This window comes from Brachycentrus maculatus, unplaced genomic scaffold (assembly GCF_059751285.1).
Source record: "Brachycentrus maculatus isolate JH-2025_06_01 unplaced genomic scaffold, ASM5975128v1 h1tg000077l, whole genome shotgun sequence".
Taxonomy (NCBI): Eukaryota; Metazoa; Arthropoda; class Insecta; order Trichoptera; family Brachycentridae; genus Brachycentrus; species Brachycentrus maculatus.
The window spans coordinates 817,976-952,215 of record NW_028280831.1 but is presented as its reverse complement, the minus strand read 5'-3'; the positions used below and the strand labels follow the sequence as shown (position 1 = coordinate 952,215).

At 31.1% G+C, this 134,240-nt stretch overlaps 4 protein-coding genes and 2 long non-coding RNA genes across 9 annotated transcripts; 4 read left to right on the top strand and 2 right to left on the bottom strand.

The window, feature by feature from the left end:
* Positions 1 to 43,683: 43,683 nt before the first annotated feature.
* On the top strand, positions 43,684 to 51,940 carry Cyp4c3 (Cytochrome P450 4c3). The gene is made up of 8 exons (XM_088257286.1): positions 43,684 to 43,746; positions 44,402 to 44,518; positions 44,607 to 44,766; positions 46,304 to 46,373; positions 47,665 to 47,983; positions 49,068 to 49,308; positions 49,829 to 50,008; positions 51,720 to 51,940. The coding sequence occupies exons 1-8, from the start codon at positions 43,699 to 43,701 to the stop codon at positions 51,884 to 51,886; spliced, it is 1,302 nt and encodes a 433-aa protein (XP_088113412.1). The 5' UTR covers positions 43,684 to 43,698; the 3' UTR covers positions 51,887 to 51,940.
* Positions 51,941 to 52,221: 281 nt separating this feature from the next.
* On the top strand, positions 52,222 to 56,312 carry LOC148311086 (uncharacterized). Its single transcript, XR_015837314.1, has 5 exons — positions 52,222 to 52,807; positions 54,269 to 54,356; positions 54,886 to 55,036; positions 55,651 to 55,848; positions 56,178 to 56,312. It is a non-coding gene; the product is annotated as an uncharacterized LOC148311086 (long non-coding RNA).
* Positions 56,313 to 59,127: 2,815 nt separating this feature from the next.
* Positions 59,128 to 83,565, top strand: Sap-r (prosaposin). The gene is made up of 19 exons (XM_088257283.1): positions 59,128 to 59,230; positions 61,739 to 61,814; positions 65,173 to 65,320; positions 67,638 to 67,835; positions 67,931 to 68,053; positions 68,935 to 69,155; positions 71,482 to 71,582; positions 71,741 to 71,892; positions 72,554 to 72,652; positions 73,073 to 73,246; positions 74,059 to 74,193; positions 74,278 to 74,430; positions 75,698 to 76,013; positions 76,886 to 77,043; positions 78,036 to 78,219; positions 79,095 to 79,234; positions 80,409 to 80,654; positions 81,757 to 81,906; positions 83,347 to 83,565. Exons 1-19 carry the CDS (start codon positions 59,182 to 59,184, stop codon positions 83,398 to 83,400), a joined length of 2,877 nt encoding a protein of 958 aa, XP_088113409.1. The 5' UTR covers positions 59,128 to 59,181; the 3' UTR covers positions 83,401 to 83,565.
* A 208-nt stretch (positions 83,566 to 83,773) lies between these two features.
* LOC148311084 (nucleoside diphosphate kinase 5) lies at positions 83,774 to 90,314 on the bottom strand. Of its 2 annotated transcripts, XM_088257285.1 has the most exons (5): positions 90,188 to 90,314; positions 89,866 to 90,087; positions 88,426 to 88,598; positions 87,333 to 87,481; positions 84,586 to 84,945 (listed from the first exon to the last, which is right to left on the bottom strand). In XM_088257285.1, exons 2-5 carry the CDS (start codon positions 90,013 to 90,015, stop codon positions 84,704 to 84,706), a joined length of 714 nt encoding a protein of 237 aa, XP_088113411.1. In that variant the 5' UTR covers positions 90,016 to 90,087; positions 90,188 to 90,314; the 3' UTR covers positions 84,586 to 84,703. The 2 variants fall into 2 exon arrangements, with proteins under 2 accessions (XP_088113410.1, XP_088113411.1); XM_088257284.1 differs by lacking the exon at positions 90,188 to 90,314 and having other exon boundaries at positions 83,774 to 84,945; positions 89,866 to 90,129.
* A 4,269-nt stretch (positions 90,315 to 94,583) lies between these two features.
* On the top strand, positions 94,584 to 125,080 carry LOC148311083 (uncharacterized). 3 transcript variants are annotated; one of them, XM_088257281.1, is made up of 10 exons: positions 94,584 to 94,911; positions 98,552 to 98,710; positions 110,842 to 111,051; positions 112,238 to 112,350; positions 114,099 to 114,322; positions 114,658 to 114,741; positions 115,444 to 115,581; positions 116,262 to 116,398; positions 118,068 to 118,280; positions 120,448 to 125,080. In XM_088257281.1, exons 1-10 carry the CDS (start codon positions 94,717 to 94,719, stop codon positions 120,751 to 120,753), a joined length of 1,779 nt encoding a protein of 592 aa, XP_088113407.1. In that variant the 5' UTR covers positions 94,584 to 94,716; the 3' UTR covers positions 120,754 to 125,080. The 3 variants fall into 3 exon arrangements, with proteins under 3 accessions (XP_088113407.1, XP_088113405.1, XP_088113408.1); XM_088257279.1 differs by having other exon boundaries at positions 116,214 to 116,398; XM_088257282.1 differs by lacking the exons at positions 94,584 to 94,911; positions 98,552 to 98,710 and adding an exon at positions 107,239 to 107,386 and having other exon boundaries at positions 116,214 to 116,398.
* Positions 125,081 to 130,809: 5,729 nt separating this feature from the next.
* On the bottom strand, positions 130,810 to 132,740 carry LOC148311082 (uncharacterized). The gene is made up of 4 exons (XR_015837308.1): positions 132,712 to 132,740; positions 132,483 to 132,551; positions 131,453 to 131,542; positions 130,810 to 130,939 (listed from the first exon to the last, which is right to left on the bottom strand). It is a non-coding gene; the product is annotated as an uncharacterized LOC148311082 (long non-coding RNA).
* Between the last annotated feature and the right edge of the window lie 1,500 nt (positions 132,741 to 134,240).

Sequence of the window (134,240 nt, the reverse complement as noted above, 5' to 3'; positions counted from 1 at the left end):
GCCTGCCAAACTAGCGCCGTCTCCGCTCGCCGCCCCGGCCGCCCGCGGGCGCGAGCGAGACGGCGAGCCCTTTTATCTGCGATTCCATCCCGAAAGCGAGATAACGGTATCAGATGGAAGATAGGAATATGAACGTCGCTTTTCCGGCCGCGCCGCGGCACGCGAGCTCCGCGGGCCTTCCCGCCAGAGCGAGACGACTGTACCTCGTCAGCCAGCCCCTCCCGAGCGAGGCCACGCCCTCGCGTCAGATAATGAAGACGAGCGTGTGATGTTTCGGAGTATAATGCACGAAGACGCGGGAGTTTTCGGAAAATAAACTTTGACTAACGCGAAGTCACATCTCTTATCCCTCTCCCTCTCGCGAGTTTTCCGCCCCGGCGTCCGCGACCGTCTCCGTCTGGCTCGGAGTTATTATTGCTGTAGTGCAGCAGACGATTGAAAGTCAATGCGACCGGCTAAAGTGCAGGGACGGCGTCACGTAACGGAAGACTGTAGGTTTATGATATTAGATTTCCGGAAACAATTTAAAACTAATTTATTATTATTATTTAATCTATATCTGCATGTGGGAAAACAGTTTAACGTGTTTTGTTTCCTTGATTGTTTACACTCGGCATACTCAGTAGTTTCATATTTAATTTAACATGATTGTAATCACAATTTTCTCTTGAATATTTAAATTATAGTTCCAAAAATACCGAAGCAAAGAAATACGTAAAAGTATATGTTTATTAATTTCACCGAAACTAAATAAAAAGTATAATCCAATATTAATTTGTTTCTTCGCTTTTTTGCCTACCTACTCCGTAATTTATTCCTGAAATCACCATTAGGATAAGTTTTCAGAATATTTCCTCTGAAAAATATTAGAATAAAATAACCAATTCTAAACGTTAGAATAGGTAAATATTGTATGCTAACATAAAATACTATAAAATAAATAATATGCTTTATAAATAGTTATGATCGATATTCATATAGTAAATGCATCTCTGGTTTAAATCATCACATGGTAAAATACGTGAAAATCCTGACAAAAGCAATCAAAGGGTTACATTTTTTTTATGAACACTATTAGTATTCTTTTAGAGCTGTATAATACATCGTTAGATCAGGTCTGTATAAAGGAAAATACGATGATACAAAAAATATTGTTTGCTTATTAAGAAAGTACTTTTTATATTTCCTTTCTATGGCAAAAAATACTAACTTAAACATGTTGGATTTTATCGATATCTTAACATGGCTTAATCAGGTAATGAAAGAAATATGGATACAAGGCTTGCGATCTATATTAAATTTAAATCCATGTTAAGATTTCAATAAAACTTTGTAGGAATAAGTCTGTTTTTTTTATACAAAGAACACACTGAACTTACATAATTACAAAAATCAATAATGCGCTTAAAAAAGTCTAATTTTATTTGGAGCTGTGACTAACCGTTAAAAACATATTTTTTTGTTCAACGGTAATGGTATTTCTCACATCAATAAAATACATGTACATATGTAGATATACGAGTATTTATTAGTAGTTGTGACCAAATATAGGATCATGTGCAGGTTTAGTGTTGTTCAAAGAGTCAACGGTCATGTTACGCAGTCAAAAGTTTAAGAGAAGGGAAAATTATGATTGATGCCAAAAGGGTATTGTTACCACCAATATCATAAAAGTAACCCATGTTAGACTACTATAACACCACGTCTGATCCTTTCCTGTCCTGTGGTAACATCAAAATATCGCCTTAAGTCATTATTCGTTCTTAAGCCTTGAGTGTCTTGATCTTCATTCCCTTATCCTCCACTTATCCTGAAACATTCGTGACGGGACCCACCCATTCCTACTTTAACCAAACTACCGCTCTTCGACTGTGGCTTCAACAATTCCTTCTTCTTATAATTCTCTTTTTTACGTTAGTGACATTTCTTGGTGGATGTTTTTGCTTTTATTTCAGTTTTTTGGTTTTACAAAAACAACGCAGTAGATTTCAGGCTATTTTAAATATTCTCCTGTCTCTGATATGTAACACGATATTTTTAATATGCGATGCAATAACAGTAAATTAATATAAGTAAAAAATTATAAGACTCTAAAAAGAGAAAAAAAGGTTTCCATTAATATTGAATTTAAATGGGTAGGTACTAAAATAAAGTAAATAAATGAACTTTTGTTGTTAAATTAAAGCTAGAAAAAACACAATTTGACAAGATAAAAATATCTAAGAGTACCTGCCTACATTTGGACAAATGTATATATTGAATGGTAGCTATTTTGTCAATTATTTTTGACCTTACAAAACTTTACACAAACATTTGACATTATTTTAGTTCTATTGTTTACGTTCCACTGATAGGTTCTGATAAAAAAAACTATTTTCATAGTTAAATTTATAATAAATGAAATAAAATAAAAACGTAAATATAAACATTTTACGAACTCAATGGTGCGCAGGAAACCATACAGCATCAATGCGGTGTTAATTAGGTCTTCAACAGCACGAAGATCAGTCCTAATGTTTAATAAGGTATGAGAGTCTCAGTGGAATATATTTCATGGGATACAAATTACGTATTTCATCCACCTCACAGTGAAGAACGTTACCTCTGAATGGGTGGGGAGAGGAAAAATTAATAGTTTGTGCTATTCATTAAAAAGAGAATAATATAAAATAGAAGCAATGTCTAGGGCATAAAGGTTTACATACCGGTACTCGTACAACTTTGTAGTAACGTGCACGTATCTTTTCACGTATATTGCTAGGATGTGAGTTAGTTTTTATTATTATTTATAAATGATATAGACATGTTAGGGGAAATAAATAATACACACACACACAAGCTTCAAGAAATCCTTACATAGTATAATGTGTAAAAATATTTTTTGTCCTTATTTTGGAATATAACGCTTACCTAGAAAAAATATTAATATAATATAAACTTTAAAAAGTTTTCCATCAATTTGTTTTTATAGTTCTACATCTTTGTAATAAATTACTTTGAAAGTCAAAAATCTTATACGGTAATAAAGAGTCTATATTATAGAGGTATATAATGTGACATGTATGTATGTAGTTTGTAGAGATTCTTATTTTCAAAGCTGAAAACCTGAAGAAAAAAAATCGCATAAAAATATTGTGTACGTATTTACGATTTTTCTTCTTGTTTCTGTAAATAGAAAATCTGAAAAACTCCCTTCGCGTTTTTTCAATATTCCACCCTTGAAGGGTAGTTGGCGAGGGGGGGCTCCCCACCTCCGAATTCCGGCCAATCCCAGCTCAGGGAGGCGGGGCCTCGTGCAAACAACATGGCGGTCTCACCCAAGCTGCAAGGAGCTTTTTTGTTTCCACACCCGAAACTATTTTCGCTCTGACGTTTGGCGCTTTGTGAAACACTTTCCATACAAATTCGATTGATTTCAAGTGCGTTACTGATTATTTAGTCATTAAATGCTTGATTCAAGGATATATTATGTTCTGTGTTACGACGGTTAGTGAGATATTCGTTTAAGTTAATACAGGATGACTCTTTAATAAATCTGTGCTTCATTCGGAAACATTTCCATGAGTAGGTAGCTACCTATTAGTTTTTTGTGTTGTTTTATTAAACGACCACCTGTTACGCAGGTGCAATGTTTTTCTAAATTTTATATAACAGAAATCTTGTGCAACACTTTCCAACAATGCAATTTAAGTACCGTTTGGAAAAATGTTTTAAATATTTATTTTCTCTAACGAAGTAAAATTATAATGAAACAATATTTATGTGAAAGTTCTTTAAACTTTTATTTTATTTGACCAGTGCCCGGGTTTCGTCGTTATCGACATTAGACTGATGAACAACAATATACACAACAAGCCAGGGGTTGAAAGTAATGATTATTTAAAATAATTTACCGTCACTGGGCAAAAAAAAGCGGAAAAATGCTGTTTCATTATAAATAATATGTAGTTCTACTAAGAAATGTCAATGTAAAACTTAAGTCAAGTGAATAGTAGAATTAAAATATAAATGTACTTTTTGAAAAATGTACATTAACAAATGTATGTAAAATATATATTTTAAAAACTTCGTTTTTACAATTCGTCAGAATAAGTTTTAGAATTAGTTGAATAGATAGATACCTACTTGATATATTTTTTCAATAACAGTTTTGAAATTTTAAAATATCAAAATATCGCTTACATTCATTCGTCAATTATTGAATATCCCGCTTTTTTAAATACATATATCAATTAATTGGGTAGGTGGCGATTAAAATTAAGAAAAATAAAAATTTTGTGTTTTTATTTTAAATTACATATATAATTTACCCGTTTGCACAACATATTCGGTAATAACATACCTTTACAAAATACAATTTAAAAGTATAAAATTTAAAAACAATTGTTTTAATCATACAGAAATATACCTACTGCGTAAGAAATACATATTGAAATGATTTTATAAATGTGCTTATATTGTTTGAATTAAGTAAGTACCTAGGTAGGTGCATATTTTATTCTTTTTAAAAATGTGAAGGGAACTATAATTCTAAAAATTCCACCTTCATTCGTAATTCACCAAAAGTAGGTACAACTTCCAGTTACTTATTTATAATATTGACAAATTTCACACGGGGATATTTCCCGCATTTTCTCATTTTTGACGTAATGTAAACATTACGCAGGAGAGGTCTGAATGTTTATTTATCTTAAGTAATCTATTTTAAGTTTTTTACCTCAAAAGGATAAAAAACTAAAGATTAAGTTTTTTCATATTTATTCATTAATTTTCAAAAATACGAAAATTAAAATTTTTACATCCGATATCTACATTATGAACACATCATTTAAAAAAAAAACATTTCTTAACTGAACAGTTAATAGTTAGGAAGACATTTATCAAGCTATACCTGCCTACAAGTGTTTGTGGTTATTCTAACATGTGAATTTTTTAATTAGATATTTTCAAATACCTTAATTCGATTTCACAACACAATTAAAATTTCATTACTAGTTTTATGAATCATTGTGTACGTGTGTAATGTTTATATTATGTAGAAGCGTACGAAGAAAAAGTTCCCGGCGCGTCCAGAGAAAAAAGCACAACATAAGTTCCTCATATCAAAATTATCCGAAAAAGTCCATTGTTTTACAACTAAACATAACAGTGAAAATTATTTTAAAATGTTTTTCTTAATTATTGAAGGATGAACTAAACAGTAGTAGCATCATTAATTAAGACTTTAGAAATATATGTAATATGTACTTCATACAGATATAATAATTTACATCAATGAAACAGTTATATATATATTTGCATATATATATATATATATATATATATATATATATATATATATATATATATATATATATATATATATATATATATATATATATATATATATATATTACTATATTTATAAAACATATTATTTTTGGTAATAATATTTGTGATGTTATCCACCTGTCATCCTTCCTTACCTTTCCACTTTTCAAAACAAATATGGAGAAACAAGTCAATTTAACTTTACTTACATTTTTTATACTATATCATATATGGAGATACTATGCGTCTACATATATAGTTCTATTTCCAATCCTTTTATTTCCTTTTCCTTAATGTAGGTTGCTTATTTAAAGATTTCTCCCCAAAATATATAGATATTCAAAAGTATTAACACATGTTTCAGATTCCCTACACCGGAAAGTTTTTTTTAATACCCTGACATATTCATCTTAATCCCTTACATCAGCCTTAATTTTTGGGATCATGTTACTTGATTCCTTGAAATATTTATGTATATCCCATATATGATTTATTTATTCATATATATAATTAAAAACACCATTTTAAAAGATATTGCAAATACAGAATAAGAATTCTCACCTATGGTTAAGGGAAGAAAACATTGTATTAATTGATTCGAGTCGCTTTGTGGTAATTTATATTTTACATGGTAACATTACCATGAAATATTAGTATTTACCAAGTATTTGGTTTTGGAAAACATTTATTTATGGGAAAGTGGAGAAACCCAAATTGTGAACAAGTATTTGGACACACTTAAAATGTTGTGAAATCAGTTTTAATAAATTGTGAAATATGTAATTGTATGAGAAAAAATATTGCATATTTTTTGTAGTAATAAAACATATAACAATATTTCTTTACAACATTTTTGTCCAAGAATTTTCTAGCGTTTCTAATGTATGTGATTATAATCCAGGATTCAGACCTCACATACTAATAAAAATGAGCTTCTGCTCAGTAAAAAGGATCTTTTTGTCTCACCAATAGATGTCTCTAGTGAAGTTCTAATGATTCAAGAACAATCTTTCGAAATTGGTTCATTTATTTATATATACATATATATATATACATATATATATGTATATATATATATATATATATATATATATATATATATATATATACATATATATTTATATATATATATATATATATATATAATATATATATATATATATATATATATATATATATATATATATATAAATATATATATATATATATATATATATATATATATATATATATATATATATATATATACATATATATATATATATATATATATATATATATATATATATATATATATATATATATATAAATATATATATATATTTATATATATATTTATATGTATAAATATATGTATATATATTTGACAGTCGTCCGCCCCGCAAATGCCCTGACCTCTATATTCTTCTTCATCTTTGATGAGATGTCAATAATATATAATAATATGAAAAATATATCTTTAAAAAAAAAACATTTTTGAAGATAAAGAAAAAAATACAATCAACATTATCATGTGACATTGATGGATCGAATTCAATGATATGTAATCGCAACGAATAATTATTTTAAATATTTTTAATAATTACGTAAAATTACATTTCACGGTTATTAAATGACATTAAATTATTGCGGCATAAGTTTTTTTTTCTTTTTTCATTATCTTATGATTAATCGGGGTCTTGAGATTAAGCATATATTTTTTTATAATCCGTGAATGTTTAAATAAATATTTTTTTACTGGTTATAAATTCGGCTATCAAATTTAATTTTGTGTGTGTTTTTTTTTTAAATTTAATTTCTATCACATCATTGTAATATTTGCTCATTACATGGATTGTAACATAAAATCATTCCTTCATTAATTGATTCGGCAGTCACTTTGTGGTAAAATCTATCCATTTTAATTAATGTTTTACTTATAGTAAATACCACTATTTCTTAAAAATACCGTGTTTGAAAATGATGCGGAATGCATCGAAACACGTGTCACAGTAGATTTTAAGAAATAGTGGTATTTACTAAGTAAAACGTTAATTAAAAATAAAATCATTCATTAGATTCTTCTTTTGTCGGTACTGACATTTCTTGAAGGAACTGCATATTGATTTCGTAAAAATATAATTAGATACCTATATCATATATTAAGTATGTCAACAATAAATTCCTAAGCATATTTTGTAGCGTGAACTATTTATAATAATATGTACTTACATACCTCGTATATCTGAAGACTCATATTAAACACATTTAAAAAATATATAAAATCATATAAAAATTCTGTTAGTTTTAGATATCTCCTAAAAATTATCGGGGGTCGTTCAGTCTATTAGGAAACACACACACGCACACACACACACACACACACATACACACACACACACATACACACACACACACACACACACACACACACACACACACACACACACATACACACATACAAATATTGAATATATATTATAATAAAAATGTAATACATATTATATAGGTAAGTTTAGTAAGTACTGTATATTTACGTCAAGAGAGATCCTTATCGAGGAAATCAATAACTATAATTTTCTATAAATCTGTAAAAAAAAAAATCCTGTCTTTTGCATACTGTGAAGCTTCAACCGCACTATTTTTTGTTACTAGATGCTTGAGTAAGATAAAACAAGTTGATTTCTACCTTATATTATCTGAAAACCATAATGACAAAAGTTCCATTTTTTTCATTGTCCATCTTGCCACTTGCTATACTTGTAGATTGTAAAAAGACCATAACAATCACATCTCAATAGCCTCGAGCATCTGTTCTGACCATATTATAACGAAAATAGATTATGCAAGCTCATGAATTCACAAGAATACAAAAAAAATCGTTATCAAATTTTAAGTTGGTGCTTAAATCTGTCCTTTAAACGTGACACCAAAAAAGTGTAATGTAGGTATTAGAAAAACTTTAAAAAACGAGGCTCTTTAGCACGCTACCCTCCATCTAGCATTTGATTTATGACCTATTTGGCTTTCAACATTTTCGTTAAATTCTACGAAGTCAACAACTTTATCAAGTCCTAAACATTTCTTATTTGTTTTACGGTATTTACCATAAGAAGATCTTACTCTGTAAGCGCCATAGGGAAGGTTCGTGATGACTTAAACAAGATTCTGTTTATAGTATTTGTTCTGTCAATATTAGATATTAATGCTTTTGAGTTCTCTATTATTTGCCTTAAACACTATGCTATCATTTTTTAATCTTTGTACATTAAATATAAATTTATTGTACACATGTTTTCAGCCTTTGCTCCTGATGATTAATGCGTCAATCAAAAAGCTTTGGACTCCTGAACGTGAAGCTTAAACTTTTTATCAGCAGAGATATCTAGCATTTGTTACAACTGCTTATTGATTTAATCATATAAAGCTTACCGACTCGCGACACTGACGCGAAAAACCATAGCGCCAAATATTTTTATTTTTCCTGTCACTTTAAATATTAAAGAAATTATACTCCCCAGTTATTTTTCTTCGGGGGTTACAATCTGTGTGAAGATTGGTGTGCTTCTTTCATAGTCAGTCTTCACCCGGCTCTATCCTCCGCTCGTCTATTTAACTCGCCGTACCCGCTACAACGCATATCGGAGATAATTTAGTCCATGTAAGAAGCCTGGGTGTCTTATTTTATGTACTAACTGATTATATATGGAAAATAAAACATAAATTGAGGGATATTACAATGCTACATCACCATTAAAAAAAAATGTTTTTTTGATTTTAAAACTTCTAAATTTGCTGTATTTTTTTGATGAATAATAAAAACATTTTTTCAATTGTTGGTTTTATTTTTTTGGCAATTAAAATCAGAATAATTAATACTGTTCCAAGGTCTGCGGACCTATATTCCTCAGGTACCTTATAATAATATGAATCACGATATGCGAATATTTATTTATTCACTTTTCTTACAAAATAATACCGGCGATTCCATGTAGGACTGTTACAGTTGTAAACCTAGGAGATGATGAGAGGAAACCACAGGATTCTCTGAGGTTCCAACTGAATCTCCACTTATGCTGAAAAAGTTTCGTCGAAATAAATAAAAACCTAAATCTTCGTCTTAAAAATAAATAAAGTTTTAAAGATGCAATACAATTTAAGGAACAGCTTTAAATGTACATTTTTTTCAATAAAATTTAAAAAGAATATCTATGGGCAACGAGTTTTTAAAAATAATCTTTATTTCATGTATTATTTTGATTTAGTAATAGTAAACTAGGTATCCAAAGGTCACTGGTTTGTTTTCTAAATGAATTTGGTTTTTAAAATTATTTTTGTAATAAAAAAAAATCCCGTAATAAAAAATATTTATATTAAATACGATTTTTTTAATAAATTTTAGTTTGAATAATTTTAAATTTTGTTTTTAATAAAAATTTATATGAAATGGCTCCTTCTTTGATGGATTTCTTTCTTTACATGTCGTTTAAAGAGTGTAAAATTTTATATTCTGCAGGAAATAGTTAAACTTTATAAAAAGATTAATACAATTGATCCGCATTGCCTCGATCTACTGTGAATGTATTAATCTATTTTTAGGTACCGTATTTTTTTGGAAAGGGTTATATCATTTCAAGATATTATTATATTTTTATATTATAAAAATGAAGCAACATGGCCGCTTTGATATATGCCGTATCAGTTCTAACAGTTGGCTGTTCGTGATAAGGAGTGGGTTGATAGATATGAAATCACATTTTGATTCGTCCAAAAATGATATTATTTTGATGCGGAGATATATTCGGGAATCTTTTTATCACGAAAGCAAACATACCATTTAAAATTGGGTACGTTCAGTACACGTCAAATGTGGGGATACTTAGTTCACGTCCGTATCACACGTCCTCCAAAGATATCCACGTAGATAAGTGACAATTATCGCAAAGCTTCTCAAAGTCAAGTTATAAATAATATAACATGGAACTGACAGCCAATTAAAGACTCAAAAAAACCCAAGAAATTGTGTAATATGACAAGTCTGCAAGTGATGGAGTTGGGACTCGACGATTATTTAAGTCACGCGTGGATATTAAAGTTCAAGTAAAACGAATTTATTATAATACCTACCTACTATTCAATATTCGCCGTGTTTTAAAAATGTTAATATAATCTGCTATACTCAAAATTGATTTGACTGACCACTACCCAACTTTTTACTGCCATAGTACGTTTAAATCCAACTACCCATCTATATCTAACCACTAACATATAATTAAAAAATTAACTATTAAACATTAACTGATTCACTACAATATGAAACCTGTGTTTTTACATAACGATCCTTACCTCTTTCTTAACATTATTTTACGAAACATTGAAAAAAACACATTTGAGAGCAGTAGTCAACTAATACCAAAACCAAAAAGTAAACACATTTGTGAACAGTTGCCAACTAATACCAATACCAAAAAGTAAACACATTTGAGAGCAGTAGCCAACTAATACCAATACCAAAAAGTAAACACATTTGAGAACAGTAGCCAACTAATACCAATACCAAAAAGTAAACACATTTGAGAACAGCAGCCAACTAATACCAGTACCAAAAAGTAAACACATTTGAAAAACAGTAGCCAACTAATACCAATACCAAAAAGTAAACATAAAAAAAATTAAACCATGGATAACCCGTAAACTAATAGTTTCTATTCAACAAAGAAATAAGCTCAATAAAATGTATACCCACACACAGACCATGCCTTTGTAAGATTTTCTTTTGTACTATATTATGTATTTTTTATTTTTTATGTAGTTTTTTTGTACTTGAATTTATTTATGTTATATTGTTTAATATAAAAGAATTTAAAATAAAAAAATAATAATTCTTCAATAAAATCTAGTTATCTACTACTAATACTATCCTACCTGCAGACAAGTAAGTATCTAAAATAGACGATTTGCGGGTTATTCCTTTAAAAAAATGTATTATAGATAAGTGAAGTGTCGGTAAATTTAACTTCACTCTTATTCTAAATAAAATAATTTAATTTAATTTGGTAACTTCGATTGCCGGGCTCGAAATGTAAAATATTTATCTACACTATGCTTTTCTTTGAGCATATGTAGCTGGTTAATGCAACATACAGAAGTCACCTATCTTAACCCTTAATGTTATTTTAATTATTTAAATTCTTGAATTTGTAAAAGTTAAAAATTATAGCTTTATAAAGGAGTGACTTAGGAAAACTTTATCCACAATTTTGATCAAACTTTGTAAATATATCATTCGAAAAAAGGGGTGAAAAAATTTTTCTTCGTGAATATATTACGTTTCGATCCTCTTTTTATAATATAATATAAATAAATATCTTAATAAATAGTTATAATAAATAAACCATCAATATGCTTGTTTTATTACATAATTATTAAATATTGTATTCGATAGATTTGGGTCCCAATGTTGAAACACCACTTATCGTAGACCAATCCATCAAGCTGTCTATGAATAATATGTGAAATGCCACTCAGGATAGTTACTACTCTACTAAATATTACCATGAATGCGTAGTTGTTACTGGTGATCAAAGGAGTCCCGTGAGATATGAAGTTGTCTGAAGGAGACCGCTTTCTGCTGGCAGTTTGTGAATTAATATATTATATTTTTTATATGTATCGCGTATATATTTGAGTAGATATGTACATCGTCATCCGAGAAATACTTACCACATTTTGCTACATTATTTCCACAATTTTCTTCGCCTTAATTTAATCACAGTGAACAGCCCTTGAGGTAGTTTTTATCGACAAATACGTTTTTTAATTTATTCGAAATAAAAAAGAATGTAATATAATAATAATAATAACAATTAATATTTTATAATCCGCTTTCGTAGCGTAATGGTCAGCATGCTCGGCTACTGTTCTGGAGGTCCCGGGTTCGATTCCCAGGGGAGAGTCAAATAAATATAAGCGATTTTTTACTCTAATATTTATTCAACATAATCCTAGACTTGTACCTGAAGTGGAGGGCTGATCACCTTTCCTTCGTGTGTTAAAGATCAAGATAACACCGCGTTTATATGCCCTATGCACCAAAGGGGTGCTGATAAGGGTTTAACGATAAAGGATAAGGGTTAAATTAAAAAGTTCAATAATATGCCCATAGATGTTGTTTCAGAGTATTTCAAATACTTGAAAGTGGTCAGGTCAGGAGTCGGAAATTATCGGCGGGTATGTATGAGGAGACTGTTAGCAAAAAACAGAGTGGTGTGGTGTTTTATTATCTCTGCCTACCCCTGAGGGGGAGCGACGTGATGATAAGTTAACTTTTTGCTGGAAAAAAAAGATTTTTTATTATATGTCTATTATAATAATCTAGAAGCTTTTTTTATATGCTAAAAATAGCGATCATTCACACAATTAATTAAAGTGCAGGCAATTTTGATACATTCTGGCCATATTTTTGACGTGTTCAACTGTTGACATACCCTTTATTCTGCGTGATTGATAGGTCTTTGTAGCTTGTTTAAAAAAAATGACAATGCAAAGTGAATAATTTTCATTCGATAAATAAACTGAACGGAATAAAAAAAAACATCACGCCCCAAAAAAGTGATTTGATCTATAGCTAACAGCTCTGCGGGGGAGAATTGTTGACACACATTTTTTATTTTATTTATTAAAATATGAAAAATCGTAAAATATCACCTAAAACTAACAATAGAATTAGTAAAAAAACTGTTACTTTCCATGTAAAATATTTATTACATTATTAAATATACAATTGATTATAATAAGGTACTGTAATTTCAAAAGGAATAAGAACTAATAAAAAATCTTAGTTACTTTATTTGTAAAACATTTATTACATAATTAAATAAACAATTAATTTTTATGAATTATTTCTATTATTTCAATAGGAATATAAACTAACAAAAAATCACAGTTTCTTATCACATTTTTTGTGTTTTTATACCGTTGTGAAACAAAAGTAATTTTACCGACATTTCACACAAGATTACAAGGACTGACATCAGATCTACTGAAATTTCAAAACTCTGTTGTACGTCGCCGTAATAATGGTGCCTGTAATAATTAATGAAATGTGGGCAAGCCTGACGTTCGATACACCACGGCGTAATAACCCAGAAAAATTCAATCAAAAATAATATTTCAATCGCTATACCGGCTTGCAGTATACCATATTTCAAGCAAAAGACATTTTCTTAAAAATGAAAAAATATCTCCTGGTACCTTACCTGCTTAATACACCATACACCAACATACGTATTCGAATTGGATAAACGCGATCTCAACATGATCGTTCACTATATGAAGACAAGGTGATCAGTCCGAGTTCTCGCTAAAGATTCTTGGATTCCGTTTTGAGTGATTTCAATTTTTACGCTCTTTACTCTGAAATATAGTTTAAAGTTAAATACTTATAATTTAATTGTTAAGAGCCTTTGAGGCCATTTTTCACTAAAACAACCAGCAGAATTTTAGATTTATTATTAGGTAAGCATATAAATTAAGCGTGATAATACGTCGGTAGGTACATGTGTATATTCTAACTTTGCACGTGGTGTGACATTAAATAATGCAAATACTACAAAGGATATATTACTGGGCCTATAGCTATTGCAGAAGTACCTTCCATACATTATTTTCTGGAATATTAATGAACAGTGGTTTGATTTAAGTAACGCGTGGATGGCACGTGTCGTGTGTGATGTAATTGAAACAATATTTATTTGATAGAATGCGATTTCGCTAGGTACCCGATTTTTTGTTCACGAAGATATTTATTTACATAAAAGTAATACAATTACTATCATAGATTTATATTATCCACTGACACTTCGTGATGGAATTGCATTTTTAATATATAAATAGATTAAAACTAATATTTTTAGCTTTTCCACTTTATTTTTATTTGACCAGCGACCGGGTTTCGTCGTTACCGACATCATCAGACTGGTCATCACCACTGGTCATCGTTACCGACATCATCAGACTGGTCATCACCAGTCTGATGATGTCGGTAACGACGAAACCCGGTCGCTGGTCACATAAAAATAAAGTGGAAAAGCTAAAAATATTGGTTTAATCTAATTATATATCAATTATTATCACTTAAATGATTTCGAACGCATTTTGGAAAAATTAGTAGAATAATAATAATTTAAGTAGAATTTAATAATAAAGCACACACAAGCGTCAAAACGTTAGTAATATACCATACATACGTACAAAATTAATACGTACAAAGAACAATTTCTATAATAAAATTATATAAAAACACACATAAAACCCTAAAAATAACTTATATTTAATTATTTTTACAATTCACCTATTAAATAATTTATTTAAAATAAAAAAATTATGTCATGATAAAATGTTACTTAAAATTTCAGGTTTGTCCATCTCCCATAATTTTCATAAATCGCTCACTCCTTTCAAGAACGTCATAAATCAAAATACTTGATTTCTCAGGAGAACGTTTTTAAAGTTTTAAAATATAATTCAATATTTCAAAAATAAATATTAATCCACGTATCGAACTTTTTACTGTGCAACAGATCTTTTTAGGTAAAACCTGTTTTTTCTCCATTTGAAAAATATTTAGTATATTTACAAAAATAATAGAACAATACCTTTTCTTCAAAATGCAAAAACAACACTTTCTGCCCTATGGCGGGTAAATATTAAGTTAAAAATATGCCGCTTTTGCTGGGATATAGTACATTTTCTAGGCATTTCGAAAACATGCACAACTGAAAATTGACGATTTTTGATTTATGACGTTCTTGAAAGGAGTGAGCGAAATGTTTATATCATGTTGTATGAAGAGATTTAAAATATTGCATAAATAAGAGACTAATAAAATTGTCTGCACATAAGATCGCATATCTGAATTTCATAGAAAAAATCATAGATTATAAATTATGGTAATAATTATTTCAGCACAAAGAAATCGTTTATATTTAAAGTGGAATCAAATTGGCAATGGCCAAGTGATGACCCCAAACAGAAGCATTGCTCCTTTATAAGATTGATACAGCGAACAAAGCGTTATTAGATACATCAGGAGGGGAGGTCACCCCTCGGGTTCTCTGCCTACCCCTGCGTGGGGTCAAATTTAGCATGACGGGTCGCATATGATGATCGGGGCATAAATATCGCATTATCCCGCCGGGATGCTGGAGGGATGCAGAAGGGGAGAAAAATAGGGTGACTATAATATGTACGTATATTTAACCAGAACTCCAAGTTTTAACTTTCTAACACTCTGCTTATCATTCATCGTTCACTTTGTGTAAGCACAAATTCGTGACTACCGGTTTCGGAATAATCATTCCATCATCAGGTCATTAAAATGTAATTATTACAGTCTGAGAATTATAAAATTAAAAAAAAAAATTAAAGAGAGAAGGAAGACAAAAAAAAAATCATTAAATTTTTTAAAGGTTATTCAATCCTTATAACTCTTTTGATAAGTATGAAAAATTAAGGACTTACATAATGTGTAGGGGTATAGTAATATTTTGAAAATTAATTAATGATTTAAGATGAAGATAAATCACGAAACCGGTTAGCAATAATACTTTGTAATAACAACATTTTGAGTGTCAAAATACTCGTTCACAAATCTGGATTATCTACAATTAGGAGTTATTTTTTTACTTTTTTTTTGTCATCTTAACATAGACGAAGAAGAATATAAAAGTCTGGGAATGTACGAGGTTTATGACAAGAAGCCTTATGAAAGAGCTTCTGCTCAATAAAAAAGCTTCTTTCATCTCACCATAGATGTCTCTATTGAAATTCTAGTAAATTCAAGCAAAGTGTTCCGAATTCAAAACAATATATATAGAAGTTCCAAGAATTTGAGTAGTGTGGTTGTTAATCATGGGTGGAATTGGTGAATGTTACACGGGTGTAAAGTGATCATTTAAACATGCCTATGATGGTCGTAAGCCCCGCAAATATCCAGACTTCCATATTCTTCATCATCTTTGTTGAGATGTCAAAAAAAATTATACTTTGTTTTAGGCTATATTTCTCTTTATATTCCTTATCTCAGTATAATATGGCTAATTTCATGATCGATATATTTGAAAGAAAACATTATAATAATAAAGCTATGAAAACAATACTGTTCCAATTTAAAATAATGCATGTTCTCTCATTATTTAGCAAAAGGAGTACAAAAGGCTGTCTCACCCTCATCCCTCCGAGTGACACGACTGAGCGGCTACCAACTTTTCCATAGATTCTCAATTAATCCGAATCCACCTGTTTGCTTTGTAATTTTTAAACATTTTTTCACTAAACTCATTCTCTACCACACATATAATGCGGATTGAGTAGTGAAATGTGAAATTTGCTTTAAATGATAAGGAAAATTAATGTAATTTTTCATGTTAATTGGGCCATTATTTACTTTAACAATGATCATTGATTAGTGTGTAAAGTTAGTTTCCCCAATAAAATAAAAACAATTTAACTTTTTCAAAGGTAGCAATAACAAATTTTTTAATAATATGTATTAATAAATTATTAAATAATGTTTTAAAAACATTAGAAAAGGTGATTATTAAGAGAGAACTACGATAAATAATCAACTCTCTAAAATTACGAAAATGCGTATAAAATACTTGAATTTCGTTATCAGACGAATGGTCAATAATTTGACTTGATTTTTGTCTATTATTTCTGAAGTTGGTTAAATAGAATTAAATTTTATCGAGATTTTACAGTACTCGTATTTCTTCAACCTTTTGAGGAGCGCAGTTTATTCACACCACCACCTCCTGTGGGGAGCGGGACTAGGGGTAATGGCGTTTGCAGTTATGTAATCTTTATAATAATATTAGAAGTTTTGGGGGAGAGAGGGGAAGAGTTTTTATTACGGACAAAAGCGTTTGCAAGTACTGCTTTACATATTAGGTAGGATATTTATATTCCGGCCGCAACTTCATTACTTGTGCCGAGAAGAATAATGACTGTGAAATAGGTTTTCAATATAAATCTTATCTACAGCGAAAACGAGAAATAATGTTTATTTGCCAATAACTGCTGTATGTAAACTACATACTTTGAGAACGAATCTAAGAATGAAAAAAAAAACAATTAGGTTAGTAAGAAAAATGTGACACATGACGCTTATAGTTATAAAAATTTAGTAAAAAATGCCCAATATATGATAAATCATAACCTAATTTTCTCTCAACCTAGGTAAAAATTGTTGATATATTTTTTTTAAACACCGTTTTTGTTTTGAAAAAATTAGTTTTCCTTCGAAATAAATATGTAGTTTTGAAAACAAGAGAGTTATTGAAAGATTAGGAGTTAAAAAAAAACATATTTGTACAGTATTTTTTTTTTAAATAGTTAAATTTCACTATATATGCTAATTATTTTTTTTAATCTTCGAGACGTTCAGACCTCAGCGTGGCCGAATGCGTTCTAATTTGAGCGTTCGAGATCTCAGCTTTAAGTAAGCTTAGTGTTTTAACTATTGATTACTTATTTAGTATGTAAGTATGTAAAATGTTTTAATAGACAATGTACAAAGAAAATACAGCTACAACACTTAGGCTGTTTTATGGACAGAGAGAACTACGGTAAAATATATTTGTCCAGGTAAGAGGTAATGTGGTATGTAATTTCAACAAAAAATGAAGATATTTATTCTGCCTTAAGAACTTGAAAGTCAATTTGAAATACATACATTGAAAATCATTTTTTCATCACACACATTTATAATAAAGTAAAAATTACCAACAACTCCAGTGTGAAGCGACACAATGAAAAGAAGAAGGTGGGTAATTTTTTAAGAATAATATTTTAGCTATGTAATATTTATGTTTTAGAAATCGGAATTTAATGAAAAATAATATTACATTTCAAGAATTTTATGAATATAGAATGTTTAATTTTATTGATATATTTTATTGATTTTAAATTTAAATTTCACTCGATAAATACCATTACTTTTTAAATCGATTATGACACGTCGGCTGTCCAAACTTAAAACGCAGTAAGGGACATTTTTTTGCATTTTTGGACTGAGTAGAATCTACTTAGTCCAAAAATGCAAAAAAAACGTACCGCAAAAAATGTCCCTTACAGTGTTTTGAGTTTGGACAGCCGACGTGTTTCGATGCATTCCGCATCATTTTAAAATCCCATACATACCGTATACGGCATCACGTACGAACGAATTACAATATATTGTTTTTTTTACATATGTATTAAGTTTTGTTTTTGTATTTACTCATCAAGTAATTCAAATCTCATCACGCAAGTCAAAATTTTAAAATGTATGTAAATACAATTATTTTAAGTTATTGACATCTTTTATCGATAACATATTTCTGTTTGTCAAAAAAGAATACACTAAGCGAACCTACCCCTATGTATTTAGTTTTAACTAAAATGGTGATAAATAAATCTTACGCTATTTCCACATGCAGAATGGGGATGGAACGGTGCGGTGGTGGTGGTAAGAGGGTGGGTTTGAAGGGGGTGTGAGGGATGATCGTTTAATAAAACGCAATGCATTTTACGCCTTATTTGAATAAAGTTCCTCCTGCTATGTGTCGTAACCGGTTTATCTAAACATTAACAACCTGCTACTCGATTAGGTACCCTGTTTTATTGAAAGCATTTAGTCATTAGCAAAATTGATGCATTTTTTAATGCATTTGATGTATTTTATTTATTCAATTTTACGTGTAGCGACTAGAATAAAAAAAAACCGACCCGTTTTATTAAAAATTAAATTTGTATTTGATCACAAATTGAGTTTAATTTCATTTCACACGACTAATTTCGAAAATTACAGATGTTTTCATCGACAATTGAACACAAAAACTTAATAACTCAAATGTCATTCCATAACGTTAATGTCAAATCAATAAATGATATATTTTTTTACTGCTTAAGTTTGAAAGCTAATCTTTTCAAAATCATAATTAGGTAGTCAACTATAATATTAAATTAGTTTCTTTTTAAATGTCATAAGCACCTGTCTCGTTCGGAGCATTAAAAAAATGATCGAAATATTTCAGTCTCGTTCGGAACATGGCATTGACTAATTGTTGTTTATTAAGATGGCGTAATTTAATCTCGTTAATTAAGATGAAACAATGGAGTCCCCGTCTTGCCCGCCTGACACGAGCGCCCCCCTCCCCTCCCCCTTCGGCCCCCCGCCCAGCGCACTCCGCCACCGCCCTGAGCCATGCTCACTGCTCACTACGAGAGGAAAACAAAGCACTGAGATTTATTTCCAAAGCGATGCTAATCTTCGTTCATATTCATGGATACTTGGCGGCAGTGACGGCGGGAAAAATGAACAAGCGTGATTTTTTTATCCTGAATATTTTTAATATTTAAAGCATTTACTTTGTGGTTAGTCATTTTTACTTATTTTTATTTTTTTTACAAAAATGTTAAAAATATTAGTATATAACCTCTCACCGAGATTTTAAGTCTACCGGTTTCGAGACGTACCCGTCTCTTCGTCAGGACAATCACTACCACTAGGACAATCACTATGTATTAAACATTTTGTGTTGTTCTAAGTGTGTAAATGGTGCTATGGTGGTGAAGGGTGGTACTGTTTGCATGCTGTGTCAGTGATTGTCCTGACGAAGAGACGGGTACGTCTCGAAACCGGTAGACATAAAAAATCTCGGTGAATGGTTATATACTAATATTATTAACATTTTTGTAAAAAAAAAAAATAAGCGAATATTTTATTTATTCTTATGATAGCTGACTTATTCTGAGCGACCAGCGATCCAGATAAACGAGTTAGTTAGAGATTTTACTTTTCACGCTTTTAATTTTGTGAGACCTTGATTGTTCAAATTACTAACAATATTTGATTTAATAAAATAACAGCTGGATAGTTTTTTCTTCATATATTTTATTTGATCAGTGACCGGGTCAGTCATTACCGACATCATCAGGCTGGGTATCTCTCAGTGATATTAAAAAATACATAGTTGTTATATTATTTTATAAAATGCAGTTCACCAAGAAATGTCCGTACGAAGCAGAAATCTTTTTTTATTTTTTTATTTATTTGATTTTACTCAATCACTTGTTTTCACCCTTGAAGCCGATGTATGCAGATATATTAGATATTTCATTGTAGACAAAGTATCTTCTTGTACGAAAGAAATTAGAAAGTCTGAAAAGTCCTTATCATAATAAAAAAAAAACAACCCTGATATAACAACAATATATCCAATTAGGATTTAAAAAGAATAGCTTGCGAACTTCAAAGTTAAAAAAACATTGGTATCGTCAAGTCGCTGTGTACGTTTGAAATTGAATTAATTACATGTACAGAAACGTTTCACTTTTAATACCTGGGGAAGAGGTTGTATTGGTAAAATAAATATAGATTTTCGAGACTCGACTAAGAGCCATCGTGAATTAAATGTATTTTCAAAGTAAGGTTAAAAATTACAGTAACCATACTTGACACTTTTGTTTCTTTTACCATAACATTTACATTATTGTTTTATTCACCATTTATATGCCAATTTTTCATAAAACATTAATAGTAAACCTAAAACTTAGACTTAAATGATTATAAAAAAAGTTATGGTATATTTGTAAAATTTTAATTAATGGTGGATAGATATTACCACAAAATGACTGCCAAATCAACTAATGAAGTCATCGAAATAACGAAGCTTACCTACGCCACTGCAGTCGTGATATTTCCAATAAGAATACTCGCTAAATATACTTAAGAATAACATAAGACGTAGCACAGGGCCAAACACAATATGGCAACACAACACTTTCTGGAGGGAAATATGATTATGTAGAGCTATCGGCCAATCTTTGAGAATGGATTTGAATAAGGCGCAGGCTCTAGAGGAAGTGCGTAGAGCCTTTACGCTCGGGAGGTGAATGTGAACAACAAAAGCTCAAAGCTTCTTATTCTTCTTCTCTCCTAATAATGAAAAGCTCTTAGTCCCATTTTAGGACGCCGATTCTACGGTGCTTCTAAAGGAAAACCTTCGGTTACACACATAAATTTTACCACCAAAAATAAAAAAAATCAAATATGAGTAAAGGGAAAAATATATGACTAATACCTACCCAATTGAAAATGTGTTATATCAATGAATAAATAAGTGCTATAAAACTATGACAATATTGTCAATATTATAACAATGTTATCATTTTTAAGATACTGCTGAATTAAAACAAATATTTGGAAGAAATTAACCAATCAAAAATATTTGTCAGATATTCGTAAAATTTCTTATCAAACTAGGGACTTTGATATTAATATTAAATTAGATTGTGCAATTCCGCCATTTTGAATGAAATCGATACAATTAGGAAATATTATATTTTAAGTGAATTTGAATTTTTTTAAAGCATTTTCTTACATATCAGATATGCTGAGTTGTTAGCAAGCAAGAAGGTGTAACAAGCTCAAAATGAAACAACCATGTAAACTACTGAAAAACTTTTTAATTTAGATGATAGAGCAGTATAATTACTTAAGAATAAGTTTTTACATTGCAGACAAGAAAAATTATTCACAAATTCACTATTTAACACACAATAATAATTATTATGATTTTTGTCTTAAGGGACATATAGCAGCGTTCGTCTTACTCAAGCTCGTAAAAATACGGGAATAGAACCAAGAGAGCGTTTCTATTGCTGCTTTTTTTTTAATCACAGTCTTTTCATCCGCTTTATCCTTTTTCATATAGCAATAATATCCTTCATTCTAACTTTCCCTACTTCTCATATTTGTATTTCCTTTCAAATATATTTCACTCATTGACCTAAAAATCTGAGATATTTGAGTGGTCACGTTGGTTTTTAATAATCAACGATTAAGTTATCATAATGTTATATATACCATACTGTTCAAAATTAAACTCCAGTTATTTGAAAGAGTGTATATTCAAAAATAATTACATCCTGTATGTTTAAAGTTTGGCTGAAATAATCAGCTTTAAACAAATGTTAAAAGTACTTACCTCATAAATAAATCAATTAAATCATATTGTTACTTGCACATCTACGTACTTATATTTATTTTTCTTTGATTTCAATCCTGGGTATTAGTTAGTAGCAAAACTTTACATGAATTTTTGACTCAAAGTTGCATACGAATATTCGCGTGTTTTAAATCCATATAAATGAAATATACCTGTAACAAGTAAAAATATAATTTAATATTTTTATTACTTCACAAGTATTGTGAAATTAAACATAATAAAAATGTGTGCTGTGTATTTTATTTATTTTACATTTAATCAGACTGAGCCACAGCAACGCATCGCCGGGAACAATTAGCCTTCAATAAATAAATGTATTCTACCAAATTAAAGGCAAGTTACAAACCATCGATTGTGACACATTTATTCTTCTTCTCACCCTTATCCACACCCAATGGTGCATACGGAACTGCATAGTATTGACGCAGTATTATCTTGATTTTACTTACATGAAGGCAAAGTAACCACTCATGCACTTCAGGGACCTGTCCAGGGTAGGTAATATTAAATAAATATTCGAGTGTAAAATCACTAATACTTATTTTCACCACTCCTGGGAATTGAAACCGGGACCTCCAACAAGGTAGATAAACATGGTAACTATTACACTATGGAGGTAGACATTTATTGGGAAATCTTTTTTAAAATATTTTTCATTAATCAATGTCTATCTATTTGGTTGACTGTCTTCGCTCGTAGCAGAAATGTTTAGCGGCGCTCGTTGTATAGGTACAGTAGACGTAGGGTGTAGGTATACTCCATTAAATAGGGACCTAAGCCTCGGAATACATTGTAGCCTTAAAAAGGTATCAAACAATTAAGACTGGTTCTTTGTTTTTCGCCTTAAATTATTAATAAAAAGTTCTCAGTTTGCTTTTACGGCAGCTTTCGTCACTTAGCGGGGGAAGTTAAACTGAGTGAAAACTTTTTAAAGGAAAATTATTCAATGTTTTAGTAAACAGAGGATTTATAAAATGTTCTTTTTTTGGCAAGTATGAATTGAACAATCCATTTTATATATTTTTTTAATACATCAGAATCATTTTATTACTTAAATAAGACGACGTATATTTGCCTGTGTGTATTCTATATGACCCATTTCCTTATATTTTCATAATTCCTTTTATTTCCGCATATTTTACTTTTGACTTGCTATATTATATTTTATTGTTTCAGTCGTACTTTATATCTCATTATTGCATTATTAACCTCTTTACTTTACTTATTCTACACTAGTGTAGACTAGAATATTTGGTTTATACAGTTATTTGTTATTTATTATTTTTATTATTTGACTCGTTTTGCTTTATTACGTTACCGGTAAACGGTATTACCGTTTAAACCTTGTTTCGATTTTTTTTAATTTATGTTATTTATTATTTATTTCTTCGTCTTTTATGTTTGAATGTACTTAATTACATATTCAATAAGACTATCCCAAAATAATAAGTCCATTTTACTCATTGAAAATGTTATGCGTATTGATAAGTATTTTAAATCAAATAAAAAACCAAAGATTTTAAACCAAAATAAAAATTAATCACCTTTTTTTATAATCTTCTAGCAAACAAAATAATTTCCAAAAAAACGTTTCTTTTCTTTCCTGTTTTTGAAAAATTAAACTACGAAAAATTCATTTATTTTGCTTTCATTTATTTGAATAAATTATTAATAAATAAATTATTTTGTCCGCCTCCGTAGTGTAATGGTCAGCATGCTCGCCTACCGTTCTGGAGGTCCCGGGTTCGATTCCCAGGGGGGTTTAATAAATATAAGTGATTTTTTCACTCGAATATTTATTCAATATTACACTGGACTGGTACCTGAAGTGGAGGGCTGATCACCTTTCCTTCATGTGTAATCGATCGAGATAACACTGCGTTTATATGAAGCAGTGCCCTATGCACCATTGGGGTGCGGTAAGGGATTTATTATTATTATTATTATTTGAATAACATTTTTGTGTATTTTTTTTTCTGGTTGTTTTGGAAATATTTATTTTATTGTTTTGAACATTATAATAAAATTAAATACATTCTTGGTATTAATAATGAAAAATTCAATAAAGTGAGTAAGTCAATTTATCAAAGCCCATCATCAGTTAAAATTATCCACGTTTACAAAATTTCGTTGGATTTTTTTTTTGATGATTGGTATACGAAGTGCGTTTATGATTTTTTTTTGAAAACGCCAAACATAATTTGATTTAGTTTCCATACTTACGGCTACATATATTTAACCAATGTGTGGAAGTCAAACAAATTCATGTTTATATTTATTTACTTTTTAGTTTAATTACATAATAGAACCCTTTTAAAAGTGAGTTATGGCAACTAAGTCTACGCAGATTTGTTCCGTATTTTCACCTCTTTAACTGTACCTACGTTTATTTGAAACCACTAACTTACGAGATATAAAATAGACATTAATTAAAATCCTTTTATAAAAAAATTCCAAGACAATGAAAGCTTGATTAAACAAGCGAGAGATCACTAAACCCCTTTTTGCACTGTCTCATTACTCGAATTACCCTTTTGAAGTTGCGGGAGGGACCTTAGAATCAGAGGTTTTCCCAGGGCGGTCGGCACTGAGCATAAAGTATCCGTGGAGCGAAATCCCGACGTAATCCGGTGCAGCAATTTAGACCGTAGGAGACTCTACAACTGAGGACCTACGCGCCAAAATCCTATACATATTATAATATAGGTATGAAGTTAGTCGCAGCCAAGATAAAATGGCAACCGCGTTGGTTCCTACCTGGAGTTTCCCGCACAGCGGCGGAGCCATCTAACGGCGGAAAGTGAAAATTATTATCAGAACACTTGTAATATATCTATTTATTGGTGGATCATATCGCTCACTCCTTTCAAAAACGTCATAAATCAAAAATCGTCATTTTTCAGTTGTGCATGTTTTCGGAATACCCAGAAAATGTACTATATCCCAGCAAAAGAGGCATATTTTTAACATAATATTTACCTGCTACAGGGCAGAAAATGTTGTTTTTGCATTTTAAAGAAAAGGTTTTGTTTAAATTTTTTTATAAATATACAAAATATTTTTCAAGTGTAGAAAAAACCTTCAGGTTTTACTTAAAAAGATCTATTGCACAGTAAAAAGTTCAATGAGTGGCTTGATATTTATTTTTAATACATTGTGTAATATTTTTAAACTTTAAAAACGTTCTCTTGAAAATCAAGTTTTTTGATTTATGACGTTCTTGAAAGGAGTGAGCGATATGTGAGAAACAGAATCACGGGTATTTGCAAAGACAATTAATTTGCAAAAATGTGAACACGGATAGGTACATATTTTACATACCACTTAGGCGATGAAGGATTTTCAGTGCTATGCAAATTGCCAATTTTTTGGCGCATATATATTAACTGAGCCAAACCAATTGATTATAAGCCTTTCTTCAATTTGTTTTGCACTTGGCGGGAATCGAACATATTCCAGTCGAGAGTCTACCCAACTACGCTGAGGCGCCTGCTCTGTTAAATTTGTAATAAAATAAAATTGATAAGAGAAAACTTGCTTGGGGATACTTTTAGTAACAACATTTTAAGTGTGTTTAATACTTTTTCACAAATTTGGATTATCTCCAATTATTTTTTCAAAGTAAAGTGATCACTTAAACCAGCCTATGACTGTCTTAAGCCTTCCATATTCTTTTTCATCTATGTTGAGATGTCAAAAAATAATACTTTTAGTAACATCCATTCTAAAAGATATTATTTTTTGACATCTCAACAAAGATGAAGAAGAATATGGAAGTCTGGGCATTTACGGGGCTGACGACCGTCATAGACTGGTTTAAGTGATCACTTTACACACGTGTAACATTCACCAATTCTACCCATTATTGACAACCACGCTACACAAATTCTTGGAAGTTCTACATATATGTATCAACCAATTTTGAAACATTGTTCTTGAATCACTAAAACTTCACTAGATACATCTATTGGTGAGATGTAAAGAAGCTTTTATTGATCAGAAACTATTTTAAAAATTCTAAAACACGTTAAAATAATGAAATATATCGGTACTCCCCTGTTAGGAGAAAGGTAGGTAGAAACAGGTAAAGGTAGAAGAAGCGGGTAGATTGTAGATGTGGATGGTAGATGGAGTGGTGCGTGGCTGGGCGGTATTACCCCGGCTAAGTTTTATTATGTTTAGGATCTTACCCTATCCCAGACGCGACCTTTCCGAACAGACGTGTTGCAGAAAGGTACTCTACATTGTAATTATTATTTTCAATTTTTTTTGACATCTAATCAAAGATGGTTACCAAATTTTCACAATTTTAAAGGTAACTACAACATAAGCAATTAAAAATAAATTTTTAATTGAATATATGGGCATATCATCAAAGATGAAGAAGAATATGGAAGTCTGGGCATTTACGGGGCTGACGACCGTCATAGGCTGGTTTGAGTGATCACTTTACATACGTGTGACATTCACCAATTCTACCCATTATGGACAACCACACTACTCAAATTCTTGGAAGTTCTATATATATGAACCTATTTTAAAACATTGTTCTTGAATCACTAGAACTTCACTAGAGACATCTATTTGTGATAGTAACTAACTAACTAACCATCACGCCGCTTCCCCGCAGGGGTAGGCAGAGAGAATAGAGCGCCACACCACTCTGTCCTTGCAAACATTCTTCGCCTCTTCCACGTTCATGCATCTCCTCATACATACCCGCCGATTGTTACGACTCCTAACCTGACCACTTTCAAGTATTTGGCATACCTGATCGTGCCATGTTTTTCTCGGTCTTCCTCTGCTTCTTTTCCCGCTAACATTCGCCTCATAAATTTGTTTTACCGTTCTTTCCTCACTCATTCGTTCTACATGTCCAAACCATCTCAACACACCTTTCTTAATTTTATCGATAATGCTTATCTCAGCTTTGCATTCCTTCCTTATTTCACTATTCTCACATCTATCATACATCGTTTTGTTACACATTCTTCTGAGAGATCTTCTGAGAGAGATCTATTTGTGATAGTAAAAGAAGCTTTTTGAGCTTCTTTTACCATCACAAGAGAAGCAGCAGAAATTCTTTTATTAGTATGTGAGGTCTGAATCCTGGATTATAATCACACAGAGAAACGCCAGAAAATATAATTTTTATTTTCATCATTTAAGCTTATAATTTGACCAGACAATTTATTTAAAATATTTTGAGTGTGTCCCAATACTTGCTTACAAAATCTGGATTATCTCCAATTATAGATAATAATTATAATTGAAGATAATCCAGATTTTGTGAACAAGTATTTGGACACACTCGAAATGTTGTAAATAATCATTATTATTTATAAAATATGTATTTTCGGTTTCTATCCCTAAATACTTTTTACCGACCAAGCTTAATAGACAAATAATTACAGGTGTCTCAATAGAGAAAGAATATCTTCTTATATCAAGAGGTATTATATATAGAATTATGTAAAAATTAATATACTGGTCGAATGAGAAGTAATTTAATTAAAGTTTCACAACCTTCTTGATATGTGACAATCAATCTGAAAGAACTCTAGCTTGCAATAAAAAACGTGTAAGCTTATTTTTTAAATAATGTTTTTAAAAATTAAACTTTGTAATAGATATTTTACAATGGTCAGAAAGGTTGGAAAAAAATATATAAAAGTCATTAAGAGATCATGCCGAATTGATTACGTTAACATATGTTTTTTTAGTTTCGTTTTTAGTGCGATCATGGGTATTATTTCAATTGTTAGATGGGTATTTCTAGCTCAAAATACTTAAAATTTTCCATAACATGGTGAGTAAGAATGAAAAACGACTTAAAGTTGGTGAAGAAAGCTTTAAAAGCATAATTAAATATTTCAAAACATTTAATCTAATCACACGTACAGTATTGGTAACGTAAGATGCAAGTCGGGACGTAACGAACTTGAGTGTGTAACATATGCTCTCTGCCGAGTTACAGTATAATACAATACACTTGTGTAAATCATACAGCATCTATAAATTAAAGATTTGTAAAAGTGTCCTGTCTTTCACGATCTTAATTGAAAATCCCCCTTTCAAGCAGGTGGACTATAGTTGGTTTGTACCTTTGCTTAGGGGATCATTTATTTTACAAGAAAGGGTTTTGGGAACACGGAAGTGACTTTTCGACGGTGAACATTTTGTTAAAGAAATACTTTCATTTCATTTTATCGAGTCAAAAGGGTCGGTACTTAAATGTGGGAAAGCAATTAATCGGTGGACCTTGTAGCAAGCTCTTAAAAATATATATTTACATCTGATATAACGAATAAAAGGCAATATGAGCATTTTCATATTTTAAAATATATTATCACTACAACATACATTATCCAGTGAATTTATTTAAAATGACGTTATCTTGTCAGTTTATTACGTAGCCATTTTTATTAACCGTGTTAAGAAACCATAATCTCATAACTTACGACACAACTATGTTAAAAAATCACTAAGTATCATTGACTAAATATTTTATTTTCACACATTACTATGGGACACATTGTGATTTAAAAGCAAAGTTGGTTTTTAATTTGTTGAATGGGAAATCACTTCTTTTAAAATACTGCTTCAAATTTTAATTGTTAAAATATTTTTACTCTCCTCACAAATTTGAAGAATCATATTTAAAAAAATATATATATTTATTCTTCTCCGATTTTAGTTTTCTTTTATTTTGCCTACAATTATTGACAATCTATTTATATCACAATAAGTTGTACATGCTTCACTTTATAACATTAAAATAAATCTTAATCTTTCTTCTAAGAAACATTCTTTATATATATTTATATGCATCTTAACAGAAAAAACGTCTACACCATTAAGTTTCACCACCCTTAAACTAGGATTTATAATTTAAATGTGCTATGTTTTTCATTGCCACATCTTTTCTTTGGGATTCTTAAATTTTGTAAAGGTGTAGGTACCTACTGGTATGTTTATATTAAAAACGTATATTCAATGTTCAATATTTTTCAATATAATCCAACCAATTTTCTTGTATTTGGTGACGTTAAACTTTTCCAGGGTTTACAAAACACTTACAAAAAAGTCGGTAATAAAAAAGCGTATTGTACCTTCGTTTCACTTCGAGAAAGCTCTTGGATCTTAGTACAGGGTCTTGGATTCCACTATGGAAAGCAATAACCCGAGAATTAAGCCTCGTTTAATTCACCCTTGGTATACCTATGTACACCGCTTTACATAGGTCCTAGCTAAACTATCTAGAATCACTTCAAAACTAACAGAATGCTTTAATTATAATACTCGTATTTCTATCTCAAGTTCTATATAAAATACAAGTAACTGTTTATATCGCCCATATAACAGATGACGTACCTGCTGCCATGAAAATATTACAGAGAGGATAACTAATATTTTGACTTTTATTATTCGTATTATAAATATACTCGTATAAATACATATATGGCATATATAAATTAAAATTTCAGATGGATTTCGTTCTAATAAAATTAGAAAAAAAATAATGGTAATAACAAATTAATACAAATATAAAAAAACTTAAGAAAGCGGTATAATTATAATATGTATTTATACCCCCAAGTACCTATATATTGTTTTATTTTTACATTTATCTGCCAAAAATTCTTAGCAATAAATTATTGCGAAATTGATATGTGCATCGAAACGATTTTTTTATCTTTTATTTTAGTATTACATTTCTGATAATGTAAAATAGGCACCATTTATGTTACGTAAATACATAGCCTCTTGTTTGCGTCAATAAATATCTCATACTTACCCCGGTGTATCTTCTAATGTTACCAGGCTGGCATAAACGCATCCGGATAACACTCAGATCTCTAACAAGATTTCTTTCCAGGCAATTATCCTTTGTACACAACAAGCAGTGACACGTTTCCCCCGCTATCACGTGACCGCCACGCGCCTTGGGCTAATCCAATATTTCCCTTCGTCGCCTGAGCTTTTGTTTGAATCGCTTAGTTTACTGCACAAGTGAATGGTGGGCCTTCGACATTCTGCTCCCCTGGTTACACGAGATGTTAAATATTCCCTTTGGCCTAGTTTTGATTGATTTGACATGAATTTTTGTGACGAGAGAGTGACACGATATTTCTATTGAGTGATAAGTTGTAAAGAGTTCAATTTTAATATTATAATGGAACCATCGTAAAAAGAGAAAATGATATTCGTTCTCAGTTATTGAGTAACAGAATATTATACAAACTCGTTAATTACAAACACTGTATTTTTTCATTAAGATTAAAATATCCTCAAAATTTGTCATTAAGGCATTAAAACTGTGATACATTTTTATTGGTTTAATACCGAGACCAGTTTCGGATTCTTTCTATTTTAAATAACAATGAACATATTACTAATGACAAGAATTAATTTAGTTATTCTTTTAAAATAATACATTGTTAATATTGAGATTGAATATTCTGACAAACGGAATTATTCTAATAATTCAAAAACATCAATATCAATTATTATACAATGTTTAATCTGATATTACTACCATATAACATAAAAAAAGTTTTTTGTTTTAATTACATAAATTATTCACAAAATACAACGTAAATAGTTTATTAATAATAATCAAACATTTAAATTCAGTTTATTATTCAATACATTATTCTCTTAAAAATGTTGAGTGAGGGTTAAATAATATCAAGTAAAGATTATATCACTTTTTTATATCAAAGCAGACCATACCCAAAATCTTATGAAGTTTTTAAACAAAATTTAAATCGTTATCATACTTGTCATATTGAAAAAATGGATGTAGTATTGCTAAAAGCAGTGTTTAACTGCGTAAATACTAATGTTTTCAATAAACAGGTTAGTAATCTAAAATATATAGTGTATCCTAAACTATTAGTGGAATCACATATTTGAGTTTTATTTAACAAAATGCATGATGCAGATTTCCATATTACCCTACCAAAAGCCAGCAGTGTGGTAGAACTGGAGGGTTCTCTTCCTGCCTCCTTATATCGCGGCACCCGCCCTAGCTGCCCTACCCGCCCTCGCACGCGCCTAGCGCGACGCACGACGCGCGCCACCCGCGTGCCGGCCACCGAAGGGCGGAAGATATTTATTTTACATTACCATCCTTTAGACCGTAATAGACGTGTCAATATTAAAATTGTCATTTGGTGAGAGTTCCGCTACTGCAGTTTTGATATTAATTCAAGGGAGTGAGGGCATGAGATACAATAATTTTTAATTTGAAAATTGTGACCATTTTTTTAAAATAAAGTTAGATTTTTTAAATACAATTTCCTACAATTTCTATACATTTATATGTACGGCAAACTTATAATTTTAGTTTCGCTGTGCCTCTCCAAATAAGAGACTGAGCTCTTGTGCTTGGAGAGACTTACACTTAAGGTTTATTGTTTTATTTGATTTATGGTATAATAGTCTTTTTCTTTTCTTTTATATACTTTTATAAGATTAACATATAATGGGCATTAATTTTTTTCCTAATAATTTTGATATCTTCTATTTTTTTTAATTTCTTTAGGGAATTTATTGAAGTATTTAATTCCTAAATATTTGAATACATATTCCAGGGATTGAATTTAATTTTTTATTTTATAGATAAAATAGTATTTTTACTTCATTAATGGAAGTGGAAGGATCTGAAATGTCGTATTTAATTGCACGTCTAAAACAATTTTCTTTCATATAGTTTTAAACATAAATATTTTAAAATGTGCCCTCGGCACGGGCAAACTGAGTGAGGGTAAATGATTGTAATTTGTTATTATGTGTATGATAAAATAAAATAAATAATAATAATTTTATGTTTTGTGACTACTTTATTATAAAGGCATTTATATATATATATATATATATATATATATATATATATATATATATATATATATATATATATATATATATATATATATATATATATATATATATATATATATATATATATATATATATATATATATATATATATATATATATATATATATATATATATTATATATATACATATATATTTATATATATATATATATATATATATATATATATATATATATATATATATGTGTATTCTATAGGCATTTTAACGGAGACTTAGTACTAACCCTATTGTATAGAAGTGAAGCATGATGTTGCTAAAAAAAGGATAAAAGTGGACTGTATCTCTCAGACGAATGTGAAGCAAAATATTTGAGATAAAAACCTACTGTATATTATTTTGATGGTGACATCTATTTATTTCCGAAAAATGTGATATTAAAGTTTTGCAAATTAATAAAATAACGCGTATTTTTTTACTAAAATTGAAAAGATCTCTCCTTTATTAAACTTTCTTCACTACATCTTGGAATTAAGATTATATTTTGAATTAATCTCATGACAAAATTCTGAATTTTCGACTGATTCTAAAAGCATAATCTCTTAAAAAATACAAACGAATATTTGAAAAAAAGTTTATTTGATCTAATTGTTATATGATCTCGGTTATTCCTAATTGGTTTTCGTTGAATTCCGACGACACTATTCAATTTGTATTTTCAGACATTGACATACATTTATTGAGGCATGAGCCAGATTGCTATTCTGAATAAAGATCGGTCGGAGAATTTCGTCTTCCATTGTACATCGTGTCGTGAGGGAATCGTGCGCTCGAAATCACGATTTTATGGTCACCCTCGACTTCCTCTATACCCATATGTAATCATATCATTTTGCTTTCTTTTGATTTGTATTCATGTAACAAAAAATCACGAATTTAGCCGACACCAAGAAAACCGGGATAAGTCATAGATAACATATATATATGAATTATTGCTAATCTGTTGCTACTACGGAAATGAAGTGATTTTAAAGATATACTAGTGATAGATTTTAAATGTTATTATTGATTAAAAGTTCTTGTACATTACTTTATCGTGCATTTTTAACTTCTCCGTCTTATTTATCTTTACTGACCCTTGTGGAAGCAATGACTCTTCTCCAGTTAACCTTTGACTGCGCTGCACGTAGCGCTCCAACCACCGAGGTGCCTGCTGCTGCCTTAACTTGATCGGTCCATCATGTGGGATCTTCTTCTCCCTCTCTTCCCTGCATTTTAACAGTTGTTTGTTTATGAAATCTGATTTATAATTATCCGTTTATTGTCGCCTCCATAATGAAGTGTTTAACATTAATAACATTTGGCTACCATACTGGAGGTCCTGGGTACGATTCCCAATTGGGTCAATAAAAATATATATATATATTTTTTTTTAAAGTATTTTTTCACTCTAATATTTATTTAATAGTACCTACACTTAACTGATACCTGAAGCGTAGGACTGACCACTGTGCCTTCGCATGATAAACGATCAATTTAATATTGAACTAATTTATACAATAAAATAACAACTATTCTTATATTTTTTTCACACATTTTATTTGACCAGCGACTACATTTTTGCATTTTATTTAAAATTCTTCATGTGATGGAATTTTCAAATGTTGGCTGATTTTAAAAGTGTCGGGTTGTGGTCCCGTGGTTAGTGTCGCGGACTCTTAAGTCAGAGTTTCTCGGTTCGAAACCACTCTGCCACGATAGGATACCTATTTCTAATAATGAGCCACTTAGGCTCACAGAAATAGTATAAAATTGAAATATTTGTGTAAATAATAAAAACACAGATATTTCATTAAAAAAATCTTTAAAATCAAATACAAGTATTTGAAAAAAGTTAAGGTTTCCATTTGATCTAATTGTAATATCTCGCGATTTTCCTGTTTGGTTTTTGTTGAATCGCGATGACAATATTTTTTTTTTCATTTCCTGTCGTCGCTAAGAATTGGACAAGAACGGCCCAAGAAAGAGAAGCATGGAAGAATATGGAAGAGGACTACTTAAATACGGCAGTGGAGAGATGCCTGAAGAAGAAGAATAAAAGAAGTGTAAATTGAAAATTGAGTATATTTGTACTTAATTTAACATTCCTCGTGACTGCAGATATTATCTTCCACGATTTTTGTGGAAAATTCTTATTTACTCAGAAAATCTACGCCGCATATTGGGAGCGCGTATTCACGCCGTGGGGGCTCTTAATGCCTGCATTGTCCGCTTTCCATTTACACCGAAGTCCGCGCTGTTGGTTGTATGTAAACCGACCATATATCATACAGAATGAGGAATAAATATACGGGAGCGGCGTATAATAGCGCAGTGCGCCGGGGCCTTCCATTCTAATGGTAATTTTGCGGATTTGAGAACTGCAAAATGTATGAATGGTTACTCTGTACCGGGGTGCCATGTTACCACATTTATTAATTTCATTACTCGGTTTATGTAAGTACGTACTTTGACAATCTCCGCACAGAGCTGTTCTTGTGGTGATTTAAAACCGTACTTAATATTTGCCTCTTTTTCTTTATCTATTAACGGTTTAATATAAATGAATACGACTGTCCGTCTCCGTAGTGTAATGGTCAGCATGCTCGGCTGCCGTTCTGGAGGTCCCGGGTTCGATTCCCAGGGGGGTTTAATAAATATAAGTGATTTTTTCACTCTAATATTTTTTCAATATTACACTGGACTGGTACCTGAAGTGGAGGGCTGGTCACCTTTCCTTCATGTGTAATCGATCGAGATAACACTGCGTTTATATGAAGCAGTGCCCTATGCACCATTGGGGTGCGGTAAGGGATTTATTATTATAAATTAATACAGATGTTAATTTCTTGAATGTTTCCGCAGATACTTTGTGGTACATTTTATGATATCTTTATAAAATTAATAGATTCTGTTTTCGACCACTTTTTTTTGGAAATATTTTTAGTCAGTGTTTCATAATGTCCTAATAAGACGAAACGCGTCGCATATCATGTGTGTAAATATAAAAAAGTGGTGAAAACAAAGTCTATTAATTTTATAAAGATATTTCAAATGTTAATATTCGTTTGTTGAATATCTTAAATTGTTTTGATATTTTGGCACAACGTTGCATTCAAACGTGCGCGTTTTTTTGTATCTTTATAGCTGTCACAGAAATAAACCTGTTTTTTAGAAAACCGTTTTAACATTAATGGCACCACCTTCTGTTTTCGTAATATTATTATACCCAACAAAAAATCATTTATCATGGCGAACAACGCGCATTTTGACAACGTTAAAATTTTGTATACCCACAATCATTTGTGCTATCACTTTTCTTTCTTTTCCATGTAAACGGACTGAGACAAAGCAACGCATAACTGGATACAGCTAGTACAACGATAAAGTTATATCGGTTATTTTATAATATTAATCGACTAATAAAAACGTCTTGAAATCAACCACAAACGCAATTTTTGTATTCTCATCACTAAAAATATTAGTTATAATCGTTGAATATGTACGTATATACGTATTAACGGATGTGTGTGTGTGCGTGGGTGTGTGTGTGTGTATGCGTTGGTTTGTGGGTGTTTAAGTTGTAAGTATTTTATACTATTTCATTAAACTACATATTAATCAGCGGAAGCTAAACTGGCAGTGCACAACGGAGTCCTGGTTCCAACTCTAATGTTTGGAAGTGAAACGTGGAGTTGGCAAAAGAAGGATGAAAGTAAACTGAATGCAGTCGAAATGCGATCTCTCAGATGAATGTGCGACACAACGATGTATGATATATGTGCGAATAGTGAAATAAGGAAGGAATGCAAGCTGAGATAAGCATTATCGATAAAATTAAGAAAGGTGTGTTGAGATGGTTTGGACATGTAGAACGAATGAGTGAGGAAAGAACGGTAAAACAAATTTATGAGGGGAATGTAAGTGGAAAAAAGAGCAGAGAAAGACCGAGAAAAACATGGCACGATCAGGTATGCCAAATACTTGAAATTGGTCATGTTAGGAGTCGTAACAATCGGCGGGTATGTATGAGGAGAAGACAGAGTGGTGTGGGGTTCTATTCTCTCTGCCTACCCCTGCGGGGAAGCGGCGTGATGGTTAGTTAGTTAGTCTTTAATTTGTTGGGAACTAATTTCGACCGCAATATTTACCTACATTACTCTATTAAGGGAAGGCCGGGAAATAAATAGTATGTCCCCATAGTTTGTGTGTTCTGTAACCGGCAACCGCCCACCATAATAGAATGTATCACAATGGTATTGTAATGGTAATTTTCCATGGATGGAAACAGCTCTCCGCTCGGGGTTGAAAATACGATCCTACGCATTAGGTATATCTGCTACGCTGTGATATAATTAACATGGAAATACCGTCATGTAATAATAATATTTGTATTTTCCCAAATAACTTTTGAGGTTATCTTTATAATTTAAAGATTTAAAAGATAAAAATACAATGCTCGATAAAAGCAACATTTAGGAGTTTTGCCGTTTTTTTAAATCACATTTTCATGTGGTGTACGGAGTGCGTGGAAGTTTTTGGCATCGTAAGGGTAATTAACTATAACCTTACTATGAGTATTTCAATGTTTTAGAATTAGTACATAAACCCTGATGATGACAAGGTTCTTGTCGAAACCGGTTGGAAAAAGTGTACCAATAAAAAGTGGTTAACAAAGTTGTTTTATTTTATAAAGTTGATCAAATATAATTTATTTGTTTTTTTATTTACTTAATTTTTTCTTGGTAAATACCACTATTTTGAAAAATCTTTTGTGACACGTTTTTCGACGCATTCCGCATCATTTTCAAACACCGTATGTGAAGCTTAGACAATTTTTTTTAAAAAAGGACGAAATTCAAAATTTATACTTAGCTTCATAGACGGTGTTTGAAAATAATGTGGAATGCATCGAAGTATGTGTCACAATAGATTTTAAGATAACGTGGTATTTACTAAGAAAAAATAAATAAAATATGGATAGATGTTACCGCAAAGTGACTCCCGCAAAGTGAGTGATGTTTATAATAACAATACCAACATTACAATAAAAAAATAAAAATAGTTAAATAAAGCCAATATTTATAATTTATATGTAATGCAATTGTTTTTATTCATTTAATATATTCACATTTTTATTTATAACATAATACATTTGAATCATTTATACATATGGAGAACTTTTATATTTCGATTCGCTGTGCCTCTCCATAAAAGAGACTGTGCTCTTGTGCTTGGAGAGGGACTTACACTCGTGGTTTAATGTTATATAATAAAATATATAATAGTTAGAAATTAATAATAATACTTTTAAAAGTTTATTTTTCTTTCCTGACTTAGTTCACTTATATAACGAATAAATATGTACCTACTCTCATAAATAATTTGGGTAGTCTTTTTGATATCTGAATCTGTCGTAATGAATTTTATTACAATTAAAATTGTAGTATCATTTTGATATACTATATATAAAAACATGATTTAGATATGATGAAATTTGATAGCTCAAACGAGAATCCTATACATTTTGCTAAAGGTTTTAGAGTTTTGATTTGCGATTTACCATGCAAGTGAACAGTGTAAATGAGCGTAGACTAGCATTAAAGTTTAGTAATAATTTGGAAGCAAGATCCGGGTCGGGATTTGCGCTGAAATATGAAGGAATATCGTTAAGTTCCGGCGACGAAAGGGTCTACTATTAATGCAATAATTTTCCGAAACGGAACGGTCGTGTTGTTGCCGCTAAGCTGCCGTGATACAAAGTAAGATGGCTGCGGAGCATATTTAGAGGAAGGCTTCCTTGTAGTACAATCCGGGGATTGGGGTTGACATGCCGCCCGTTCTAATAATTCTCATACATATTCATTAAAGACTAATTAATCACGTCTTCCCGGGCCCGTGTGAGAGGAAAGGTAGGTATGTAAGTCTGTTTACGTCGCTAAGTCCTTCCGACAGCATTTTCACGACATTATACATGCGCCTGGAAGCTTATTAAAAATGGGCGGTATGCTAATAGCTATCTCTCCTGAAACTATCATTAATTTATTCTTACCTTAACACGTTGTTTACTGCGTGCATATGTTTGTGCGTTTCAGAAACCTTATGTTGCGGTGATGTACGCATTTTTTGTACCTTTAATATCGTGTACAAAAGCACGTCTTAAACGTGTCATTTTTACTTTGCTATAAACGAATAGGTGTCACTTTAATACCAAAATATTATTGATTCTTTTCTGTCATCATTATTTCGATAGGATCTAATATCGCCCTCGTCAAATTACATTTTTTAAAGCAAACTTCGTCGTAACCAATGTGTTAATGCATTGATAAGGTGCAACTAACGGTTAATACGATAATTGTTTGTAGTATATACATGCACAATCAATCACACTTTAACGCATTGTACGAAATTTTTAGGGATTTTGCAACGAGATTCCCAGAAAAGGCGACCTTACATCATTAGAATACCCTTTTTAAGTAGGTACCTATTTATTTTGATACTTTTAATAATATTCTAAAAGATGAAACTGTCATTATATTTTTTAAATCATACGTTTTGTAAATTAATATGCAATACTTTAAAAAAAACTTATATTCTTTTGTCTGTTGAAATATCGCAGACCACTCTGTTTAATTCTGAAATTATTTTGTTGGTATTTTTTTACCATAGCACAAGTTTTCATTTTCTATATATATACTTTAAACATTTAATAATAAATATTTAGTATGGATACATAATTTTTTTTTTTTTTTTTTTTTTTTCTTTATTTAAAATTCTTTTGCATTACATAAATTCAAAAACAAAAAATATTTATAAAAAATAAAAATCAATACAAAAAAAGATCCCACAAAGGCATGGCCTGTGTGTGGGTATACAAAATAAATAGTCATAGTACAGGGTATAAGGGTATAGGTTTCTAAGTATAATTAGTTAATACAAAATACAAAAAACTTAATTTAAATACAAAAAAAATACTTGACTCTCAGTGAGCAATTTTTTTTTTAAAATTAAAACATAAACATAAAAAAGATGACAAAGTATAAAAGTAAAAAGCTAGCGATCATGTGCTAAATGAAAAAGGAACTTAAATCTGTCTCTTTTATAAATAATCTAAGCAAATTTTTAAATTTACACGAACTTAGGGAATTAACATCTAACAAATAGTCTTTGTGGAATAAGTTGAACAGTTTTGGAGCTATGAAAAATGAGTGTCTTTGCGCAAGTCTGGATTTACAAAAAGGGATTTCTAATAAATTATTAATTCGTTGGCTAGATCTATTATTATTTTTAGGAAATAAATGTTGGCGCAAATAAACATATTTTAGACACTGTTGGCAATAGATTTCTCGTAGCTCCAAAAGTTCGGCTTCCTGAAATAATTGGTTGGAAGGAAAAGTAGAATTTTTTTTAAGCATGATTTTAATAATAAGTTTTTGGACTGTTTCTAAAGGCTTTAAATGAATATTGAATGCTCCCCCCCATCCAATTTTTCCATAACAAAGAGAAGACTGTACAAGTGCATGATAGACCATTTTGTTGGTGTTAGGATGGACATAACTAGACAAACGTTTAAAAATATATGTCAGATACCTAAGTTTGTTCACAATTTTTTCTATGTGCTGGTTCCATTTGAGTTGACAATCTATTGTTAGACCCAAATATTTTGTCGACTTTTCAGATTTCATTTTTACACAGTTATTACATATGTCGAGGTTACAATTTTTGTTATGAAACATGATGTTAAGATTCGATGAAGGGGCTGACGAGTAAGAATTGTAAAAAGGTATGAATAAAGTTTTTTCACAATTAAGAGAAAGGAGGTTCCGATCTAGCCACTCTTTGATTACTGTTATACATTTGTTGGCTTTGCTGGCTGTCTCTTCCCAGGATTTACCTTGTACAATTATTGCGGTATCATCAGCGTAGGAGAACAGTTTACCAGGTACATCGATATTACAAAGATTGTTAATATAAATTAGAAACAATAAAGGACCGAGCACATTCACTTAGTGTAATACCAATTTTTTTTTTTTTTTTTTTTTTTCTTTATTTAAAATTCTTTTGCATTACATAAATTCAAAAACAAAAAATATTTATAAAAAATAAAAATAAATACAAAAAAAGATCCCACAAAGGCATGGCCTGTGTGTGGGTATACAAAATAAATAGTCATAGTACAGGGTATAAGGGTATAGGTTTCTAAGTATAATTAGTTAATACAAAATACAAAAAACTTAAATTAAATACAATAAAAATAAAAATAAAAATACTTGACTCTCAGTGAGCAATTTTTAATTTTTTTATTTTTTTTAATTAAAACTTAAACATAAAAAAGATGACAAAGTAAAAAAGTAAAAAGCTAGCGATCATGTTCTAAATGAAAAAGGAACTTAAATCTGTCTCTTTTATAAATAATCTAAGCAAATTTTTTAATTTACACGAACTTAGGGAATTAACATCTAATAAATAGTCTTAATAATAAACATCTTTCATTCATCAAACATGAATTATAAGTGTATTAAACAAACTACAATATATTATTTTTCCGCTATTTTATAACATTATGTTATTATTCCTCAATAGTCAGTTCAGTCTAGAAGTATATTTTAATCGCCATACAACTCTTTTGTTCAATAATTTTACTGTTTATAATTTTATTATACTGTATTATAATATTTGAGCAAAGATTTGTGAGTTGAACATAACATTTCTTAGATGTTTTTTTGTAGCCTTCGTGAAGAATGTAAAAAATAAATAAACATTAAGATTTTTTTTTACCAGCGAAAAACGGGGGTGAGAGATGTTCCTCGCAAAACATTATATACCAGCACCCCAAAAGTAGGATTCTACCAAATCCGGTAATAGAACAATTCTATTCAATAGTTATCCCTAGTGTAAACAGACCGCTTAATAATTCTTGTACAATGCAAACATATTTTCGAGGAAAGCGTAATGTTATTCCTCTTGTTATGGGGTGGAATGCAATCACAATAGGGGATGCACCAGATAACAAATATCTAGCTACCTATTTTATTACTGCTCAGCCAGGGTAGATCTATTATGTACTTACCAAATCACCCCAAATCTAAAAACATATTTTTTCATTCTGAGAAGCATTTTTTTCCGTAATTGATTGAAAGTTATTATATTTATTTGAAAGTTTTATTTAAGTTCTTTGTGTCAAAATTTACAGAATTATACATATGATACAAAAGTTAAGTTTGAAAAATAATGTTTGTTTTTTTTTGTTATTTTTTATGTATTTGTATGTCATCAAAATATGCAATTAATGGAAATGTTTTAATTTTAATTTTTAAATAACATTTTTTTTAAAGACATCCGCATGTGTTGTGATGTGTCAAGCATGTTTATCTACCGAACTGGAGATCCATGGTTCAACTCCCAGGGAGATTAAAATAAATTTAATCAGTTTTGACTCTCATATTTAATGAATATTACATTAATATGAGAGTTACAATAATTACACTCTGGACAGTTAGAATAATCGCAGTACTGATCACCTTACTTTCATGCAATTAATGATTAACATAATAATGCGTCGATACGATATACGCTAAGTACTCTAAACACCAATTAATTACATTTACGAGTATTTTCTTCACAATCTCTTACTTAAACCTAAGACCTATTTTTTATACCCAAACCAAAATTACACACACACATATATCGAAAGCCCAGTTGTGTATGTTTGTGTAAAAAACTAAAACTAATAATCCCTTTTTTAAAAGTAACCCTTACTTCATCTGATTGGAAAATTAGCATCAATATTCAAATAAGGGTGAAAATTGAAGTTAAAAGGTTCTGATTAAAATAAGCTAATAAATTTGATGTGGCGACAGAATGCAATCTGAGGTGAATTAGCATAAAATTCGTATCATTTGAGTTTGTAAGGAACGCCCATCAACAGATGTCAGATATAAGGAGAACATAAAACCACATGCTATATGTAAATTGAAAATGATGGGGGATCATGATCGTAATGGAACTATGCTATAAAACTAATTCTCTCTTAACGATAAAAATTAACATATAAACATTTAGGATAACAATGCATTAGCAGAACTGTGATTCACAAACCATTTTATAGCAATCTGATTTCACTAATATTTTTTTTTCATAAATTGATTACATAGTCACTTTGTAATAATATCCATCCATTTTAAATATGAGTTTTACTCAGAAAATAAATACCACTATTTCTTAAAATTTATTGTGACACGTGTTTTAATGCATTCAACACCGAGTCACAAAAGAATTTAAGAAAAAGTTGTATTACCAAGTAAAACTTAAATTCTAAATAAATTTATTTTACTCGGATATTTAAAAATATGTATTTATTTATATATGTATGTGATCATCATCATCTGGTCAATGTCTCCATACAATGACAACAGGGCAATCAATGCATATGATCGACGTGGTGTTATATATTATTTTAAATCACAGCTTTCAGTGATGAACTTCATATAGAATATATGAAGCTATTGTTAAAATATCATAAACTTTTCGTATGCATATAATTTTTTTGACGAAACCCCACTAATTGAATTTGGCAATTATAATATGATCTCAGTGAACAAAACTTACAGCCATACTAATTGTTCGTCTTTCATAATACACGCATGACACGACACTCTAAAATTTCTCTTTTATTACACTATTAACAATTGACAAGATATGTGAAGTGGGGTATGCTTCGATATTACTTTCAAAACCGTAAACCGTGGTGAATTGACTCATTTACTTTTGAAGTATTGACATATCTACATGTATACATTAAACATTGTGTAAAAGTTCAAATATTCAAAGTTATTTTAGCTAAAACAACCCCTTGTTTTATGTAAAAATAGTAAAAACTCGCGAATAAAATGTCTATTATTTTAAAATATCTGTATGTGTTAACCGGTGGTGTTTGGTCGAAGTACTGTCAAAGATTACCACTATTAGTGACTTTTAGTTTATTGATTATTGTTATATCTTTAGTTTACTATAACTGGAAAAGAAGAAGACTTGTGAAGTTGATCGGCAAGATACCTGGTCCATGGGCGATGCCTTTTATTGGAAACTGCATTGAATTGCAATGTGGACACGATGGTAAGTATTTAAATATTTAACAACATCAATATTATTATTTTAAATTATATCAGACACTGGATTATTCACCGTACGGATGATATGTCAATTTTCTTAAAGTGTTTTAACTTGATTTAAAACATGTGTGTGGAACTCTGAGCATCCTTACGATCGTATGCAGGTTGTAAGCCCTAGGATGTTCAGACTTAAACATAAATATGTTTCATATCAAATTGACACATTAAAAAAATACTTGTAGCAAATCTATGAACATAAAATTTTCAAGTAAATCGCTCCAATTTTCTTCTAGAAATATATGAAAGGTTAACTGGAATTCGTACTCTATGGGGCAAGCGCCAAGGTTTAAATAAGGGTTGGATGGGCATTAAACCTTACGTACTCGTTTCTGAAGCCTCAACTGTGGAGGTAAGTATTTATTCTATTTGATTTATATTATTTTCATAAATCATTGGACGCAAAATATATTGATACGGCCAAATGTTTGCATGTCAATTGAAATACGTACATACATGTGTAGAAGAAGCCATTAACTTTAATTTTACATATAACTAAACTTAGAACTCAAAAATCTTACGATGAAACTAATATCTTGTATGACATAGATATGTTTAGTATTATTCGTAGATCATATTAATTAATTAATAAAGTTAGTTTTAAAATTTAAGAGAAAAATTTCAAGGGAATATACCAAAAAACATTGGATTTTTTTTTTCTGATGTCAGTTTCCGAAGTTATGTAAGCAGTCAATAAATAGACACTGATACATATTTTTTTTTAATTACGTACACTCAAATGTTGAACCATTTAAATTTTTGGTACCCGATGATGTAACTTGTTTTTTATATTGAATTTTAAGATTTTTGCGTCACATTTTAGTAGACCTTCGTTGAAATTTAACTAAAATTATCAAAAGTCTAGTACCGGATATTAGGGATGTAGCTCGTTCTTTAGAAAAAATAATTACAATAATTTTTTCATGTGAAGTTATATTCGAATCATTGGAATGACTTTACAATTTTTTTATTTGTGATATTATTATTTTTTTATTTTTTTATTGTAGCCAATTTTAAGTAGCTCTAAACACGTGGATAAAAGCTCTGAGTATATTTACTTGAGGCCTTGGCTCGGCACAGGATTACTCACAAGTTCTGGATATAAATGGAGGCATAGAAGAAAGGTATTACAACTACTTCCTTAAGTTCCACCCATTGAAATACTGTATACGTTTTCTCTTTATTTCAAGTAACAGTACATATATTTTACAGATTCTCACGCCCGCGTTTCATTTCAAGATATTGGACAACTTCATAGACATTTTCTATGAACACAGTTACATCTTAGTTAATAAGATGGAAAAAGAAGTGTGCAATGGACCTTTCAACATATTTCCTTATGTCACATTATGCACGCTTGATATAATTTGTGGTAAGATAGATTCATAAATACCCTATACTTGATTCATTCGCCATAAGTCAAATGCAGCTTTCTTAAATTTAGAGCTGAAATTAAACATACCAATGAAACAGATATAAAGTCATTAGTCAATTTATGAAAGTCGCTTTCGCATTTGAAAAATATGGACCCCAGGAGGGCTTCAGATTTAAATTAGTCTGAACATAACTGAATTGTTTTTGTAACATAAAATGGATAGTATTAAATTGTAAAAGAAAAACACTTGTTTTTTACCACTTCAGTTTATTTTATTATAACGACTAGTTTCCGAAGCTATGCTTCTATCTTCACGTCTGAATATAAACTGAGTTTTTATTTAGACCTGAAGATGGACGCATAGCTTCCGAAAGTAGTCGTTTTAATAAAATAAACTCAAACCACAAAGTGAATGCCGAAACAATAAATAAAATATGGATAGTATTAGTTGTTGTAAGGAAACCAGCTTATATGTAAATATGTATAATATTTTCATAAATATCGAATTTTCATCATATTTTTTAAACTAATTTTCCGGTAATACTACTAATTTTAGATACATAAGTACATCCACCTCATCTTCTTCTCTTTCTCGACAGTACATCTCGGGGTATGGTCACATACCCGCCAATTATTTTGACTCCTCACCCAATCGCTTTCAAGTATTCAACATACTCGATCATGCCAAGTTTTCCTTGGTCTTACTTTGCTCTTTTTTCCAACTGCGTTGACCTCATAAGTTTATTTTACCGTTCTTTCCTCACTCATTCGTTCTATATGTCCAAACCATTTAAACACACCTATCTTAAATATAACATATCGTAGGTATACTGGCAAAAAACGTTAATTTAAAATAATAAAAAAGCTAAGTCTTAAATCCCTGTTATTTAAATTTTTTAGCCTGAATGAAATACTTTTTATGAAACTTAAAGATGAATTTTCTTTTAAAACCGAATACATATGACATTTCAAACTACTTGGTGTATTTTTCCAGTTTATAGAACGTTGAAAACTTTATAATACTGCATCATTAAGTCAAAATTTTGAGTTGAGTTCGTTATTTGCCAGTACACTCACGATATGAGCTCACTCCTTTCAAGAACGTCATAAAACAAAAATCGTAAATTTTCATTTGTGCATGTTTTCGAAATGCCCAGAAAATTTACTATATCCCAGCAAAAGAGGCATATTTTTTAACTTAATATTTACCCGCTACAGGGCAGAAGGTGTTGTTTTTGCATTTTGAAGAAAAGGTATTGTTTAATTATTTTTTTAATACTAATTATTTATCAAATGGAGAAAAAACCTTCAGGTTTTACCTAAAAAGATATGTTGCACACTAAAAAGTTCAATAAGTGGCTTGATATTTATTTTTAATACATTGTATTATATTTTGAAACTTTGAAAACGATCTCCTGAAAAATCAAGTTTTGTGATTTATGACGTTCTTGAAAGGAGTGAGCGATATGTATACTTACCTTTAATATGTATGTTTTGGAAATGTTGAAATAAAATTGTGAATTTTCGTTCATAGAAACGGCGATGGGAAGAAAGGTGAACGCTCAAAGCGATAGCGAATCCGAGTACGTGAAAGCCATCTATGAGTAAGTAGTGGAAGTATTTTGGGGACCCTAAGAAGGCGCTTTATCGTCCCCACGCACCCGTGCGCGGCTACACTATATCAATTTATTTATCCATCCACTCGGAAAATGGAGCGCTCTTGCGTTATATTTCCACAAGAGATACTATTATTTTTGCCGGAGATACTATTACGTTCGTCTCCCCAGTGTATAACGTTCTGTGTACCTTATGATTGAAATGTATTTCGCACATAATACAGGCGCAAGTGATAGGCAATCATGATACGTCAGTCAGATGTTCATTCGATCATAATCTGACAGTATGGAAAATATTCGTCAGTTTTATTTTTCGAATAACTCGCATCCGAAGATATAAATTGCCACATGTGAAAAATACAAACAAACAAACGAAAAAGATAGACTTGTTTCATCAATTTTCATAATTTTAACTTGTGCTTTACTTGGTAAATATCACTTTTTAAAATGAAAATATGACAGTGGTTTTTACCAAGGTATTTACCAAGTAAAACCAATTTTTTTTTTATTTACATAAATAGCATACATTTATTTAAAGAACAATTTTAAACCTATTCAAAATATTTTTTGCAGAGACCCACCAAGTCACCTTGTGTGTCTTGTCGGTGTTGTTCTTTTTACGTACATTTTTATTGTTTTTATCTATTTTAACCTAATATAGGTACACACAAAAAAGAGAGAGAAAATTAAGAACAAAAACCATTTTTCAATTTTCATAGAATTACCTTTCGATCATTTACCCATTCCTTTATTTTGCCTTTGTTCCACATTTTATTTTGACCTCTAACCTCCGTTTAAAATGGATAGACCACAAAGTGACTGCCAATTCAATTTATGTAAATATTTTTAGATATTTTACACTAGGTATATCATATGTTTATCTATTTATTTGATTTAAAAGTGTCGTGAATTGAATTATTATATTTTCTTTATATTTCATATATCATTTAATATTTTTATTAATTTACAGTGTCATTGAAATATAATGTTGTAATTATTACTTCATTTACACACTTTATTATAAGCAATATAATTGGTCGTATATAACGAATATTATTTCGTTCTTGCCTCTTGATTTTGATGATATTTTTCGCTTCCATAACGAAATTTTGTGCCAGTTTTAGTCATTTAAAATTATAATTTAGATAATTATCATCGGCCCGGATTTTAAACGGTAGTTTATGGATTTTCTCTTGTCATTTTAAATTACCTCATTCGAATCGGAAGAATACATTAATGATAACAATATGTATTAATTACATATTTTTTCAAATTCCAGAATGGGAAGCATTGTTCTCGAGAGACAATCAAAGCTTTGGCTCCAGCAAGATTGGGTTTTTAAAATGACGAAAAACTACGAAAAACATCAAAAGTGTTTGAAGATTCTACACGACTTCTCTTACAAAGTCATTCGAGAGCGTAAAGAAGAAATAGCGAGAGAAAAACTCTTTGAAGTATGCGACCAACCACAGGATGAAGATAGTCTATTCACTAAGAAGAAGCTCGCTTTCTTAGACTTGCTTATAGAAGCTTCACAGGATGGTGCTTTACTGAGTACGGATGATATCAGAGAAGAAGTGGATACATTTATGTTTGAAGTATGTTGCAATAATTTTTTTTCTGATATTAAAAATTATATATAAAAATATTATTTAATATAAATTATGTATATATATATTAAAAATATAAAATTAGGTCACTATATCAACACTCTCTTTATCATTCATCGTCCACATTGTGCAATACCACTTAAAATTAATGATGAATGATAAGGAGAGAGTTATATTACCATACGACAAAGTTAACAATACTTTTAAAATACAAAATACGCTATATCAACAGCTAAGAAAACAGGTGAACGACCAACCATTGTTCAAGTAAGAGGTCCATGGTTCGATCTCCACTTACACTTACTTATTGTTCTTGTCTGAAAATCTTAAGGTACATATTACACGTGTATAATACAAATTTAAATATTTATGTAGGTATGTATTCAAAGAAATAACAATTTTTTTTTACTTTAAAAAGTAATATGCCTGCGAATAAGTTTAATAAATTCATGAAAATTTATTAAAATCGTGCAAAAAAGATCGCAAATAACAATGCAAATCATTAAATTGCGAAACAAAATACCACTGATTACTGAAACTCGTAATTTTTTATTGCATAATTTTTCGCGTTTAATGATATTTTTGTATCAACCAAGCACTCAAGTAACGGAGGGAAATAAATTAATGTTTAAAAAGGTAATAAAATCTATTTATTTGTATTTTTTCTGAAGTTAAGCATAATAAGTATACATTGTTATATTGTATATTTCTCTGCAATACTCAACAACGAATATAAATAAGAATCAGAAACAAATAAGCTAAAAACGGGGATGAGAAGATGAAAGGTCAAAATAATAAATTAGATCCATACAATTTACAATTATTTAAATATACTTTTCATAGCCTTGTTTAATATCCAGTGTATTTATGTGTTTTTAAATTATTTCGTTTGCAAGCATTTTTCTTATTCATATGATGTCTTTTCTTTATCATAAACACATATTTTACATGCTTAATCTGTTTTCTCACGTTTTTTTGGCTAAGTCATGTTTTATTTTCCATTGTCCTTTCCATCTGTAGTTTGTTATTTTATTAATTTTGTTCAAGCCTTGTTTTCTAATTACCATTTTAGGGCCACGATACAACATCGGCCGGTCTGAGCTGGTGCTTGTACCTTCTTGGATGCCACCAAGATATTCAGCAGAAAGCCGTAGAAGAACTGGATTTGATATTCGATGGAAACATCGACAGGAAACCGTCTATGAAAGAACTATTCGAAATGAAATACTTAGAATGCTGCATCAAAGAGGCTCTCCGGCTGTTTCCGAGTGTACCAATAATTGCAAGATATCTGAACGAAGATGTACAAATAGGTAAAATATATTTTAAAATAATTTTCCCTAAATTCGTCGGGTTATGGTCCTGTGACGCGGAATCTTGAGTCAGAGTTTCTCGGTTCGAACCCACTCTACCACAATTTTATTTTTTATTTTTATTTTTATTCGGGAATTGTACAGCTTTACACTTAAAAAAGTATATAATAAACAATAGTTACATTAACAATAATAAACATTACATTACATTAACGAAAAAAGTTACATTAATAAAAATAAAGCCAATTAAACATTTGACATTTATGTTATAATAACAATTAAAAACATTCAGAGATAAAAAAAGGGTATTTTGATAATTTGATACCTATTTCTAATAATAAACTAATAGTAAATATGTAAAAAAAAACAAATATTTCTCTTTTCATTTCAAAAAAGAAAAAAATACGTTTGTATTTCTGAAGAATTCTCTGCACAAACTGTTGTTTGTCATGACAGATATTCAACCTTAATTGATAGTTGGGGACTAAAAAAAATATTTCATCCCTATTAATTTTTTCAGGAGATTACTTGGTTCCGGCTGGAACAACAGCTATGATAGTGACCCACATGCTGCACCGGGACCCTAAAGCTTTTCCAAATCCGGAAGTATTTGACCCAGAGAGGTTTTTACCTGACAACTGTAGAGGGCGACATCCTTACGCTTATATCCCATTTAGTGCTGGTCCAAGAAACTGTATAGGTAACGTTATAAATACGCGCAATAAAGACTATATCTGATTAAGATTTTACCCAAGAATTTATAATACGCATATCAGTATGCATATTAATATAATATTCCATGTAGAATATTGTGTAAATAGATTTTATTTTATATTTTGTATATTAAAAGCACTGTTAACTTTGTGGTATGGTAATATAACACTCTCCCTATCATTCATCATCGTTCATAGAGTCTCTACATTTGACCTGATGATGGAATGATTATTCTGAAACCGGTAGTCAAACCGGTAGAAGTAGTGTTTTAAGTGGTATTACACAAAGTGATCGATGAATGATAAGGAAAATGTTACCCTATACTTGACTCATTTGCCTTAAAATTAAGTACAGGTTTCTTAAATTTTGAGCTGAAATTAAACATAATAATGACATTAAATTCTTGTTGTTAAAAAACACTAAAAGCTACTGATATGCTGAATTTAAATACTTCGGTCCTCTTTCAATTAAAGCAACCCTTCTGCAATGACAATTTTAAGTTCAAACTCTGAATTTTATTCATTATTTTGAGAAATAAATAGACTTTGTTTTTTTGATCCACTCACATTTTTATTAACAACCAACTAGTTTCGGCAACAACCTGTTGAAGCGGGCAACAGGTTGTTGCCGAAACTAGTTGGTTGTGAATAAAAATGTGAATTTTATTGATCAAATACTGTATATTTAGACCAATTTTCCATACAAAATTGTCTTGAGGCATTCAAAATGTGGATACAAGTATTAAGACGATGACTACTTTGAAATCCGTGGATTGCAATGATATTCAACTCGGGATTTCCGACCACAGTAAAATGTAGAAAAATGACATATCTTGGTCACGTCCTACGTGGCAAAGAGTAAGTACCCTTGGGATAGTATTGTACGAAAGTAGCGCTTTATAAATTTTCCCATACTTTTATTTTTATCATACCAAATTTCTTAAACTCATTCTCAAGGGTAAGGTAGAAGAAAGACACAGCAGAAGGCAACTGTCATATGAGACAGGAATAAGAAGAGTCTAGGAGCTATTCCGGAGAGCCAAGGATATGACCTACCACTTCGTTCTTCCCAAGAAAGAACACTTTCCATTCCTCACCATAACACATCATTCTTAAGCAATTCCTTCTCTGGCCAGATTATGGAATGAATTACCTCTTCTTGTAAAAAATGCACCTTTTCTAATAACTTTTAAGAAACATCTGAGACATTACTATTTATCATTAGAACCCTGTCTAAACCTCCTCCCTTAGTTTTTCTCTCTACCTCCTTCCCTAAACTCTATTTTTCCTTTGCCGTCATTATTATCATCAATTTGTAATTTACGTTTTTTTTAAATGTTCAAGAACTATCTACCCTCTGATTGCAAACAGCTATAAGTATATGGTATCAAACGTTTTAATCAATATCACTTATCTGTTTTTGGTTGGTTGAAAGATATTGCTTTTTAGCAATAATATGTACTTATTTCTATTATGTACATGAAGTTTAAATAAATAACTAGACCTTCGCTATGGTGATCGTCAAGGTCCGGTCCAGACAGGACACTTAAAGAACTATAAATACATGTAAAAAAAACTTACCAATTTTAGTCATATTATTTTCATCGTTTTATTGAATTTGACTAAATGATAATTAACAATGAACATGAAATATTTTACTACATATATAAAAAATAGTATTTTTATTTCGCATTTTAGGACAAAGATTTGCTATGCTCGAAGAAAAAGTTGTGCTATCGACAATACTGAGGAAATATCGCATAGAATCAGTGGATAGACGAGAAGATCTTACTCTTTTGGGAGAACTAATTCTTAGACCCAAAAACGGATTGAGATTGAAGATTTACCCTAGAATTGGAAAATAAAGCAAAATACATTTTTGATAAATAAATTGTGTGATTTAATAAAATATAACACTAACCAATATTATCAGTTTTATTTCCAAATATATAACTTTTTCACCTGTCTGGGAATATGGCCGTACATAGTCGTCCAAACAAAATTTTACTCTAAGAAGTATGGGCCTACGGCCGCGCTTATAACTAAAGCCCGGTGATATTAACATATACAATGACACTTGTACTGACATCTGTGGTTGTATTTTAAAACTAGTCTTCAGATTATTTTCTGTTTTACTCACATTTTACTTAAAACAAAGTTTTGTTTTGTGACGCCATCGTAATGACGCTGCCAAAGAAAACCCATGAAATAAAACATTAATCATTTTATATAAATCATGTTTCCAAGTGCAGTTTTTTTATTCAAGATAATATGTTGCTATAAAGAATATGATATAAAATTATAAATAAAATAAAAACTCACTCTCTGACAGGTTAAATGCAGGTCATTTAATACACATCGTAATCATACAGGAGAAAGTAAGCAAATGCATTTTTTTTTTCAAAAACGTGATCATTGACTATTTGATATCTTATTTGGAAGCTTAGCATCCGAAACTAGTCGTCATAAAGTAAACTCAAGTGGTAAAAAAAAACAAGTGATTTGTTTAATAATTTCATCATTATGCGTGTTTAAGTATAATAAATATTAGTGACATAAATTTAATACACTTTTCGTGTACATGCCAATTTTTTATTTTAACCTTATCTGTCAAATCGTGTGCAAATAAATATATCGCCTCTATTTAAACAATTGCATTGCAATTGGAGGAGCAATCATATACTTAGCTATGTGACCATCATTAGACTATTCAAACTTATAATAATTACAATAAATGATGGTAACTTTAAAACAATTGCTATGCATTTCCTTCATGATCTATTGGGGTAAGTTTAAATTATGCCCATTATAATAAGTATAATAAGTAATAATAACCTCATGAGTTCCTATTTGATTTTAATTTATCACGAAAAATGTATATATTTCGTTCACTCCTTTCAACAACGTCAAAAATCAAAAAATTAGATTTTTCAGGAGATCGTTTTTAAATTTTAAGAATATAATAAAATGTATTTAAAATAAATATCAAGCCACTTATTGAACTTTTTACTGTGCAACAGATCTTTTTAGGTAAAACTGAAAAGTTTTTCTACATTTGAAAAATATTTAGTATTAAAAAAAAACAATTAAACAATACCTTTTCTTCAAAATGCAAAAACAACACTGTCTGCCCTGTAGCGGGTAAATATTAAGTTAAAAATATGCCGCTTTTGCTGTGATATAGTACATTTTCTGGGCATACCGAAAATATGCATAAATAAAAATTGACGATTTTTGATATATGACGTTGTTGAATGGTGTGAGCGATTTTTGTAAATGCACAATAATACTTATGTGACACCATGTGCTGAAAATGTCACTGTTTTTTGGTGCTCATAGTCTTTACCTGTACAGGTTAACTAAAAAGTATATTACAGCCAGTAGAATACTGGACATCATTCCCATTACCCCCTTTGCCTACAATCGATTTCGGTGGATTTATTTTTAATTGCTTCATTTATTTATTTTTATCAGGTGTCATCTCTATTGTCTACTTACTCAATATTGTGTCAAAAAAATTATGTTCCTGAATTAAACTTTTACAGGCTTTAAAAAAAAAGGTTTTTTTTAAATATTATACAATACAATTTTACATAGTAAAGTATGAATCATAAATATTATTTTTGATTAATTTATTAAACAACCGATCTAATGTGCAAAGGCAAATAGCCGCAAGTTAAAAACAGTAGTTTTGAGATAAACGAGTTTAAAATTAAATTAAAATAATGCTTATTTCCAAAACATGTATAAAATTAATATAATATTGCGGCTATTTGGATAATGAATATCTCAGTAAAGAGAGATATAGAAAACCTGTGATTGTTTATGATAGAGGCCAGTTATAAGAATTTTTTGAGCCGTGTTATGCCAAACAGCCGCAATTTGAATTACGGCTAGTTGCCTTTCTTTACACATAAGTAATATGTATGCACTGGCTAGCTTATTGCTATGAATCAAAATCTAGCAACCAATAAAAAATTGGACTATTAATATTTATGTAAGATTTATAAGCACTACACTGTCCACTAATTTCAGATGTTTAAATATAGGGTACAAACCTGGGCCAATATAATTAGTCTTGTTTTTGGTAGATTGAAAGATATTGCTTCAACCAAATAGGCCCACTTACAAACACTTATGCTTCAAATTATTGTATGTAATTTTAGAATCAGAGTTAATAAACAATGGCAAATGACAAAAAAATGACAATTTATGTAGATAGATAATTTTTATCCTTTATTATCCAGAAATTTATATAATCGATGCAAATGGCAAAGGCCCAGTTGGCAATAATCCATGTACGTGGGGTCCAAGTTATTGGTGTGCAAATATATCGTAAGTGTTAAAATTGTGTATTTATTTATTATTCTAACCCTCACTTCGACTAAATAATAGTTCATAGGCCACCGCATTGGATTGACACGATAACAACTTAATAGTTAGTTCTTTGAAGGTGAGGTGATCAGTCCTGCGCTTCAGATTCTAAGGTCTTAGAGAGGAATCTTTTTCAAGGGGTACAGATAATGTTAGTGAGGGAAATCAGGGTACGGACAAAACTACTTTATGGAAAGGAAATGAACAGAATTTACCATTAATTAAAGAGAAAATGTAGAACTGTAGCAATGACAAGGACACTTTGGGATTCCATACCCACAATTTTAAAAGTTTGCGAAAGACAGATTACCTCTAAACTGTATGAATCCCTTAATTTAGTATTTTCTTTTTTATCTTCTTCTTCTCCTTATCCCCACCCAATGTGCATGAGACCTAACCACAATACTATACTGACAGACAAATTATTTTAGGTATCATAAATATTATATTTCACAAAATATACATGAATGTTTTGTTTTTTAATTTTCAGAAATGCGATAAAATGTGAATCTATTGATTGGTGCCTAAAAAATGTTTGGGGAAGGAATAGTTATCTTAGTGAAACTCCTGAATTAAATTTTAATGCTTGCACAGATTTGGTCAAAATATACAGGAAACAGTTAAATCAATCAAATAATCAGGTAGAAATACTTTATTGATACGTTTTTTTTATTATTTTTTTTTAATCTACAAAACCTTTCTATTCCATTCAAAAAAATGAACAAAAACATATACTTATTTAAAAACTGCCCCCATCTCTACTTGGCTAGTATAGTTCATCCTAGTTTTAACAGTTTTTTTTATGTTTTTGAGTGGAATATAATAAATTTATCTTTATTATCAGACTCTCTTAAAAACTCGTTCTAGAATACATTTTAATAATAAATAAAAAGTTAAATTAATACATCTTCACGCCATCTACACGATTTATTTCTTACTAAAGGTTTGAAAGGTACTTATTTCATATCTAAACCACTTCAAAAGCCATCAGCTGTAAAAGTAATATTTTTAGTTTTCAGTCAATTCACAGGTGGCAGTAATAGTGGAAATAAGTTACAAATAATGTAATGGACGTTTTAAATGACTTTTTGACACCTAGCTACATAATATTTATATTATTATCTGGTATATCTTCATTGTTTATGAATAACAACTATCTACCTACTAAATCTACTGGGCCAGAATGTCTGACCCATATTGTGATTGAGTTTATCATTATGCTATAATTGTAATATTGAAAATCCTTTTTTCATAGAGCGAATTTGAGAAAATCTTTGAAAGATTCTGCAAGTCCCTTAAAATTAAAAATGGTTGGCACAGATGCAAAATTATACTTACCAAAAATCTCCCTGGACTTTTAAAAATATTTAAATCTGGAATTAGTGCACGTGCTGTATGCAAACTACTTGGATTAAACAATTAGCATGTTGTCCATTGCCTTGAAAATGAAACAGTAAGTACTTGACTCAAAATAATTATTTGAATAACATACGGCTCTGATAACTAACAATTTTAGTATCAGGTGGACAATCACAGTACATTACTTCTGAATTTTAATTTTTAATTTTGGCACTCTTGCATCAGTTACAAAGTTACCATACCAATGTTATGATTACCATAATAGTTTTTTTTAATTGACGTAAAGTTAATGTTAAATATATAGTTACACGATTAATTTCCTCTTGGAATTGACAACAATCAGGAATGTTTATATATTTGATATAAAGGTTTAGAAGGATTTGATCTGATTTAAAATTGTAAAACTGTTGTATTATTTTTTAGAGGCAGTTGCAAAGACACTTCGTTCTACAATGGAATAGTTTGTAATCTTAATAATACAAACTTTAGTTTAGGTACTCATATATTTTTATTATTATAATTATAATAGCAACTTAATAATAAAAATAATTGGATTAATAAATTATTTTCTTTAAATGTGTACATTTTTTATTTTTGGTCCGTCTGTAACAAATACCTCCATTATTACGTTTTATTATGACCTTTTTCATAATTATGTTCACTGACAAAAAAAAATTAATTAAATATATTACTACATATATGTATATAAACTGCGCTGGGAATCCATACTGAAGTTACATTCCATCAGAATGTCCAATGTCTTGCAGGGAACCCGCCAGCAAAGCGCAAACTAAAACTGTGGTGCTGTAATGCTTAATTTACTCCATGAAACTTTATAGTGTAATCCGCTTAATCTACTCCATGAAACTTTGTGGAGTAGATAACTATAACATTTCTACAGGACTTTTACAAAAAAAATATGAATATGTATTTCTTTTTTTATTGAATAGAAGGAATGTTAAATTTAATAAATCTACAATAGAAATTTAAAATTATAAATAAAACAGTTGTTTAGTACCACTTATTAGTATTATATTGAGAGTATTATTATAGAGTATTATATTGTTATATATAGTATTATATTGTCCGCCTCCGTAGTGTAATGGTCAGCACGCTCGGCTACCGTTCTGGAGGTCCCGGGTTCGATTCCCAAGGGGGGTAAAATAAATAGAAGTGATTTTTTCACTGTCATATTTATTCAATATTATCCTGGACTGGTACCTGAAGCGGAGGGCTGATCACCTTTCCTTCATGTGTAAACGATCAAGATAACATTGCGTTTATATGACGCAGTGCCCTATGCACCATTGGGGTGCGGATAAGGGTTTAAAAAAAAAAAAAAATTATATTGTTATGACTAGTTTCGGAATTTGGAAGCTACATATGGTTCCATCAACGGGTTTAAATATAAGCTTATATTTAAACCCGTAGATGGAAGAAACTAGTCGTAACAATATAGTACTCAAGTGGTATAAACAGGCGTTTTATTTATAATTTGATAATGTTTTACGACAAAGTGATTGCCAAAACAATAAATAATGAAATTAAAATATTAACTTTCATATGAAATCCTATCCCTGGGAGTAGTTTTCAAATATGTGGACATAGCAATGATGATTTTATTTTTGGCCTGCGATTCCATAAGGACTTAATACTTTTAGGTAGTAAAGATATCTTTAACTCTGGCGAAAGACTTATTTCTAATGACTTAAGCACTGGTTGTTGATCTGTATTGTCAGTTTTTTTTTTCTAAACTCACCATCCACCCGCAAAGGTTATAAAGCCCTGAGGGACTCTCTGTCAGCTGCGCATAGAGAAGAATTTTCAAAAAAATACTAATAAATACAAACTCTATGCAGATTAATGAGAGGGGAGGAGGATGTAAGGACAAAGGCCGACACTTTGTCCCCCACGCCATAGGATCTCCTTAATGCTTCTTTTTTATTATAAAAAAAAAACAATATTTACCAAACTATTGACCAAATTGTCAGGAGGTTAAAGAAGCCAAAAATATAATGGATATTCGATTTTTTACTAAATAAAAATACAGTTTAATTTATCTACGCTATGTAGTTAACACTTCTGAAATGGGCAATGATTATACAGGTTGGCACAAAACGCATGTTATAATTTTTGCAAATGGTGTCGTTATTCAATCATATTTGCATCTGTGAACTAGACAATTGCAGTATACAAACAGATTCAGGGCGGCGCAAAATTAATCATCAAATTTTGTTTTTAAATAATGTTTTTACAGGATAGAAAAAAATAATTTACTGGACTTTTACAATTTTTTTGATAGGCGGAAATATTATATCCGTCAAGTGTTGATACACAATTGTGCCCGTTTTATCAATCTGTTAATATACTGCAGCTGTCTAGTTCACAAATGTCAAATATGTTTGACGTACGACGCCATTTGCAAAAATTATAACATCTTCCGATAGGGTGATTAATTTTGTGCCACCCTATAGATTATATTATATGGCCGTATTTTTCATATACAATGTATTTATAATGGAGGTTGGTTCTATTGAATTTTATGTAGGTAAGTCCTTTAGCTTAGCATGTTCGAAAACTATACGTATGTAAAAATAAAATACATACCTTTTTTATTTTGGAACAAAATTAGTACGATTAATAAACTTAGCAAATTTGTTTTGTTTTATCAAAGGTTATTTTTTCTGGAATTTTTAATCCCAAAAAAATAAACTTATAATTCTGCTAAGTTTGAGGTTTGGAACGATGACTACACCGAACAATTTTTGCACCAATGGTGATGAAGTATTTACGATCAGCTGACCCTCTGACTTGACAAACTTGATAAAGTACTGAGTTCAAATATAAATGGTCGGATTGTGCGCTTCTAACATAGAAGAAACTCCCATCAACTTAGTATTACTGACGTAACAAGCAAAGTACCATTACACAACATTTTATAGTCGTATTTACATAGCAATAAAAATTTATAAAATACCCCACGCTATCTTCAGATGAATGTCGTAAACACGTAAATTAGTAATAATGAAAAACCTTAAAATTTTACCTGAAATCAATTATGGTTTATCTCATGGAAAAAATTAAAAATTAACATCAAAGGGGTCTCAAATTAGAAATCATCAACAATCAAAGGAGTCTGTTCTTTCAATTGTATGATTGGATGGATAAGGTTTTCATTTTGTAAGGTGATTTAAAAAAAAAAAAAGTTTGAGGTTATACAACTGTTACCAACTCTGACGTCATGCCCAGAATATGAAGCGTTTTGGTTCAGTCATAAGCAAACCAGGAGTAGTTATACTCGACAAAATTATTGAAAATTGAAACGCAATAGAGCGGATGTCAGCGGTTGTGCGGTGTAATATTTTGTATTACCATTCGAGTTCGCAGTGCAAAACAGTAAAGTATAGAATTTAAAAAGAGAGTGGACATGGCGAACATACAACTTGTTTGCCTGGCGATTTTCGCAATATATTGCGGTAAGGATACCGATATTTTTTTCTTCTAGATAAGTCTTCGTGTTTGACGTTTCAATTCTTTGTTCAAAATTCACAATTAATTTTAGCGATGACATGTTTGGCCTTGGTTCCTCGTGTTTTCGCATTTTTTGTATGTTATTTTGAATAATATATTTACATAAACACGTTAAAAAGAATATGTTGAAAGAGTAAAAGCTGAAATGATCCAATATGACGCCTAATGTTTTATTTATGTAAGCATGATATTTGAATGATTAATAACTTTGTTATCAATATTTTAGCAACATGATATTATAAAGAAAAATAAAAACATTAATATCCAAATAGTTATAGTGACGCAAATAACATTATTAAGATATGCTTTGTTTCAGTAAAAATAAGTATAAATTATTTGTAACTAAACATTGAATTGAAGTCATTATCCAGGATTCCATATCACATATTTCCCCCTGCTAAATAATTAAACGCCATACTTAATAACATGCCATAAATATTGTTTACACAAGCACTCATGTAGGTAAAACGTAAATAACTAAATGTTTAACAAAGAAACCAAAAAATGCTGAATTGAAAACAAAGCCATACAATTATATCCTTCAAGGAAAATACCTAAACATGTATCTTTACCAGTTTTACATTTAAAAATCATTAGTCATGTTCAAAGTTCATAATGATTTACAATTAAGAAAGACAGCCATACTTTTTCCTCTGTAAATAACTATTTACTCTTTTTTCTTGTTTATATATATATATATATATATATATATATATATATATATATATATATATATATATATATATATATATTGTTTATATTTATGATATCTGCAACTAGGTCACTTATTTGGTTTTTAGATAACCTCAAAGGTTATATTATTGACGATTGTCCGGCAATTAATGTCGAATCTGCAGAAACATAAGAAGAATTATCAAATTGTAAATAAATTTAAAATAGAATCCGCCATTGTTACATTTATTAAATCTTTAACAAGAGTATTAATTTTGTATTTTTCCCTCAAGGCACCTTGCAGGTTATCAGTATACAACCTGCATAAGGAATTTCACATTTTTCTATATGGCAGCAATTCCCAATAAATTATTTTTATTCAAAATATTTATGTATTATTTAAGAAATTCCATATGCATTTTGTTAAACCTTTTACACACATTTTGATTGGTGGAGTTAGGTCTGTAAATGATGCTTAATATAATTGAGTAAACATAATTATAAATTGATTTTTTATAACGTGTTTGACTCACAGTTTATCTTACTCAGTACTCTGCCTCATGCCGTTGAACTTTTTTATATCGGTGACACTCTCCTTGCATTTTAAAAAAGTGTGTTCACATTTTCTGCAATTGAATAGTTGTTTATTTTCTATTTAAATCAATTTTTTTTACAATGCGCCTGATACGTACTCTATGTACATGGGTTTTTATTAAAAATAATTGTATTTAGTCATTGCTGTCTCAGCACTTCGTGTAAATCCTTATCTTCATGGAAATGGAAATTCAAATTGTAAATGGAAAATCCATTGTGCTGTTTCTCAAGGGATAGGCACTGCATTGTACTACCCATCAATGTAAACAACTTTGTATGGAATTTGGTTTGCCTTATTTTGCGCCTTTCTTAGTCTTTATCCTATCTCTCCAAACCATCTCGGCTATTAATTTATATAACTCACATACTTACTCTTTTTATTTAAATAATTTTTCACGTATCATTGATGTGTTCACAAAATGATTACTGCACTTTTGTCATTCGTGTCATTCCAAGATTGCCAGGGGCGTGCATTCCATATAGGCAGAAAAGCAGTGCCTATATATATAAAAACGCAACCAGTACCTACCCTACCTTACTTAGTAGTACCTAGCTTACCTAACTGCCTACCTCTATTGCCTACCCTAGTAAGTAGTACCTAGCTTACCTAACTACCTATTTCTATTGCCTACCCTAGTAAGTAGTACTTAGCTTACCTAACTACCTACCTCTATTGCCTACCCTAGTAAGTAGTACTTAGCTTACCTTACTACCTACCTCTACTGCCTACCCTAATTAATTCTCTGTGCACGCCACTGAAGATTGCATCACCCTTTCATATACTAGAAAATGTTACGAGACTCAATTTCGCTTATGCAAATAGTATGTCAGCACATTCTTCCCTGTTATTCTTCTTCAAACCCTCTTCCGCATCCGACGGTGCATAGGGCACTGCACCATATAAATACACTGTTTATCTTGAACATTAACACATGAAGGAAAGGTGATCAGGCCTCCGCTTCAGGTACCAGGGTAATATTTAATAAATATTAGAGTGAAAAAATCACTTATATTTATTTGACCCCCCCCTGGGAATCAAACCCGGGACCTCCAGTACGGTAGCCGAGTGTGCTGACCTTTACACTATGGAGGTGGTTCATCAGCACATTAGCTTGACTATTTATAGCCATTCCATTTATTTTGTTCTGACATTGGACAATTTTCATCAATCGTTTTTCTTTTTACAGGAATTACTCTGGCCACACCACTGCTAGGACAAAACCAATGCACGTGGGGACCGTCTTATTGGTGCTCAAATATTACGTAAGCGACTCTTTTTTTATTGATTTTAGCCTCAGTGCCCATTATTTATTTAGAATGTTTGCGCAACAAACTCGTTCATCTGTGATTCTAAAATTATGAAACGTTCAATAGATATTCAAATATTCAATACTGAATTAATTGAGAAATTAATAAAAAGCTTCTTTACATCTCACCAATAGATGTCTCTAGTGAAGTTCTAGTGATTCAAGAACAAGGTTTCTAAATTGGTTCATATATAAAGAACTTCCAAGAATTTGAGTAGTGTGGTTGTCAATAATGGGTAGAATTGGTGAATGTTACACGTGTGTAAAGTGATCACTTAAACCAGCCGATGACGGTCGTCAGCCCCGTAAATGCCCAGACTTCCATATTCTTCTTCATCTTTGATGAGATGTCAAAAAATAATATGAGAAATGGTGCAGTAAGAATCCGCCTCCGTCGTGTAATGGTCAGCGTGTTTAGCTACTGTGCTGGAGGTCCCCGGTTCGATTCCCAGGGGGGTGAAAATAAATATTAGTGATTTTACACTGTAATATTTATTTAATATAACCCTGGACTGGTTCCCGAAGCCCAAGAGTGATCACTTTGCCTTCATGTAAGTAATGATCAAGATAACACTGTGTCAATTCGATGCAGTGCCCTATGCACCATTGGGTGCGGATAATGGTTATAAGTAAGTAAAAATAAAAGCAGTAAGAATAGTAATAGAGACAATTTTGTGGATAACCGTCTGATGGATATTATGTAAACTGGTTCTATTTAAAAATAGTTGAAAACCACTGTTCCTTATGAATCTCATCATTGTAATAAATAGCATTAATAGAATAACGCTGGTAATCTATTGTCAATGTTATTGACTATCGATGTTCTGTCATTTCTACAGAATCTATAACACTTATTGACAATAGTAGTGAATGATAAAACACATTATGTGATAGTCACAATCACAAAGGTCTATTTTATACCCATTGTTTCTTGATTGAATAAGGCTGTCGGATACATGTGTTTATTAAAATCTAATAAAATGCATATTAAAATCTAATAAAATGCATATTAAAATCTAATAAAAAATCTAAAATATGATCAGCTCAGAGATTTATTTGTAGCATTTATTTGGTCACCACCAATGATAAAAATCTACCCCACATATGTAGTGTACAAAAAATACCTTAAAAAAAATAGACATTACTGGGTACATCAATTTATGGTTCTTATGAAACATACATTTTAAAACATTTCGTCTTTAACATACTGTTACACGATTATTTGTATAAAATATACTCTTCTTCTGGTCATCATCCGCACCCAATGGTGCATTGGGCATCACATTAAAATATAATTAATGGCAAGAGAGAAGTAATATTGTCGTTAATATTAGTCATTTTATATAAATTCTTTAAACAAAGCTTTTTGACGTTATTTAGTACTAAAAATTATGTGTCATTCAAAAATGTGGTTATGACTTATCCATTTTTTAAATATTTTGGTAAATTATTCACTTAACATTTCCTGTGACAAGTTCCAAGCTAATGAAATAATGTATATTCATGAACACCTGTTTAATTAAATTTGAATGCAGTAACCAGTTTATACACAATCAAAATACAATGATTATCTATTTGTGACATCGTTTCTTGTGTATGCAGGCTATTAAGAAAATAGTGGTCTTTTGAGATGAATGTTAGATTGTGATAGAACCTGTCCAGGGCTGTTGCACCTCTAATAGTGTAATATTAACACACTAAGAATGGGAAAGATACTACCCGTTGGGTCGATTGATGCTTAGGGAAGGGTATTTTTACCTTCTGCGCCGGCCTCATTTCAAAGGCAAAAAAGAAGAAATCCAATGTTTTATATGAACATTACATATATACCAATCTCTTTATTAAAGTCTTAACTATATGTACATAATTATCAAATCCTGTTGCCAGAAGGATTTGATAATTATGCAGGTTACGCAGTTACTCAGGCATAAAAAATACTCATACAAAATATGTTAATATTCTTATTATGTAAGCATACATCTTGAAGAGTTGATATATATTTTAAAGTAATATTTAGTATCTTCTACTCATGCCGGTAGCATTTTTCCAATTTGTAAGGCTGTATGTCATTCGCACTTCTTTCTAAAATTTCTCTGAGGCAAAAGATAGATCCGTTACATAATCAGGTGTCGATGAGGGCATAGAGAATGATAATTTGTGAACAAAACGTAGCTAAATTGTAAATATTAATGCCTTGCAATTACCTTCTATCACATGATAAACCATAATTTACTTTTATTGTTGAGTACCTGCAGTGTTTTGTGAAATATACACCAACTGAAAATGTGGTCAGCGTGTCTCACATTACATGAACATATTACATGCATATTTTTCTTCTCCAACCAGTTGACTTTGTTCTCAACGTACTTCATTGTTCAACCATGAGTCACCCTACATAATGTTAGTCAGGGGTTCATTCTACTCAAACCACGAGTCATTATATCTGACTTTGCTGACTTGTTTGTTGCGGTGATAACAATTATCTAATTTGATTCATTCATTTCTGTCCATTTGTGACCCTCTTATTTTGAACATTTAATAACACATAATGGACTTGGCTTTCATTTAATTAATCATTCATATATAAATAATAAATATAAACTTTACCACTGCATATCTGTCTGGGTAGTATAATTGTTAAATTTTATCTTGGGATTTTGAGAATAAGTATTTTATGAATTTATTTAAAATATTTTTTATAATAATTCAGATAATTAAACTTTGATATATATTATGATATACAGCATTTATTTATCACATCATGTTGAGATTGTATTTTAGTGTAGAAGTATCAAATATCACAAATTTTATCATTCTAGAGCTATTTTTGCTGTCATATTTTACTGTAATGAAAATGTGCCTCCATAGTGTAATGGTCAGCACGCTCGGTTACCGTACTGGAAGTCCCAGGCTCGATTCCCAGGGGGGGTCAAATAAATATAAGTGATTTTTTCACTCTAATATTTATTCAATATTACCCTGGACTGGTACCTGAAGCGGAGGGCTGATCACTTTTCCTTCATGTGCTAACAATCAAGATAACACTGCGGTATATGATGCAGTACCCTATGCACCACCGGGTGCTGATAAGGGTTGAAAAAAAATCATAGGAGTTATTTTTATTGACACGGATTTAACAACTTGACACTGGCTAGAACACTCTAGAAGGGTGAAAAGCCATAAGAAAGAAGAAGAAGAAGAAGAAGAAGTATTGACACGAATTTGTATTCAATTTAAAAACAGACAAGGTGAAATTGTAAGCATTTTCAACTGCGTCACATCTACTTCATACTATTGTTTTCGTTTACCCATAGGAATGCGAAGGGATGCAAAGCCGTGACCCATTGCATTCAGGCGGTATGGGAAAAGCAGACATTCCCTGTGGATGACGATGATATCTGCAAGATCTGCACGGATATGGTGAAACAAGCTCGGGACCAACTCGAGAGCAACCAGACACAGGTTCGGAAATGTTTTATTTAGAATATTCTTTCCTTACAATTATGTATACATGTTGATACTAAAATGTCCTTGAATATCGCTTGCTCCTTTAAACAACGTCATATATCAAAAATTGACAATTTTCAGTTGGCCATGTTTTCCGAATGCCCAGAATATGTACTATATCTCAGCAAAAGCGGCATATTTTTAATTTAAAATTTACTCGCTACAGGGCAGAAAGTGTTGTTTTTACATTTTGAAGGAAAGGTATTGTTTAATTATTTTTTTAAATATACTTGATATTTTTCAAATGGAGAAAAAACATTCAGGTTTTACATAAAAAGATCTGTTGCACAGTAAAAAGTTCAATAAGTGGCTTGATATTTATTTTTAATATATTTTATTATATTTTTAAACTTTATAAACAATCTCCTAAAAAATCAAGTTTTTTGATATATAAAGTTGTTGAAAGAAGTGAGAGGTATTATATCCGAGTTCTATGGTATCAGCATAAAATTAAAGTCATCTGAATGGCAGATTTATTATTCGCAAATGATATTATTAAATTTTAAATTTAAGGTTAACTTGGGAAATACCACTATTTCTTAAAATCTATTGTGACACGAGTTTCGATGAATTCCACATCATTTTCAAACATTGCGTATACCCTATTACAGTATATGCAATGTTTGAAAATGATGTGAAATGCATCAAAACACTTGTCACAATAGATTTTAAGAAAAAGTGAAGTTTACTAAGTTAAACATAAATTAAAAGCAAGTCCTCGTTACGGCTCTAATATTTGAAAATGAAGCATGAAGTTGGTAAAAGAAGGATGAAAGTAGACTGAATGCAGTCGAAATGCGATCCCTCAGACGAATATGTGGAAAAAATGATAGATAATACATATGATAGATGTTCAAATACTGAAATAAGGAAAGAATGCAAGGCTATTACAAGATAAGTATTATCGAAAAAATTAAGAAAAGTGTGTTCAGACGGTTTAGACATATTGAATGAATGAGTAATGGAAGAACAGTAAAACGAATTTATGAGGTGAATGTAGTTGGAAATAGTAGCATAGGAATGCTGAGGAACACTTATGGTTCTATGATAGTACATTTTTGTAAGTACATATGATAAAACCAGGTTGACTCTTAAGTCAGTGATGACCCCACTCTACCACAACTGGATTTCCATTTTAATGTTTAACTTAGACCTGCCCGCCTCCGTAGTTTAATGGTCAGCACGCTCGGCTACCGTTCTGGAGGTCCCAGGTTCGATTCCCAGGGGGGGTCAAATAAATATAAGTGATTTTTTCACTGTAATATTTATTCAATATTACCCTGGACTAGTACCTGAAGCGGAGGGCTGATCACCTTTCCTTCATGTGTAAACGATCAAGATAACTCTGCGTTTATATGACGCAGTGCCCTATGCACCATTGGGGTGCGGATAAGGGTTTTATTATTATTTATTATTAACTTAGACCTAAACAAATCGAACCGTTTGAAAATAGACACTACTAACTGTAGATCAGAGAAGTAAGAAGATCGATTAGATTTTCTATGTGGAGCAAGTAAACCTTGTCACAAAATGCGGCAAGTCTGTTCATTCATTGCTTCCTGCTGGCAATAGCATTGAATATTTACTGAGTGAGCAATATTTATAACTTTATTTCTATCTAACCTAACCTTTGACTTACTTACCTACTAGCCCTATTAAGACTGACTACTTTTATGCTAATTTAGATACTAATAACACACATGACACATACTGTCATTAGCATATTTATATATAGACAGCATAAAAACGACAGCGAAAAAATACATTAATCAATACAATGTAAATGTAATGTGAATAATCAAATTTTACAGTGGTTGATTGATACTCACTGATAGCCATTTTATCTAAGGTTTGATTCACATGTGTTAAAATGGATATTCGAATAAACAAAGTATTTTTTTTATTATTTTTATTAAATTATCAATTTCATCAAAATTATTAATTTTAATTTATATATTAAATGTTAAATCAAACACTGATTTTTTGAGTCTACTAAGTCGTATTTTATTGTTAAAAAAAACATACAAGTCAATTTTGTGACAGTTGTTTCGCTTAGTTATGGCATTTTTAAACGAATGTTTGAAAATGCCATAACTAGGCGAACAATTGTTACAAAATTGATTTTGATGTGGTTTTTTTAAACAATAAAATACAACTTAGTAGCCTCAATTTTTTTTCAAACATTTAATACATAAATTAATATGGAGTTCTGCAAATTAAACGGCAAATCTATGAGTTATTAATTTAAATGCCCTTGTTCTTTTGATTACAGGAAGATCTGAAAGCAGTATTCGAAGGATCCTGCCAGCTGATTCCTATCAATATAGTGTCTAAAGAATGCATTAAACTGGTGGATGAATTCATCCCGGAGCTGGTGGAAACCTTAGCTTCGCAGATGAACCCTCAGGCTGTTTGCACCGTCGCTGGCCTTTGCAACAATGCCGAGATAGATAAGATGCTCGAAGAAATGGTATTTGACACTTGATTGTAATTTTTCTCACATACGATACTTGTACTATTACGTATTACATGTTTTTCTTTCATTGTTTGTAATTTACATTTTAGAAGCAGAAAGAAGACAAAACTGATTCTAAACAACTGTGTGCGGGATGTTATACCGTGATTGGAAAGATGCGCAGTAATTTTGATGATTTATCCTACACTGGTTTTCTACAATCAGCGTTACAGGTAAAATATCATAAAAGTCTTCTTCTCACCCTTCACTCCTGCGCTTCAGGGATCAGTCCAGGGTAATATTAAATAAATATTATTGGGTTAAATTACTTATATTTATTTTCAACCCCTCCCCCTGGGAATCGAACCCGGGACCCTCCAGCACGGTAGCTAAACACACTAACCATTACACCACAGAGGCGGACATATAAATCTATAGATCCCATATGAAAATTAAAAAATTGCACAAATCTATTCACTTCAATTTGTGATACGATTTGTTGATAGCTGGAAACACTTTATTGCGTAAATATTGTTGTTTGCTTGACATGAGTGGTGTACAAGCCACTTGTCTAGTATGTTATACTTTTTTCATAAATGCATGCCCACTGTTTATCCTGAGGCATTTATAGTATGAACAGCACTAAAGAAGTAAAAAAAATTGAACATTTATTTGCTAAATATATATATGTACGTATAAATACATACATGCAAAAATTAAAAATTTGTAAAAATAATTAACATGTAACTTTTTTGCAGAGACCCACCAAGCCACCTTATGTGTCTTGTCAGTGGAGTTCTTTTTACATACATATTTTCATTATTTTTTATCTATTTTAACATAATAATTTGAAAATAAAAACTATATTTTAATTTTCATAGAACATATTAACTCTTGATCATTTACCCATTTCTTTATTTTGCCTTTGGTCCATATTTTAGTTAGACCTCTTACCTCCGTCGGCAACAAATTAAAAATGCTTGGAACTATGAAGTGTTCTACTCCCATATTTATTGTTTACTCTTTGGACCATCAACCCTTCGTTGTGGGTAAAGCGCATATGTGTAAAGCCATCTATGTTATCAATTTTAAGCTTCCCCGTTCTTGCTTTTAGTTCTGCGGAAAGTTCGGCAGCTACTCCGACAGCTGTGCCACGGCCCTGGTCAGCAACTACGAAGACCTGTACTCCCACCTTCAAGAGAACTTCTACTCCGACAATGTCTGCCACGTGGCGGGGGCCTGCACCTACCGGTTCCACCAGCACGAGGAGAAGAAGATCAGCGAGGTGGAGATCACGCCCATGGGAGGAGTCGGCATGATCGGTGTCAAGGAAAGGTAACTCAAGTTGACCATACTAATGTGTAAAGGCAACTCAAGTTGCGACTGTTTTGCGTAACACGGCTCAAAGCATTCTTAAAACTGGCCTCTTATCATATACAGATTTTGCTGTATCTCTTTCCTTTACTGAGATATTCATTATCCAAATTTTATTAATTTGATACATGTTTTGGCAATAAGCATCATTTTAAGTTTACTTTAAACTCATTTATCTCAAAATTACTGTTTTTAACTTGCGGCTATTTTCCTTTGCACATTAGCATAAAAATATTGTTAACATATTATTTAAGGGAAACACTTAATAGTGTCTTTTACAACTGTTGGAATAGATTTGGAGACGCTCATAAGCATTCTACATATATGCTTTCTTTTAATACAAGATGCCAAAAAACATTGTACAAATCGTAATTGGGTTTGCGGTTACTTATGATTTTTTTTTTCTTTAAATTAAAAAAAGAAAAGTATTTGTGTTTTTATTATTTACAAAAAAAACTTCAATTTCATACTATTTCTGTGAGCCTAAGCAGCTCATTATTAGAAATAGGTATCAAATTGTGGTAGAGTGGGTTCGAACCGAGAAACTCTCAAAGACTCAAAAGTCCGCGACACTAACCACGGAACCATAACCCGACACAAGTTAGTATACAATTAGTATACCACTAGTATACAATCCTAACAATTATACTAATTAGGGTCGGGGTTGATGAAAAAACTACCCGACAACAATGTGTTAATTACTTAGTTATTATTTATTTATTACATTTAATTTTTTAATATAGTCACTCTTTGGTACTCAAGAGGGGGGTTGTGTTTCTATAATTGTAAGCTGTGTACATACATAAGACTTCCATATTCCCTTCCTACAAATTGATTTTTCTCTGAGACAGCATACTTAATAAATGTGTAGTATACTGTGGTATTCATTACATTTATTTAGTATGTCGAAATAGATATCAAAATTTGAAATATGCAGGTCTACAAAAATTCACATGTAGCCTAAGAGTAGATAGTTGTTTATTTTAAGTCATAGTATTTAGGAATTTATTTACAAGGTTTACGGATTATAAGATTGAAGCCATATTTTTCAAGTACACATTGTGTGTGTACACAAGTATATTACAATATGTAATGCGTGTAGTATATACGCGCATAATTAATGTAACATATTCGCAAAAAATGTCATCTTTCGTCAATAGGTGTGATAACTCCGAGTATTTTACTAATAAATATTAAGATTTAAAGTTCATTCAATTGTTTTAAATTTTCTACAGTTGTATTAAAAAAAAAATATTTTGAATGAAAAACGTCAATTTGTTATCTTTTATAGCATAAAATGTAAATGTATTTGTTGATTGATTAAACAGGGAAGGATAATGTATAGATGAAAATATATCAGTGTGTATATTTTCTGCCCAGTTTATTTTTGGTGAACATAATTTGTAAGTTACAGAGATTAGGATTGAATCACAAATATTGAATTGTATTTTAATTTAAAAGTAAATACCCGGTTGAACAGCATCAATAATGTAATTGGATTGATTATTCAAGTTCACATTGAGCATACCTACATTTTATGCATGCAATATTATATATAAGATATGCGTCATGAACTAATTTGACCTTATAGTAACTAATTGCTATTTTATACACTTGATAAATATAGAAACACATTATTTTATGATGACCTTTACAGTTTGAAATGTAAAACGTGTTTATGGCAGATATGTTGTATTTTTTTATAATTCTCTGTGTGAATTAATTTATGTTAGCTTCATTTTTATAATACAGCAGGACCTCTATAATCCGAATTCGGAAAATTTACTGAGCCTTGTTCGTGCGAAATTTGTGGAGCATTCAGTACAGAGAATCTGTAGGGTATTTTTACCTGTTAAAACAAATTGTATGTGTTGTGAAATTTTAAATGTATTTATTCACCTTTTTTAAAGAAATCAAATATTTTTGTTGGTCGAGATTTATTTAATGGCAAGTAAAAACCTATGTCACGCAATTTACGTAAGTGCATTTTTTCTGGCACAGGAATATCCACTTGGTCAACCCATTCTAGGCATGTGCATGAGTGGGCATTCGGATTACAGAGGTATTCGGATTAGAGGGGGTTCGTATTATAGAGGTCCTGCTATGATTAGCTTATTTTCACATACAAAGCGAGCCATCATTATATTACATAACAGGCAGTAGTGTTTGGCTTCCAAAATTAGGAATGACTAACACTTTCCACACTTTTAGGCTATCAACTTCCATTTTAACATTTGTAATATAGCTAAAAAGTTTTTAATAATTTTCGGTGTCGTTATTCTTTTAGTGAAGATGTTCCCTGTCAATTATGTGAGCAGCTCGTGAAACATCTGCGGGACATTCTCATTGCGAACACTACTGAAACTGAATTTATGAGAGTACTCAATGGTAATTTATTTTATTCTATAAGAAATTTGATGTAATTGCATACTCCACTTTTAATAATTAACCGATCTCAAAATTAAGGTTGATAAGTCAAATTTAGGTGAATTGAATCGAGAAAATTATTATTGGATATCTTTGTAAAGTTATATGTTTGATCGTAGGTCTCTGCAAGCAAACCGGTGCCTTCAAAAGTGAATGTCTCTCCATTGTGGACCAATATTATCCCGAAATATATAATTTCCTCGTCAGCGAACTAAATGCCAACTCTGTTTGCTTTATGGCTGGGATGTGTCCCAAGGGAGCCGTTGTAAGTGTAAGTACCCAATAATTTATGATTAAAACAGTGATGGAATAATGAACACTATATCGATTTTGATCTTATCAAAAAGTTTTACTTTCTTTCTGGGGAAAAATGAATTAATACAAAAAAAAACAAAATGCCAAAAATGTCATCAGGAATTGAAATTTAGAAGTATAGTTAAAGTTACCAAGAGAAAAATATGTGCAAAGTCAATTTATTTAATAATAAATCAGTATGTATAAAGTTGATATATGAAAGTATAAAACAGTTTTAATATAATATGTACAACCAAGCAAAAATAAGAATTCTCTGTACCCATAAGTATGTACATAGTTGGAATTATTATAAGAAATTAACTTTGTTTAAGAAAAACTAGATAAATCCCGTTTTGAAAAAATCCCTTATGATTATATATTATTCAGCATAGGGGTAACTCTTCCAACAGGCATTACCATTGGCTATTTCGTCCTGTGTATTGGTACGTGAAAAAATGTATGCTGATACTGTTTTATCAAGAATATGTAAGCCAACGCACTGCATAATTTCAGGAAAGATGATCATATAGGGCAACAACTAATCTATCCCGGAGAAATACAGTTGGGAAATCCCCTGAATAATATGTCTAGTCTCTATCAATATAGAAAAGGTTTTAATTTTAATTTTCACTTTGCAGTCTGTACCAGTCGCTCCATTGCTGATCATGTCTGCCAATACGGCTAAACCAGTCTTGGATAAAGTTCTCATTGGAAAAGACGAAGCCAATAGTTATCAGGTATTTTGTTTTTTGAAGGTATCATGACAGAAATACATATTGAACTTAACACTACGAAATATATACAAGTGTCATGTTGGAAGTATGCTGTGAATGAACAACATAAAAAGAAGCCTTTGAAGACTGTTTACAGAAGACATATTATTTAGTATTACAATACATCGCACAGCAAATTTACACCTAATACAAGAGGCATATGATGATTTTTTTAAAATATATTCTCTTTCTTTAACTATGATTAATCATAGACAAGAAATATAAAAATTAAATTTTAAAAATTTTAGACATTTCTACATACATACGTACATGTATGTTTATGACAAAGTTCTCAATTTATCATTCATGATTCATCATAGGCTAACGGTCTCTCTGCTGATAAAATTGCTGCGGATGTTTAATGTTGTGTTTGTTGTGATGCAGCATCGTGTCAACATCGGAGAGGGGCAACTGAATGTCAACGTAATGACTCCTGAACTGAGCCAGCTGCCAATAGAGAGGATGATGATTGGCCTTCCGCAAAATAATGAGCTGTGCACTTTCTGCCAGTACTTCCTCCATTATGTTCAGGTCCATATTAGTGATGGAAAGACAGAGGTATGTGTTTGAACATAGATTTGTTTATTAAAGCACTAAAAAGCAATGATTAAAACAAAATACTGTACACAGCACATAATTCATTTGCTGTTTCTAATGACTAATTTAATTGAATATAGCAGTCACTGTACATTCACTATTATGACTGCTAAGCAGTCAAATAACAGTTTCTCATTAGGAATTGACAGCTTCAGGCATCAGACAGACAACACTTTGAATGGAATAGGCGTTTGTAACTAATGTGAAAAAAATATTGTGTCCTTATAAATAAATATATAAATTGTCAAAGTGTGGGCGTTTGTCCACTACACGGAATTTTACCGTCCGGCACGTCAGTTAGCGTTTTAAAACGATGATTGGCTTGGATTGGCTTGTGCTTTTGTCCATCTTTCTTCGGATCGGAGCTCTTGATCGGTGCGTGAACACGATGCGCGTAAATTCATCTCACTCTCACTATTTTTAACTACTGGCGGAAGAGCATTCCACGCTATCGGTCCCGCAACAGCAAAGGCACGCTCGCCAAATTTAGTGCGCTAGTTGCGACGGTAAGATAACTTTGCCCGTAGCATTTGTTGTAGCCGATCGAAGCGTGAGATGTCTATCAACCGATTCGTCTGGAATACACAGCTCTTTAAGATACTCTGGAGTCATATGTATCGATTTATACATGAGTAGATAGAGTTTAAACACAAGTTTAAAACCAAAACATTAATTATCTTCTGTTTATGTCAGACTAAAATAATTTTTAACACTGATAACACATTAATTTATTTCAATATAACATGATGAGTATAAGTAGGATTTGATTACAGGAAAAAATTAAAGATGTAGTTGAAAATGCGTGCAAGAAACTACCAAGCTCCATTGAATCAAGCTGCGAAGCTTTCGTAGAGGCCTATGGAAATGCCGTGATTGCTGTATTGGTCCAAGAAATTGATCCGTCACAGGTAATTGATTATAATTAAGTACCTGCATACAAAATTCTTTGTTTTTTTTTCAATTTGTTTTTACCACATCCTTTTCATGTTCAGGTGTGTCCCCTTTTAACTCTCTGCCCCAAAGATGAGCAAGTCACCAATGTGGAAATCCTCATGACAGCCGGCAACGGAGATAAGCCCAGCTGTCCTCTCTGTCTGTTTGCTGTTGAACAGCTGCAGACAATGCTGAAGAATAACAAGACGGAAGTAAGACATTACTATATTGTACATAAACCCTTTTCTGCACCCCAATGGTGCATAGGGCACTGCATTATAAACACAGTGTTATCTTGATCGTTAACACACGAAGGAAAGGTGATCACCCTTCCGCTTCAGGTACCAGTCCAGGGTAATATTGAATAAATATTAGAGTGAAAAAATCACTTATATTTATTTGACCCCCCCTGGGAATCGAACCCGGGACCTCCAGAACGGTAGCCGAGCGTGCTGACTATTACACTACGGAGGCGGACAAAATATATATATATATATATATATATATATATATATATATATATATATATATATATATATATATATATATATATATATATATATATATATATATTTATATAAATATATATATATTTATATAAATATATATATATATATATATATATATATATACATATATATATATATATATATATATATATATATATATATATTTATATAAATATATATATATATATATATATATATATATATATATATATATATATATATATATATATATATATAATATATATATATATATATATATATATATATATATATATATATATATATATATATATATATATATATATATAAAACAAAAATTCCGAGAGAAAAAAAAACTAATAAATGACAAAAATCTTTTCAGTTTCATTTACATCAACTTTTATTTTTGTTTATTATTATTATTTTTTTTAAAGAAATAATCCGCGAAGCTTCTATTTTAGAAGCTTGTCTGCAGGTAGAATAGTAATGAAAGGGAAGGTAGATGTGAAAAATACACCACAAAAGCCCAATTGAAAATAAATATTTCTTGAATTCATTTTGCAATTGGCGGAAATCGATCCCCCGACGCAAGTTTCACAGTCGAGCGTCTACCCAACTATGCCACAGCGCATGTCAAAAAATTTAAATCATAATTTGTTTCTCAAGTTTATATTTTTTATTAATTCTAAATACACACGAGATACACTAAATACTACACTTTCATGTGTAGATTTATCAAAATACTTCTATGTCTGTCTATTGTGACACTTGTTTCAATGCATTCCGCATCATTTTTACATACGGTGTTTGAAAATGATGAGGAATATTACAATTGATTTGAAGAAATTAGTGGTATTAACTAAGTGAAACTTTAATTTAAAATAATCAAAATACAAACTGTCTGGTAAATCAACATTGGAAAATATTCAACTGTGATTACACACATTATTTTATAAATATGTATTTACTTTGTGTCCCTTATTCTTTACAGGAAAGTATCCAGAATGCTTTAGACAATCTCTGTTCCCACCTTCCTGCAAAACTGAAGGCGGAATGCACTGACTTTGTGGATACTTACTCGAAACAACTCTTCGAGATGCTCATTGCCGACTTCACTCCTCAAGAAGTCTGCGTGTACCTGAATCTCTGCAAGGACAATAAGCCGGACGTCTCCTCGCTGAAGAAGACCGTCTCCTTGACTGACATGTACCATTCCAAGAAGGGATTGATGGCCGACCATAACAACTTCAGGAAGCCCATGCTGCCAAAGGACATGTTGGTGGACACCAGTAAAGTGGCCCAAATTGGTATGTTTCTAAAAATGTATACACACACACACACACATGTATCTTCTCATACATCGCTCACTCCTTTCAAGAACGTCATAAATCAAAAATTGTCAATTTTCAGTTGTGCATGTTTTCGGAATGCCCAGAAAATGTACAATATCCCAGCAAAAGAGGCATATTTTTAACTTAATATTTACCCGCTACAGGGCAGAAAATGTTGTTTTTGCATTTTGAAGAAAATGTATTGTTTAATTATTTTTATAAATAAATTATAAAATTTTCAAATGTAGAAAAAACCTTCAGGTTTTACCTAAAAAGACCTGTTGCACAGTAAAAAGTTCAATAAGTGGCTTGATATTTATTTTTAATACAATGTGTTATATTTTTAAACTTTAAAATCGTTCTCTTGAAAAATCAAGTATTTTGACTTATGACGTTCTTGAAAGGAGTGAGCGACATATCCGCTGATTATTCCTACTCCTGACCTGACCACTTTTAAGTACAGTGGAACCTCTCATAACGAACACTTCTCACAACGAGTAATTCGCATAACAAGCAAATTAAAAAGGGAAAATGTTGCTCCCTTAAGGAGCGACATTTCGCTTAATGAGTTACAGAGAAACGCTTAGCGAGAAAGATTCTGAAACGCATTATTCTTGTTATGAGAGGTTCCACTGTATTTGAATAAATCATGTTTTCCTCGGTCTTTCTCTGCTTCTATTACCAACCACATTCACGTTAAATAAATATTATAAAATGTGCTCTCGGCATGGAAAAATTCAGTGAGGGCACATTATTGTAATTTACACAACATGTGATTTACACATCATATATTTAAGTCAAATATGTTTTTGGAATATACCTTTTTATCAAGTAATTTTTCTCTCTAGAAACCAACGAGATTCCGGATAACACTTACAACGGGAAACCCTTAATATATGCTGATACCATCCCAAAGGGCGTTCCGGTGAAGGCATCCCCTGGATGTATCATTTGTGAGTTTGTAATGAGCGAAATCGATAAGGAACTCCAAGATAAGCACAATGATGTGAGTTTTTAAAGATAAATACAATAACTACATATTTAACCTGTCCGAGAGTATGGCCATACATGCTCGTCCAAATGAAACTATCCTCAAAGGAGTATGACCATACATGAACGCCTGCGCTTATAACTTAGGCACGGTGACATTTATTTTTTAAATGGCACTTGTACTGCCATCTGTGCTTGTATTTAAACACTAAAACCATTCATCAGATTATTTTTCTGTTTTACCCACGACATTTTACTTAAAACAAAGTTTGTGTCATCGTAATGACACTCAAAGAAAACCAATGAAATAAATTATGATAATTTGGAATGGATTAAAATATGGATTTGAAATCATATTTACTTTTGTAATTTTTTTTAGTTAGGAAAATATGGTGCTTGCAGCACGATATAGACTATGATATAAAGTAATGAAAGGGTTTTTTTTTTTAGTATAAAAAAACTAACTCCCCAGATAGAGTTTTGTCTGCAGAAACTCACTCCCGGACAGGTTAAATGTCACATCCTAGTCTAAATGTTCTGATGTCAAGATAACACTGCATCTATACCACGGGTGGCCAATTCGCGACGTCCTTACGTGCGGCCCGCGGCCATGTATGAAGAATATTTTTTTAAACCAGTGATATATTTGTGATACACGGTTTGATGCATCAACAAAATTTATGCCCTCAAGTATTCTATGAGCCAAGTCATTCATGTTATTATAAAAACAGCGAACAATATCTGTTTGCTCGCTCTTCAGCATTGCCAATTTAACGCCATTTCAAAAAATCTCGAAAACCAGTTAAAGTGTGCAACTACAACTATTGAAATAGATTTATAAAAATTAAGTAAGCGAAGAGAAACTCAAATCTCAAACTGAGTGGTCATTTATAAATTGCACCATTGGGTGCGGATAAGGGTTAGAAGATAAAAATATGCGACTTGTGACAGCAGCCATTGAACTGAATAGTGCATCGCTTGTGTGTCATTTGGACTTTTCTTTTATAGGATGAAATCAAGAAGCTGGTGCATTCCATCTGCAACCACCTGCCCAAGTCCGTGGGGAAGGAGTGCAACGACTTTGTGGACAAGTACGCCGATGTGGTCATCACGCTTCTGTCCCAGGACCTGGCGCCGGCCGAAGTTTGCGGATACATTCACATGTGCAACAATGCCGATATGCGACTGAAAAGTAGGTTTGCTTGAACTGCTCACGTGTACCACAAACCCAGAAACAAACCTTTTAGCTGTAAAATAGTTTTTGAAAAACAAGCATTGTAAATATTCCGGGGGTCGAATAAATATAAGTGATTTTTTTCACTATAGTATTTATTCAATATTACCCTGGACTGGTACTTGAAGCGGAGGGCTGATCACGTTTCCTTCATGTGCTAACGATCAAGATAACACTGCATTTATATGATGTGGTGCCCTATGCACCATTGGATGCGGATAATGGTTAGAAGGAGAAGAAATATTTACTGTGCATATATGTATCTATTGTGGATTCTTTTTCTTTTTCTTCTTCAAATCCTCATCCGTACCTGATGGTGCTAGGGCACTGCATTATTTAAACGTAGTGTTATCTTGATCATCAACACATGAAGGAAAGGTGATAAGCTCTCCGCTTCAGGTACTAGTCCGGGGTAATATTGAATAAATATTAGAATGAAAAAATCACTTTTATCTATTTGAATATTTATTTGATCCTTCCCTTCCTGGAAATTGAACCCGGGACCTCCAGTACGGTAGCCGAGCGTGCTGACCATTACACTATGGAGGCGGACAATAGTGGATTATTACAATAGTGGAAATTGTAGATTAGCTAATATGTATAAAAAAAACAACAACTTTTCAAATTATATTCCAAAAAAGTAAACATTTTCTATATATGTACCTACCCACTAATGCTTGGTGGCATTTCAAAAGACATGAGTATTTTTTTTATGGAAATTATAATAAAAGCAATGAATGAAATGGCAAAAAAAAAAATCTCTTTTTTTTTCTTGAGGTGATAAAAAATGTTTAGTATGTGTTATTTGATTTGAATTCCATCTTTTGTACCAGATGCTGTGTTGGAGTGCGCTGTGTGTGAGGAAGCTATTGATGTCGTGGAGCAGATCTTAACCAACCCCAATGTGGACAGGAAAATAGAACATATTGTGGAGAAGACCTGCTATGCTCTTCCTGCCAGATACCTGGACAGGGTAATTTGATTTCTTTTATTTATTAGTAAAAAAATAATACATAAAATTCAAATCTTCCAACTCAGTATAATTTTATTTGAAATAATTGTTATTAGTGTTAACCTTTTAAACGCGTTAACTTTGTTCCTAAGAGACGCTCGTGCGCGGCTGTATTTCGCCGTTTTTTAAATGATTACTTTTATCATGTATTTAGTTATGAAACGATTTATTTTCCTAAACAAAAACGTTCAATGGGATTCATTGTGCCTTTTTGGTACTCTATAATACACGTGTGTCACATTATTCTTGAAATATATCGTAATATAAACAAATTAGATTGTAACATAAATAAATCAAAGCACGCATCGTTTGTCACTCTTACCCACTGGCGATGCGTAGCGTCGAGAGTGAGACAGATATAGGGCATGATTATGGCGCCGACTAATTACCGACCACAAGAAAAATCAGGGATCTGTTGTTTTATTTATCCTTGTGATGTTACAAATTATTAGTCAGATATTTCAACAGATGTCATAAGGCCGAGGATTGACGTATTATTTTATCCAAAGTTCCACACCATGAAAAAATCTTTCCAAGTTGAACTGAGGTTTGAAACTTGGAGCAAAGTGAAAACACAGACGCTTATGTCAGCCGCGTATGGGGCATGTCTTGTAAAAACACATACGCTTATGCGAGCCGCGTGGATCCGGTTAAGTTAGTTTATCTCAATTGTTTTTATAGCCATGATGTTAAAAACTAGTTAAACATCTAATATTAATTGAAAATAAGTAACAATGTCACTTTTTCCACCAATCTTTTGCCAGTTAAAAAGTTGCACCTATAAACCAGTTTTTTTAAAACTTTTTTATCTACAAATACTAGATTATTAATTGATTTGGCATTAACTTTGTGGAATATGTACTATGTACTTTGCAAATACTAGCACTACTGACTCTTATCCACACCCAATGATGCATAGAGTGCTGCATTGAATTGATCCAATGTTAATTTGATTGTTGTTGTATTATATTATGGCAAGGTTCAGTCCTGCGCTTATCCCCAAATAACAATTTTATTTTCGGCAACTTGTGAAAGGACAACCAACAGCGACAAGTTAATTATACAAATCACTTATTATTGACCTTTGATGTTAGTTTTTAGTATTTAAAACAAAAATTTCTTTTCAAAATGGCAGTGCGTGAAGCTGATGCAAATATACGGCGAGAGCATCATCCATCTGGTGGGCACGCTCGCGGACAGCGGCAAGGTCTGCTCGGAGATCGGCATGTGCGGAGCGGACACCTTCACCCATCTGGAGCTGATCGCCGAGGACTCTTCCCGCGAGCGGAGGTCCCCCGAGCAGAAGCTGGTCGGAGCCAACCGCTGCACCTGGGGTCCCTCCTACTGGTGCTCCACGGAAGACAATGCCAACGAATGCAATGTAAGATTTAATAATCAATCTTTAAAAAAGTAACGGTAAAAGCTCATTATTTAGCTTTGCAGGGATCGAAATTTAAATAATATATCGAATTCAATCATATTGTCACTCATTTCCATTATATTCTTCGTTTAACCCATCTGCTCCCAATGGTGCATAGGGCACTGCATCATATAAACGCAGTGTTATCTTGATCGTTAACACATGAAGGAAAGGTGGTCAGCCCTCCACTTACCATCCCAGGGTATAATTGAATAAATATTAGAGTGAAAAAATCACTAATATTTGTTCGACGCCCCCTGGGAATCGAACCCGGGATCTCCAGACCGGTAGCCGAGCGTGCTGACCATTACACTACGGGGGCGGAGGCGGGTATTTACTACAACTCGGCTTTACAATGAGAATATTAATATAAAATATAATAGATACTGGCTCAGAATTTTTGTATTCCTCTGTTATGTAATTTTTTGCCTTTTTTGTCATTCCTCATAACATTTTAATTTAAAATTTACATTGCCAGTAAAATACAGGGTGTGGGATTTTTTTAGCGTAGGCTGTAGGTTAATTTACTAATCAGCCTGTTCCTAAACTTTACAATTTTGCATTAATTTTGCAATTTTCTGAATTGTCTAAAGGTTTTACCATTGCTAGAGTTCCGAGCTTTTACCATTTGCCTATATTTGATAAGTTGCTTGTTTTACTCAATTTAGATGTAATATTTTTTAACACGTTGACTGCTTTGGCAATTTTCAGGATTCCGGTGTAAAAAGCCAACCTTAAACATATCCTTTTGTTTCTTGATTTTAAATAATTATATTTTCTGTTCATTTGATAATAAATTTTCTGTTCATATAAGCCAGCGTTGATTTTTTGTTCTCTTCCCAGAAGCCATCTATCCATATTAGCACTGATGTACAAGGAATTTAATTATAACTGCACGAATATGGCAACTGAACACACAGTACGAGATAACTCGTAGTCGGCATCCTAGCAAAGAACGCAATCTAGTGAAGTTATCTCGTAGTTGGCAGTCAACGTGTTAAATTACATTTTCTCCTTTCTTTGGGTGAAATATTATTTTTCAATTAATGTTTTGTTTGTAAAGGCGATTCAACACTGTCGCGAGAAGGTATGGTTGGGTGACAAACCAGCCGCGAGTCGATCCACTCGACAAACTCAGTTACTAGGAAGCAAGAAATGTACTTGGGGACCTTCTTACTGGTGTGAGAATGAGGATCAAGCTAACGAGTGCCGTGTAAGTACAATTATCCATATTGAATCAAAACATTCAACTGCACTAACTTAATTTACTTACTTATAACCATTATCCGCACACAATGGTGCATAGGGCACTGCACCGAATTGACGCAGTGTTATCTTATCATTATTTACATGAAGGCAAGGTGATCACTCTTGCGCTTCAGGAACCAGTCCAGGTAATATTAAATAGATATTACAGTGTAAAATCACTAATATTTATTTTCATCCTCCCTGGGAATCGAACCCGGGACCTCCAGCACGGTAGCTAAACACGCTGACCATTACACCACGGAGGCGGACTAACTTAATATCTGCCCATATATTCAATTAAATAATGTATTTTTATTTTATTTATTGTTTCGGCATTAACTTTGTGGTAAGACATTTTACAATGATTAAAGAAAACACTTGTTTTTTACCACTTGAGTTTTATTATAGACTACATGTTTCAGAAGTTAAACTTCCATCATTCAGGTCTGTATAGTAACACTTAAGTGGTAAAAAACAAGTGTTTTCTTTAATCATTGTAATGTATTTTTAATTGCTTAAGTTGTAGTTACCTTTAGAAGTGTAAATATACAGTAAAAGTTTGTTAACCAGTTCCCAGTTTAGCCCGAGTGTGACTCGGGCAAGGAGTTTGCATTGTAGGGATGAGCCCGAGTGCTTGCCGGGAAAATCATATTCCGACTTTTCGGTATTGATTTCGGAGAGGTTTTTTAACATAATTTAGTTAATTTAGTTTTTGAGATTTCAACCATATTTATTTGATATATGGACAAAATTTTATATTGAATTAAATCGCTAAATTTTTATGATTTTAAGGTCTTTTAACGTAATTAAGTTTATTTAGTTGTTGAGATTTCAACCGTATTTATTTGATTTATGGATAAAATTTTATCTTGTATTAAATCGCTATCTAGATTTTCTTATTTATTATTTTAAGGTATTTTAACGTAATTTAGTTCATTTAGTTGTTGAGATTTCAAACTTATTTATTTGATATATGGATACAATTTTATCATTAATTATATCGCATCTAGATTTTCTTTTTTATGATTTTAAGGTTTTTTAACGTAATTTAGTTCATTTAGCTGTTGAGATTTCAACCTTATTTATTTGATATATGGATAAAATTTTATCATTAATTATATCGCATCTAGATTTTATTTTTTATGATTTTAAGGTTTTTTAACGTAATTTAGTTCATTTAGTTGTTGGGATTTCAACCTTATTTATTTGATATATAGATAAAATTTTATCATTAATTAAATCGCATCTAGATTTTCTTTTTTATGATTTTAAGGTCTTTTAACGTAATTTAGTTCATTTAGTTGTTGAGATTTCAACCTTATTTATTTGAAATATGGATACAATTTTATCATTAATTAAATCGCTATCTAGATTTTCAAAATGTAAAACTACTTTATTATTTCAGGCCATCCAACATTGTCGCGAGAGAGTGTGGCTCGCAGAAAAACCAAAAGCATAGATAAGTTCTCCGATCTTAATCATGTTACTATAAAAACTATCCTTTGTTAAGTGTCACAGTAGAATACAATGTCTTTAAATATTTTTCGCCCGTAGTGAATATATGTAGTTCTTATTATTTTATCATAAAATTATATTTCTTGATAATAAATTTATGTTAAGTCTTTCTTTACTTTTTCTTTTAGATTAGTTTTTTTTCAATGATTTCTCATCATACATCTTTTTTTTTCATAACTGTGATAAACATTTTAGTTTTGATGATACTTAAGCTGTTTTTTTTTTTAATATATTTTTATTGTAATACATGTTTTGTAATTTCTTACCATTTTCTTTTTTTTTTTAATATTCCAAGGAATCAATAAAATTTCATAAAATATCTATCCGTGTTTTATTTCCTATATATAATTTTATAACAATCCGCCAATTTTTAAACAAATACTTTTTTTTATGCAATAAAAAAATAAAAACAAATTAATTTCAAAACGATAACAACTTGTAGAATAAAATAACGACTATGCAGTTTTTTCCACATGAATTTTATTTGACCAGCAGCCGGGTTTCGTCGTGACATGTTGGTTACGACGAAACCCGGTGGCTGGTCAAGTAAAATTCATGAGGAAAAAACTACATAGTTGTTATTTTATTCTATAAAATACAGTTCCATCAAGAAATGTAAGTACAAAACATAAATCTGATAACAATTTGTATCTATACACGGTTCATAAAAATATCTTTTATTATTAAACTACATTTTAGATTTTAAAATTGTACATTTTCATATATCGCTCACTCCTTTTAAGATAGTCATAAATCAAAAATCGTCAATTTTCAATTGTGCATGTTTTCCGAATGCCCAGAAAATGTACTATATCTCAGCAAAAGTGGCATATTTTTAATTTAATATTTACCCGCTACAGGGCAGGAAGTGTTGTTTTTGCATTTTGAAGAAAAGGTATTGTTTAATTATTTTTTTAAATATACTAAATATTTTTCAAATCGAGAAAAAACATTCAGGTTTTACCTAAAAAAATCTGTTGCACAGTAAAAAGTTCAATAAGTGGCTTGATATTTATTTTTAATACATTGTATTATATTTTTAAACTTTAAAAACGTTCTCCTGAAAAATCCAGTTTTTTTATTTATGACTTTCTTGAAAGGAGTGAGCGATATGCCAATTTTTTTATTTTAAAACCCACAACCTAAAAAGTTACTATGAACACAGAATTTTAATGGTGTCAGCAGAATCCTGAATATATCTAACTACTTACTACAGTAACAGGATAACATATTGGAGATTGAATACTTTAACTCATGGTAGATTCTGTGGTCGACGTATTGGAAGTGAGTTGGCTCTCAGTGTCAGCCGAGATAGGAACTGTCGCAGGACAATATGGGTTGTGGGTCAGGAGCCAATCTGCCAACCAGACCAGAGGATCTTCCGGCCTCTCTCTGCACAACTCTTCCAGTCCTTTTACGAGAGTAGTGTTGACATTTCCTTGAAGGTACTCATTAATTTGCCAGTCTCGTAATATGGGACCGACCATAACTAAAAATATATAATTTCATTAATTGATTCGGCAATCACTTTGTGGTTAAATCTATCCATTTTTAATTAATGTTTAACATTGTAAATACCACTATGTATTTCTTAAAATCTACTGTGACACGTGTTTCGATGCATTCCGCATCATTTTCAAACTGCGGAATGCATCGAAAACACTTGTCACAGTAGATTTTAAGAAATAGTGGTATTTACTAAATAAAACATTAATTAAAAAATATAAATAACATTTTTTAATGTTTTCTTTTAAAAAACTTGAGGTGAATTCTGTTGAAACAGAAACTTATTTTATATATCAAATATTAAAATCAAACAATGGTTTTTAGAGTCTACTAAATGGTGTTTTATTATTGAAAACAGATAATAATAAAATATTCTGACAATTGATTTGCCTTGTTCTGGCATTTTCAAACTACCGTAAAGATTAAATGGAATGAAATCATTAAATAAATATTGCATATACTCTAAAAATCAGTGTTTGATTTTAATATTAATAAATTGTAGTCGTACAGGAGAAAGTAACTAACTAACAAAACATAAAATGTTCAGGAGGGCCATTTAAGTCACCTTTGCTTGGCAAGAAAATAAACATCAATCTAGTTGGTCATTTTTAACAAATCGATATATTGTGCTTCCAAGTTTAAAATCCTTTGGGATTTTTTTCAGGGCAATATTAAGCTAGTAAGATATCAAATAGTCAATGATCACGTTTTTGTAAAAAATGCACTTGGTCACTTTCTCCTGTTCGACAACGATATAAATAAAAAGAGTTCTACAAATTAAACACCAAATCTTTAAACAAAGAAAATTATTTGAATGATTGAAAACAATAAAAATTATAGGTACCAATTTTCAGTGGATTTATTTATTCTATTCTCTTCTCCTATCCACTTTTCTGAAACAAATGGTACATAGGATACTGCATTGCATCGAGGGAGTGTTACATTGGTTGTTTATTATTTGAAAACGAGATGATAAGTCTTACGCTTCAGGTGCGGGTCTAGGGTGGTATTAAATAAATACTATAGTGAAAAAAAACTTATATTTATTTTGAACTCCCTGGAATTGATCCCGGGCTTTCAGCATGGTAGCCAAATGCACTAACCATTACACATGTTTTATTTACATTACTCTTATACTACATTCTCTCTTCAGTTTCGCTCATAATAGACACTCCTAAGACTCACGTTAGATTCTCTATTATTTAAATTTTAATGTCATGTTTCGGTAGGTTTAAATCTGTTTATTTTCTTATTAAACAGTAGAAAGAAATATAAAGAAAAAATAATAATATATGCCTCGCCGTATATTTCAAACTCCATGGTGGAAAGCTAAAAATATTTATAATGATGTAAGAATTCTGGACAGAATGTGCTACAATTTTGTCTTTATTACCACACTGGTCCTATAGGCCAAGCAAAATAAGCCTTTAGGGCCAACAAAGGTAAGAAGTCTTACAGAAAACACAACTACAAGAGAAACATAGATATTCATGAAATAATCTAAAAGTTATTAAATTTGTGTGTGCATATTTTCAAGTCTCAATTAGGAGGTATATTTCATATTATTTATTGACATCTCAACATAGATGAAGAAGAATATGAAAGTCTGGGCATTACGGGGCTTACGACCGTCATAGGCTGGTCACTTTATGTGATCTCTTTACACACATGTAACATTCATCAATTCTACCCATGATTGACAACCACACTACTCAAATTCTTGGAACATCAATTTCAAAACATAGTGTTTGAATCACTAGAATTTCACTAGAGACATCTATTGGTGAGATAAAAGAAGCTTTTTATTCAGCAGAAGCTTTTTCATTTGTATATGAGGTCCGAATCTTGGATTATAATCACATACATCGCTCACTCCTTTCAAGAACGTCATAAATCGAAAAACTTGATTTTTCAGGAGAACGTTTTTAAAGTTTGAAAACATAATACAATATATTAAAAATAAATATCAAGCCACTTACTGAACTGTTTACTGTGCAACAGATCTTTTTAGGTAAAATCTGAAGGTTTTTTCTCCATTTGAAAAATATTAAGTATACTTTAAAAAAATAATTAACAATACCTTTTCTTCAAAATACAAAAACAACACTTTCTGCCCTGTAGCGGGTAAATATTATGTTAAAAATATGCCGCTTTTGCTGGGATATAGTACATTTTCTGGGCATTCCGAAAACATGCACAACTGAAAATTTACGATTTTTGATTTATGACGTTCTTGAAAGGAGTGAGCGACATGAGAAACGCTAGAAAATATCCTTTTCAATTCATTATTTTAGCTTATAATTTGACCAGTTAATTTATTTATATTTATTTTGAAATAAAATTAAATAAACATTAAGGAGGTACATTTACTTTTTGGAAAAAAGAAGTGTATTTCCTTTACAGCAGCTGAATGGTTATCACTGCCGTGCACCGCATTGTAATAGTCATCTTCTTCTCCTGTCCTCTTTCCGTAACTTGCTCTTATTGAGTTAGGACAATATGCCTGAGCTTCCACTACACTGTGAATGTTAGGCAACACCATTATTGAACAAACCATTTAACAATGTTAACTCAATTTTATACATTTTAATAGTCATGGGATATATTTGTGGAGGTCCTCACCAAAAAGGTTTGCTTCCAATATTGCACAAAAAATCCTTTAAATTCAAATCTCTTATGTTTACTGTATTCTATCAAAATCTTAAACTTGCGATAAAACATGACCAATCCTATGTTAAACCAATGAGTAATCATTAAATCGCACCAAAATGTAACAATTTTACAAGCTAGAATTCCTGATAACTTAAAATTATTTAAAATGGATATATAACGTTTTGGCAGGGACCTCCACATTTATAACATTGACCAATTTCGATACCGCATTTTGTCAAAAACTGAAAGTTTCTATCACATGCTGCTTAGAGTAAAATTAATAATAAATAAAAAATACTATAAAGATAATGCAGTAAGGACAAGAAAGGTCAAGGGAAGAGTGTTCTAAGATAATTGTAGTTGAAGGTTTGAAATTCTTATTTTTTTCATATTATTATTTAACTATAATATTTTAATTATAAAATTTATAACAATTACAATTGTATTGAATAAAGTAAAGGATTTTTTTAAACATTAGTAAACTCATTAAATAAAGGTTTTCATTTCTGCATTTATCGACAAAATATGAATTATTTTCAAAATTACCTTTATCCCTTCTCCTGAATGCTAAAATAGGGTATGTGAAATAAAATGGTGTATTACTCTACATCAAGCTAACTGAGTTAACTAACTTGGTGGGTCCCATAACCTTCCTCCATTCAGCTATGGCATTAGGTTTAGCTATGCAGAGGGCATTAGGTTTAGCCATACAAGGACTTTTGGACATATGGACCACGAGATTGGGAAAGTAAATTTGCCCAAAGTGACAATAGAAATATTACTGTACATCTGGCCAAATGAATTAACTTACTTGGTGGGTCCCATGATCTTCCTCCATTCAGCTATGGCATTAGGTTTAGCTATGCAGAGGGCGATACAAGGGCTGTTGGACATGTGGACCACAAGATTGGGAAAGTAAGTTTGCCCAAAGTGCTCTGAATAAAATTCGGCTGCCTGTTCCGGTGTAAGATGAATTGTTCTCTTCTGTTTAAAAAATGAATAGACTATCAAACTACAATGAATAATACTTTTTATATCAGAAACTATATCACTAGATGGAAAATAATAATACAGAAAAAATATCAACAAAGAAATCATGAATGAAGAATATTTTCGGAGCTATGATTATTTTAATTTGAGAAAATAAAAATTCAAAAATTTGGTACCTCAACACTGTGATGGTCTTATAATATTATGGGAAATTGGAAATGGGAGCATTTACACAGCTTATGACTTGACATTGCTTACTTGAGTTAAGTGATTACTTTATACACTGTACAATGTTCACCATTCAGCCCATAATATAACATCGAAATTGGCTTATTTCTGGGATGTTGTATATTTTTGTAAGAGTTTCTTATGTAACAACCGCTGTCGCATCTCAAATTAAAAGTATTATTTGGGACTTTCATATTCCTTTCATATAAAAAAATATGCTACGTTTCTGTAGATGTGTCATAAAAAATATTATTAAATATTTTTTGTGTTTTATTAATTATGCAATTTAACTATTCATTTAAATTTTGTTTGAGCTATGAGAATAAGTTAATAAGTGTATTCTTCAGTATTTGCAATTGACTTTTGCATACAGGAATACGATAGAATTAATAAAATAAACATTTGACCTTCACAAATAAAAATAATAATTATTTATTTTGGTACAGGAATTAAGACAATATCATTGCGTATTAATATTATTAAAAATAAAAATACAACAAAGAGTGCTATTATCATACAAGTTCCTTTGCAAAAAAAATCCAGTACGTATTTTTTTAACCAAATAAAAATATATATACACCGCCATATCCGTAATAAGATGCTCTATGCACTGAGCTAAATAATAAATAAAATATTTATTTTGAAGTAGCTTGTGCCGGTTAAAATAATTGGGAGACATCTAAATAAATTCACTGCATGATTTTTTCACTTAGTAAAATATATATAGTTAAAAATGTAATGATTCGTGAATTCCAAAAATTATGGATTTATTTTTTTAAACGTAGGAACGTGTTTTATACATAGAACATACCTAATATAAAAGAAATAGAAATAGGTACCTATTCCATAAATGTTTTTCACTAACTTTTGGACGTAATTTCTAGGTACCTACAATAATTAAGTTGTCTCTATTTAACTAAACAAAAAAATCCGCTATGTTGTCATGTCAGTTTTAAACCGTTTTAAATAACTAAATCTATGGACTTGAAAATAAAACACCGCTTTAAAAAAATATATACCATAATGAACATACCGCTAATATATCGAAACCTTGCTTTTTTATTATTCCTTCAATTTCTGGAGCAAATTTCACAGCCTCCGGTTTGATTATCGCCAAAGTTTTCTCAATTCTCAGATCATACTCGTAGCTTTCACTCGTACCCGTCGAAGTAATGTCCGACATTTTGTTATCTCTGAAAATGTACCACTTTTGATTTTCTTTCAGTCGCTTACGTGTCGAAAAGCACACTCGAGCCTGAAATTCAGGGACAGTCTGTCAAAACCAAAGCTGAAACACGATTTTAAATTATTGTTTGACACGCTTCACGTTGCTATGGCTACTGTTAATGGAGTACCTTGCTTGAAATGTGTTATTTTCAGCGTTATCAGATATTAAAATATTCGATAACTGTCCATATTATCAACTTTGTACTTTACAATTTTTATCGAACACCGATCAAAGATTGTAGCTTAATGTATATAGGCAGGGCTTTTTTTCCATGTAACGTGGTGGAACGGCGTTCCAGCACCCTTTTTCGCGGATATTTTTTTAATTTTCAAAATCAAGTAGACGAAACAATGTTTGTGCTTACGTAATTAAAAAAATAAATGTGTCAAAATGATTAAATGGTATTTGAATACATATTTTTTTAGAAAAAGCTTGGCATTGAGTGAGTTCCGGACTTTTTTTGTTTAAAAATATCCCTGTACATAGGTATTGATTTTGTAATTAAAAGTAATAATAAGGGTACGTATAAATATTGGATATATTTATGTTAACATGCCAAAAACTAATGATAAATTTATTTTTTCTCTCTTTTTTTTCACCCAGCTGTGAATATTTGATTCGATTAGCGATCTACTTTTCTAAGCTTTTCGGCAGATAGGATAAAAATAGGGAAAGTAGATGATGTAAAAAATATACCAATTGAAAATAAATATTTCTTTAATTTACTTTTCAATTGGCGGAAATCAAACCCGCGACGACAGTTTCGCAGTCGAGCGTATGCCCAGCTACCCCACTGCGCCTGTTAATTGCATTCCAAAGTTTGTTTCAACAAATGTTAAACAATTTTTTTAACTAGGCAGACCGCGTAATTTAAGAATAAATCATAACTATAAATTGCATCATTTCAATGTCACTACTTGGTGCGGTATGGCGCATACATTCTCTTTGTGTTCGATTAATTGAGCTGTAATTTCAAACATAAAAATCTTACATATTAATGCGCTGACTTATATATTTATATATATAAATATTATATATATATATATATATATATATATATATATATATATATATATATATATATATATATATATATATATATATATATATATATATATATATATATATGTATGTATATATATTTATATATATATTTGAATATATAAACATATTAAACATATAATATATAACATATATATATATATATATATATATATATATATATATATATATATATATATATATATATATATATATATATATATATATATATATATATATATATATATATATATATATATATATATATATATATATATATTGTAAATAATAACAAAAACACAAATATTTCTGTTTATTTATAGAAAGAAAATATACTCAAATCTGTTACTGTACTGCTATGTAGTATGTATTTCAGGGTAGTCAAAACCCAAAGTAAGCCACCTCCCCTGACCCTGAACTGTTCTCACATCTTCATCCCCACAATTCACCAACTCTTCCCCACCTTTCCACCATAGTGACCTCATTTCTGCATCGCTCAATCTATTTCCATCATTCACTTGCTGCTTTCGAGTTTATGTTTTAATAATTAAATAAAAATAAGCAAGAATCGTATTTTTTTTATTATCCGGACTTTTACGACATCCTCTGTTTTTTTTCTTCTTCAAGAAAACATTTATTTATTTATTTAATTTAGACAATAATAATAAATTCCATTTATGATTTTTGGTTTTTAAAAATTACGCCTTATATCGAAGTTATGCCCGTTTTTTTCTCTCCTTTTTCCTTTTTTTATTGATACTATTACTACTTTATTATATTTATGTGCTGTGTTTAGAATAAAGCATTAATAAATATAATATTTTTTGTTCTTAAACCAAATGAAGGCGTTTTATTGTATTAAAATGTAAGTTTACATTTACATCAGAATTTATATTTTCAAATTATATGCGAATTCATTTAAAATCTTCGATTTTACAATTTAAGTAGCGCCTTTATTTCGCTTTATCTTTTTGCTGAAAACTACTTAAATAATAATTTCTTTAATAGCTTTAAATTATTTTTTCGACAGATAATTTAATGTTTTCAGGAAAATTATAATCTAACTAAGTCTTGTGGAAAGATTATCAAAAAGATTTATGATTTGAAGACTCTTTCTTAACAGGAATTAAAGCATTATAAACAATTATCGATATTTTTGTTCTTCTTTTTTCCTTTTTTCACTATGGTATATAGGACACCATACTATATTTAGACAATTTATTGAAAGCAAGGTATTTGTTTTGTACATACAGGTACATAAGTATATACGGATTATCAATAACGAGACACCTTGTGCTAAAATTCAATTATGTTGCCATGGAAAGGGATACAATGTACTCATTAAAATCACCCCTAATATTACTTAATCTCCGTAGCATTTCACAGATCGACAGTATTAAAATATACGAGTATATTTAAAAATTGTCCTTGAATCATTTTGTGTATAGCAGAAAGCATTTCTTTCAATATCTTTATAAGAAAACCATGGATATAAATTTATTTAAAAAAATATATCTGTTTGGCAGTCTTAACTTAAAATATCTTGCATGGAAAATGGCATCGCAGGGAGGTAAGATTAAAAAATAAAATACTCAATACTTGCACTGTCCGAAAACGCATAACTAAAATGACCGAGCGCTTTGCGCGAACGGTTGCGTGTTCGATATTTGTTTACGTCCCTTTTCTCGCGGCACCGAGAGAGGGAGACAAGTAGGAATTAGAGAGTTAGATTGTCATAAAATTATACACCTTAGTAACTTAACTGCTAACATAGAATCAATGAAATGTATAAACTCATGCCTCTAGTGAGATAGCGAGTGTTTTTGCCTATTTTCACTCATGAATTACATGAAATTATAGTAACTTTAAACATAAAGAGTAAATCCACTCAGGAGTAGGCATAGGCTTTAAAACTTATAAAGTTGAAGCCTGAGTAGGGTCATGATAAGCGGTGTTGCATAAGCCGTAGCTAGATTTCAGAGTCACTTGGACGTCAGATAATGGGGTATAATCATTCGGGGGGAATATCTAATTTAACATACTCAACCTGTAAAGGATTGTATAAGACTCGTTTTGTATTTTATAACACCCGATATAATTGAGTTTAAACCTTCGTATCTCCCTTATTTATCTACACATTTCAATAAGAATCATACCGATAGTCTTGTGATTTTTTTATATTAATTTATTCTCTGATAATAAAAAAAATGTCAGAGACATTACTATTTATAATTAGAATCCTAACTGTCCATCAAACCTCCTCCCTTAGTTTTTCCCTCTAAGGGAAGGAGTTCCCTAAACTCCCTTTTTCCATTGCTCCCTTATTATCATATTTTTTAATTAATGTTTTTTTTAAATGTCAATTTGTAATTCATATATTTTTTAATGTTCAAGTACTATCTACCCTATGATTGCAAACAGCTTTATGTGGTACCTATCAAACGTTTTTATCAATATCACTGGTCTGTTTTTGGTTGGCTGGAAGATATCGCTTTTTAGCAATAAGCCCGCCAATTTACTTATTTATTTTCTGCACACGAAGTTTAAAAAATAAATGAATAAATAAAACATTTTAATTTAAAAAAAAAGTTTATCTTCGAGATTCTTAAATGATTTTTCAACTCCAAAATGTAATACTAAGCAATTTCAACAAAACTTCAAATATTTGGGAATTAAATATTTTAATAAACTCCCTAAAGAAATTAAAAAAATAGAAGATATAAAAATTCTTAAGAACAAAATTAATGCCCATTACATATAAATCTTGAACAAAAATATAAAAAAGGCTATTATAAAAATTATATAAAATATATATTTTATATAAGAATTATATAAAATATTAAGCCTTGAGTGTAAGTCCCTCTCCAAGCACAAGAGTTCAGTCTCTTTTTTAGAGAGGCACAGCGAATCTAAAACTATAAGTTTGCAATATGTATAAATGTTTAGAAATTTTATTATGTTGTAATTAAAAATGTAACTATATTTATTTTATTTTATTTGTTCGGGAATTGTACAGTTTACATATAAAAAAAATACAAAAAAAACAATAGTTACATTAACAATAATAAACATTACATTACATTAACAAAAGTAGTTACGTTAAAAAAAGCCAATTAAACAATTCCACATTTATGTTATAAAACTATTAAAAAACATTCAGAGATTTCAAAAAAGGGTATGATATAAAATAATAGATTTAGCAGAAAGGAGAATGAAAGGAGAAGAATTAATGGGGTGAAATTATAAAAGAATTATAAGGGTGGTTAAATGTTTTTTTTCTAGGTAAGAAGTTCAAAAATAAATAAGTAAAAAATATAAAATAAAAATAAATAAATAACAGATCAAGAGAATGATCTATTGGAGAGTTAGGGGCGATCGGACACCGCGCTCGCTCGGGCGGGTGGGAGCCACCCTCGAGTCGATAGCGGGCGGGCATGCGCACCCCCGCCCTTCCCAGCGAACCCCACCCCCGACGGTTCGACTACTGACACTCATGTCAACACGCCAATGGCCGAAACAGAATGCGCGCGTCAAATTGGTGATCGCACTCGCACACGGCTATCCGGACTTTGTTTATCGCGCAAATGTTGTCGTAGCGGGAGCAACTAACTATCTATGGACAATTCGTGCGTGCTGGACCTTCTAATTAGGTGTTTCGCGATGACCGAGCCCGAGGACCTCAACTTCACGGCCTTCACGGACCTGTGCCGGCTGTGCTCGCTCAAGAGCGGCCCCAGGCTGCACATCTTCGACAAGGACGGGGAGCAGAGGCAGATTCTCTTCAAGATCCGGTCATGTCTGCCTACCATGGTGAGTCCTACAGCCTTACTTATGTCTATGTGCTATTTACGTAAGCCAGCTCTATCTTGTATTCGTGTAATTCGACTACTATCTCACGTAACGCTCTTATATTGTACTTTCTTTGTGTCACAGAATTATGAATAATGCGTTGTACTGCACGTATGTACGGATGACGCAAACATTAAATATCTGCAAAAAATTGCATAATATCTTATTGTGAGGAAAGCTTCTTTAGAAGTATTTTATAAGAAAATATTATCAGTGTTAATAAATAATGTATCATATGTTATCATATTATTATTCAATGATATTCCTCCAATAATGATTTTTTTATTATTAAATGGCGGAATGTGTAATAAACTCTATTAAATTAATGATCTTTGTGCTTGGTATGCAAATATTTATGTACATAGAAAGAGTTAACTTAATCTAGTAGTTGTCCGCCTCCGTGGTGTAATGGTCAGCGTGTTCAGCTACCATGCTGGACGCCCGGGTTCGATTCCCAGGGGGGGGGTGAAAATAAATATAAATGATTATACATTGTAATATTTATTCAACATTACCCTGGACTTTACACCTTACCTTCATGTAAGTAACAATCAAGATAACATTACGTCAATACGATGCAGTGCCCTATGCACCACTGGGCGCAGATAAGAGTTAGAAGAAGAAAAAGTTAGTTCATATTTTCATATAATTATCATTATTCCTCTGTTATATATGGCTCGGGGAGCCAATTTATGAGCAATTATTTTTCCCATAGTATCTCCATGACAACGGTCAAATCGGTAGAAAACTCGCGCGAAATGATTCGTGCGTAGTAGAAGTTCCACGTTGATTTTACAAAGGGGGGGAGGCCGAGCACATGTGCCCGGGGAGCAGAAGCGAGAAGGGGTGACGCCTGCCCGCCGCACCGCTCCTGCACAACGCTAGGGGGGCACCCTTGCGTTATCACCGAGGGGGTGCCACTATCAGTCTGGCGCAGTTCGCTGACCCCCGATGCCTCGAATGCCCCACATAGCTATTTCAGGGTTATTTAATAAAGAATATTTCAAATCTCATTATGAATCACAATAAAAAATACTAAATTAATTCATTTAGGAGTCGGTTTGCATGGGCTCCTGGACCCACTCCGCCAAAATATTTGTGACACAAGCACGTATAATATTTAAAGTGTGTCCTAATATTTGATCACAAATCTGGGTTTGTCTGGTAAATAAATATAATATAAAATAATAATTATTAAAATAATACAAATTGGTGATATGCAGATTAAATACAATTTAATATAATTTAATATTTTTAATTTAATATAATTTAACAATTTAATATTTTCAGGCGTCTCCTAGTGTTTGATAAAATAATTCGTGAAGAATCTTAAAAACATTTCATAGAGGTCTCTGCTTATTAAAATCTTACTCATCTCAACCACAGACGCTGTCAAGAACTCATGTAAAATGTAAGCATGTAAAATAACTTGCCAATTAAAGGATATATATAAGCTCCGAAATTTGAGTAGTGTGGTAGTAATCATAGGTGAATGCTACACTTGTATAAAATGATCATTTAAATCAGACAGAAAATGAAAGGTCGTAAGCCCTGTAAATATTCAAACTTCCATATTCTTCTCCATCTATGTTGATAGATCAATACGAGCCACTTAGGCTTACCATAAAATAGTATCAAATTGAAATATCGATATTTTTTTAAAAAAAAAAAAATATTTTATAAAACCAGTATACAACTGACACATTTCAATCAAAATGGAAACTTTAATACTATAATTTAAATTTTACACTCGCGAATTACGCGCATATGAATAAACTTATAAAGAATAAAACTTATATCAACATTTTAAAACATATATGTAAATTAAATATGTTTGTGACCAAATCTACCTATAAAAATTGCTTAAAAATCCCACAAGCAATGGATCGACATAAATCGACTGGTTTGAGAGTAAATAAAAATTTTTTTTAGTAAACGTATTATACTTTGTAAAATACCCGTGATATACTTTCCCTAGACCAATTGATTAAAATCACTAATTATAATGTATATTATATTAAAATGATAAAATATGTATTTTTTAGTTTACTACAAAACTGTTGCTCTTTCGAACAATTGTATTTTTTTCTTCCCGAATACGAAGTTAGAAAAAAAACATTCTCTTCAATTTTAATATTGCTTCTTGTTCTAGTGGCGAATTGCAATACAGGTTTATTTTTTAAAATTTTAAATCTCAAATTTTGTTTTCAACTAATCTTTGGTAGGTACTTTTTTTCCAAAGCATCTTGTCATCTTTAGAGATATGTACTAAACTGAATACAGCAAAATATTCATAATAATACAGATATGTAAATGTATTCAAATTTAAAAAAATTATTTAATAACGAAATAAACTATGTAAATGCCTTATTTTAAATATTTTCCTTATTCCTAGAAATAATCATTATAATAAAAACTCCACAGCTCCATTACTTCTCACTTCAAACCTTACTTAATTATCCACCCCTTTATACCACCGAGTAGGTGAGTACCTAACTATGAATACTTCTCTGTTTTAAGTTAAGTACATTTCACCTTCTGGATTATTAATATTTCTTGATATAAAGTATGTTCTCTTTAAAATTGTAAAATAAACGTTTACAATTTTTTGTATCAAAAATGTCTGGTATTTTGATTGCAAAGAAGTGGGGTAATTCTGACATGCGTCTTTGAAAACGTTTTGAAATGAATTTAGAGATGTAGAAATATTTCATATAAATTCGGCTTTCAAATTAAGTCAACATTTTTTGATAGAGCATTATAAAAACGCTTCAAAGGAATTAATTTAAAGTTCAACAAAGAGGGTGAAAATTATTTTATTAATCGTTTTGTGCGAAGATTGTGGAGATAGTTTAATATTAAGGGTTATAAATAAATAGAGAAATTTGGGTGAAAATTAGTTAAAAAGGACATTTTACATATAATATATCATGTATAAATGCGAAAGTTATTTACTTTACAAAGCTCTTAACCGATGGCAGTTTCATCTGTCAGGTTCTCCGACTAAGATTCGAAAACGGTTATTAAAATACTCCATATATAAAACATCCAAAAATTCAGGCAATATGAAATTTTGATTTGAATAGGTATTGTTTATGTATTAAAAACAATTAAAGTTAGTTAGTTAGTTAAAACCATTAATACCTAACGAAGAAAATATTTTTAAAACCAAAAAAAAACTAAATCGTCAGACCACCTGTAAACTGGTACGTATAAAAATAAAATTACTAATAAAATATAACTTACTATTTGCTTCTTTACATAGGTATTATCCATCCTCGAATTAAAAAATATACATTTAATATATTTTTTAATTTTATTTAATAGAGAAATATATTTTTTTTATTATTTACAATATTTCAATTTCATACTATTTCTGTGAGCCTAAGCGGCTCATTATTAGAAAATAGGTATCAAATTGTGGTAGAGTGGGTTCGAACCGAGAAACTCTGACTTAAGAGTCCGCGACACTAACCACGGGACCCCAACCCGACACATATTTGTCGAAACTAGTGGGAAAAGTAGTACCAAAAATAAAGTTGTTTAAAACAATGTTTGTTACAAGAGAAGTTACTTTATTTTCTCTTCCCCTCTTGTTTAGATCTCAAAAGATGACTTCTTGCCGAAAAAGATCTGCGAGCGATGTGTCACAAGACTGGAACAGCTGTACGAGTGGAGGCAGAACTGTCTCAGCACAGACTCCGTACTCAGGAACTACGCAGAATCCATGCGAGTCGTCACTTCTACCATCAATTTCCAGGTATGTTTTTGCAGTTTTAAATTAACCCTCTCGTATTTAAAAAAAACCTTTTTTGCCATTATTTATTTGATGTGGAATTTAAGCAGGTAATTAATAAGATAATAAGCAAAATATTTTACTTTTAAAAATAAATATTTAAGAATTTCATAAGGGCCTCACGTAAGGCTTATTTAAATTTCGTGTGGTATTATATTGGATTGTAACATATTGATGATGATGTAAATAAATGATAATACACGAACAGGTAAAATAAAATGCATTTCTTAATTCCAATACGACGAAACAGTGCAATGAATATGAAAAATGTTTCATTTTATTTAGCAAATGATAAATACATTAGAAACAAACAGATTTTATATGCGTGAATGGAAATCCGAAAACACCATGGGCATAATAGTTCATCGTTACAACGCAACGTTTGCAAACGAGTTTTCTTTCCACGTTCGTTTTTTTGTAGAACTATTTTAAACAATCAAGCAAGTCTTTTACTGTAAACAAATTTGTAAGATACGTACTTTTTTTACAATTTGATGGCACTTTAAACTTATAAAGGCGTAGTGTAGGAGAGGGTTAAATGTCCTATTTAAGACTGTATTTCAAAAACATGTTAAAAGTTGTAAGTTTAACAAAAAGCCTAAAAAACATCCCCAGTTTTCTACCCTTAGGACCAGTGAGGTGGGTCACATTTAGGAATGCGGTAGTTTTCCTATTTTTTTTTAATTACACAATATAAAGACATTCTTACCCCTTCTTCTTTGCTTTATTATAACATTTAACGGTTAGGGGGATCCCCAAGCGGCAAAGAAAATTGACGGATTTAACCTGAACAAAAAATAGTCGTAGACTGCGTATTTTATGGTAACTGAATCGCTAAACATACATGGGGTTGTTTCAATAGTACTTAAGGCTCCATATTACCATGCTTTCGTTGATAGTCAACCTATAGAACACATTGTATAATTGAAAGGAGGTGATGGTTTCCTGAAATTATGTACAATAGTAGTATTTAAAATAATAGAAAAACAAATATTTTTTTAAATATATGTAAAAATACGTCATTATTTGATTCGGCAGTCACTTTGTGGTAAAACCTATCCATTTTAATTTAAGTTTTACTCAGTAAATACCACTGCTTCTTAAAATCTACTGTGACACGTGTTTCGATGCATTCCGCATCATTTTGTTTGGTGTTTGAAAATTTTAAGAAATACTGGTATTTACTTAGTAAAACTTAAATAAAAAATTAAAAAACGTGTTGGCATCACAAAAACAAAAAATTTGTTATTTGAGGCTTTCAATTGCGTAGAAACAGACCAGTTATATACAATATTTGATTTTGTCTAAATCCCTGTTCAATGAACAAAGATTTGTACTCAAAAACTTTTCCCAAAAATAAGTTTAATAAAATTTAATCAGCATATGTTTTTACGTGTCTACAAATGTGTAAAATAATTCGAGAAAAACTATTATTTCATGGAAGTTTCTTCTATATTAAAAAAATACTTATTACAAGGATAGATGTCGCATGTCAATTGAAGCAGTTATATACTTTGGGTAGAATGGTAAATGTTGCGCAGTGTATATAGTGATCACTTCAACGAAGCAATGACAGGTCGTAAGCCCTGTAAATGCCTAGACTTCCATATTCTTCTTAATCAATGTTGATATTTCTATATTTTAGTTAAATAAACTTATTTATAATAATTTAATTATATTTTTCCAAATGTATTCCGAAAATCAAACATTTTTTTGTTTGTTTTTGTGTTGTGTTTCTTATCTTCAATGAACACGTAATACCCTGCTTGTACCGCCCGTAGCCCCCTGGCACTTGGAATCTACGTGGGTGGAACATCTGTTTCCTCCCACCACTAAGGCTGTTTGTTTACTACGAACAACGTAACGTAACCTTTAACGTAACCCTTTTAAGCTTAAAATTGAATGTACATACTTCATTAAAAATGTCAGAAAAAAAGAAATATATCGTAGGCGTGGACTAAAAAACAGCATGTGCCAAAAGGTTAATTGTTTTTAAAAATTGATTTTTTTCTATATCTTCACATTTTCGACATCTCAACAAAAGATGAAGAAGAATATGGTTGTCAGTGAATAAAAAGGCCGCTTGGGACAAAATTTTCTCAACTCAGTCCAAAAGAGAATTTTCATGATTTTCGTTTGTCATTGATAACAAAAGTTTGACGATTACCAGGTGCCCGAAAACTTTTCACAAGGGCCCCAAGGAAACGAAAGGAGACACTGTTTCGAACCGAATTACGAGGTCACACTCTAAACAAGATTTGCATCGCCCAAACCGTTCGTTACTTATCAAATATCCTTTTTTCTATTAAAACATCATCATCATCATCAGCCTGTGTCCATCCACTGTTGAACGTAGGCCTCCCGCATGAGTCTCCATCCTCTTCGATCCTCCGCCTTCCGCATCCAGGTCACTCCCGCTATTCTTCTTATATCGTCAGTCCATCTTGTAGGGGGTCGGCCGATGCTTCGTTTGCCAGTTCTTGGGCGCCATTTCAATACCTTTCTTCCCCATCGACCGTCGTCTCTTCGACAGATATGTCCTGCCCATTGCCACTTGAGTGTGCCTATTCGTTGGGTAGCATCCACTACTTGAGTTCTTCTGCGTATTTCATTAAAACATGGTCGGCCTATAATGTTATATTTGAATCTCTACGTAGTGTAGTGGTCAGCATGTCAGGCTATGAAGGCGATGAAGGTTCCCAGGGGGGGTCAAAAAATGAAGGGATTTTTTATTCGACGATTTATTTAATACCACCATCGACTAGTACCTGAATCGCAGGGCTGATGATTATATATTTTACGATCAAGATAACACTATTGCTATACGATGCAGTGCCCTATGTACCGTTGTCTGCGGATAAGGGCTAGAAAGAGAGAGAGAGAGAGAGAGAGAGAGAGAAGTCATCGCCTTCTCAAATTGCATAACATACTAATTCGTTATAACTTACGTCACACATAAACACCCATATATTATTTAAATTTACATATAAAAATTCCATTTCTATATTAAAATTACATAAAATCACACTTGAATCCCTAATCAGAACTCATGAATGAATTTAAGTATTTTTATTTAGTTTGTGGTATTTTTTCTTTTGTATTGCATGTTATTGTGTGAATTTAAATTCATTTTGTAAGAAAAATTAAATAAATCAATTGTTTTCAAAGCCTGCCTTGTTGTGTACATAACATTAAATTTTATATTTTTAATGAAATTCATTAAAATGACATAATTTTGTCTAGCCTCTCGCCAGTCTGGTGTTGTCGGTAAAGACAAAACCTGGTCACTGTTCAAATAAAATAAACGTGGAAAAAACTTTATGTGAAGTTCTTAATTCATTAAACTAACTTGTTTTCGTCAAAATCTTTCGCAAAAAATAAAATTAAAAAAAGCTGCGGAAATACCATAATATTTCTTGAAAGCTCGCGACAAATAACGCGTAATTACTAAATATATTCGCACATTAGTGTCGTCAGACGGACGAAGGGGTGGGGCTAGGACAGGTTACTCGGAGCAACGTGAGGAGGGGGGGAGGGGGTTGTGTGTAGAGAGGGAGGGGAAATCATTCCTAGCCACTATTGATCCGACGCCACCGACCGAACGAACAATTTTCTGCATTTCGACTCTCATAAAACATATGCGGCGCGTCTAAATGAGTTATCTATAAAGCTCTTATGGCTTCACGCGACTGCTCAGTAACAAATGACATTTCTAAATAAAAACACTTCTTAGTACAAAAAAATATGAATTAATTTAATATAATATAGGTATACAAGCATTATAATATGCCTTAACAATCCTTATACGTGCATTTAATAATTACTCTCATATAACAAAGAAAGTTTATCTCAGCAAAGCTTACAAATCACAATTAACACATTTTATGGAAACGTACACGGAACTTTAAAATCCAAATCACAAAATAGATTTGAAAAATAATATATATCAAATACATCAAACAATGCGTAAAATATTACCTCATTTGGTCAAAATAATTTATAATATTATTCAATAAAGTTGTTCAAAATGCTTCCTAATGGAAAAGAAAAGTCACCACCTGAAATTGCATCACATACATTAGTATGTGATGCAATTTCAGGTATTATGATGAATTATCATAATAACCTACGTCACAAATAAACACCCATACTTATAAAATATTATTATGTATAAAATTTTATTAAATATTCAAATTACATAAAATCATACTTATTAAATCCCTTACTAGAACATACAAATGAATTTGTGCAATTTTTTGTAATGTGGGTATTGAATGAATTTAAGTAGTGTTTTGTAATTATTATTGTAATACATCAATTCAATTAAATTTAAATTTATTTTGTAAGAAAAATTATATGAATTCATTGTGTTCAACGCCTGCCTCGTTGTGTACATAACATTGATTTTACATAAAATAAAATGATATATAATTTTATCTGGCCTCTCACTTGTCTGGCGTTGTCGGTAAAGACAAAACCCGGTCACTGTTCAAATGAAATAAACGTGGAAAAAACTATATACTTATGTCTATAAGTTATTAAAAATCGAAATTACATAGGTAAGTGTAAAAGAGCTATTGATAATTGGATGATAGAGATGGGTAGATCTGAAATAGATCGTGTTCGACCATGTGTTTTTGACCGCATGTTATGAACAATTTTTTTTCATATACTTTAATGAATAAATATTGTAAAATGTGCCTTCGACACGGGAAAACTCTATATGTAATTATGTGTAAGTATGATAAAAATGAATTGAAGAGCACAAGTTACTACGTTTATAATACAAATAAAAACACCACAATGAACCTAAAAAGATATGTATTTTTACATTTCCTGTAAAATAAGTTTTTCTACTCAAAGCTCGTTTTCATTTCCCTAGAGAAATTTACAAGCTGTTTACAGCAGTGACCGTTGTCATGACCACAGGGAGGAAAAATTGGGGGATTTTTTATTCGTTTTATTGATATTATTAGATAGTTCTAATAATATTTTCTGTAAAAAGATACTGTGGGGTTGAACACTCTGGCTGAAACATTACTAAATAATACATATGCCTTAAGGAATATGATTGCAACAAAAAAATACTAATCCTTGCAACGTGCTGGTTATGCTCAAACAGGGAAAGAAAGAAAAAGTGAAAATCCACATGCGCAAGATGGTCAATATATAGATTCGTGTGAAATCCATGGTGGATCTCAAAAACCTCCAAGATGGAAGGATAGCTGAGATCCACGTCTCCCGAGTTTCTGAAGTGACAAAATTTTAACCAACAGGTAATAATAATTTTGTCTCAGAAGAATAACAGAAAAATTTGTTTATTCAACTTCACTGCTAAAATAACAAGAAAATATATAAATTTGAAATTATCAAATTATTAAATAAATTTGAAATCAGAATTAAAAAACTTCTAATGTCCTTAAAGAATCTTAATTTTCCAATCGCCTTATATCTGAAGACTATAATTTTGATAAATCAAAGGGCATAGAAATATTACATGTAAAGAAACTGGTCTACATTTAGATAATCTTAAAATAGTAATAATTAAAGCAATTTATAAATTCACATAATCAAAAAAATAAATAAATTTAAATTAAGTCCACATTTAATAATATTCCCATTGTGATTCTTTTATCTCCTTTCATTCTTAATAAAGAAGAATAATGATAACTTGTTCAAATGAAATAGTTTTTGCGATCATCTGTCGATGAAAATAAATGTAGTTTTCAAAACTATTCGTGTGAGATAAAACTCAATTAGAAGTCAAATACAAGTGTTTAATTTTCAAAAATCAATATGTGATTCCACATAGTTAATGCCAATAAATAATATGACTTTCTTCTTTGTTTATTTTTTGGTATTTTTATTAAAATGAAAAAACAACTGGGCTTTAAAAGGAAAACGTTGTAAAAATACACTTTCATTCATGGAAAATTCGTGAATTGAACCGTGGGGGCAAACAGGCTACTACTCGTTGGAGTAGGGCTCTTGGGGACAGGAGGTGGGGGAGGAAACGCCACAGGGTGAAATGATTCTTCATCTAATATAAATAATAAACATATAATACATCTTCACAACATTTTGAGTGTGTCCAAATACTTGTTCATAAATCGGGATTATCTCCACTTAGGAGTTATTTTTTATATTATTGACATCTCAGCATAGATGATTGTTGTGAACTCACATGTACCAGGTCACGAAATTGATGAATATAACTCGAAGTTCCTAAAAGTTGAGTAGTGTGGTTGTTAATCATTGGTGTAATTGGTGAATGTTATACGTATGTAAAGTGATCATCTGACCAGCCTATGACTTGTCGTAAGTCCTGTAAAAGCCCAGAAATCCATATTGTTGTTCTTTTAATGTATAAAGCTATAAAAAATGTAAAAATACGTCTTCATTCAGTTGACTTATTTTTTATTTGTTATATGTTACATATAGTAGATATATATATATATATATATATATATATATATATATATATATATATATATATATATATATATATATATATATATATATATTATTTTCACGGGAAGTTTGTGAACAAAATGGCCGCTGGTGCTCGTAGTGTCGCTTTACCGTGGCGGGAGTTTCACGCACTAACCGCCCTCCCCGCTCGTCGCTCCCCGCTACCTGCCCCCCTCGCACTGACATTCCAATAAGGCCTCTCCACTACCCCCTCGCCCCTGACCTTCGCAGGAATATACCCGAGGGGGATCTACAATAAACCGAAGGAAAATGCACCGTTTTCAATATAAAACAATATTGATATTTAAATATACTTACGTGTTTATATAGTAATATTATATATGATATAAACTGTAATAAAACTGTTTCATATGTTTCCGGGATCGATATATTTAGTAAATGTTAGGAACAATGTCAAATCTTTGCATTGGTTTTTAAAAATAAATAATTGGGGATATCGTTAAATTATTTATTCATTGCTAAAATATTTTGACTAAAAATGATAATTGATTTTTTTATTGTACTATGATTGTGATTGAAATTAATTCAATTAAAATTTATTTCACAAAATATGTCATTTTTTTAGTATGATTTCTCAAAATATTTAACAATACGTTTGAAATAAGGTAATATAAATAATAAACATGTATTGTAAGGACTATGGAAATATTTTAGGAATTAAAAAAATGTTATAAAATATTACTCTTTATAATTTCAATTTCATATTCTACACGAACCTTTGTTGTGAAAAACGTACATGTTCAGATGAATCGTGCCTAGAATTCGTCATAAATTTTCCCCTGAATCTATCTTTTCAGACGCTTTCTCAAATCGAATAATTTTCCTGACAAATCGCCTGCAAAACTGCCATATTGACAAAAAGAGCGTTGCACAGCTAGTTCTGGACTACACGTTTTCCTCGTACGTTTGCTAGGTGTCTGCAGATTGTAGCTCGGCTGGCCCAAACAAAGGTATATCCCGCAAGCAGACGGCGTCAGCTCGCATACACCGGTAAAAGAGAAAGTTTTATCGATCTCCACAACCCTCCGTTTGCCTCCCTCGCGTCCCTTTTCACTTTTACCACTGCCTGTCTGTGTCATACCGATGAATCTACCATCACTGATGCAATTTGCGTTTTCAAACTGTTCGAAATATTAGACGATCAATTAATTGGTAAATATTTTATAAGAAACATAACATTTTATTATTTCACGATAAAAACCATGCACTTAATCTGAAAAAATACGTTTATTTCAAAATTATGAAAAATTAATAATATACATTCGAAAATAAATAATACGATTCAGGCTCATCACTAAATAACATTTAAACGTAAAAAAATCAATTATATTTAAAACGGTACGTTTTTTACAATCTTGACAGTTTTTCAAGTAAATTATTAAAAATCAAACACTTGTATTATTCCACTTATTAAGTTTTATTTTACTATGAAAACAAGTTTCAAAACAATTTTTGTAATCATCTGTCGATGAACACATTTGTAGTTTTTTAAGCAAGTCGTGTAAAATGAAATAAACCCAAAAAGTGGTTTACTACAAATGTTTAATTTTTAATGATCAATAATATGTCTAAGAAGTTAATGCCAAATCAATAATAATATGTTTTTCAAGTAATCTCAGTAATTACTTTACTTGATAATTATTCTGGCTTGATTGTAAAGAATATGCCAAATTGATATTTTTTTATTTTACATATGTTTTACGTTATTTAAGTATAAGTCGCAAAAAATAGCAGGATTACGAGTAGATTAAATTAGCTAGAGTCGTAAAATAAATATGTTATCGAAAAAATACATGTCCGTATTATACGGAACAAGTAATACATACTTGGAAAAGCCTTTCTCGTCGCCCCTCCGTCGTTTTCTGTATCGGGGGCGCAGAGGTGCAAGGGGGTGCAGCCGATCCGTCCTGCGTCCCGCGAGCCCCGACCCTCCCCGCGCGGCCGGCTGGCACTACGGTGCAGTGAGGAAAGCTTTTCCCTTGCGGCCGGCGCGATAACCACCGCGCTACTCCTGCTCTCCGGGTAGCGAATACCTTCCGTGTACCGTGATTTCATTATTTTAAGTTGACCCGTGAGCGTCGGTGTGCGTGGAAGTCGGTAGTGCGTTTCCCGAGATAATATACGCCATACACGATGCATTATTATTGGGTAAGTTTTTCGTGTGGAATTGCTGTGTCTTGTGATAGGTTTGCGTCAGATTCACATATGGAAAATTTCGTTTTTAATTGTGTATTAAGACATGATGTCTGCGTGGTTTGCCTTTAAGTGTGAATTATTACACAGATTGTGGAAGATATCAGCTTTGTAAAATTAAATCAAATTATAATGTTTTTGTGCCCATTATTTTCTTCTTTTCTCATAGTGAATAAATTGTTTTACAAATTATGTGCCGTGATTATTAAAATATATATGAATACGTTAAATGAGGAAGCATTGTGCTATGTACATTTTTCATTTACTTCAAGAAGATTTAGATTTAATAAAAATAAAAAATATTTTATATCCTACATTTTTAATCAGGATAAAAGTAATGTAAATAAATTTTCAATAATTTAATTTTAATAATCAGTATAATTTAAGCATCGAAATCCTAGAATTCACGTAAATAAAAGTGTTTTTATACATTAATTATAGTATACTTAATTTTTCCAAGTTAAATATTATTTTTCAGTTGACAATAAAAGGTTAATATATATTTTAGCTCAATTAAATGTGTATTTATATATATATACTCCTATTATTGAATGTTTGAAAACGGTAAAATACAGGAGCGCATGAGTAATGAGTGCGTAGCAACGCACTGACAATATTAGCATACACAACGGATAACTCTTGCATATTCATATATGATAATAGCATCCTCCCCCATGCGAGCGTCTTTACTTTCGTGGGGTGAGTGGCCTCCCTTACGCCAAAACTATACTGCCCCAAGCTTTCCGACAGTCACCAACCTGCGTGTTAGTTCCAGACTACCAAAACTCGCGTTTAATAATATCCGTACTATATAAAAATGACGATTTCATTAGGATCGTGATTAAGGTGAGGTGTATGGTTTATTCTCACCCTTTTGACAATCAAGTGTACAGGAATGCTTTCCACACGCGAGCCGATACGATCGCGCACGCATCGTGGAAATACGCGTAGGTCTGTGCGTAGGAATATAATGTATCCGTGTGCGTGTGTGCCAAAGCATGCGCATTTTCTCCAGTTACTCAAAATTAAGCTTGATCTACGACCAGTTAAGTTTGGAGTCAAGTCCCCGGACACTTAGTAAAAGTGAGAAAATCTATTGTGCGTTCTGGGGATAGCGATCGGTGAATTTTTGCTCAGTGACACGAGATTTGGTTGCCTAGAGGTTCGGTCACGTGGTCGACTATGGAAGTTGCAATGAGTTTGGTCGGATATCGGATTTTCACTTTCGCCTCGGGTTGAATGCACTCCAGCGGTGGATGACGTCCCCCGCCCCTCGGGCCCTCTCCACCCACCCCCGCCTGACACCTTCGCGCCCCGAAGGAAACTAGTGGGGAGGGATGATCAGACTGGTTTGTTTTTGACAGTAATTTAGACATACCTAGATATACCTAGTTGTGAACAAGCCAGCCGGTTAGTTCACAAGAGCTTATAAAAATCGGTAACATTGAAAGCCATCTCGAAATCATCGAAACCTAATAGAAATTTCATTAGTACGTACATTTATAATACACAATATACTCGTAAACGCATTGCTGTCCTCGAAAAATAAGCTTTTAAAAAATAAATATGTAAACGAGTCTGCAAGATGTTTTCTAGTATAATAACATGAATTTTCATAATCTAAATAACATTATCGTCCTTTATTTATAAAGTATTTCATTAATATATAATTTATTCAACAACCCTTTTCACAGTCTTTAAACAAAATAAGTAAAAGTATTAGTGCTATCATTTAAATAAGTGAATCGGACTTTTTTCATCGTTGCGTTGGTAGAATAATTATAAAATTAAAATAAATAATTATAAAAATAATATTAATATCTAGATTTTTTTTAATTGTTTCTAAAGTGAGAAATTACTCAAATTTCTGAAAACTAAATAAGGTGCTAGTTAATTTACCTATTTTACGGACCATGTGTATTTTATTCATAAAAATTTTAATATCTTCATTATTAAATTGCAAAGCCAGACTAAAAACATAATTTAAAAAAATTGAGGCTCTCGTGGAATTCTTTTTGGAGTACGGGGTGTTCGCTTTAAAAAACGTCGTATTATACAATTGTAGTGTGGTTTTGTGTACAACAAATGTACGGGTGTTGTGTGGTAAACTACATTTTTTTTAATTGTAACATTCCCATCAATACAATGATGACAGATAGAGATAGGTTTTTAGGTCAATATATGGCCATTTAAAATGCATTTATTTTAAAAACACCGGACATTTTTTTGTATTAATTTCGAGTGTAAGAAGATGCACCTGAATTTTGTAAGCAATTTTTTGATTGGATAAGTGCGTCTTAAAGTCCATAGAATACAGTAATATAAAGATTTATTTTTTGAAATACTGAAGCGCCTATAGAGTACTTCAGCTAATTATCAGGAACAAGATAGAAGGAAGATGTGTTTTTTAAATTTATTTCTTAAGTTAGCTCATATTACATTTAATATAAAAACTAACATTTACACTTAATATAACATCATATGTATTTCCATAGTTTAATTGTCTGCACGCTCGGCTACCGTACTGGAGGTCCCAGGTTCGATTTCCAGGGGGGGGGGTCAAATAGTTATAAGTGATTTTTCACTTTAATATTTATTTACTATAACTCTGGACTGGTACCTGAAGCGGAGGGCTGATCGCCTTTTCTTCCTGTGTTAACGATCAAGATAACACTGCGTTTATATGTTGCAGTACCTTATGCACCATCGGGTGTGGATGAGGGTTTGAAGAAGAAGATCCGTACTTACATTTTCTTACAATAAACATTTCATACATTTTCAAACCCTTACACATAATGCAGTTTTCCGATTCTTTTTTTTTTATTCTGTCTTTTTCTATCCTCATTTCTAGTTACATGTTTATGAGAATTTTTATTTAAAACTACCTACCTAATTCATAAAGTATTTGTGCCTTCCTAAACTAACTAACTAACCATTACGCCGCTTCCCCGCAGGGGTAGGCAGAGAGAATAGAACGCCACTCCACTCTGTCCTTGCAAACAGTCTTGGCCTCTTCCACGTTCATGCATCTCCTCATACATACCCGCCGATTGTTTCGACTCCTAACCTGACCACTTTCAAGTATTTGGCATACTTGATCGTGCCAAGTTTTCCTCGGTCTTCATTTGCTCCTTTTTTCAATTACATTCACCTCATAAATTTGTTTAACCGTTCTTTCATCACTCATTCGTTCTACATGTCCAAACCATCTCAACACACCTTTCTTAACTTGATCGATAATGCGTTATTAGGGCACTCCATTATTCTATCATTAATATTTTTAAATTGGTAGAAGGTAACTGCTTGAGATTGGAGGAGTCTAGAAGATGTTCATCAAAGCTAACGACATGGGGATCTTGGCAATGCCGATTTATTGCGAAGTGGCTGTATATGGTGTTTTTCTCTCGCAGGACGGCACAGTGAACATGGAGAAGATGACGGAGGCGCAGAAGACCGCGTACCTGGAGGCCCACGTGGCCGTGCAGCAGCACATGGCCGCCGCGGCGCAGGCGGCGCGTCGCGAGGCCGCGCAGCCCGCCCAGCCGGCGCCGCCGCAGCCCGCCCCGCCGCAGCAGCAGCAGCACCACCACCAGTACAGCGCCGTGGGCTCGCCCATCAAGGTAACGAGGACAACCATCCTAACTGAAGATTGCAAACCCACGCTTTTAAAAAGTTGTATTTTCACCAGGTCAAAATACGAATTTTCGTACCATAATATATGTTTTTATTTATTTATTTTCATCTATATAGTAAGGTAACGAGGACGACTATCGTGTCGTTTCTTAGAATTTCAAACCTCCACTTGTTTTATAAAGCTGGATTTTCCACAAACTTAAAATACGGATTTTCATACCACAATATTATTTATGTTTTTAATTATTTATTATCGTCTATATAGTAAATTTATCACTGCGTTTATATGAAGCAGTGCCTTATGCACCATTGGGGTGCGGATAAGGGTTTTGTTATTATTATTATATAGTAAGGTAACGCGAGGACGACCATTGTATCGTAACTAAGAATTTCAAACCTACACTAGTTTTTTAAAGCTGGATTATCACCAATTCAAAATATGATTATTCATAGCATCTTCTTCTTCAAACACCTAATTGCACCCGATGGATGGTGCATGAGACACTGCATCATGTGAAAGCAGTTTTATCTTGATCGTTAACACACGAAGGAAAGGTGATCAGCCCTCCACTTTAGGTACCAGTCCTTGTGTTACTACATAAAATATTAGAGAGGAAAAATTCTCCTTCCCGGGAATCGAACCCTGGACCTCCAGTATAGTAGGTGAGCGTGCTAGGCAATTAAACTAAGGAGGTGGACAAATCCTCTTACTATAATGTATAATAATTATCATATAATCATCGGGTACAATCTGAGGCCATCATAAGGGATGTACCGTTCAAGGTAACGAGGACAACCATCATATTGTACTATAGATTGCTAACATGTCCATACTTGTTTTATAAAGCTGGAGTTTCACTAACTCAAAATACGGATTTACATACCATATTGTAAAATATTCATAATATAATCATCGGGTTCGACTGAGGCCATCATAAAAAGTATACGACGGGTGTGTGTGCACAGGGCTTTGCGCTTAGTGGGGATCACACTAAAGACCAGGGGGAAATGTGAAAAATTACTTTAAAATATATTATACTCGCCGAATTTAAGGTTATCTGAAGAGAAAGAGAAAAACTCCCAGAGAAAACATTTAGGAAAACGTTATAAAATATTTTATACTTACTATTTTATAATAGTTAGTAAGTTTTTTTTAAATATTTTGTTCAACAGGTTCCTCAAGTGAGCTCCAGTACGGGAGCAACAGATAGCACGTTCACAGTCCCCGATGACGTAGGGTTGGGTTATGAAGGAGGAGTGAGAGTGCTCCAGAGTTTAGGAAGCTGGTGAGTACCTATTTATGACTTTCAGTTGAACAATAAAACTATCGTTTAACCCAGGGGTTGGCAATGTGTGGCTCGCGAGCCAGATGTGGCTCTTTAACTAATTAGTGTGGCTCATTTTTCGTCAAATTCAAAATGCCATTTTCAAAATAATAACAATCAAAATGAAAAAATGATTGTTATTATTTTAAATTATTCTGTGCATATTCATTTTTGGTTCGCTTGGGTAAGCCATTCTCTTGTAAGAAAAAAAGCTGTTTATTTTAATAGAAAAAGACGTTATCAAAATCTTATTTGAGGTGATTTATAGGTCTTTGATAGATGTATAAATCTCATATAAAAATATGTTATTTGAAAAATACTTGTAGGTTCCTTTAAACATGAAATGAATTAAATTAAATTATTGAAAATTAAAAATTGGCACTCTAAAAATGTCCAAACCGTTTTACTATTCGAATTTGGCTCTTTTGATCCAAGGGGTTTCCAACCCCTGGTTTAAACTGTTGTCAAGAAATCTTTAGAAGTATTCGAGTGCTAAAACTGATATTTTGTGCAGTTTCTTTTCATAATTACATTATTCGAAAAACAATTATAATATCGCCAATCATATCAATGTTATAGATATCCAGGTTACCGTATACTTTTATGCGATGTATCATTTATTTTTTGTATGCAATAACGAACATCATCATTTCAGAGAAATCTCGTCGGTGGGGTGTACAGTTTATCGTTTAAATATTATTATTATATTAATTATGATGCAGTAGCGGTACGGAAATCGGAATCTTAAGTATTCTGATGTGCATTTTTACTGAAATTAACAGTGTATGTAATGAATTTGCCCGTTTTAATGATCTTGTTAACAAAGTAACCAGATTTCTATAAATGCGATAGTGATATTATTCCGCATTCTCTTAAATGTTGCATGCAGTGAAATGATAATTCTACACTTCTCATATTATTTTTTGACATCTCATCAAAGATGAAGAAGAATATGGAAGTTTGGGCATTTACGGGGCTTACGACCGTCATAGGCTGGTTTAAGTGATCACTTTACACACGTGTAACATTCACCAATTCAATATTCACCAATATGTTGATGCATTTCAAAGAAATTGTTCCGCTTTGTAATAAAATCGTTAAGCTTTTACCACTTACTGTTTTAAGTTTTTTAACCCAAATTTAACTTTCAGTTAAATTCATTTTATTCACACTTACCTCCGTATATTTCTAATAAAACAATAATTATTATTTGTGTAGTGTTGAAAGGCCTCAAAGAACTCATACACATCAGCAGTAGAGTATACGGGTTCACTCCGAGTGCCCTAGCCATTTCTGTCTTCTTATTTTCCAATCCTAAATATGGTCTTCATATCGTAGTCGTACAGGAAAAAGTGACTTACTGACAAAACGTAAAATGTTCAGGAGGGCCATTCAAATCACTTTTGATTGGCAAGAAAATCAACATTAATGCAGATAGTCATTTTTAACAAGTCAATATATTATACTTCCAAGTTTAAAACCCTTTGGGATTTTTTCAGGGCAATATTAAACTAGTAAGATATCAAATAGTCAATGATCACGTTTTTGTAAAAAAATGCACTTGGTCACTTTCTCCTGTATGACTACGATATAATTCATGATCTAATTAATACTGGTTCCTTAGTTCCTTTTGAGGAAAGCCTTTTGAATTTCAATACGATTTTGATATGTAAGTGCTCCATTGATGAATTTTCCATTCTTGTTCGCAGGTCTCCTGAAGTGTCGTCCAACATCCCCCGGCCCAATCTGATTCCCTTCACGGAGCCGTACGCCGAGGGCGGCTCCATGAACCCGGCCAGCCGGCTCAAGGCGCTGCAGGGCGGCAGCGTGGGCGGCGGCGGCTCCGGGGGCGGCGCCGCGAGCGCCAATGCCGCGGGGGGCATTCACCGCAAGCACACTGCTAACTCAAAGCCTACAAGTTCTAATAATGACGGTAAGTGACAAAAATATTAGAAGCAAATTCTCGATGGTAATTTGACGTAGGGTGACGCCTCGTATAACGTACTTAATTCGTTCCAGGGGCAAGTTCGTTTTGCGAAAAGTTCGTTGTGAGAAGTATCACTATACTTACATACTTGAATTATTATTTAGTCACCAAAAATAAGTATCTTTTCGCCGAAAATAAATATGTTGTCACCAAAAATGGTTATTCGCTGAAAGTTTCTTATTGGTTTGGGATATTTACAATATTTTTTGAAAATGGGGTCACTCATAAATTCAAATACCTTATTAATTTATTGATTACTTAGTTTAGTATTATTTTTTCAGGAAATAAAGCCTTCGAATGTACAGTTTGTGGGAAAGGGCTAGCAAGAAAAGATAAATTAACAATTCACATGCGAATTCACACTGGTAAGTTTAATATTTTTTTATTATTTTAAATATATGTACATAATCTTCTACAATATTTACTTTTTATTTCTTAAACATATGTTCTCACTAAAAGAAAATAATCAAGTTCTGTGAGAAATAAAAGACCTTGGATGATTTCGGATTTAAAAAAAAAAAATTGTTGATCCGTATTGTCAGGAAGTAAATGATACCGATTTTTATGGGCATTTGTTACATCCCTAAAAGAAGTAATGTTTACCCTGAACTAAAACTTGAAACATTCGTTGTAGACTACAATTTAGATATCTAACTGTACAAAATTCCATTGGTTTTTTTTGCAATGCAAATTGCAAATAAAACCAATGATACCGATACCGATTTTTTAAGCATATTACCGATTTTTTTACTATCGATTATTTTGAATAGAACTTAAGTTTGTCCTGAACTATAATTTGAAACGTTTATTGTTAATAACAATTACAATCTACATATAACTGCACCAAATTCGGCTAAATTTGGTGCAGTTAGAGATTGTTATGTAATATATAATGAACGTTTCGAATTATACACGTAGTTCAGGGAAAACATGCGGTTTCGATCCACATAATTTTCAATTTCCCCGTTCTTTTTTTGCATTTTCGTCTTATTTCAAATACGTGTCATATTTCAACATTTACCATACGTCATTTTTTTATGCTCTAAATCAGACTCATTGAATTTCAGGAGAAAAGCCGTACATATGTGAAGTATGCAACAAAGCGTTCGCTAGAAGGGACAAATTGGTACTTCACATGAACAAATTAAAACACATCACACCATCCAACATAGCACCGCTCGGCAAGAGGAGCATCACTGTCACACGTGAGTTCCAAATATGATTCAAACAATTGATTTAAATTTTAGCCCATCAGAAGGCCCTGTGTATCTGCTTAGAAAATGCAACTATTTAAATGACCGATACACGACACCACCTGATTGTCTGAAATTATAAAGCGGCGTATAATCGGCCAACCGGAATAATTCATATGGGAAGTAAAGCATGACGTCATAATTTAATATGGCAGGTCATGTTTATTAATTACATCATACCATAAATGCGTATTAAATATTCCTTTCTAGAAATTTAAAGTTTGCATTTTAAAATTTTGCTTAAATATTAAGTTTGGGCATTTTGAATAGCCGCCATTGCTGATGCTATAAATAGGTTTCGGATTTGGTTCGACACAAAACGAGATACCTACTCAAAAAAAATCTATTAGAATATATAAATTTGAAAATCATAATTTTTAAGTAAAAAATCAACGTAAATATGGGAAATTTTGTGTCCATATGTCTAAAAGTTGTTGAGAAATATTCTCTATATGGTGGTTTTTTTTACATGGCCCGTCAATATTTAGTAAACGCTATTTATTGCCTCTGATGAGATCCCAGTTAAGAAAAAAGCAACAAAAAGGCTGGATAATAATCGCCGTCCACTTTTTCGTTGTCCGCAGCGTTGAAACTAGAAGATGTGAAACCTTTAACCATGAATCACGGTACAGGCGGCAAACAGCAGCAGCAGCAACAGCAGCAGCAACAACAGCAGCAGGAGGACACTAAACCCAACACCGCGGATATGCAACAGCAACAGGCCCAGCAACACTCGGCCGGGAACTCACACCAGCAGCAACAGCTACAGGTGAGGATTCAACCACGTAAATCGTTAATATCTAATAATTATAAAATAAAAATAGACGTGTTAAACGTTAAAGGGGTCGAAAATAGATAAAATAAAGTACAGAGATTGTTTTAGTTCATTATCATTAAAAAGATTTAAAAATTCTTCAAACCAAAAACCATTTACACATCGCTCACTCCTTTCAAGAACGTCATAAATCAAAAAACTTGATTTTTCAGGAGAACGTTTTTAAAGTTTAAAAATATAACACAATGTATTAAAAATAAATATCAATCCAGCCACTTATTGAACTTTTTACTGTGCAACAGATCTTTTTAGGTAAAAGCTGAAGGTTTTTTCTCCATTTGAAAAATATTTAGTATATTTAAAAAAAATAATTAAACAATACATTTTCTTCAAATTGCAAAAACAACACTTTCTGCCCTGTAGCAGGTAAATATTAAGTTAAAAATATGCCTCTTTTGCTGGGATATAGTACATTTTCTGGGCATTCCGAAAACATGCAGAAGTTAAAATTGACGATTTTTTTTATTTATAACGATCTTGAAAGGAGTGAGCGATATATCAAATGACGTCATTAATGTAAGCGGTAATTTCAAAAAGATATATTTAAGGGTAAAAGAAGCAAACATTGCAATTCTACACCTAACCTAAGTTTAAAACGCCAAATGATATGAAACTACATTTATAGTCATGAATGGAAATGTCATGAAACCATAACGTAGAAAAATATTGTATGGAAACGATTGAAAGTATCTACTGAATATTTTCAATATAATCGATTTTTTATTATTATAATGATTTGATACTATAGAACATCTTTTCATGTTTGTTGTTGGAAGTGGAGTAGATCGTTATTTTGGATAAACCCAAACATTTATACACAAATATAAAATTTTATCCCAGAAAGATAATAATATAAAAGATACCGGGTAATTGATTACAAACACTATATCTTCATAGGGTTTATGATTTTATCTTTACTTTTATTCAGTAACTTTATAACGATACGGATGGACACTGGACACCCAGTTTAAAAATCCTAAAGTTATTAAAAAAAATCAAAAGTTAAGTTATAGTAACTACGTATGTATGGGATCCCAGTTCAGGGCTGGAATTCCATACATAAGTTAACGCTTTAACAACGTAGTATAGATACCTCTAACTTAACTTGTAGTCGATAACTTTAATTTTCTGACTTATATGGTGTGACAATCAATTAAATGCAAAAGTAATTAAAAATAACAGCCCGGAAGAAATGTTTAAGTTATCTACACCCTTTAGTTAAAAGGTTAAGTTCCGTTAATAATCCTAGACATGGGCATTTACAGGGCTTAGGATCTGTAATTGATTTGATTAAATTAACTCTAATAGAAGTCCCCACTGTGTCATTGACTGAATTTAGGTAAAGATATTGAAGATTGATATGTTGGCTTCCAATACTCTCAATTATATCATTTCACAATATGCATGGTTACCTAGACCTGTAGAAGGTTAGATTATTTAGAATTAATATTTTACTTAGTAAATACCCATTAATTAAAAATGGATAGATTTTACCACAAAGTGGCTGCCGAATCAATTAATTAAATTAGATTATTTTGCGCTATGATTTCGAAACCCCAAATAAGCACGATAGCCAAACCCTATATAGTTTCTATTCTACTAGCAATCCGCGCTGCATCACCACGCGGGCGCCAACTCCATGGTGGTGAGCTGGTCGTGCGAGCTGTGCGGGCGCATGTTCTCCACGCGCGAGGAGTGGACCGCGCACGCCAAGTCCCACCTGGGCGACAAGATGCTGCTCGGCCAGGGCAGCTCCAACAGCGCCAGCCCGGGCCAGGACAAGATGCAGCAGGCGCAACAGCAACAGAACCACCAGGTATTAGCCAGTTACTTTTGGTGCGACCTCCGCAACAACTCCTCGGCCAAAAGGGGCCCCTCGCCGTGGTTGTGTTGATCTACTAAATTGACTCGACAACACGCAACTAGTCTTCTGAGACACACCTTCAGAAAAGACTTCGGATTTTATTTAGTTTATAAAATGTACTTTACAATCTAACCCTTTCGCTTCTGGTTAACACGTTTGAGCATTTAGCATAAGAACAAATTGAACTTTCCTACATAGATAATTTTTTGGAGCAGCTTTCGGTCACATTGTTTACTGTGTTTTTACTGAATACAAACTTAATATAAATATTAAGTTTTTAACTCAATTTTTACTTGGAAAATACCACCATTTCTTAAAACCTATTGAGACAAGTGTTTTGATACATTCCGCATCATTTTCATATACCTATAAATATTACCACAAAGTGACTGCCGAATCAATTAATGAAAAAAAATTAGCTTAGCATTCCATCTTTTTACACTTAGTACTTTGGCACATAAATTATGTGGTATGTTTAATAAACCTAAGTTAAAGTGAATTTACATAAAATAAAGTTTAATTTGCATTAAATTAAATTTGTTTTAAACACACGGTTATTTTGAAGTCCCAGGAGCGAAAGGGACAAACACAAGACTGCATTTTTTACCTTAAACTGTGGGTTTTCTTGTGCTCTTTTACCACAATATTATCTAAATCAAGTGTAAACCAATCATGCCCTACTATTTTAATGATCTAATGAAAATATTGTTTAAAGTACAAATTGAAATGTGGACATAATTGGTAGTAGGTATATACTATTTCTGTATATAAGTTTTAAAAAGGAATTAAAATTTTGGACATCATTGGTGTACAATAAAAATGGCCAACCACGCATGATTTTTTATTTATTTAACTAAAAAACGGTTCATATTTTTAAATTGACATAAATTTCTGCACGCATCAATATAATTTGTCAATTTTCGAACGAATTTTTGTTAAAAGTTTCTACTAAGTTGAAAAATGATATTGTGTTCGTTTTTAGTTTTATGTATTGCTAATTGTTAGAAACTCACGAATTACCTGATCATTCCACAAGTAGGTTTAACATCGTAAATTTCACTTTATCATCTGTTCGATTCATTTAGTTTATATCATATTTATGGAAATATTTTATACTAATTTTGTTTAATCACAAATTTATGATTTTCCCGCATGGAATGATTGTTGTATTTCTATTCTAAGTGTTGTTTGTCCATATTTCACAAATAATTGTGTGTGAGCATAATGAATATTACAGTAAATATTACTGATAAAGTATTACTGATACGATCTTTTTTCTAATTCAAATGGTATTTTAACCCATCTGTGTCGAATAATTCAATACATTTGTTTTTCTACCCAAAATCAATCACACAATTATTAATGTTATATCATTCCTCTCGTTTTTAAAGACTTAAATGAATTAAACGACTGCTTGATGTTAAAAATAAAAACAGTAAAATAAAACAATATGTGTGAGTCGGACAATAATATTCCAGGCGCTGAAATCCCGAATGACTAACTTTCGAAATCTCGATGAAAAAATATTGTAACCGTTAATACGTTCAAAACTCGATATAAAAAAATACACAAACTTATATACAGTTTTTTAAGCCGACTCAAATTACGATCTTTGTGTTTCGACCAAGATCTCTGTCGTATTTGGTACTAATATTGTAAAATCTGGGCAAGGATATCAAATAAATGTTGCCGATTTAATATAGATAACTACAACTACATTTCTGGCCTTTTATTACAAATGACTAATAGTTAATTTTAAATGCCCGTAGACCTGTATTATTAGGTAGTCAAAATTACCGAAAATAGGTGGTTTTTTTTACCGAATTGAAGCTAAGTTAAAGTTATCTACATTGCGAAATCAAATTGTTTATTCCGTATGGAGTCCCATCTCTATTTGAAAAATTACATTTTTTAATACTATTACAAAAAAGAGGTTCGTTTAATTCTTTAAAATGCGGGAAGTTTGGCAATCGTAATTTGGGATTTCGGCGTTCGGGGTTCTGAGCCGAGCCCGTGTGCAATATGCGCGAGATTGTACCGCTCTGTCGCGGTGTCGCGTTGGCGCGATGTCGTCGTGTCGCGGTGACGTCTCTCAGGAACGGTTGGTCTGTCCTCTCAGGAGAAGCTGCAGCTGCTGCAGCACGGCGGGCAGCAGCAGCAACAGCAGCAACAGCAGCAGCAGCAGCTGGGCACGCTGGGCGGGCTGGCCGTGGAGCAGGCGTACTTCACGCCCGGCTACTCGCACGCCGTGCACGTGCCGGCGCACCAGCCGCACCACCTGTGCCTCATGTGCCGCCAGGAGTTCTCCGGCAAGGCCGAGTTCATGTTCCACGTGCGCGGCCACTTCGAGGGCAAGGTCACGGACCTCACGGCCGCCGACATGCTGGCCCGCAGCCTCATGGACAACTCCGGCCTCTGCACGTAAGGCCATGCCGACACCGGCCTGTTGACCTACCGAACTCCCTTGCGCTGGTAGCACTCTGTCGGTCGCATTCATCTAAAGAAGCTGACTGCGGCGACTAGCGAACGTAACCCCTTAAAACAATCAGCGTCCGAGCAATTGGTAATGAAAATATAAGAATCAATGTCCAATTATTTGTAAATAATCTTACCATAACAAAACAATGATTATCTTTTATTCTATAATATTTTAAGTAGGTACATGTGTTCAAATCTTTCCACACAATTACTTGATCCAATCCCCGAAGGACTGTTATCATCATTCTTAAAGGTATCACAACAGAGAAGACGTCTTTTATAAATTGTCCACAGAACTTTAATAATTTACAAGGATTACGACATGTAATCGGCTGATTTAAGCCATCATTTTAATCACCATGTAACATTTATCATTATGCCCATGATTGAATATCCATACTTATTTGTTTTTTTTTAATTCTATAAATTCTATGAGGTAAGAAACGTTTTAAGTTCAAATTTCACGCAAAATAATGTGAGAATAATAGTTTCTGGTGATTAAATTGAATTAGACGAAAGTATTACTTTTTAAATAATTATAAAAAATATAATCAAATAAAATTATAAGTAATGATGAAATGTTACAAAGTGAATGCGGACACCGTTAGTCGAAGAATACTGGAATTGATGGTCATTTAAATAAAATATTTATTTATTCCATGTTAATTCAGAACATTTTCAAAGACTTAATACTGTTAAAGCGATGTAAATTGGCATTTATGGAATGAAATAAATCAAAAGATATTCATATTTCCGTATGTTAAAATGATATTTTATCTCGATCTCATTCAACGATGATTATAGTCTACAAACTTACTCAGACCGTGAAACTCATAGTTTAGTAAATTCGCAATGAATGGTGTTCCGAAGCGGAACAAGAATGATCTCGTTGGAATAAATCTAATTAATTATTAATTATTATTAGTGAGGTTAATCGAAACGGTTCGGTGTGTAAAAACAGTAATGAGATGTTTGTACTTATTGTATTATGGTACCTACTCGAACATTGAAATCTGATATTTGTGAAATCGGACGATTGTTCAAATACGTTGTATATATTAATTTCGATGATGTGTATTTATATTAATATATTATTCTAGCGAGTGTGTACGATGTATTATATATTAAACAAATCTAGTATCAAAAAATGACATGCTACTTTATATAAAACCAGAAATTTCAACGTTCCTAATTCATTTCATTATAATTTTTCTATTACATCGATGAGACCTCACTTTCATTGATCGATTTTACTTTAATAATGCTGTTTGGACAGATGAGCAATATGAGTTCACAATTTTGAATTAGAATTATCCGGTTATTGATCGTAATCCAATTGATTTTTTTTTAAATAGAAAATGTTAGGTGGATATTGTAGGTATTTCGGGATGAAAATTATTAATTAGGTATGCTGAAAAGGCTTTCGGATTTTCCGACAATAGGTGGGGACATAATTGCAATATTAAAAAATAATTTAAATTAAATATTCGAATTAATCGTTCAGAAAAACCGATATATTTGAATATATCAGATATATTATTACGTATCAAACATATATTTAAATGCATGCAATTTGAAAACAATTGTTTACATTTATTAATGTACCTATATAAATATATTAAAGTATGTAATGAAAATACAAGTGAAACAGAGTGAATCGAAACGAATAAATTGATAAAAGGTTTAAATACTATATATTATTTATTGATTCGGCATTGACTTTGTGGAATAACTTGTTAATTTTTATATAAAAATAAAACACTTGCATTAATCCTCTTTTTTGTGTACTCATGTAAACACGACTAGTTTTGAGAACTACAGATATTATCATCAACAGGTAAAAATACAAACTGTAAAAATTAAATGCTTGTACCATATATTCACCTGTTGATGATAACATCTCTAGTTCTCGAAACTAGTCGTGTTTACATCAATAAACTCAAAAAGTGGTTTCATACAAATGTTTTATTTTTATATTAAATTATATTTAAATATCATGTTTATTTCATAAAATAATAATTATTTTTAAGTGTTTTGTGTTTTTTCTTTATTTTGCATCTGAATCTCAAATGTAAAAAAATGTTGACTAATTTAATGTCTCTTATTCATATATCGATAAGATAATAAAATTAAAATAAAAATGTAAATAAATATTATACAAATCATACCCAAATAAGAAATTGTCTGATATTTTTTTACTGCTGTTTGTCGTAAAAGTGACATCAGGAAAGTTTAACAAGTTCAAATGATAACTATACGAAAAAAATATTATTACAACCCTAAATATTTAATCTTGTACAAACGTGTGTACATTTAATTAGTTTATTGTCTGTATTTTTTATTATTTATGTTCGTAATGTAATGTGGTAAATTGTGATATTCATTTTAGATTTAAGGCAATATTATATTGAGTAGTATTTTTTGGTCAATTAATTACACTTGTGAAGGTTCTTGCCATTTTTTGTCATTTTATTTATTGTTTATTTTATATCATGGAAATATACTGGTATTTCGCAATAATAGATTAATTACTATTAAAGGTGTTTAAACTTGAGAAACATCTGTCGTTTTTTTACACAAAAGAAGATGGAAGTCTGAGCTTCCCAGGGTTTACGATCTGGGATTTGACTGGCTTAATTATCTAAATATCACTTTAGAAGTATCTAAAAATTCAGGCCCTCCCTCCTAAAAATATATGTGAACTAATTCAGAATGAATCTCAATTATGTTCAATTGGAGTAAGATATATAATCGCGTTTGGTTAACGTACTCGTGGTGCCGGATTCGTTTCTCTGGAGGGCTAAAGTAAATACATATATATTACATTTTTTTCAATTTTATTCATTTCATTTTGTCCTGGACTGGTACGCTGAAGCGCAAAGCTGATCACCTTTCTTAACATTGCATCAATTTCATGCAGTACCCTGTGCACCATTGGGTGTTAATGAGGGTAAGAAGAAGAAAATATTTATTTCACTAATGTCAAGTTTCAACTGATGTCGCCACTATCAGCCATACTTCCAAATCCATTATAAAAGTACTCGCATGCGAAATGAATCCAAGACCATTGCATAAATTATACAACTTTCAAAAATTAATGCTATATGGATGTTCAATGATGGACAGAATGGTGAACAATACTCAAGTGTATAAAGTGATCACTAAAGGCAGCCGAATTCCAGGTCATCAGCCCTGAGATGTTCAGACTTGTATCTTATTCTCATATAAAAAAACGATAGATGCTTCATCTCATATTGGGACACCTATAATATTGATATATCGTCCATAAGTGTCCGATAAAATGAATAATAATAAATTCCAGATTTATTGTTATTGGATCAACTCTGTATCTAACCCTTTCGCTAAAATCCAACACGTTACAAAAACTAAAAACAAAACTAAGATTGCCTCTGTAGTGTAGTGGTTAGATTACCTGCTGGAGGCTCTGGATTCGATTCCCAGGGGGTGTAAAATAAATATGTGTCAATTTTAACGTTATCATTTATTTAATATCACCCTGGACTAGTACCTAAAGCAAATTACTGAACAACCCTTGTGTTATTAACAAAAAATGATAATCTGCGATTGTAGGATGCGTTTTCTTTTTCACCATTGAGTGCAGATAAGGGTTTAAAGAAAAAAGAATACTTTGTACAAACATATATATTGATGCAACAAGTTTTTTTTCGTTTCACAATAAATGTTACGCATTTCAAATAATGTAAAAAGTACCCTTTATTTTCGTTTTTAAATAAAATAAAAAAATTATATTTTTTAATTTAACTGATAATTATTTTATTAAAGGTATTTTGGTCATGTTAATATATGATGAAAGAGTTTTATCGTCTGAGCGATAAATCTCTATTTAAAGTGGATTATAGTATGAACCTTTTTTAAATATTTTTATTTTAACTAAATACAGGTAAATGCAAAAAAACTAATTAGCGAAAGGGTTATCATCTGTTATACATATAATATATGGCGTATTTATACTAGTCATCCCTTTTTTTTAATACCACATTTAATTTTAAAATATCAACGTGTGTTTGCAATAATTTACATTAATAAAAACCAAAACTAGTCCATTATTTTGAGAAGCAAAAAATGAATAACGTTATAAATTAATATATCTAAGGTGTAGCCTATTTTTAATAATCGTTGTTGTAAATTATTTTTGTTAGTTTGAATAATCAATAATAGACTGTAACGAGTATGTATGCCATCAGCTAATAGCTCAAATAATAATTTTAAAAAATAATAAAGAACATGGAGTTTCCGAAATCAACTATGTGTTTTATTCATACCCATCAGAAGCATGACAGATCATTTTCATAAATAACATACACCAACGTAATGAAAACTACCAGGATCATAAAATTAATTAATATGAATACTCTTTTGTGAATAAATACAACATTTCAAGTTACAAGTTCTTTGAGATGATTTGGACATGGAGCGAATGGGTCACGTGGGAATGACTAAGAGAGTATGTTTGCAAATATGAATGAACAAAACGAGTACGGCCAAGAAAAGTATGGCATTACAAAATTAATCAAAACCTAAAATCTAGACCCATCAAAAGTCTACGTAACAAGAGGACATCTATGACTAGATGTAAGGATGTAGAGGAAGCAAGGAGAGTATGTCAGGATAGACGAGTGTGGTATTTTATTATTTCTGCCTACCCATACAGAAATTGGCGTGATAGTAGTAAATAAAGACATTATTGGCCTTTGGACGAGGAGGAGAGGTAAAGTCATGGAATGGACGAAGAAGTCAAATCTCATCAGATTGACCTGGGCCATCGCCCATGTCAGGTGGAATAACAGAAAATTCTACCCCCTCTTCGTCAAGAAAAACTTCAGACCCTGAAAGTTCCTGAATAGCCATACATTCTGAATAAATCTAAACATAGAAAATAAGATTTTGTAAGCCGACGATCGTGTTTTTTAATCGCCGATTTAAAATTGAACGAATGCTTCAAGACAGATTTTTTATGGTAAGTTATTGATTTCTGGATTATTTTTTCAATGATAACTTTTTAGGCTGGTAGTTACAAAAACATCATATTATTTTTATGAGCCGCCACTGGTTTTAGTGACTGTTTTTATTTCTGATTTTGGGGTTTTCGCCAATATCAAAGTCCTAATTGCTTTTATTTTAAGAGGTAAGGCAAGAATTTTACAAAAGTGGTACTTTTAGAAACCTCTCATTTAGGTTATTTCTTTTAAATGTATAAATAAATAACATTTAAAACCAGAAAAAAATTATGTGTTTTTCAGTGGTACAAAATTGATATTTGATTCACGCTTATAGATGTTATTAATTTTAAATTTGATTTCGTAAGTAGAAAGTTTATTTTAAAAAAAAATATGAAAATATTTTTTTGCGATGCGTTTAATGTAATGAAAACAATTATCAAATAAGTTTCAGAATTATAAAATAAGACCGGTAACATTTTTCATTCGAACGTGTTTAGCTAACTTTCGCTTCACTTATTTTAAGAACCCAAACATTTTTTTTAAATTCTCACAAATCACTCACATAAAAAAGCTAACAAAATAAAATGGTAATTGATTAATTGATTCGACAGTCACTTGTGGTAATATATATCCATTTTTAATTTCTGTTGTTCTTGGAAAATACTACTATTTCGTAAAATCTATTGTGACATGTCGCTCACTCCTTTCAAGAACGTCATAAATAAAAAATCGTCAATTTTCAGTTGTGCATGTTTTCAGAATGCTCAGAAAATGTACTATATCCCAGCAAAAGAGTCATATTTTTAACTTAATATTTACCCGCTACAGGGCAAAAAATGTTGTGTTAGCATTTTGAAGAAAAGGTTTTGTTTAGTTATTTTTTTTAAATATAATGAAATTTTTCAAATGGAGAAAAAACCTTCAAGTTTTACCTTTATATGTGGTGCACAATAAATAGATCAATAAGTGGCTTGATATTTATTTTTAATACATTGCGTTATATTTTTAAACTTAAAAAACGTTCTCCTGAAAAATCAAGTTTTTTAGATTTATGACGTTCTTGAAAGACACCGTATAGACTTACCTACAAAATGATAAAAGATAAGGAAAAATACATTTGAACAGGAGAGACATTGTTTGCTCTTTTCAAATTTGCAGTAGGTTAACTCCAAACGTTTTTGAAACACGTTGTTCAATTTTTGTATATGCTAAGATTTATCAACATTTCGCAAAACGATGATTTTTGGTTTTACTCTAAATTAGCCACATATAATGGCAGGTGTTTGCTGCGAATAACCCAGAATATATCAGCTACATGATGCAGCAACATGTGGACCTACATTGAAAAATTTGATTGTAATGTTCCATATGGTTAAGTCAATTATAAATTTACACTGAAAGAATTTCACCAATGAAAATAATTGGTTCTTGTAAATTAAATTACACTCATATGATTTACTATCTTTTTATTTTGAAGATTTTCTAAAATTTACTTTGATCAACCATTATTCGAAAGTATTTTCATGTTGAGTGGTATATTTTTAGTGTTGTAACATTTTTGTGTAAAGATAAAACAATATCTCTAGTGTACATTTTTTTATATATGTAAATAAATATTTTTTTTACTATTCACACCTACAAATAAATAATCGAGTTGGGAATATGAGAGTCTTATACTTTACAAGGCTTACGACCTGTCATCGGCTGCTCAAGTAACTCGCTTTACTTCAAATGGCAACAGATATGTGGCACCCCTGCAATATGGAGCGTATAAAGTGATCAATTGAAATAATCAATGGCCGGTCGCAAATCCTTTAAAACATATGTTTATGCATTTATTGATTTAATATAAATCTTTAAAATCTCACTAAATTATATATATTATCAAATTTAATATCGTAGATGTAGATAAAATATTTTTTTACTGAAAGTCTGCAGTACTTTAAAGTGACTTTCAAGAATATGAATATTTATGTTATAATCGAACTTAAGCTTGTGCAGCTTTTTTTTTACCAAAAGTTCAAATTGCACTAGTGCTTAAATAAGTGTGAATGGAATTAATTTCATTGAAAAAAAACTTATAATAGTGAGTGATAAAAGTTTAATAACTCTTACAAAGCCGAACAAATTCTTTAAGATGCATCAAAATATCTGGATAAAACGAGCGTTTTTTTAACCTTTTGCTCGATTTATACATACTAATACAGTTTAAAAAAATTACATTTTTGACCTTTGAATTTAATTAATTTATTCTATTTATTTCATCATTTACACAATTAAAAATTATAATAATGTACCCTTACTGAGAATTTTAGTGCTAAAGGCACATTTACAATATTTATTTATATTATAAAATTATATTAAAGAAAATTGTTTAAGCCATGGAATCAAATACGACATGGCTGAATGATGAGATCTATCTACCCACTTCAATTATCCATTTATCAATAGTTCTTTTATATTTACTTTCTATTTTGAATGCCTGTATAATTTGATGTATTTTCCACATTTACTTTCCCTATCCTTACTATTCTACCTGCAGACAAGTCGCTAAATGCAGAGACGCGTTATTCCTTTTTCTTTAAATGACCATGAATAATAGAAGCAGGTTGTATAATTTTATTGCATAATAATCAAAGTTTTTTTGACCGAAAGATGTATGTATAGTCAAATCACAATTTAACCTGCAGACGCGAGTGTTTTTGCCTAGAATTTTCACTCATGAATTACATGAAGTTATAGTAACTTTAAACATAAAGAGTAAATCCACTCACGAGTAGGCATAAGCTATGAAACTTAAAAAGTTGAAGCCTGAGTAGGGTCATGATAAGCGGTATTGCATAAGCCGTAGCTAGATTTCAGAGTCACTTGTTAGGTAATTCAAAAAAAATAACCTGCAGATCCCATAAAAACATACAAAAAATACCCACATATGACACTTACCCCTCGCGCTTAGTAGCATAATATTGTGCCTTCCCCTAATAAAGGTGAACTTCCGTAACGTAGAAGGATTTGGGACCAGTTGGTACGGGTGTCTCTCCGCTCACGTGAGCCTATCTCAACTCCGCAGAGGTAGCTATCACGATCAGCGATACTCCAATATCATACTACTGCAGTTCATTCGCTACTTTCAAAACGCGACGACATGAAAACTGTAGCGCGAGCTGAAAACTTCAGGTTTACTTTGACATGTTACGGAAAAGTTTACCAACGCTAGCATTTTATTACGTCATTTGAATTTGAAAGTGTAAAATAAAATAAAAAGTGATAATTCCAGTTGGTTTTTAAAATATCCATTTACGTTTAACGGTTTTATAAAACTGCAATTTCAATAAAAAAAATTATTAATTAAAAAAAAAACTGTGATTTCATCAAATTATTGTAAAAAAACGTTGTGATATAAATAATAATTAATTCTGTTAAATGAAATGATTTTTTTAAATTAATTTAATATTGACAAATAAAAAATTTCGTTTTGATTTTCATTAGAATAATAAATACTCCCACACTGGAAAGACATCTGTAGATGGATACAAATATATTTTCAACTTCCCATATTTTCATCAAACCATTTTTGCAACAACAAAAAAAATCATCACATTTCGGACTTAAAAATAAAAATAAAAATTATAATCTTGGATTTCATTTGTATTTTATATTTTTATGCAGGAGTTTACCTTAAACATCTATTATTTTCTTTTATGTAACTACAATATATATTCTAAAACCTGTTTCACTTTTTAAAATATTATGTATAGTGTTTTGTCGTGGAGCATTTTAGTATTTAATTAATTTTGAAGTTTTGGTACACTTATCTTAATGATAAAAATAAGTGAATTATTATACTAAGCAACTAACTAAAAAATATAAAAATACCAATTAAATAATACAAATACGCATATTTATTTTAGATATTGAAAAAGTGAAGTACGCGAAGAGAAAATATTTTCTTTTTACACATTTACGTAATAAAAACTGGAAATCGGTTCTTCTTTAATCGTAAGTACGTAAATATGTAAGTAAATGCGTAATACATGTACGTAGTTAATAATATGTAAACGTAGACATTATAAAACCATATTAATTTGATTTTTAATGTTCAGAAAAAATACAATTTTGTTGAAATCGTGATATATTTATACTTCTCAGTGCTCATAGTGAAAGTGGTTAGTGTAAACAAAGCGATCATTTTAGTTTAAATGGAAAAAAAATGTCTCGGTCTCTGGGTACGTGATATGCGGAGAAGTCACATAAATAAACCATCACATGTGAAATCGAAATCAGCTGATGAGCTTGCCAAGGGACAAGCGACCTAAAGTCATCCACGATGTGAGAATATATTTGAAATCCGTCAAAAGAGAGGTGAGTCACACTCATTTGTTTTTCTAAACAATCGACAGAAAAGAGAAAAATACTTATTGGAAGGTAAATGATTACGAACGATCGCATTTTTATTAATGTTTAATAAAATCACACTGTCAAAATTTACAAATGTAAGTATGTGTTAATAAAACAGTAGTTATATACGTTATCACTTATTAAAAATAAATATTACAAGAAATCGTAGGCCAATTAAATATTATATTTTATTTTTAAAAATATATTTTAATAAATATTTTGTGAATAATATTTTAATCAATATTTTTCATATGTACTTTCACGTGAACATATACTAATTATTTATTTGAAGAAAAATTAATTAACATCGATAAAATGTACTCATGTTGTACTCCCAAACGATGTTGAATTAAAATACCTACGATTTATGTAAATATGTTATTAATTATTTGACAATTGGTTGTTTACAATGTGTATATAAAAAATGTGGGTGTGAAGCAGTTTATTAAAATAATTCACACTTCATTGCAATCAATCAGAAAATCTAATCTAATATTTTTCAACAGTACAATGTACACCCAATCCCGAAAAATTATTGAAAACTGCAATCTGTAACTTATTTTATAACTTAAATAATTCTAGCTCAATTCATTTCACTCCAACACTACTGTTGTGGTGCAAACAAAATTCTTTCTGCAACTCTCAACTCAATTTATACGAGATTCGAAGAAAATTTCAGACACTAAAATATGTTTTATCATTCATGTGGTACTGGATATAGATAATTATGTAGGATATAATAATTGATATGATCTGTAAAAAAGATTATTTCAGTTAAAATAAATAATAATATCTTATTGGTTTTATTAAATAAGACAATCGTCTAACCGTCATTAACAATTTTTTGGTGGAATGGGTTCATATTTTATAAAATAAAACAATTTTTAAACTAAATATGCAATCCAAGCTTTTGAGCCATTCATAAATATGTACTTTTTAGGTATATTTTACTCGTATTATTTATTTATTAATTTTTTATTATTATTTATTGATTTGACATTATTTTTGTGGAATAAGCTGATGATATAAATATTTAAAAAAAATCTTGTATGCGACCACTTTTTGAGATTGTAAGTGTAAATCCAACTTGTCAAACAAGAGTTGTTCTAACAATATTTTGCATTTTTACCTGTTGATAAGAACATCTGTAGTTCTCGAAACTAGTCGTGTTAACAAAAATACACTTAAAAAATGTAGTCCTATACAAGTGTTTTCATTTTGTTATATTTAAAACAATTATTTTGTATTCAAGAAAAAAAAACTTACTCCGTAAAAAGTCGATAGGTCCACTGGAAATAGCCCAAAAACACTAATTTTAGCCTTTTGCTGCCAAAGTTGAAGGGCGCAAATGGACATCTGAAAGTAATAAAAAAATATGGATATATATATATATATATATATATATATATATATATATATATATATATATATATATATATATATATATATATATATATATATATATATATATATATATATATATATATATATATATATATATATATATATATATATATATATATATATATATATATATATATATATATATATATATATATATATATATATATATATATATATATATATATATATATATATATATATATATATATATATATATATATATATATATATATATATATATATATATATATATATATATATATAAATATATATATATATATATATATATATATATATATATATATATATATATATATATATATATATATATATATATATATATATATAATATATATATATATATATATATATATATATATATATATATATATATATATATATATATATATATATATATATATATATATATATATATATATATATATATATATATATATATATATATATATATATATATATATATATATATATATATATATATATATATATATATATATATATATATATATATATATATATATATATATATATATACTGAATCTGATTGTAATTGAAACTGATGACATAATAAAGATCGTTACTTATCTCTTTATAGTAAATACTTTCAGTGCAATAAAACGTTAATAACATTATTAAACTATTGATAGTCTTGCGGATATCCAAAATTTGAGTTGCTTATTCATTTTGTGCACCCTTCAGTAAAATGGCACATGTACCTATCCACTTTACACCGCACCTGCATACACTTTTCCTGTGACTTAAGGAGTGACTAGTGACCTACTCATTGAAACCAAAAATGCCAAATAAAATACGGCAGGGTAATTTTCCTTATTTAATAATTTATAAGATTTAAACATGCTAGATTACTTACAATACGTTTTGATTTGATGTCGCACACCCTTAAAGTGACCTTATTAAATATTTCTCCACAGCGTTCAGCCTGAAAAAAACATGTAAGATTAATATTAATTTTCTTTTTTTTATTTGATGAAAGGGTTTGCACTCAAAAAGGTTCCTATCTAGGTATTCGTATAATCGTATAATAAATTTGAATTCGACCTTTTACGCAGACTTCAATTATTCTAGAAATTATTACAAACCTCATCGAATATTTTTCCACCGAGTTCGCATTGAAAATATAGCCACCAAAGAAGATAAGCATCTCGAAACATGATGCCGAAAATGAACGATCCGTCAAAATCGGCAAAATTATACTCAAAGTTTATGTAAAATCTAAACGCGTCTATAGTCACGATGAGAAATAGAGCAAACAACTGCAGGACCATTGGAAGAGAATAAAGGTTATTAGAATTTTCTAATAGATTACACAAAGTTCTATGAATTTGAGACATTTCTTTGGCAACTGACGCTTTCCTCTTGCAGCTATCGATGCATGATCCATTTTTCATCATTATATGAGCCGGGAAAATGAACGAATCTTTCGAAAGGCTTCCTATTAAGCTTCCAAGTTTACAGAACCTAATAAGAAGTACCGTTTCCCACAATACGAATTGAGTAATGATAAGCGCGGAGAATCCCATCGAAAGTTGAACACATATAACGTATAATGGCAAATACGGCGATTCTGATGTACCATGTAAATAATAAAAGTACCATTCGTGCAGAAATACAAACGACAACACGAAACATATGACTTTCTTTATATCTCTTCCAGATGTTATGTAATCGAAAGACTCTCCAAACCTAATCAAAATGGCGTCGACACTAAAGAGCGTATTAAAAAGAAGTTCGATTTTCTTGTACTGAAGAACAGCGGTTACGACAAAACATGATTGTAACAGTCCCCCCGCTATATAATTAGACGATAAGATTATAATGGAATTAAAACTGCTTGGATTGTTGTAATGTTTTCGAAAAACTTCTCTCTTCCCAATTTCTGATAACATAATTATGATTATCAGGATAAAAATACTGTAGCAGCGCCAAAAAATGGGACTAGATGTGGTCATGGTGCCATCAAGCGTCCGGTGAACTATCACAGGACTTAGGCCAACTAGCCTGAACATGCGTGTTGGAAAGGATAAAATATTATTGTATATGTCACCCTTGGTCTGAGACATTTTACATAGTATTGGAGAAATATTTTAAGTCAACTCGCTGAATATTAAAAAAAACATTATTTACGTAATTAGATTATATTATGATAAATGATACGTATAGTAATTGTATCGATAAATCAAATTGGTTTGCTAATTTGATGGCCTCTATGAAGGGAAATTTGTCATAGCCTTTGATGTTCATTTAATATATAGTTTTTTTTCATCAGTAATTAAGTAATCGTATAAATATTTTATTTTATGAGGTAAAGATAACGTATCTACTTAATCAACAAATGATTTTATTTGTAGTAAATATCTATATCATATATTGCATTATTTGAAATGCCTTTCTTCAAATATTTTTAAAGAAAAAGAGAAAATATCAACAGTAAAAATTACCAGATGCATTGCATTATTTTTCTACAATGGTGTACTAAAATTAGTAAAATTTTAAACTAGCTCTACCCGGCCACGTATATCTGTAGCTCAGTCTGATGGAATAAATGGAAAAGAAAGAAAAAATAAAGCACCCAATTCTAGTACACATATGTTTTCACAATGCTTGTAAA

Bases quoted from the DNA above. Each gene is read 5' to 3' on its own strand.
- Cyp4c3 (XM_088257286.1), top strand. From the start codon at position 43,699: ATGGGCATTAAACCTTACGTACTCGTTTCTGAAGCCTCAACTGTGGAG. The intron at 44,519-44,606 runs GTATTACAACTA...TATATTTTACAG, and splicing joins AATGGAGGCATAGAAGAAAG to ATTCTCACGCCCGCGTTTCA. The intron at 44,767-46,303 runs GTAAGATAGATT...TTTCGTTCATAG, and splicing joins CACGCTTGATATAATTTGTG to AAACGGCGATGGGAAGAAAG.
- Sap-r (XM_088257283.1), top strand. From the start codon at position 59,182: ATGGCGAACATACAACTTGTTTGCCTGGCGATTTTCGCAATATATTGC. The intron at 59,231-61,738 runs GTAAGGATACCG...TTCTTTTTACAG, and splicing joins GATTTTCGCAATATATTGCG to GAATTACTCTGGCCACACCA. The intron at 74,194-74,277 runs GTAATTGATTAT...TTTCATGTTCAG, and splicing joins AAGAAATTGATCCGTCACAG to GTGTGTCCCCTTTTAACTCT.
- LOC148311084 (XM_088257285.1), bottom strand. From the start codon at position 90,015: ATGTCGGACATTACTTCGACGGGTACGAGTGAAAGCTACGAGTATGAT. The intron at 88,599-89,865 runs GTATGTTCATTA...TTTTTTAAACAG, and splicing joins AAGGTTTCGATATATTAGCG to AAGAGAACAATTCATCTTAC. The intron at 84,946-87,332 runs GTAAATGTACCT...ATATATTTTTAG, and splicing joins ACACTTCTTTTTTCCAAAAA to TTATGGTCGGTCCCATATTA.
- LOC148311083 (XM_088257279.1), top strand. From the start codon at position 94,717: ATGGACAATTCGTGCGTGCTGGACCTTCTAATTAGGTGTTTCGCGATG. The intron at 114,742-115,443 runs GTAAGTTTAATA...ATTGAATTTCAG, and splicing joins TCACATGCGAATTCACACTG to GAGAAAAGCCGTACATATGT. The intron at 118,281-120,447 runs GTATTAGCCAGT...CTGTCCTCTCAG, and splicing joins AACAGCAACAGAACCACCAG to GAGAAGCTGCAGCTGCTGCA.